The 140,566-nt window shown below is 50.8% G+C and overlaps 4 protein-coding genes and 1 non-coding gene across 10 annotated transcripts; 2 read left to right on the top strand and 3 right to left on the bottom strand.

Annotated features, from left to right (window-relative positions):
• The first annotated feature begins 12,706 nt into the window (after positions 1-12,706).
• TRNAQ-UUG (transfer RNA glutamine (anticodon UUG)) lies at positions 12,707-12,778 on the top strand. Its single transcript has one exon. It is a non-coding gene; the product is annotated as a tRNA-Gln (tRNA).
• Positions 12,779-20,543: 7,765 nt separating this feature from the next.
• GNGT2 (G protein subunit gamma transducin 2) lies at positions 20,544-28,183 on the bottom strand. Its single transcript, XM_006120447.5, has 3 exons — positions 26,857-28,183; positions 24,000-24,089; positions 20,544-21,328 (listed from the first exon to the last, which is right to left on the bottom strand). Exons 2-3 carry the CDS (start codon positions 24,081-24,083, stop codon positions 21,203-21,205), a joined length of 210 nt encoding a protein of 69 aa, XP_006120509.1. The 5' UTR covers positions 24,084-24,089; positions 26,857-28,183; the 3' UTR covers positions 20,544-21,202.
• A 5,237-nt stretch (positions 28,184-33,420) lies between these two features.
• On the top strand, positions 33,421-54,106 carry ABI3 (ABI family member 3). Of its 3 annotated transcripts, none has more exons than XM_089773999.1 (8): positions 33,421-33,873; positions 37,443-37,610; positions 39,514-39,690; positions 43,805-43,890; positions 44,206-44,289; positions 45,251-45,447; positions 47,461-47,607; positions 48,063-54,106. In XM_089773999.1, exons 1-8 carry the CDS (start codon positions 33,766-33,768, stop codon positions 48,227-48,229), a joined length of 1,134 nt encoding a protein of 377 aa, XP_089630125.1. In that variant the 5' UTR covers positions 33,421-33,765; the 3' UTR covers positions 48,230-54,106. The 3 variants fall into 3 exon arrangements, with proteins under 3 accessions (XP_089630125.1, XP_075767365.2, XP_075767366.2); XM_075911250.2 differs by having other exon boundaries at positions 33,425-33,873; positions 45,245-45,447; XM_075911251.2 differs by lacking the exon at positions 33,421-33,873 and adding an exon at positions 34,860-36,762 and having other exon boundaries at positions 45,245-45,447.
• Positions 52,659-69,166, bottom strand: PHOSPHO1 (phosphoethanolamine/phosphocholine phosphatase 1). Of its 3 annotated transcripts, none has more exons than XM_006120446.5 (4): positions 69,001-69,166; positions 60,181-60,217; positions 54,807-54,916; positions 52,659-54,103 (listed from the first exon to the last, which is right to left on the bottom strand). In XM_006120446.5, the coding sequence occupies exons 3-4, from the start codon at positions 54,849-54,851 to the stop codon at positions 53,342-53,344; spliced, it is 807 nt and encodes a 268-aa protein (XP_006120508.2). In that variant the 5' UTR covers positions 54,852-54,916; positions 60,181-60,217; positions 69,001-69,166; the 3' UTR covers positions 52,659-53,341. The 3 variants fall into 3 exon arrangements, with proteins under 3 accessions (XP_006120508.2, XP_006120506.2, XP_089630126.1); XM_006120444.5 differs by lacking the exon at positions 69,001-69,166 and adding an exon at positions 63,937-64,779; XM_089774000.1 differs by lacking the exon at positions 69,001-69,166 and adding an exon at positions 62,723-62,954.
• Positions 69,167-70,785: 1,619 nt separating this feature from the next.
• Positions 70,786-124,494, bottom strand: ZNF652 (zinc finger protein 652). Of its 2 annotated transcripts, XR_012898029.2 has the most exons (7): positions 124,271-124,494; positions 96,900-98,049; positions 90,506-90,653; positions 89,655-89,770; positions 88,812-88,956; positions 87,527-88,334; positions 70,786-86,939 (listed from the first exon to the last, which is right to left on the bottom strand). XR_012898029.2 is itself a non-coding variant. In XM_075911380.2 (6 exons), the coding sequence occupies exons 2-6, from the start codon at positions 97,827-97,829 to the stop codon at positions 87,820-87,822; spliced, it is 1,854 nt and encodes a 617-aa protein (XP_075767495.1). In that variant the 5' UTR covers positions 97,830-98,049; positions 124,271-124,494; the 3' UTR covers positions 70,786-87,819. The 2 variants fall into 2 exon arrangements, 1 of the variants encoding a protein (XP_075767495.1); XM_075911380.2 differs by having other exon boundaries at positions 70,786-88,334.
• Positions 124,495-140,566: the final 16,072 nt, after the last annotated feature.

Here is a 140,566-nt window from a genome sequence, read left to right as displayed (position 1 = left end):
GATGAAGAGAGTCCCCTGCCCACTTCCCCGCTTGTGCTTCCTTCTGGGTCACGGAGCAGGCCTTTTTCCTCCTGACGGATAGGGCAGGGTGTCGGCCACCGCCCAGCATCCGGGAGAGAACAGCTCCGAGGTCCACATTGCAGGACTCCGTGTGTAAGCAGGATGATCCTTGAATCCTACAACCCTTTAGAACTGGAAGGGACCTCGAGAGTCATCGAGTCCAGCTCCCCTGCCCTCACGGCAGGACCCAGCACCATCTAGAAAAAAAAAGGGGTAGAAAAAATGTTTGTGTGTTTGAAAACGTATAATTTTTTTTTCAAAAAAGGGGTACGTTATAAAAAAGGTTGAGAAACACCGGTCCAGACCTTCCCTGCTGGATGTCTGTCTAACCTTCTCTTCCATAGCTCCAGGGATGGAGATTCCACAACCACCCTAGGCAACTTATTCCAGTGTTTAACCCCCCTGACAGCTAGGAAGTTTTTCCTAACGTCCAACCTAAACCTCCCTGGCTGCAATTTCAGCCCATTGCTGCTTGTCCTGTCCTCAGAGGCCAAGGAGAACAATTTTTCTCCCTCCTCCTTGTAACACCCTTTTAGATTCCTGAAAATTGCTCTCATGTTCCCCTCGGTCTTCTCTTTTCCAAACTAAACAAGCCCAGTTCTTTCAGTCTCCCCTCAGAGCTCATGTTCTCTAGACCTTTCCTCATTTCTAGACCTTTAATCATCGTGGAAAGGAGAAGACTGAGAGGTGAGATGATAGGAGGGGCTCAACCTTTTGTTATAACGTACCCCTTTAAAAAATGTATAAGTACCCCCAGTACTTACAGTTTTCAGACACACACATTTTTTTCTACCATTGTAACACAATTGTTTAAATAACTTAACTGTAGCCAGGCGGGCGATGACATTTTTGGGTGTAAAAAGTACAAAAATAATAAAGGACTGTAATACTTAGAACAAAAATTGAGTTTTCTCCAAATGTCTTGAGTCTGCCTAAGGGGACTCAGACCACCGGTTGAGAAACACTGGTCTAGACGGTGCTTGGCCCTGCCGTGAGGGCAGGGGACTGGACTCAACATCTCGAGTTTCCTTCCAGTTCTGGGGTTCTAGGATTCTCATAGCTAGGAGGAAGTGGGGAGCAACTGGGGGTGTGTCTGTAAATCCACTTTGCTCCTGCTTTACTTAGACGTGTTAGCTGTTCAAGAGGTGGGACAGTATTTTGCTCATTGTCATCAGCTTAATTTGTGACCCAACACCAGCTGTGTGTGTATTAAATGCAGGGGCAGCTAAAAGAGGGTTCCAAGGTTTGTAATTTGGTGGGCAAACCGACAAGTAGGCATGTGCTAAACTGTTGCAATGAAAAGAGCTCCCAGTTAGCAGGAAGAATCCGGGCTGGACTTTCACAGCTCTAGGGGAGGTGGGGAGGGAAGGTTACTCTGGTCTGGAGGCTGAATGGTTTCTCCTGGCTGGTCTGGTTTGACCTGTTCCCCCACTGTTCAAAACCAGAGCTGAGCAGGCAGCATTAGGGGACTCTCTTCTTATGAGCTTTGCTTCTTTCTGCCCTGATTGCTAAGCGCTGAAATCCCTGGTGCAGAAACCATTTGAGGCTGGTGGGCAGAAGTCCAAGAAGCAGGTGGCAGGGGTCCGGGACTGACGGCCAGCTGGGCAGTGGCAGCGAGCTGTAGCAGGGGTGAACTCTGGGTTTGCTCTTCCCCAGGGCAGTGACGGTGAGCGGGGTCCAGAGAAGAGCTGCCCTCCCCACTTCTCTCTTCTTCTTTTCCTGCTGTAAGTCCCTTCAGCAGGGCTAGGGCGCTGCCCACCTTCTCCACCATGTATGGCTGTATGGTCTAGTGGCTAGGTCACTGAGTGGAAAAGGGAGGTGCTGGCCCCTTGCTCCCTGTGTTCCAGGAGAAGGAACCCTGAACCACTCCCTGTAAAAGTCTTTAGGTTTGGGGGGTGACCCCAAGAGTCCAGATTCCCTTTCGTTGGGGCTTTTCACTAGGTCCCCTCTTCTCCCAGGAGGGGGGGGGCTTACTTGCTCGCATGGCTGCCAAGCAGACAGGCTCTGGCTCATGTCCTTAGCCTGTTGAACCAGGCTCCTTCCTCCTCACTAGTCAGCCCCAAACTGAGCCAGCCTCCTTCCTTTTTCCTCCCTCCAGGCCTGGCTTTGGCTGCAGGTAAAGTGGAGCGGGGCTAGCTGGGCCTAGAGAACTGACTTCCGCCGGTGTCCCACCATGCCAGCCCTGGTGGCTCTGCTCAGTGTTCTGTGATCTCGGCTGCCCTGCAGGCTGCGCCCCTCCCCTTTCAAAGCTCCGGGAAGTGTCTGACAGCGGAGGGAGCTCCTCCCTCTGGGGAGCAAAGAAAGAGCAAATCATTGGGATGCTCCTGTTCAGCCCGGCTAAGAAGGCCAGCTGCTGCAGCAGGAGGAGGGCTGAAGAGATGGTTGTGCTGCTTGGACATTCCTCAGCACAGAGAGCTCCCAGAGCTAGGAGGGAATCCCAAGAAGTACAGGGATCAGCTCTGCCTTCCCACAGCACTGCCCTGTGGGCCACTTCCCCACAATGCTTTGCTTTATGTTGTTGGGCAGAGGTTAGCTGTCTCAGGAGGCTAAGCACCCTGGTAATACAGCATGACTCTCTATGCCGGCCTAGTTCCCTTAAGATCAAGCACATTTAAATTACTTATACGCGGATGTTTTTAGGAGGATGTAAAAAGCAGAAGTTAGATAATGCCAAGGCATTATCGAAAGTGAATAATTTAAAAAGGAACTGAAATGATTTCTGGGCGCCCAGACAGAACTAAAATTAGAGATAGATTCAAGATGAAACTTCCGACCACACCTATTCTCGCTCCCTGGAACATTAAAGCTAGTATATCCCTTGTAGGGTTCCCTATGAGCTGTCTGCTTGTCTAGCCACTCAGGAGAGATTCAAATGCCACCCAGCTGGTTAGCCCACAGCTAGGTTTTGTTTCTACTCGTGGTGCACATTCACACATGCCTTGGTGCAGACAGAAAAAATTATTCCGCACATAGATAAAAAATCTGCACATAGATGGAAACACTTCACCGGAATATTGGCCCCTACCAATCTCAAATAGTTAGGACATAGTTAACTCATATGCCGCTCTCAAGTTTTTTGTTTGTTTGTTTCGTTCGCCGTTTGAAACTTGAGGAGACTATTACTCCTTTGTCTTTCAAGGTGGTAGAAATCTCACAGAGCAATCATGGCTGTGAAGGTCAAGCCCGAGCCATGGCGTGGCAAATGGCAAATGAAGATGCGTCAGTGACAAATCCAGAGGGTGAGGGGACATGCTGCATGAGCTATTTCTGCTGCTACTGACGTCAATGGCAAAATGTACATTGCGAGGTGTGGGCGCAATTAAACCAGCACAGGGCACGTTTAAAATCCAGTTCCGGGTTTTGCGTGTCTCATGGCTTGGTTGGTGGGAAAAAAAAGAAGTTTCACTTTCCCGTTCCAGCTATTTGTGTGTTCTGATTCTCGGGCCCTCGCATGAGGCTGCAGACTGCATTGGCTTGCTCGTTTGAGGGAGCTCCTTTCCGGGACGCGATGTGGATTTCACAGATGCGCTTCCGCTGGCCCTGGTGCTGAGACGACACCCTTGACGTGAAACAGCTGTTTAGGGAACCCAGAGAATTGTTGTGAACTTGCAGTGCTGACGTTCACCAGGCGAGGTTTGAAACCAGCTGTTCCCACTCGAGAGAGAGGTCTTGGAGTCCCCATGGATAGTTCTTCAGTTCAGTGTTCACTAGCGGTCAAATGCATGGAGGCCGGAAGACTCGTCAGGCCCGTGGGCAAGGTGTGTGTGGGGGCGGGGCCTCAGGCAAGGGAGGCGGGGCTTGCACTAGCCTCCCCCACTGCTCTGGTGGTGATTTAAAGGGATCCAGGTGAGCCTGCCTGAGTTAAATTGCTGGATCGATTCAACTTATGAATGTCTCAGAGGGCTAGTCTGTAATCTTAAAAACAACGCACAGACCTGCGGCACCTCAGGGTACGTCCACGCAGCAGTGTTAGTTCAGAATAACGGACGCTATTCCGAAATAACAGAGTCTGCAGCTCCACCACAAGCCGTTATTTCGACATAATGTCAAAACACTGTCAAGCTGGAAGACATCGTGCTCCGACTCCTGTAACCCTCATTTCACGAGGAGTAAGGGATGTCCAAGGAAGAGGTCTCTATTCTTTCTCTGACTTCCTGCAGCGACAAGAGCCAGAATAAGCTATTTCGACCTAAGCTACGCAATTGACGTAACTCGAGTTGTGTTGCGCATTTTGGCTGTAGCCCTGCGGAGTAGGCGCGCTCTTAGAAACTAACAAATGTACTAGGCAAGACGCTCTCGTGGGTAAGACGAAAGCTCATGACCTGGTAAATGTGTTAGTCTCTAAGGCTACGTCTTGACTGCATCCCTCTGATGTCAGAGAAATGCAAATCAAGCACATCACCAGTGCTAATGAAGCAGGGATTTAAATATCCCACACCTCATTAGCATAAACATGGCCATTGCTTTTTTTCAAAACGGCATTTTTTCAAAAAAACCCGGAAGTCTAGACGCGGATCTTGTAGTCCTCAAAAAATGAGGTTTACAGGATCAGTCGAAAAAGGCTGTATTTTCAACAGGTCCGCGTCTAGACTGCCGGTTTTTTTTCCCGATAAAAAGCGGCAGCCATATTTATGCTAATGAGGCACCGGATATTTAAATCCCTGCTTCATTAGCAATATCGATGTGCCTATTCTCCATCTCTGTCGACAGAGAGGTGTAGTCTAGACACACCCTAAGGGCCACAGGAGTGCTCCTTATTTTTCAACTTTTGAGCATACACCTGGCTGCAAGCTCGAGCTGCAAGGAAAGATGGAGAATGCTGGGTGGTTGTTCCAAGCATTGTATGTATTAAATGCTTTATCAGCCTGCGTTGCTATTCTTGGGAGTGCAAGGAATTTCAAGGGCAAATCGCTGTCATTTGAAAGTCCTTGTGAGCAGTGAATAGAGCCATCTGGTACTTATAGGAACAAATAATCCCCCATTCCGGGGAATAAACACCCCACAGTAAACAAGAGGTAGTGAAATCCGTTGCTAGAACCTGAAACCCCATGGCAGGGGGAAGGGAAGAGGGGGGAAGCAGAGAGGGCACGTTTTTGAAGCATGGGGTCCAGCCCAAATCAGAATGGCTACAGTGAATTGTTCAGTTCTGTGTGCCTGGGTCAGCTTTTTATTGCATTGTAGGCACATGTAGTGAGGCCAAAGACATAATCTTGAGAGCAATTAATTATGCAAATCCTCAGAATACCATTTGGTTTCAAGCGGGGGAGGGGGGGGGTTCTGCCTTTTTACAAATGTATTTTATACCAGTGTAACCGAAATCAAGTTCTCCGCCCTCCCCCCAGCTACTGAACCTGCCCTTCCTGGGGATGGCCAAAGCTAATACACTTGGAGCATGATCAGAGAAGTGACTTACCTTTGGCATAGTCCAGGTCCTGTCCCATCCGCGGACTATCACAGAAACCCAGAGTCACTGCTCAGCCCCTGGCTACCAGAACCAAAATTGCTGCATCATAAAAAGTCTTTTAGACGTAGCCGCTCAAAGCCTTTATTTTTGAAAGACTAAATACACAGAGACGCCCTATCAAACCGCTTATCTAACCCTCTTACACAGAGACTCCCTATCAAACCCCTTATCTAGCCCTCGGGCGTCTTGCTGCATAATGAGGAGTGTTCATAATATAACAAACTCATGACCGCCCAGAACCTCATTGTGACCAGGAGCTAGCTCTGAGACGCAAATTCCCATGCACTTACGATAAAAGGCAATTACTGGCAGGCCTTAGGAGCTCCTGACTCATTCATTAGCTCAGTGATGGGCAAGGTAGGCTTGTGAGTGGGTCCCGCGGGAGAGGGGAGTTTTGCTCACTGTGCGTGTGTCCCTCGAATGTGCAGGCCTGGGCCTGGGATGGACGCACAGCACGGCTCTCACAGCCCGGGGTGCATGCAGCGTCTCACTTCACGTGCCCTGGCTTCACGTGGGTGTCACGTTCGTAATCGGTCGGAAAAAAAACCCAACACGGATGGAACCTGGCAACCCTGTGCATGAGCAACAGTAACTATGTGGAGAAATCCCTGTGATATTCTACTTTGTATTAAGAGCTTGTCCTTTTAGATCTAGCTTGAAGTGTTCTTATAGAATCTCTGGAATATTTCTCCTGGAACTTTGTATTAAGATATCTAGATCTTGTAAGAAAAAATGTCTTTTGAGCTCTCCCCTTTCCTCGATTGCCCTGTTGGAATGAACGAGGTGTGAATGGAGACTGAAAGGGGAGCACCTCCAGCAGCAGTTGCAAGGGTGGAGAGAGGCTGGGAGGCAGATCCAAGACAGTACCTGCAAAGTGAGCTCATTAAGAAGACTGGACAGACAGAGGCCTGGGAGTCAAGCAGCAAGTGCCTGCCCTTAGAAGAACTCTCTTTGAAGCAGCATTAAGAAAGGCCAGGTGATGACTAATTTGCTGCAGGAGAGGGATAAATAGGAGGCATCTTGCAGAAGGCCCCCAGGTTTTCGTCTTGTCAACATGGGAGCATCGATCCGGATCGGCAGGAGCCAAGCTCCACCCCTCCCCCATCTAACTCACCTGGCCAGTGCAGTTAGGGGAGCAACTTTTGGTAACAACAAGACGGAGTGTGTGTGTGTGTGTGTGTGTGAGAGAGAGAGAGAGTGCCATGAGAGTGATGTGTCATATGCATATGATAAGTGTTGATTATTCTATGTGTGTTCAATACATGTGACGTGTTGCCTTATCCCCCTGAAAAAGATCCCGAGTACTTCTTTTAAGTACAACAACTAAACGTCTCACCGGCCGCACCTAGAACCCCCATGGGCCCCTTGTGGCCCGTGAGTGGGGAAGCCAACAGCCTCCACAGACCCTGGGCAAGGAGGGGGGCCCGATTCCGTGCTCCCTGAAGGGGCGGAGCCTTGGCAAGAAGGGGCGGGGCCAGGGCAGCCAGCCTGGAGTGTGCCATGCTGGCCCACCTCATCCCTCAGACCGCTTGGAGTGTGCTGCCCAGCTGCTCCAGTGGAGATTTAAAGGGCCGGGGCTCTGGCAGCTGCCACCACCACGGGGTTCACGGCATTAGATGCAGCTCAAGGAGCTCTGATCATTGCCAGTAGGGGGCAGAGTCGCCCCTTACAATAACCACTGCTTTCCCATGCAGGACTCCCTGTATGGATGCACTTCGTTCTGAGATGTCTGTTGTCGCCTCAGAGCAAAATCTACTAATTTCCACAGACTCTGAAGTCCCCTGTGTGCGCAGATGCAATCCCCCGTCCATCCGTAAGCCCTGCGACAAGGGGTGCTGGAGAACAATAGACTACTGTGCTGTAGGCTGACAGAAGGGAGGTGTTGGCATGAGCCTAGCGGGAGCGGTTAGCAGTTTCCTTGAAGGGCATGGGGAGGTGTTGTATGCACAGAGCAGCCCAGGTAATTAGCCTCTCTGAACAAATAGAAATGAACAAGGACTAGCAGCAGCACCTGCGAGATCATGAAAAACGGAAGGAATCTGAAACACGGCAGAGCATGAGTGTGACTGAATTGCCGGTTGTGATTGTGCTGTCAGCAGAAACTTGCCGTCTTGTTTACGCCAGGCTTTAGGGCAGGAAGAAAATCCACCAGCTTCATTGCTGGTTGGCAGCAGCTGACTTGTGTTGGGTGCAGCCAGGTGGCATTTCTGGGCGTCTGAAGCCTGCGCTAAATGACAACGTTTTGCTGACACAGCCTGGGTGAAATGGGGGGGCGGCGGGAGGGGGAAGGAGGGAAAATCACACCCTGGCCCAACAAAGTGAGGCTGGCAATTGCTCCTGTGCGGATGCTGCTTATATCGGCCAACGTGTCCAGTTCACAGCCTAGTTCACATTGTTCGGGGAAGTGGGTAAACTGCGCTGGCAACAGAAGACTTTTTGCAGGTATACGCTGCATCTCTGCTGCAGGGCTTGGCTGGCCCAGGGCTTCCAGCAAGGCCTTTGTTCCCCAGGCAAGCCTGGACCTTACTGATTGCCACTGCTCACGAATTCTAGCTTCATGCCATCTGAGCTTGAAAGCCTCAGCCATGTATTTCTCGGCTCCAGAAAGTGGCCACGGGTTGGAGCCACACCCTACCCCACCTTGTGTCCCTGGGGAGTGACAGGGATATGGAAACTCAGCAGTTTTACAAACAGGAAAGGGAAGCTAATGGCCCAGATTCTCCCCGGGGGTCAGGAACAGACGGCCCGCGTTCTGATTGGGAGTCGGTTAGAGCAACGTAAGGGCTGCTCTAACTCACCCACCACGTCCCAGGACGCCCCGTGGGCTCCGACAAGCCTCGCCAGAGGGCAACGTGCTCGTCTTGTCTTTGTGATTCATAACCCAGTATCCTTGCTCGGATGCAGAGGCGGAAGGCCGTCGGTTTTGCCCCCCGGCGGCGCGATCCCAGCGAGCACAAATGACTTACCGATTATGGCCTCCCTGGCCTACACCAGGCATTGTCCCCGCAGCTGCTCTGCCGGCGAACAAGGCACCGAGGCTGACCTGGGGCCAATTTAACACATACGGAAGGTCACAGAAGTTCTTGTCTCTCCCACAGCTTTGCAGCCCTGCAGTTGGTGACAGCCCCCCCCCCCCCCCCCAGCGGTTCCCCACTTCCTCCTCGACACCGACTAAAAAGGCTTGGGGAGAGGAGAACAAAGAGGAAAGGCTCCCTGCACCAGGGCTAGTCGGGGGAAGAGATCCTGTGAACTACCTGTTCCTGGCTGCAAGGGACCCTCTCTCACAGGGGTGGGGAACCCATGGCCCACAGGCCAAATCACCAGGCGCTGGCCCCATTGCAGTGGGGGAAGGGGAGCCCCAAACCTCACGGGCCCAATCCAGGCAAGCCGCCGGCCAGATCCGGTTCCTGGGCTCTGCCTGCCAGGGGGAGGAAGCAGCTCTACACACCCCAGAGATGCGCTCCCTGCAGGCACTGCCAGCCACGGCTTCCATGGGCTGTGCTAGATAGGCACCCCCCTCCCCTGCCCCCACCTGCCCTGCTCCTGCCCCCACCTGCATGCCCCAGGCCCCACCCCCACCCTGCTCTAGGGTTGCCAGGTGTCCGAACAGTCCTGTATTTGAGCTTTCTGTTCGGGAAATGAATTGAGAAAATAGAAATGTCGGATATTTTCAAAATCAGACGTAATGTAGAAACAAAAGCCAGGACAATGCAGCACTTTACAGACTAACAAGATGGTCTATTAGGTGATGAGCTTTCGTGGGCCAGACCCACTTCCTCAGATCAAACAGTGGAAGAAAACTGGCACAACCATATATACCAAAGGGATACGATCAAAGAAAGTTAACTCATATAAAATAGACAAATCAGATTTTAGAACAGAGGAGGGGTGCAGGGGGAGGCTGGTGTCTATGAGGTAATGACATTGGGGTGATAATTGGGGAAGCTGTCTTTGTAATGGGTAAGATAATTAGCATCTTTGTTAAGGCCCATTCATAAAGTGTCAAATTTAATCATGAATGACAGTTCAGAGGCGTCCCTTTGAAGTCGTGTTAAAGTCTCTTTGAAGCAGGATGCATGTAGCTAGTTGTTGAGACAATGCCCAGGCTGGTTGAAATGGCAAGAAACTGTTTTTTCTTTGTGAAACTGTCTGATGTCTGTTTTGTGGGCATTGATCCTTTGGCGAAGTGTCGGAGAAGTTTGGCCAATGTACATCACAGACCGACACTGTTGGCACAAGACTAACACGGCTACGTCTCCATTACTAGTCTAGATGTAACGTAGATCGTGATGTAATGCCAAGTGTGGCTGGTATGTGTGTTGAAACCCTCAGGCAGCCCTACCCTGCTCCTGCACCCCCCGGCTAGACCCATAGCTCCCAACCATAGTCTGCTGCCTGCACCCTCTCTCCTGCGTCCTACCCTCCTGCCCAGACCCTGCATCCTCATCCCAGCCCATGCCCATGCCCATGCCCATGCCCATGCACTGAACTCATTTTCTGGCCCCACTCCAGAGCCGGGGGGGCCCGCAAAATCTACTAGCCCTTGTCCCCCTTGAGCGTAGTGAGGGGAATGTCTTCTCTTCTCTTCTCTTCTCTTCTCTCCTCTCCTCTCCTCTCCTCTCCTCTCCTCTCCTCTCCTCTTCTCTCCTCTCCTCTCCTCTCCTCTTCTCTTCTCTCCTCTCCTCTCCTCTCCTCTCCTCTCCTCTTCTCTTCTCTCCTCTCCTCTCCTCTCCTCTCCTCTCCTCTTCTCTCCTCTCCTCTCCTCTCCTCTCCTCGGGGGCCCGCAAAATCTACTAGCCCTTGTCCCCCTTGAGCGTAGTGAGGAGAATGTCTTCTCTTCTCTTCTCTTCTCTTCTCTTCTCTTCTCTTCTCTTCTCTTCTCTCCTCTCCTCTCCTCTCCTCTTCTCTCCTCTCCTCTCCTCTCCTCTCCTCTCCTCTCCTCTCCTCTCCTCTCCTCTTCTCTTCTCTTCTCTTCTCTTCTCTTCTCTTCTCAGATGGGGGCCACGTCTGGGCGGGGTTTTCTCTTCTCCTCCCTCGGGGCTAGGGCAGTGATGGGGCTTTTTTATTATTTTGCTTCTCACTGGTCTGTGCCCCCGACTGATTTTTCTGTGGGTCAGTGGCCCCCCCTTCCCAAAGAGGTTCCCCACCCCCCGCTCTATCAAGTCGTGTTGGGCGTGAACTCTCAGTACCGCTCAAGCCAAAGTAATTCAGCTGCTGTGTAACTGCTTGGAGTCGCCGTGCTCTGCCTGAGCCCGTCTCTGGCTGGAAGCGCCGCTGCTTTCTGAGTCCCTGCCTCCCGGACCTTTGCAACGGAGCCTGATTCCGGCTCGGGATATTGAACTGCGTGTACCTGAGTTACCGTGCAACTGCTGACAATTTCACGTGGGCGGAGTCGGCTCCCCAGAAGCCAATGTGCATGGGGAGGTGGCCTTTAAGCCAGCTCCCTGCACATACTGGGAGCCTGAATGCGTAACCCTGCTTCTCAGCTGGGGGTCACATCCCTGAGGGGCTTTCTCTTCTCCTCATTCCGAATTCACATCCCTAATTCAGACGGGTCTCAGCATTGGGACCCTTTGAAAATCCGTTCTCAGAGGGTCGGGCTGCTGGCGCAGGCTGCAGATGATCGGGAAGCAGAGCGGCTGTGCGGTAGCATGCCACTCCCCCAGACAGAAAAACGTCAAAACCACAGCTATCCCGGGAGACGTTTCCAAACCAGGCTGCGGACAGACACTGCCCTGCTGGAATTCAGATGCAAATTTGACACCCTGAGCCAAGGTCTAAATAAACATTCGGGCTGTGCCTAGACCGGAAAGTTTTTCCGCAAAATCATCTGATTTTGCAGAAAAACTTGCCAGCTGTCTACACTGGCCGCTTGAATTTCCGCAAGAACACTGATGATCTCATGTAAGATTGTCAGTGTTCTTGCAGAAATACTGTGCTGCTCCTGTTCGGGCAAAAGCCGTCTTGCACAAATCATTTGCGCAAGAGGGCCAGCGTAGACAGCACAGGACTGTTTTCCGCAATAAAGCCCCAATCGTGAAAATGGCGATCGGGGCTGTTTTGCGGAAACCTGTGTCTAGATTGGCCACGGATGCTTTTCCGCAAACAGTGATTTTGAGGAAAAGCGTCCTGCCAATCTAGACGTGATTTTTCCAGAAATGCTTTTAACGGAAAACTTTTCCGTTAAAAGCATTTTCAGAAAATCATGCCAGTGTAGACGTAGTCTCGGAGTAATTCTCTCATTGCAACAGGTAACTTCCCATTCAGGTACGCTGGCCTCTCAGTACAGTAGATTAGCCACCGGATGTAATTAGCGCTGTGGTCACACTCCTATCTCTGTATCCATTCCCACTTTCCGTCGTTTTTTCTTCAGCATCTGAGGAAGTGCGTTGTGGTGTTTAAAGTACCACTGGAAAAAAGCAGAAAAATGTAACGTGCTTTTCCCAGAAAAGAGTTTATACTGCTGAGAGTCCAGCTTCCTTTCTTCCTTCCTCAATGTGCTGCAAACAGTCGTCCCCCGCCAGGTCCAGCCCTTCTGCTCGCAGGAGTGTTTCTGCAGCATGTGGGGGCCTCATGCTTGTCGCCTCTCCCCAGAAGCGTTTGCATGCAAAGCAAAATCCGCTTTTCTGATCCACTCTGCTAGCCTGCTGCTTTCTCCCCGGGCACAGGTCCTGAGAGCTGAGATGTGAGAGGAGAATTTCCTCCTTGGAGTCCACAGCTGCTTTCCTGCCCTTACCACCAAACCAGTGCACAGGTCCGTGCGCCAAGGGCACGGTTGCAACCCTCCAGCTTGCACTAGTGTCCATGCAGCAGCAGCAAGCACCCCACCCCTGGCTGCAGCTCTTTGCAGGAGCGTGGCCACAGATCAAAATCCTCCTTGGGGGAGAGGTTCGGGGAGGAGCAGGGGAGCATGCACCAGTCCTCAGGCAGGCTGGGGAAGCCCCCCCCCTTCTGTCCCTCCCTGTAGCAGCAGCGGCTTTGCCTTGTCCCTGATGCCCACAGCTGCATGGTGGGCGGCTTGCACTACTCTTGCAGCAGCATGGGGGTGGGGGGGGGCTGAGGGAGCAGGTGGGGGCTTTGCAGGGCGGGGGGAGGATGCTGCAAGGGAGGGAACATGCACGGCAGAGGGCTCCCACCAGGCAGTGCAGGGCTGAGGGTGCGGCCGCGCTCAAACCAGGCAGCGGTCCCATGGTGTAATGGTTAGCACTCTGGACTTTGAATCCAGCGATCCGAGTTCAAATCTCGGTGGGACCTCAGGGACTTTTTGCCACCCAGGGGTTGGTAATTGGGGGGGAGCCGGCCCGGGGTGGGGGCTCCACGCTCCCCCTCCCCTGGCGAATTACAAAGGCGGGGGCGAAGCGGGGACTCCATTTCGGAGCGAAGCAGCGCCGGCTCCCGACTGCGCATGCGTGGGAAGCAGCGTGCCGAAGAAAGCCGAGTGGTGACGAAGCGCCTGTCTCTCTCTCTCCCCCCCCCAGCGGCGATTGGCGGAATGAGGCCAGGCGCCCGCCTCCCCCACGCTGTGATTGGCTGGCCCGTCCTCACCGCTTCGCGTTTCCCTCCGCGGACCCCGCGCTGGGTCCGGGCGCCGCCGGGTTCGCGGCCGGGCTGGAGCGCTGCGGGGGGGCGGGTCCGGCGGGGAGAGGGGCGCGCGCTGGAGCCTCCCCGCCCCCCCAGAACTGGGGGCCTGCAGGGGGCCCCGCCCTCTAGGATTGGGGGCTCCGCAGGAAACTTCCCCTCCCCCCCACACACTGCTCCCCCTGGGATTGGGGGGTTCAGCAGGGACCCCCCCCCCCCACACACACACACTGCTCCCCCTGGGATTGGGGGGGTTCAGCAGGGACCCCCCCCCCCACACACACACTGCTCCCCTTGGGATTGGGGGGTTCAGCAGGGACCCCCCCCCACACACACACTGCTCCCCTTGGGATTGGGGGGTTCAGCAGGGACCCCCCCACACACACTGCTCCCCCTGGGATTGGGGGGTTCAGCAGGGACCCCCCCCACACACACACTGCTCCCCCTGGGATTGGGGGGTTCAGCAGGGACCCCCACACACGCACACACACTGCTCCCCTTGGGATTGGGGGGGTTCAGCCGGGACCCCCCCACACACACACTGCTCCCCCTGGGATTGGGGGGTTCAGCAGGGACCCCCCCACACACACACACACTGCTCCCCTTGGGATTGGGGGGTTCAGCAGGGACCCCCCCACACACACACACACTGCTCCCCCTGGGATTGGGGGGTTCAGCAGGGACCCCCACACACGCACACACACTGCTCCCCCTGGGATTGGGGGGTTCAGCAGGGACCCCCCCCACACACACACTGCTCCCCCTGGGATTGGGGGGTTCAGCAGGGACCCCCCCCACACACACACTGCTCCCCCTGGGATGGGGGGGGTTGAGCAGGGACCCCCCCACACACACACTGCTCCCCTTGGGTTTGGGGGGTTCAGCAGTGATCCCTCCGCCCCCCCCCACACACACACTCTTCCCCTTGGGATTGGGGGCTCTGCAGGGACTCCCTCACACGCACACACACTGCTCCCCCTGGGATGGGGGGGTTCAGCAGGGATCCCTCCCCCCACACACTGCTCCCCCTGGGATGGGGGGGTTCAGCAGGGACCCCCCCCCCCACACACTGCTCCCCCCTGGGATGGGGGGGGCTCTGGCTCCTCCTGGGATTCGGGTCTCTGCACGACCCCCCCCCCACACACACACACACTGCTCCCCTTGTGATTGGGGGCTCTGCAGGGACTCCCTTAAACGCACACACACTGCTCCCCCTGGGATTGGGGGGGTTCAGCAGGGACCCCCCACACACACACACTGCTCCCCCTGGGATTGGGGGGGTTCAGCAGGGACCCCCCCCACACACACACTGCTCCCCCGGGATTGGGGGGGTTCAGTAGGGACCCCCCCACACACACACACTGCTCCCCCTGGGATTGGGGGGGTTCAGCAGTGATTCCCTCCGCCCCCCCCCCACACTCTTCCCCTTGGGATTGGGGGCTCTGCAGGGACTCCCCCACACGCACACACACACTGCTCCCCCTGGGATTGGGGGGGTTCAGCAGGGACCCCCCCCACACACACACTGCTCCCCCTGGGATTGGGGGGTTCAGTAGGGACCCCCCCACACACACACACACTGCTCCCCCTGGGATTGGGGGGGTTCAGTAGGGACCCCCCCCACACACACACACTGCTCCCCTTGGGATTGGGGGGGCTCTGGCTCCTCCTGGGATTCGGGGCTCTGCACGACCCCCCCACACACACACTGCTCCCCTTGGGTTTGGGGGCTCTGCAGGGACTCCCCCCCCCCACACACACACACTGCTCCCCTTGGGATTGGGGGGGCTCTGGCTCCTCCTGGGATTCGGGGCTCTGCACGACCCCCCCACACACACACTGCTCCCCTTGGGTTTGGTGGGTTCAGCAGTGATCCCTCCGCCACCCCGCACACACACTCTTCCCCTTGGGATTGGGGGCTCTGCAGGGACTCCCCCACATGCACACACACTGCTCCCCTTGGGTTTGGGGGTTCAGCAGTGATCCCTCCCCCCCACACACACTCTTCCCCCTGGGATTGGGGGTACTGCAGGGACACCCCATACACGCACATACTACTCCCCCTAGGATTGGGGATTTGGGCTCCACAGTTTTGGGGGCTCTGCAGAAAACACCCTGTTACGCCCCTGGATTGGGGGCTTGGCAGGGAACCCCCACTCTGGCCCCCCCAGGGAGCCCCATCCCCTGCTACTCCTCTGGGATTGGGGGCTCTGTAGTGGGCTCCTCGGCGTATTGGGGGGCTGCTCTATAGCCATCCCCCCATAAAGGAGCTTTCCTGCCCTTTGCTCCAAACCCTGCCCGGTCTCTCGCGCACCCCCTTTCCCTGGGTACAGCCAGCCAGAGCCAAGCTGCAGCCCCCACGCCTGGTATCCAGACTCAGGGCTTGGTAGGGCGGCCTAGTGGGTTGTGTGCTGGCCTGAAACGTGGCCAACATGGGCCCTGAGCCTGCGTGGTCAATGACTGTGAGCACATCGCAGGACAATGTAGCACTTTAAAGACTAACAAGATGGTTTATTAGATGATGAGCTTTCGTCTAATAAACCATCTTGTTAGTCTTTAAAGTGCTACATTGTCCTGCATTTTGCTTCAACTACCCCAGACTAACACGGCTACATTTCTATCACTGTGAGCACATCTGCTCTGTTCTGTGCCTCAATTTCTCCTCCTGGTGGGGTATGCTGGTATTGACTGGCTGTGGGGGTTTTGCCTGGTCCCAAAGCCTGGCTGTTAGGGTGTGAATGGGTCCCACGGGTGTGCAACGTGGCCTGGCGCGATGGAGGTGCACCAGGCCTAAAGTAACTTGCCCCGTTTAGCCGGGTGTCTTTCACAGCGGCTGCCTGAAGCAGCGGGTTTGAAACAGAGCAGCAGTGTTAAAGCACAGCTCCTTCGAATCCCGGCGTTGACCCAGCCCTTCCTCCCAGCCCTTGCTGCCCACTTGGCTAGGATCTGCACCGCCCCTGTGGCCTCCAGTGTTACTTCACTGCCCCGTTGCTTTTCCCCAGCGCTAGGTATGTTGTGAGCCACCGGCAGCTGCGTTGCTGTGGAGTCATGCGTGCAGGGGTGGCCCTAGACTAGCTGCCCTAGACGAACCATGCAATCGGCACCCCCACTTCCAAACCCCCCAATGATATTGCGCCACCATTTGGTGCCCCATTTAACTTGGCGCCCTAAGCTCGCCGTTTGTTTGGAAGTTTTTCTGGGGAGTGTGTCCACATTGCAACGTCGGTGCCAATGTGCGCTCGGCTGTGGCGTCTCCTACGAGTTTATGAAAATGGGGCCAAATTGCAGCCAAAATGCAGGGGCTGGGATTTAGGAGCTTTGAGAACATGGCCGGCAGAAAAACTGGAAACCTTAAATGACCTGATGGAGGCTCATTCTTTGCTCTTCCTCAGATGTGCATGTCCAGCCAGGACTCTGCAATAGTTTGCCACTGCCAGGGTGGTGCTACTTGCAGGAGGTGGCTAGGTAAACATGCTCCCCTTATTTACCTGCCCTACACTTGACACTCCAACTGGAGTCAGAACTTTTGCCTTGCAGTGGCAAAAAATGATTGTAGTTCTCTTAGCTGACACACCACCATAACGAGACAGAGCTGGCTCATCAGCAGCAACAGGTTTTAATTAAATTCTGATCACGGGGCCAACCTCTGCCTTGTTGTATCTGCGGTTTGGAGGTAATGGTTGTAAATGCGTGCAGGATGTAAAGACACGAGCATCACAGAAGCAAGGGCAGAGTTTGGCTGCTTGTTCCTGGTGATGATGTATGCCAGGAGTAACCCAGTTTTAGGCTAAATACCAAGGGAGGTTTGGAGGCTGGCTGCTGCTGGGAAGTGAAACAAACTTAATTTGGAGAGGCCGAGGGATGATAAACACGAAATCCGGGGGTTACCTGTCGGCAGAACTGTTTCTCGGCTCAGACCTGCACTCTTCAATGGTGCATCTTCTAAAGGGGGATTCACAGGCTGCAGAAGGGGGCTATAGTGAAGTCTTCCTGGAAGAGAGGGAGCAGTTCTCCCTAAAGGCAGATGGTACGGTTGACCTCCTTGGGCTAGTATGTGGGGTCTAAATCTGGAACCTGATCTAAAAGGATGACTCGTCCCTTTGAGCCAAAGCATCACCTGGGCAGAAATAATGTTCTCGCATTGTCTGTGGAGGAGGTTCTAAAGGGGAGCAGTGGTAGAAATGCAGCCGTGTTAGTCTGGTGCAGCTGAAGCAAAAACCAGGACCGTGTAGTGCTTTAAAGACGAACAAGATGGTTTAATAGGTGATGAGCTATCGTGGGCCAGACCCACTTCCTCAGATCAAATAGTGGAAGAAAATCACCATCTTGTTAGTCTTTAAAGTGCTACCCAGCCCTGTTTTTTGTTAAAGGGGAGCAAACGCCCACATTCTTTTAGGGAGGGTTACCTTTTGTAGGAACCTTCATATTGGCACGACTGGGTGATATTGCCTAAATGTTCTGCAAAAATATAGCAGCCTGTACCAATGACCGTGGCTGTAAGCAGCCTGCGCATTTTAATTTCTTGAGGGTAGCACTTCTTACGCCACGCTGGAAGGGTGGGTTTGGTTTTCCCCGCTCCCCCCATCACTAGGAATGCCTTGGTAAGCTTGCCACCGACCACTGCCTCTTTCTCCACCGCTGTAGTGTACAAGGGTCCTGAACCTCAGAAACTCCAGCTGGCTCTGAGCTGTGGAGCAAATTCCATTGACTCACACGGAGCTCCTTGTAGCAGCCAGTGGAATCTAAAAAGTTCCAGAATTCGAGTTGCCTGCTTGCTCCAGGAGAGTCTAAGGATGCTGCAGTCAGGGTCCAAGCGGTCCATGCTGCTTAAGCAAATTCAAAAGGCTGGTTACAACCCCAGCTTCCTGAGCTGGTAAATCTTTTGTAAAGAGCAGAGGCCAATCACACAGGAAAGGCCCAGAAACCCAAATCCCTTTAGAACAGATTATTTCATTCTGACGCAGGTGCCAAAGAGCTTAGCTGAGATTAAATAGGGCACTCTACTTTGAGAACAGTAATACCTGGGTATATTTGACCTAGCTCCCCTCCTTCTCAGATTGGCAAAGAGCAAAACTCTTAACAGTGGGCAAGTTTTCCCTTTTTGTAAGTGCCTGCTGTTGACGTGACAGGTGATGCATTCCAACAGAGGCCATTGCGAGAGGAAGATGGGGACGGTGGATTTGAAACTGGGTCTTGTTTTGAACCTGAAGATGCTTGTCTCGATTAGTAAACAGCGGAGCATGTGTGCTGACTGGAAGGCCCCTTTGAAAGGATGTCAGATGCTCATCCTTTAGTGTCAGCCATGGGCCAAACCTTGCTAATCCTGCTTGGGCTAAATTCCCATGAACTTCCCTTGGAATTTCTCTCCAGGGAAGATTTGGCTGGGTGACTCTGCCCTTTGTCAGATTACTTGAGCCGCGGGTTCTGTATTTCGACCCGCAAAATCAGGAACTTCTCGAAACTACTCCCACCCCTCAAAAGAACAGGCAATGGTTCGACTATTCAGCAGATTTATTTATACGCCACAATAGAATTAACAGAACTCCTTCTGCAAATTGCGTCCAAGACATCGCACAGGATGCAAGCGGCCACAGAGGAATTGCATAACTCAATTTGGCTCAGAAAAGTAGTTCTGTGTTCGTTCTCCCTCCTCACACTCACCTCTCGGTGGGAGCCGGGCTCTGTCATGAGAAAGCTGAGCCCCCTGCACTCCCAGGGAGCTCAGCACTGGCCAGGATCGAGCCTCAGGTTAGAGCAAGAGGTGGAGGGGCTGATGGAAATCATGCGAGGCAAGAGCCCACTCTAGAGATTTGCTCCTCTGTGGTGTTAACTAAGCTAATCCTGCTCTGACTTCTGCTTTGCCACTGAAACATCAGACGCTGGTGCTTGGCCGTGCTGGAGCACAGAATTGCTACAACAGGCACCGAAGGCTAAGCTGGCCACATGCCACTTGTTTTTCATACGGGAGGGAAGAGAACGGCCATTCCTTTGCTGAAAAAGCCTTTATTGTCGTTACACTACGAAATCTTACAGCGCTATAGGCCTGCTTACAACATCTCTCTTGTAAATACCAAATGTTCTACTGCAGGATGCTGGAGGGGTCCGTGCCGTGGTCCTAACCACGTGTCTGACTCACAGGGGAAGCGGTGGTGGTGTAGACAGCCCTGCCTCAGACAGGAAGCTTGGATCCCTTGCTGTCTTACTTTCAAGCTGCATTTTTTTCTGTTGATTTAGGTCAGTGGTTCCCAGCCTGTGGTCTGTGGACCCCTGAGGGTCCACAGAGGTATTGTAGGGGGTCCACGCAGAGCCTCTGCAGCCAGCACATCCTTCAAGCCGTGTTGCTTCCTGTGGCTAGGGAAGCAGAGCCAAATGAGGTACTTGCTGGCTGCCGGCACGGAGCCTCGTGGCTCAAGGCTCCATGCAGGCAGCCGGCTCATCCTTCAGCCCGTGCTGCTTCCCCAGGGGGCTGAAGGACACCTCTCGGAGGGATGTGCAGGCGGCAGGCACAGCTCTGTTGTTTGGGGGGGGGGTGATGGTCTGCAAAGGTTTCATCGATTGAGAAGGGGTCCGTATCCTCGACAAGTTGGGAGCCACCAATTTCAGTGACTGCACAAGTGGCCAGTGAGTTTTGGGGGGCGGGGATGCCCCCAAAAATGAAGACAATCAAATTCCCATCAGCGCTTGGAACATTTCAGCCGTGGTGGTTACCTGCTGCACTTCGTCTGGTGGATGGGAGGTGGCAAGGGTACCGTCGTAGGCTGCCCAGCCAAGGCCTCAGCCCTGTCGTAGGAGGGATACGTCGCAGTCCACGGCTCATTCAGCACTTGGTCTCTCTGCTGAGCTGGAGGTAAGTTCTAGCAGCTTAGGGGGACCTAGCCCACTGAGAACTGGAGTGAGACCCCCTCACTAGCATCACCCCAGCCACGGCCTGGCCAGCTGAGGAACAATTCTCAGCCCCCCCAGGCTGGGTTGGAGCACACGGAGCCTTTCACCTCCAGCTTACTTCCCATTTGCACGGCTCTGTGCCTTCCTGTTTGCACGCTTGCTTCTCCCCCACGCCGCCGCCACGTCCATCCACAAGCCGCCGGACTCCGCAGAGCTGAGCAGGAGGCTCAGGTTGCTCCCAACATGAATGCTGGCGAGTTCCAAAGTAACCGCAGCTCCCAATGGGCGTCTCCCCGCTGCCCTCTCCCACTGCGCAGGAATCCCCCTGCAAACCTTTCTCCATGGTGCCTTTCCCTATCAACGATACCGTATTATCTCCCGCTCCTGGGTACGCCTCGCCAGACTCAATTTGTATGGGAAGAGGGAGTTTGTGTTGTAGAGGGTAAATTACTTACATATTTGGAGGTAGATGCCGGGGAACGTGTGTGTGTGTGTGTGTGTGTGTGTGTGTGTGTGTGTGTGTGTGTGTGCACGTGCACGTGCCAGGGAATGGGTGTGTGTGTGTGTGTGTGTGCACGTGTGTGTGGGTGTGTGTGTGTGTGTGGAGTTTGTCTCTCCCCAAATAATGTCATGAATAAATGAGCAACATCCAAGTAACTGGCAACGTGGCATGTCAATTGATCAGACCCTCACAAATTCTTGGCCATGACAGTTCTAACAATACTTAGCACCTTGCAGCCAGATCTCTGTGTGCTCTGCCAAAGGCGAATGAACCTTATTATCCCTGTGCTACGGGGGGAAACTCTGTCGCCGGGTTAAGTGACTTGCTCAGGCGGAATTGCCTTCCAGCTTGTGCTAGGCAGGTCAAGTCGGGAGTTAAGCTTTGGGGGGTCAGACTTTTCTTAATGCCCCGTTTGTGTGTGGATGGACAGAAGTGCAGCAAGTTCAGCATTGCGTGTGCGTGCGTGTATGTGTTAAACTAAATGGAAATCGGCTTTGGGGACCTAGAGAGCAGGCTGCCTTCCCGCTGCTAAATATAGGAATGTCTCCAATGGCCTTGTGCCCCTCTCCCAGAGATGTGCTACCTTCCAAATGGGTTTTGTGTTTTGGGGCTGCCCTAGCCAATGGCAGGGTCATGCTACAGGGTAAAGCAAAATTCTCAGTCTCGATTGTATACGCGGAAAAGGTCTGAAGTTTGTCTGTGTGTGGCGGGGGTCAGCTAACGACACAGCCTCCCTTCTCCTTAAAAGGGTTCTTATCTTCAGGGACGCCTTTCAAAAGAGGATCCTCTGCTGCCATGGATTCTATGTACTCCTTGAGCTCCTTGCCTGTCTTGGAGATCTAGAGACAAAGGAAGAAGAATCTCTTCTTAGGTCATGAGAACGAGATCTGACTCCCTAGGATTTGTCCGACTGTGTTGGACTCGTGCTCCATCAGCTGCTGGACACAGGGCAGGGAGCAGGGCCAGATGAGTCCCAAGAAGGGGCAGGAAACTCCCTTTTAGGAGTCATCGTAGCCCCTAATTGTTGGAGGTCAGGTGAAGACATGGCGCATGTGGTTTTCGATCCCTACCAAACCCGTGCCTGAGCAGGAACGGCTCTAACTCGGAAGAGCCTTGTTTGCCACACACACGTCCAGGCCCTCTCGATCTAGCACCTCAATGGGAAGCAAGCCACTTCCTCGAATAGCAGCATGTCCCGGAGCCCCGGGACTGGGAACCCCCAGCGAGTCAGCAAAGGCTCATTAGAATTGGGGGGGACTAGACACACGGAGGAGTTAACTTTGCTCCTCTGGTCCAGGGGAGCTCCCAACACTAGGCGTGAAATCTCATCTGTGCAGGAGACAGAACCTTCCCCAGAGCGGGTCCGAGACTCGGCAAGGAACTCGTCCAGGCTCTTTGGACCGTCACTGGCCTCTCTGCTTTCCCCTCCAAATGCAAGGCCCATTTCTTTCACTTGCCTCCTCTAATACAAACGTGTGGCAACAGATCTACATGGAACGAATAAGCCACAAAGCCTCGCAAATCAAGAGTTATTTAATGCCCTCCAGGAAGGTGCTCAGCTCCTCTGGTGACAAGTGCAGAATAAAAAGCCGACTAGAATAGGGACGTAAGCGACGAGTCGACCAGCCCATAAGCTTATCGGATGGCCCAGTAGCGAGTCGATCGTCGCTTCCCTCCCGCCCTTATTGCCTCTATCAACAAGGGTGGGAAAAAGGAGCTGGAGCTCGGGGGAGCTGGGGTGCAGCTTCTGTCTGCAGGGGTCCCAGCGGGGACGTGTGTCCCTCTGCAGACAGGGGCTGCAGCCGAGAGCAGAGGCTACAGCAGCAGCAGCGCCTGTTTGCAGCGAACAGGGGCTGCTGGACTCGCGCTGATCACTGCGCCGCTGCATTGGAAGTATAGTGAGAGCCTGGCAGCTCTTGCTATGTTTAACACGCAGAGCCGCAGCGCGGGTGGCTCCCAGAGCTAGCATGAGCCAGGACTGCTCAGTCCCGGCTGGAGCCGGCTCCTGGAGCTCCCCTCGCTGCAGCCCTGCAGAGCCGTCCTATCGACTAGTCGTATCGTCATATCGACTATACGGGCAGCCTGATAACTGCGTTTTAATGTCCCTCGTACAGAACAGACCCTCAGCCTGGGCCTACAAAACAGCCAGTGAATTCTAGGCAGAGGCTGCATTGCTACCTCTGCTCCTGTTTGAAGAACTCTAGCCACGTTCATCCAGCTGGGCTCTACGGCAACATGGAAATCACGTAGCCCAGTGGTTCTCAACCCGGGGGTGCTCATGCAGAGGTTTTCTAGGGGGTACTCAGCTCATCCAGGTCAGTGCTTCTCAACTTACGGACGGTAGCCCAGGAAATTACACGTTTCAGCCCCGGGCAGAGCGGCTGCGACTATAGACAAGGCGGCCAAAGGAATCCAGGCTCAGGTATCACCCTGCAGCGGAAGCACGCTATTCCAGTTGACTTATTTATAACTACACGGTAAGAACGAGAAAGTCGGCCTTTTTTCCGTACTACTGGGCCGGGACGTTTTTGGCTGATTCTGTAAGCAAGTGCTTTTTAAGTGAGGTGAAACGTGCAAAAGAAATCAGTCTCCGGAAAGAGGTAGGGGGACTGGAAAGGTTGGAAATGCTTCATCTAGTCAGTATCATGCCTCAGCCGGTGCAGGATTTTGTCTTCTCTAGCATGTGACTTGGTCTTCTCTGCACAATGCAAGTGGATTATTTTTCAGGGTCTCCTGTACAGACGAGTTCTCCTGCCCCTTAATCTGTTTCTGTTAACCCGGTGGGACGCTGCAGATAAGTGTCTCATATCTAAAGCCATTCTCTCCCCTCGGTTTGGGCTTGACCCTGCTGTTGCTGAAGTCACTGGCAAGACCTTGCTCTCATCCAGGCTCTGGTGGGCTTGGATGGAACAGGGTCAGGCTGTTCATGCGGCTACCACTGCTGGGATCCAGACTGTCCAAAGACTGGGCTGTGTGGAATGCTGTATGCCAGGACCCGGCTACGCTCACCTGTCCTTGCTGAGTGCCCTCTTCCCCCACAGGCTGTACCAGGAGTTGGGAGCATCTGGCACCCTACCTCATGGGGCGTGGATGGCAAGCGGCTATTTGCCATGTGCCTTTAAATGCTCAAATGGCAGCCCGAGAAGCCGGAGTTCTGTGTACTCCAGGGTCAAAGGGCCAGAGCCCCACGCCTCTCGTTGGTTTCAGTGGCAGGCAGCTCAGTACCTTTGAGATCTGGGCCCAAATCCTGTGCTCTTTGTGCTCTCCCGCGTCACCAGGCCCCCTAGCCCGCTAGTATGCGCTGGGAGCCAGACCGCTGCTAGCCTGACACGAGGCCGACTCTTATCTCGAAGGTGGAAAGGTGCAAACTGAGCCCCTGGCTTTGTATCTGAGATGTAACTAAAGGCCCTTGCTCGGCAGAGCCCTTGGCCTGCTGGGAACATCCATCTAGATGGTTAACTCAGGGATTGACGTCTCCCATTGTGCTGAGACCCTAAGGGGAATACTTGCCATTTGCCTTTCATTCTTCACTTCCTTTTTCAGCTGGTCAAGCTCCATCTTCAGAAGTTCTTTTTCTGTAAGATCCTGAGCCATGCTGCCCTGCAACCAGATAGGAAGCCCTGTTACTGGTGCACATGTATCTTCTGCAAACGCTTGTCCTGTAGCAGGTACGAGCAACACTCTAGCTTCTCTTAAGGCCCATAGGAGTCAGGGGGCTCGGAGACACCCTCTGTTTGCTTCTCCATTCAGAGCTGGTACGGAAAATGCTTGAATTTCTCCAGCATTCCCAACAGACGATACAACCAGTTAAACTTTGATTGGCCAGATCCTCACCGGGCTTAGGCTGGCAGAGCCAATGAGATTATGTGGGTTTAGGTAATATAAGAATTACAAAACTAAAGCAGATCAATTAACCGTCTCGTTCAATATCCTGTTCCCAGCGGTCACCAGTACTCGGAGACTGGACAGGAAACCCTGCAGCAGGCAGTTAGAGGGTTAACTGCTGCCAGAGGGAGTCTTCCTGACCCCCAGCAGTGAGGAGTAGATTGAGGCCCTGGAGCATGCAGGTTAATAGTCCCTTCAACGCTCACTGATTCTTTTTACGATAATTGGATATTGGTTTTACTATAACGGCTTGATGCGGTAGCAGAGGATCTGGACGGATATTAAATAAAACCAATTCAGTCTATTATGTGGAAGAATATTCACAAGCACAAATGGCCACTAGGCACCCACTTACCTTCGACTTGTAGTGCGTGTTAGGGTTCATACTACTATTTGTGCCTCCAGCCTTAACCTGAACCTCGATTAACGGGCGGCTTTCAGAGGATTTAACAACTCGAGCCTGGATATTGCCTAGAATTGTCCATTTATCTTAAGAGAATGCTCTCAACGTGAGCTGCGTCTTTGTGAACGCTAAGCACTCTGCACTGAAAGGCAGCAATTTTTCTCCAACTTTACTCCTCTGAGTAGGTTTGTTCCTGGGTTGCTGTTTCCAGCTCCATTTTTAACACTTTGCCCGTCTCTAGCGCCTTCCACCCAAGAGTCCCAAAGCACTTTATGAACATGAGCTAATTAAGGGACATAGCACAAACCACGGATTGTCCTTGTTTTACAGACTCGAGGGCCAGACAGTAAGTCAGTGGCCGTGCAGGATGGAGCTCAAAACGCCTGGCTCTGTGACTGATCCCAAACCATCCGCCGTGCTCTTCAGAGTACAAAAAGCAGCATGAAAACACCTTCCTAGTTTTAACTTAAAACAATAGTGCCCGCTGCAAGGTCTGAAACTCTGTCCTTCATTCACCCGCTATCGTTAATTACTGAGTATCTCAGAATGCGGGGGGGCTGGATTCTCACTTAGGGCAAACCACATTTCTCCCTTGAAGTCAAGGAGTCTGTGCTAATTCTGACTCTCTCCCTCCCCGGCCTTTGTCAGTTTAAGCCAAAACTTAAATATCCGTGATGCTTTTCGGGTGTGCATTTCTGGGGGCAATTTTGCTTTCACTTGCAATAATTTAACAATTAACGTGCGAGAGTGCTAAAAAGTAACAGCAGGAGAAGGAAACGTGGAGCTGTCCAGTGAAACTGAACATATCCTGAGTATGTAAATATGTATTTTAGATGATGCGTCTGATCTTTCTTATTTATAAACTGGGAGATCACAGATGCAAGGGGCTGATTGAGTTGGGGTTGGTCCTGCTTTGGGCAGGGGGCTGGATTTGATGACTCCTGAGGTCTCTGCTCACCCTGGGATTCCATGATTCTAGGATTCTCTGATGAGCAACAGCACTGAAAACAGAATCCTGTTTATGGAAGTAGAGTGGGAGCTGGAATCTGTTGGATGAGCTGGAGTTTGCAAGAGAACGAGGTTCAGGGGAAGGCTGGAGGCACAAACTGTCGTAAGGACCATAACACCCACTGAAAGTCAAAGGGAGGAAGATTCCTAACTGCCATTTGTGCTTGTGAAAAATCTTCCACATAATAAATAGAATTGGGTTGGTTTTTTTTAAACATCAGTCCAGTTCCCCTGCTAATATAAATCAGCACGACACCTTTACATGCCCTGTTGGGTCACAACACAGGATGTGTGCTACAGAATCGTTCTTCTCCAAGAAGTACTTCGCAGGGATTCTGGGAAGGATAAAGGCTGGAACCGGTCTGCTGGTTGGGTCTAGTGCAGACAGATTTCTTAAGGAAGAGAGAGATCTCTTACAGACACCCATTTTTGGAAAGTGTTATTCAGAAAACCCAAAATTAACTGGCTCCTCGAGTGGATTAATCACTCTCATGTTTAAATTCAAAACCAGTTTGGAGGTCTGAGTCCAAAATGTACCTAAGTATAAGGCGGAATGGATTCTTTTTAACACACATTCTCTCTCGCTCTCTCTCTCATTCTCCCTCTCTCTCTCTTTCACTCTCTCTCTCTCTCACTCTCTTTCACACACACACACACACACACACACACACACACACACACACACACACACACCCCCACACACACACCCCTTCCCTCTCTCTCATTTTCCCACTCTCTCCCTTTGCCTCTCTGATTCTTCCCGGTTCAGGCAGGCAGCCCGCCTATTGCTAGCATTGCACCTGTCGTTGTCCTTTGTGTAAGAGTGCACACTCTCCAACGCGCTGCAAATGAACTATTCTGCCCTTCTCACCCCTGGCTTCACACCTGCGGCAGGGTGTAAATACCAGCCAGTTCCACCGTTCAGACTGTGACACCTTCACCTGGCCTGCAAGCCACTGATACCTGAAAAGGCTCCTTCTAGGGGGAGCAAAACCAGAGCCTGTAGCCCGGTGACATTGGTGAAGACGGCAATGGGATAGTCTGTGCTGTGCAGGAAAGAAGGGAACTTACCGCCTAGGGCGAGGGTCTTCCCTTTCCGAAGCGCTGGGGAGTTACATCTGTCCAGGCTGCTGAGAGGCGGCTTCTGCTCCCTCCTTCGGCTTCCCACTTGAAGACTCCGGCAGACTCCCCAGATGGCCGAAGGAGCAGATGTCTTCAGTCCCTAATCTGATAATGGACTCAGTTTATTAAGCTGATCAAGTGTCAGGCATTAACCTTAAAACCCGGGTAGCCGGAGCGGGGGCTGCGGATTTTAAAGCTGATCGATAATTTTGTAGCTGCCAACGAACATGCCGCGTCAGCGTGTGGCAGCTGGGTGGGCCCCCGGCTGTGGGAGAGAGGTGGGTGAAGTAATCCCTTTCGGTGGGCCAGCGTCTCCGAGGGAAGTTGCTGTTCAGTAGTGCTTCCTTTTTCTTCACGCTGTGGAGTTTCCAGTGCAGATGGCAGAATGTGAGCTGTGTGGGTGCTGGCAGCGTGTGGCCGCTGTGTGGGCCCGAGGGAAGAGGTTACCTTGCCCACGTTGCGCTGAGGAAGGGCTGTCGAGACAGCGCCTCCAGCCGCAGGATGGAGATGCCCGGACAGTGCTGACCAGTTTCCAGTCCAGGCTAGTGGCGGGTGAAAAGAATGGCCAGACGTGGGCACGGTAGCCGACTTCTCTGGGGTTTTGTCCTAGAGCGGGAAGGCTCGAGGACAGGGGCCACCAGCCGGTAGATCTTGGCGCCTCTGACACGGGATGCGAACTGGTTTGGCCCCGTGGCTGTCAAGAGCCGGCACTTCAGCTGCTCCTCCCCCCACGGCTGCGCATCTTCTGCCCTTTGCCTTGGAGCTGGTCCCCGGGAGCCGCCTGCTTGCTGCGCAGGGCAGGGGATGGAGAGGAGGGGGCTGATGTCAGGGTGCCCCCCTCCCACCCTGTCTCCTGTCTCCACAGAGCAGAGAGGGGCACCGCAGGACAAGTTCGCTGGCTGCTTTTGGGAGAGGTGCGGGGCCAGAGCAGGGGGGAGTCTGCCTCAGCCCCCCTGCACCCTCACCCAGGAGCCACCTGAGGTCAGCAGGGCCCAGCTGGAGCCCACATCCCAAACCCCTACCCCAGTCATGAACCCCTCCTGCCTCCCAGGGCAGGGGTGTGGCCTCACAGGGAGGCGGGGCAAGGAGCACAAAGGAGGCGGGGCAAAGGTATTTGGGTCTGAGTTAGATCTTGGCTTGCACTGACATTCAAAAAGTGACCTCGTGCGTAGAAAGGCTGGAGGCCCCTGCACGAGGACACGCCCAGAGACGCTGCTTTGTGCGCTGAGCTTCAGAACCCAAATGGCCTCGCCATCTCCCCCTCAGAGACAACCCGCCTCGGCAGCCTCGTTCGCCATCGCCCCCTCAGAGACAACCCGCCTCGGCAGCCTCGTTCGCCGTCTCCCCCCCACACAACCCGCCTCGGCAGCCTCGTTCGCCGTCTCCCCCTCACAGACAACCCGCCTCGGCAGCCTCGTTCGCCATCGCCCCCTCAGAGACAACCCGCCTCGGCAGCCTCGTTCGCCGTCTCCCCCCCACACAACCCGCCTCGGCAGCCTCGTTCGCCATCTCCCCCTCACACAACCCGCCTCGGCAGCCTCGTTCGCCGTCTCCCCCTCAGAGACAACCCGCCTCGGCAGCCTCGTTCGCCATCTCCCCCTCACACAACCCGCCTCGGCAGCCTCGTTAGCCATCTCCCCCTCAGAGACAACCCGCCTCGGCAGCCTCGTTCGCCATCTCCCCCTCAGAGACAACCCGCCTCGGCAGCCTCGTTCGCCATCTCCCCCTCAGAGACAACCCGCCTCGGCAGCCTCGTTCGCCATCTCCCCCTCAGAGACAACCCGCCTCGGCAGCCTCGTTCGCCATCTCCCCCTCAGAGACAACCCGCCTCGGCAGCCTCGTTCGCCATCGCCCCCTCAGAGACAACCCGCCTCGGCAGCCTCGTTCGCCATCTCCCCCCCACACAACCCGCCTCGGCAGCCTCGTTCGCCATCTCCCCCTCACACAACCCGCCTCGGCAGCCTCGTTCGCCGTCTCCCCCTCAGAGACAACCCGCCTCGGCAGCCTCGTTCGCCATCTCCCCCTCACACAACCCGCCTCGGCAGCCTCGTTAGCCATCTCCCCCTCAGAGACAACCCGCCTCGGCAGCCTCGTTCGCCATCTCCCCCTCAGAGACAACCCGCCTCGGCAGCCTCGTTCGCCATCTCCCCCTCAGAGACAACCCGCCTCGGCAGCCTCGTTAGCCATCTCCCCCTCAGAGACAACCCGCCTCGGCAGCCTCGTTCGCCATCTCCCCCTCAGAGACAACCCGCCTCGGCAGCCTCGTTCGCCATCTCCCCCTCAGAGACAACCCGCCTCGACAGCCTCGTTCGCCGTCTCCCCCTCAGAGACAACCCGCCTCGACAGCCTCGTTCGCCATCTCCCCCTCAGAGACAACCCGCCTCGACAGCCTCGTTCGCCATCTCTCCCTCAGAGACAACCCGCCTCGACAGCCTCGTTCGCCATCTCCCCCTCAGAGACAACCCGCCTCGGCAGCCTCGTTCGCCGTCTCCCCCTCACACAACCCGCCTCGGCTGCCTCGTTCGCCGTCTCCCCCTCAGAGACAACCCGCCTCGGCAGCCTCGTTCGCCGTCTCCCCCTCAGAGACAACCCGCCTCGGCAGCCTCGTTCGCAGTCTCCCCCTCAGAGACAACCCGCCTCGGCAGCCTCGTTCGCCGTCTCCCCCTCAGAGACAACCCGCCTCGGCAGCCTCGTTCGCCGTCTCCCCCTCAGAGACAACCCGCCTCGACTGCCTCGTTCGCCATCTCCCCCTCAGAGACAACCCGCCTCGACTGCCTCGTTCACCATCTCCCCCTCAGAGACAACCCGCCTCGACTGCCTCGTTCGCCGTCTCCCCCTCAGAGACAACCCGCCTCGACTGCCTCGTTCACCATCTCCCCCTCAGAGACAACCCGCCTCGGCAGCCTCGTTCACCACCTCCCCCTCAGAGACAACCCGCCTCGGCAGCCTCGTTCGCCGTCTCCCCCTCACACAACCCGCCTCGGCTGCCTCGTTCGCCGTCTCCCCCTCAGAGACAACCCGCCTCGGCAGCCTCGTTCGCCATCTCCCCCTCACACAACCCGCCTCGGCAGCCTCGTTCGCCGTCTCCCCCTCAGAGACAACCCGCCTCGGCTGCCTCGTTCGCCGTCTCCCCCTCACACAACCCGCCTCGGCAGCCTCGTTCGCCGTCTCCCCCCCACATAACCCGCCTCGGCAGCCTCGTTCGCCGTCTCTGCAGAGCAGAGGGGAAAACCCAAAGGATGACAATGGCGGGGGAGGAGGGAAGGAACCGGGGCATCTAGTGAAACACAGATTGGCTGTGAGTGAGGAGGGGGATGCAGCTGTGAACAATCCGAAGATCGTTGTGGGGCGTATTTACAGGCCCGGTGTATGTGAGACGTGGCGGGTAATTGCCCTGCTCTGGGGAGGCCTCCTTTGCTATTCCGTGGCCGGGTCTGGGCCCGGCGCCGTGGGGAGACCATGGACCGGTTGAGGAGAGTCCAGAGGGGAGCAACAAAAATGAGAAAATGTTTCGAAAACCTGACGTGGGTGGGACGGTTCCAACGCCTGGAGAGGTTTGGTCCCGGGGGGGACTTGACAACAGGCTTCAGCTCTGGCGAGGGCGAGGCTGTCGTCACAAGCCTGGCCCCTGTGTCTACTGGCAAGTGCTCGCATTGGGAGACTCTCCAGCTGGGCCGAGCTGCCCTTTGATCTGCCCAGAGGGGCTGGGATGGAAACCCCCCCCCCCCCCCCGCTGCACATTGTACCGTGGACTGGACGATACCCAGGCTGGGGCTGCGTGTGGCTCCGCGGCGGGGCGGCTGCGGGGCAGCGTGAGGGCACTGCCAGCCCCTCCGTGAGCTCTGGCCGGCCGAGAGGAGTCCGTGGCCCAGTGTGAACTGTCCCGGCTCAGCGCGGGTTAGATCGGAGGGCTGGCCCGGGCCCGCCTCTGCTGGAAACCTGGGTCCCGCCAAGCAGGAGGAAGCCACGTCCTAGCGGATTTCGTCCCTAACTCCTGCGACAAAGCTCCCCCTCCACCTGGGGCCTGAGCTCTCGGGGGTTGACTTGCCTCCCTTCAGACACCGGCTCGCTGTTTGTGGAGACTCCCATCGCAGGCCAGCACGGGGAAGAGGGGAAACCAAACTTCCTCGTCTTTGCTGCCCCTCCCGGGAGTGCAGGGAGGACAAACCCTTGCACCCAGGGCCGGATTAAGGCATGAGCTAGCCAGGCAGCTGCCCCAGGTGCCAACCTACGGGGGGCGCCGGATGGCAGCTGTGAGGGGCGCTGTGCAGCCGGGCGCGTGGCACCCCTTAGAGCTGCCATCAGGCGCCACACAGCCGGCTCCCAGGGCAGGGGCTGCGTTAACCCCCACGGCGCCAGCCAGCAACGCCATTACCCGCATGGCTGTGGGGCCCTGCACGGCCAGGCTCGTCCCGCCCCAGGCGGCCCCGGGCTGCGCACCAGCAGCAGTAGCCAGGCTGGGCCGGGCCGGGCACGTGCATCCTGCCGCCGCCAGCTCCACGTGCCCTCCCCCTCGTGCTGGGCGGGGGCGGGACCATGCATGCACCCTCCCCCGCACACCAGCACGGGAGCGGGGCCGCACATGCACCCTCCCCCAACCCAGGGCACAATTGAACTATCTGCCCGGGGCGCCGGAATGGCTTGGTCCGGCCCTGCGTGCACCCAAACCGGTTCTTCCTAGTCGTACAATGGGGAGCTGCTGGCGAGAACCAGGCCTGTCCTTTACCGCAGGCTCCGGCCCAGGGCCCCCGCAGCAGCCGCTGTCTGGAACGTCTCTGGTAACCGCTACAAATCCACAGGCCACTTCCCCACGGGCCACGCCCTTCCACGTGGTACCCGCCTGCGCTTTCTCCTCCCAGCCTCCCCTGCCCCTCACTCTCCTCAGCTCCCTCCTCGCAGCAGAGCAAGCAGAAGGAAAAAGCCCTTTTAAACCAGCCTCAGCTGGCTCTTAATGGGCCCCCAGGTGTTCGGATGAGTCCGGCCCCTGCGAGTCTGGAAGCCTCCTGCTTGGTGCTAAGTGTTTTCATTGGCCTGATTGCGCTGACTGATTCTAGCAGGTTCCTGCTGGTTCTGGATCAGCCCTCGTTAGTCTAGGCTGGGAACAGAGACCTATTTAATCCGGGGCTAATAGATTTCCCCTCCACTGCTCCCCGGTAGCCCGACTCGGTCACACTCCCCACTCACTGCGTGCCGTGGGGCCGGGATTTGACCCTGTCGATGGCAGAGCCGCATTATGACTTTCGTGGGCCCTAGGCACCTTTGCCTTCCTGGGCCCCCCCCACCATAATAATATCAATTGGAAAAATGATTTTTGATATAACTTTAAATACTTCAACATTTTTTTTCTGTTTTAGGCAAAATTGAATCGATTTTCGTGGGCCCTAAAAGTTTCATTTTTTTCTGATGTGAGAAAAATATTAAAACATTTTGACTATGTTCCCACTCGCGGCTTCTTGCGCAAGTAATATGCAAATGAGGCTAAGCGTGGACTATCGCCGAGCCTCATTTGCATACCTAATGAGCCACCATTTTTTCAGAAGAGGCTCTTGCGCAAGAAGCGTCTACACTGCCCCTCCTTGCGCAAGAAAAACCCTTTTGCGCAACGCCGTTCTTCCTGTCAAGTAATAGGTGTAACGGCGTTGCGCAAGGGGGCTATGTCTAGATTGCATCCCTCAGCACGGAGCTTTGCCGGAAAAAACCGCCAGTCTAGACGCGGATCTTTCGGAAAATAAAGCCTTTTCTGAAAGCTCCCTTATCCCTTATTTTAAGAGGGCCTTTTGGAAAAGGCTTCATTTTCCGAAAGATCCGTGTCTAGACTGGCGCTATTTTCCAGCAAAGCTTCGTGCCGAAAAAAAGCAGCAGCCATTTTTATGCTAATGAAGCGGGGGAGATTTAAATCCCCGCTTCATTAGCAATTGCGATACGTCTAATTTGCATCCCTTTTACGAAAAGAGGGTGCAATCTAGACGCAGCCGAGGGTTTTTCTTGCGCAAGAGCCTCTTCTGAAAAAAATGGTGGCTCATTAGGTATGCAAATGAGGCTGGGCGATATTCCACGCTTAGCCTCATTTGCATATTACTCCCGCAAGAAGCCGCGATGCAGACGTAGCCTTTCTTCGACCCTAAAAGGTTTTTTTTCCTTCTGATTTTAAAAGAAATTAAAACATTTTCGTGGGCCCCTAAAAGGATCGCGGGGCCCAGGCACTGAGCCTACTGGATACGTCGGCCCTGGTCGCTGGGCTACCGGGGAGTCGCAGCTTCACCCCAAGCACAGCAGCCAGCTTCGGCTGTACACGTGGGAGCGGACACGCGTGGCCGCCTCGGGAGCCCGTTGCGGGACAGTTTAGCTCCCTGGCCGCTGGGACTTTCTTGGAATGTTTCTGTTTCCAGCGCCCCTTGTTCTTCTGCCATGACTCACGTCCCTTCTCGCTGTGGCTTTCCTCGGCCGCCCCCAGCGCTTCCCCTGCGGCTGGCAAACCCCGCCCGGACGGCCCCTCTTCCCTCCACCCCTTCCCCCGGAGGATCACCGCAGGGTCTGACACCAGCTCCCCCCGGCCAGCTGCGCCCCGCGCCCCACAGCGCGTGGGAGCCACGTTTCCTCTCCGGGCCGTTCCTAAGTTTCCCGAGTGCGCACGGGAAGGGGGGCGCACGGATCCCAGCGGGCGCTGAAAGCCGGGTCCCTCCGAAGCGGCCCCCGGGCTGGCGGGGCGAGTGGCCGGGGCAGGCTGGGGCCCCCCGGTGGCGCAGAGGGGCAGGTGCGCAGCGGGGTGGGACTGCGCGCCCCGCCCGCCAATGAGCGCAGCGCAGCGCCCGGGCTGCCTGGGGAGCCGCTGGCGCGCAGGAGGAAGCGGCGCGCAGCATGGCCGAGCGGCAGCAGCATGAAATCCCCGCGGCCAGGCAAGTCCTGCGGGACAACTACAGCAACCTGCACAGGCTGGCCGACTACTGCGAGAGCAACTACCTGCAGGTAGGCGGGGCCCGCGGCTGGGCCGGGCAGGTGCCGAGATCCCGGGCATCTCACACTTAGGGGCATGAAGGCTCCGCAAAGGGGCAGCTGGGCCGGCTCTGCCCAGTAGAAAGGGAAGGACAGAAAATGATCTTGCCTTTGGGGAGGCAGTACGGCCTAGTGGCTAGCGCCCCACACGCCGAACTTGGCTTTTGGCCCCGTCCACACAGCCCCCTGCACTGGGATCAGACTTGCACATCGCGCCTCTTATTTCGAAATAGGCAATTTTGAAATCTGGCCCGTCTCCACGGCGCCGAAGTTCGAAATAAGAGGCTCTGTCGCACCTTCCCTTATAGCGCCCGTTATTTCAAAAAATCTCCCAAAATAGCCGTGCAGTGTAGATGCAGCCTGCGAGAAATCGCTCCGTCCGTTGTGCCGCGGTGTCCGTCTGTCCTGCGTGCGCTGCCTGTAAGCTCAGAGGGCCGAGTAACCGTGTCTGACTGTGGCCGTGTTCTGGGGGGAGGTGCAGTCTTAACTCAGATCCGACCCTAAGGGGAACCTGATCTTCAGCTTGACTTGCAAGTGTCCACCTGGCGCCTGCCTTCTCTTCCCTGGGCCCTGGCTCGCTCACGGGAAAGGCAGGTCTTTGCAGAGCGACGACAAGCCCCGGGGCAGGTAGCTCCTGCATCCTCCTTACAGTCCAATGAGCTCCAAGTAGAGGGGGAACTAAAGCATAAGCAGATGAAGTGACGTGCCCAAGGCCACCGGGGTTGTGGGTGGCAGAATCCCGGTTGGACCTGGGATCTTGTGTCTCCACATGCGGTATCTATCCGCTAGCTCCCCCCAAAGCGCTAGGCTCTGTGCCAGTAAAGATCAGATCAACCCTAACAAGGTTTTCCCCTCGTTCATTTCTGGCCCTCCGCACAGGGCGTTACGGGGACGCCTGCCCAGTTCCTCAGGTACAAGTGGGGCGGGAGGCGGGGAGACAGGACACTTCCGTGGGGGGGGGGTTGTTCCGCGTGGTGACATGTGTCAGGAAACGCAGAGGTCGGCGCTGAAAGTCTGCACCTGTGAAATAGCAGAACCTCCCAGGGGCACGAGCAGCAGCCTCGGCTCCCCGCTTGGTCCCCGCGAGAATGTTCCGAGCTAGTTCTGGGGTGAGCGGCTGTCTGGTGTGACTGCTTCCCGCCCAACCTGCGGCGTCATTCCCTGCTCTGAGCGCCCGGCGCTGGAAACCCACCGCCTCCCCTTGCCCGACGGGGTGGGAGCGCAGTCCCGCAACCGGATCTTAGTTCCTTGGCCCGTGAGAGCTGAGAGCAGGGCTCCCTGCTGGTGGCTGCTCTACCGAAGAGGTTACAACCCAAATACACCAGGGGAGCAGGGTCCTGATTGTACAGGAGGGGGGCCGAGGTACAGAGATCCAGGTCCCAATTCTCAAAGGGATTTAGGAACCGCACTCCCTTTGATTCCCATGGACGTGAGGTGCCTAATTACCCTGGGAAGGTCTGGGCTCCACGCTCAGATGGCAGAAGCAGGAGTTGAATCCCAGTGCCCGGAGTCGAAGTCCAGCGTGCCTGCCCCCCCTCGTCCAAGAGGGCTCCAAAGAGCTGTCTGAACTCCAGAGGGGAGGGATGAAACTCCTCCCTCTGAGATGCAGCCACTTCTGGAGTGGAACACAGCCAGCCCTGCCCAGCCCGCCAGGGCACAAAGAAGAATCGCGCCGCGACCTGTTGGAATTTCCATGCCCAGCAAGACAGTGTTGGGAAAAGGGCCAGGACAGAAGCACATTTTGGATGCCCACATCTGGCCAGCAGCTTGGTTTTGCGCCCCCAGCCCGGGCTGAGCCAGCACTGTGACGGCGCAGCGCCCCTGCCAGACGGCTCGGCTGCGGGCCGGTTCCCAAGCGCGCATGAAGCTAACCCGCCCCTGCTTAGCTGGAGAAGGCACCTTGCAGGGCCTCAGTTCCTAAAGGAGATGAGGTTTCACAGCTGGATCCAAAGCCCATGCAAGTCAATGGCCAGTCCCCGCAGCGCCCTCCGCATCATGCTGCAAAGGAGGCTCCGTTTCCTCCTGCCCCAATGCAGGGTTCTAGGGCCACATCTGTACGCACGGCTGGGTGGGGACCGGGGCGAAGGCATGGTCTGTTGGCAGAAGCCACTCGCCCGCGGACGTAGCGCCGGGCCCACAAAGGTGGACTAGTCACCCCCCGAGTGCCACCCGTCGCGCCACCCGAGGCCGGAGTGTGGAGCCAGCCTAGGTGTGTTTCCCCCTCCCGAGGAACAACGCTCTGGCCTCCCTGCCTGCGACAACAGCCGGGCAAGGCGGGCGAAGCAGCACCTTCTCCGGCACCATAGAGGCGCGTTATCAAGCTGCACAGAGCTGGGAAGGGCAGTTTGGCTCCTGCTGCACCCGAGATTGGGTCCCGTGCAAGATTCCCCCTCCCACCCCACTCCCGCCTCTCTCTAATCTTCGGGGACCAGCCCCACGCCGCCGCTGGCCAACGGGGACTGATGGTCGCCTGTGTCCTCCCGCCCAGGGCAGGGCGGTGCCGTTTCAGGCAGACAGTGACAGGCGCTGGCGGACGGCTCATGTTCTGTTGACGCAGCCACAGGAAGCTCGGAGCGTTCGGGAAGCAGAAGGAAACGGCTAATTAAGCTCGACGCCAGTGGAAAGTCGCCATCTCGAAAGGCTCCTCTGCACAGCCACTTGGCTCTGCTTCCCGCACGCCCCACCTCCTGCCAGCAACGAGCCATCCTCCTTCAGCTCTGATGGACCCAGGACCCCTCCCCGCTTTGCACTTTGTCCAAGGAGTCCGGCCAGGGAACTGGGGACACAGGAACAAATCCACGGCTGGGTTGGACAAAACTCCGGCCTCTCAGAACCATCCAAGTGATGGCGGGAAAGGACCAAGTGGGCATTTAACCCTTGAACTAAAGAGGAATTTCCGTGACAGTAGAGGGCTTATGACACACACAGCGAGGGCAGGGATTCACAGACACCCTAGCCAGGCTGTTGCACCGCTGGAGGCTGATTGATGGGCTGGGTGCATGGGCGCGGCGGGTGCAGATCAGTTCCCCAGGCCAAGGGCACATCTCACAGGGTTGTTGGGCGTTTCTCCAGGGCAGCCCCCAGGCATGTCAGCTGGGCGGTGCAGGGAGGAGGAGGTGTCTGTGCCCACCCAGTCCCCAGCCTGGGTTCATCCCTGGGGAAAGTCGTCTTCCCTCCTGCACCTTCTGCCGGCTCTTCCTTTGCATGGAGACGCACACTGGCCTCCTCGGCCTCCTCCCTCTTGCTGCCTGGCCCGACTCCTCTGACCGGGGGCAGAAGGGCAGAGAAACCCTGGGGCGGGTGGAATCTCCATCCCTGGAGGTGTTTAAGACCCGGCTGGGCTGGCTGAGTCGGGGTCGGTCCTGCTTTGGGTGGGGGGTGGGGGGCTGGGCTCCATGACTCCCGAGGGCTCTTCCAGCCCTGGGCTTCGCGATTCTCTGAGAGGCCCGGCCGGTTCCCCGGGCTGGGTTCTTACATCGCGCCGCTTCCGTGGGCGGAGCCCAGCCACGCCGGCTCCCAAACCGTTTTTGTTTCCGTTGCAGGCCACCGACAAGCGGCGAGCCCTGGAGGAGACCATGGCGTACAGCACCCAGTCCTTGGCGAGCGTGGCCTACCAGGTCAGCAACCTGGCCGGCAAGGTGCTCCAGCTGCTGGACCTGCAGGCGAGCGAACTCCGCCAGGTGGAGGCCAGTGTCTGCTGCCTCGCGCAGGTGGGTGGCAAACTCGCCGGGGGGTCACTCTGGGGTCGGCGGCGCTGCAGCCGCCATGTGCCTGCGTGTCCAGGCCGGTCCCTCGGCGTGTCCAGGCCCTGCTCTCGGGGCGCCGCCTGGCGTGCTGCCAGCGAGATCCACGCAGGCTCTGTCCGGCCACCTGCATAGCGACCCCAGCTCCGCTCGCAGCATGGAGCCTCGCCCTGACTCCAGCCCCCCGCGAGCCACCCGGCTCCCTGGCGGAGGGTTAGGGGATGGGCCCGCGAGAGGGCTGACGACGCGGCTCCCTGGCAGAGGCGCCCGTGGCCAGTGCTGACGGTCTGGGGTCTGTTGGCTGAGCCGGGTTTGATACCCGTCCGTGTGCGCCCCACTCCGCTTGCAGTGCGATGTCACTCCCATGGGGGGGGCTACCGCCATGCTCTGTCCTCCGAGGGGGGGCTACCGCCGTGCTCTGTCCTCCGGGGGGGGGGGGTACCACTGTGCTCTGTCCTCCGGGGGGGGGGGTACCGCTGTGCTCTGTCCTGGGGGGGAGGTACCACTGTGCTCTGTCCTCCACGGGGGGGGGGTACCGCTGTGCTCTGTCCTGGGGGGGAGGTACCACCGTGCTCTGTCCTCCGGGGGGGGGGGGGTACCGCTGTGCTCTGTCCTGGGGGGGAGGTACCACCGTGCTCTGTCCTCCGGGGGGGGGGGAAGGTACCGCTGTGCTCTGTCCTGGGGGGGAGGTACCACTGTGCTCTGTCCTCCACGGGGGGGGGGGCAGGTACCGCTGTGCTCTGTCCTGGGGGGGAGGTACCACTGTGCTCTGTCCTCCGGGGGGGGGGAGGTACCGCTGTGCTCTGTCCTGGGGGGGAGGTACCACTGTGCTCTGTCCTCCACGGGGGGGGGGAGGTACCGCTGTGCTCTGTCCTGGGGGGGAGGTACCACTGTGCTCTGTCCTCCACGGGGGGGGGGAGGTACCGCTGTGCTCTGTCCTCCAGTGCAGCGACAGCATGAAGAATAAGCGCCAGGGCCTTCAAAATGCCCCGGATCCCTTCGGGGGGACCGTGGGGCCTGATTGTCCCCGGGGCTGAGCACTCGCCGTTCCCACGGGTTCGGGTGGGGGCTCCGCACCAGAGAGCCCAGCGCTGGGCCAGGCGAGCGCAGCGTTCCAGCCCCGTAGGAACGGCTCCTGGGTTCATAGACTGGCAAGCTGCTAGCCTCTTCCAGGCCGGTCCCAACCGCAAAGGAAAGGCAGCCCCATAGCTGGCTGAGGGGTTGATTCTCGGCCCAGCCAGACCCTGGTGTATCAGACAGTCCCCCCCGCCAGGCTGCGGATGCACACGGTGCGGGCGAGGGCGGCCGCCCTTTTCCTCTGTGGGAAAGTTGCCTGGTAACTTTCCTGTTAGCTGGAAAATTATAATAATAAAAAACCCCTCCTTGCTCAGGAAACGGCAGCGAGCGGGATGGAAGGCGGCAGCACTCGGAGCAAACAGAATCCCAGCGGGACTGGGGCTCTCGAGGGCCATTCCGAATACGAAGGGCCGGGGGGGCAGGTGTAAACTGGTGTCACTCCACTAAGGCCGATGGAGCTGTGTTGATTTCCCCCACCCGAGAATCTGCCCCCTACACGCCTTAAAAAGTGGGACGTGCCCAGCTGAGTTCAGGATCGAGCCCTCATTAACCCCGGGGAGCAGCAATCCTTCCTGGCTCCCTCCAGCCCCCAGCTGTGTAGATGGAGAAACTGAGGCACCGAGAAGGGTCAGGACTTCTGGGCCACCGCAGAGCTGGGAGGAGGGCCCAGGAGCCCTAGGGAGGAGGGTTTCTGGAGCCCGGGGAGTTTCGGAGGGAGGACGTTGTCGTGGGATTGGTAGCTGCAGGGCTGGAGGCTCGTGGGAGCTGACAGAGGGCGCTCGTCTCTCTGCAGGTGGTGGACATGCACAAGGAGAAAGTGTCGCGGCGGGAGATCGGAACGTTGACTGTCTGTAAGAGGCCCCCCCCCTACCAGAAAATCATCTATCCAACCTACCAGGAGCCGCTGGAAGCCTACTTCCGGAAACCCCTCAACTTCAGCATCCTGGACGACGTGGGCCACGGGATAAAGGTCAGAGCAAACCCCCGGGGCAGCCCCACGCTGGGGGCAGCTTGAAGGGACCTCACAAGGCTGAGTCCCGGGAGATGCTCCGGCGCAGTCGGACGTTGCTGGGATTGGGGGGGGGTTGCTTAGCGAGCAGGGAAGGCCAATTGCACTGGGACACTCCGGGGGGATATTCTGTGGCCGGATTCCGCCGGCCAGGCCGCTGGATGCTCACAACGATCCCCCCGGCCGGAGCACGTCTCGGCCACTGGTCTGAAAGCGAGCATTGCTTTTTTCAAGGTGCTTCTTCTTGGGGTGCCCAGCGTGCCAAGCCTTCAAAGGCCGGGTTTTGGCAAGCGCTGAGCGCTGGACACCACGCCCCTCAAGTGCAAATCCGGCACTCCCAACTGCTGGTCGCCTCCGACCGGCTTGGCCTGTCCATCTACGGGAAAGAGCTCCCGGCTTCACCGAATTCGTTCTTCCTGGCCCTTCCGAGGTGCAGCCAGTCTCTCCTCCTACCTAGCTCAGGCCAGAGAACTTGCCCACGGCCTTTCCGAGAGGATTTCCTTGTAGAAAAACATCCAGGCTTGGTTTTGGAATGGTCAGGGATGGAGAATCCGCCGCGGCCCCTGGAAAATTGCTCCGGTGGTTGGAGGAACCCACAGTCCAACCCTCCCATGAGGGGTCACGGTGCAGTCGGAGAACGTAACTGTCCCCGTGCGTCCTGCAGGCTCCCCGTGTCCTACAGACGTGAATTAACCCTTCACACACCGCTGCAAAGCGAGTCAGGGCGGAACCGGGAACAGAACCCCGGATTCCCCAGAGCCCTGCTCCGTCCGCCTGCCCACCCGCCTCTCCGACTGTGGTCAGCTCCGCCCAGAGCATCCTGTCCCAATGTGCAGTCGGGTCTGGGGTCAACACCTGGGATGGAGCTCGCCGCGTCTGCCTGCCAGCCAGCCATTCCAGAGTCCCAATAAAAGGGAGGGGAGGGCGACCAAAATGCTGAGCCCATGAGCTACGAGGAGAGGCTGAGGGACTGGGGCTTGTGTAGTCTGCAGAAGAGCAGAGTGAAGGGGGATTTGAGAGCAGCTGCAACTCCTGGAAGGGGGGCTCCAAAGAGGCTGGAGAGAGGCTGGTCTCAGTGGGGGCAGAACAAGGAGCAATGGGCTCAAGTTGCAGTGGGGGAGGTCTAGGTAGGAGATTAGGAAAAACGATTTCCTGAGGTGGGTGGGAAGCGCTGGGCTGGGTTCCCTAGGGCGGGGGTGGAGTCTCCATCCCGAGGGGTGTTTAAGTCCCGGCTGGACACAGCCCTGGCTGGGCTGACTGAGTTGGGGTTGGTCCTGCCTTGGGCCTGGGTTGGACTTGATGCCTCCTGAGGGCTCCGCCCACCCGCCCTGTGGCTCTGTGATTTTCCCTGGACGTTCCAATCCCGAGTCCCAAGAAAACGGTTGAGTGTGAATCTGGCCCTCGCCCCCACGTGGCCGACCGGGGTGAGTCTGGGGGGCTGGGAGCGTACGAGAGGCAGGCCGGGAGCTCTGATGACTCAGGCAGAGACAGGCAGACGAGTGTCTCTGCGCACTTCCTGTGAGGGCAGCTGGAGTCCGCTGGTGAACCACAGCCCGGCCCGCCTGTTCCTCTTTGCAACGCTGGGTGCCTGGCGCTCTCCCCCCTGCTGGGGGGAGGGGAGAGGCGCTGAGCCCCCCCAAGGCGGGTGCCCCCCAGGTTTGTGATTCAACGGCCAGGAGGCACCTTGCTGCTGCCGTTGCCAGGTGCCAAGTAGGACTCGCTTCTCGCGGGAAACCTGACGGCTCCCCTGGGATCTGTCGCGTCGGCCTCCTCCCGCGAGCTCTCCGGGGCGAGGGCTCCCGGCGCTGCCGCCCGCCTTGGCGCCTGAAAGCAGCCCAAGTGCCAGCGCCAGCCCTAGTTTTGGCGGGTCACCTTTAAGATCCCCGTGCAGGAGTTTCACCAGCCGCGTGGCCTGCGACGCCGTAACCGCCCGAGATCGAAACTGCCGCGGCCGGCTAAATGCAGACAGGGGAAGTTGTCGACGTGAGCGCTCTCTTCCCACGCTCGCCTCGGCTTTCTGAGCAGCGGGCTCACCACAGCCCCGAGCTGCTTCCTCTTGCACAGCCGCTCTCTGCTGCTCTGCAGGACTCGCTCCGGGCCGTTCGGGGCAGGGCAGGTGTCAGCCTTTCCTCCAAGGAGCTTTACTTCCGCCGACGGGCCTGCACAGAGCCCCGAGTGGCCGGGGTGCTCGACGTCCCCAGCCACAGATGGCAAAGCAGCTCGGCACCCACCGGTCACGCGTGAATTCCCGTGGCAGTCGGTTCCTTGCAGCCAGATCCAGAAGCCATTGAAATCAGCGGAGAGACTCTCCCCAGCAGCGCTCCCTGCAAGCCGAGCGCTCGGGCACCCACCCCGGAGAGGTTCCAGTGCCGCCCGCTGATCAGCAGAGCGCCCAGAGCCGGTGGCGTGTGTGTCCACTGGTGGTGCACATAAGCCCAGGCCACGGTGCACAGAACAACGTTTATTTTCCACATGGGATGGAAAAAAGTGAGAAGGAGCGTTGTCCCTCACCCAGTGACTTTGGCTCAGCTTCTCACTGGCTCTGATCCGCTCCTGCCCGGCTGGCACAGAGATGTGGGGTGATGCTCTGTGTGCAGCCAGCGGGGACGTTGGTACCGTGCCTCCGGTCGCCAGGGCAGGCAGCATCCCCCACTTCAACCTTCCTGGGCCTGGCCCCTGGGCGCGCCCCACCATGAGTCTGCCTGGGCAGGACTCCCGGGGGAGCCCCAGAGCCGGCACCCCGACTCTCAGCCAGCGCGGAGAACCGGCGGGCGTATCGGCAGGTAGACACAGCGCAGAGCAGCGCTTGTAGCACAGGAAACTGGAAGGTTCAGTACAGTCCATCTTGGGGGGAGGGGTGCCTAGAGTGGCAGCCATGGCTCCAGACCTCCCCCTGCACCCCAGCCAGTCTGGGCTGACCTGCTTCCAGCTCCCTGGCGCCAGACATGCCCCCTGCTCCTCCTCCAGCCGCCCTGTTGCTTGCTTCCTGGTGTCACTGGGTTGCATCCCCCTCCTGGCTCTCCGAGTGCGCTTGTGAGCAGCTCCCCCTCCTCGCAAAAGTCACACGCCCTTATTCCCACCACCTAGACACTCGTGCGACGCACAGGGAAACTGAGGCACGCACTGTCTTCCTACAAAACCATAAGACCCACTAGTTCCCCGGAGGCGTAACCCACCGTGTGCCGCCAGCTCTGCCTCCGCGTCTAGTGTGGCCTCGGCCAAGCACTTTCCGCCTCCCTTCAGACGGTGGCTTGGGGGTGGCTGGCGAAAGCAGGAAAGTTTGCAAGAAGTTTTGCAAGATGCTGCCAGCAAGGCCTCGTGGTTTGGGTAAGGCGGGAGCGGGGCCGTTGCAAACCGCGCTGGTGCCAGCCCCGGAGGGGTTCTCATGCTGGCGCAGCTGGACCTCTGCAGCCGGCCAATTGTCTGGGCGCGCAGCCCTGGGACACTCTGCTTGGCTTGCCCTGAGAAGTGTGTCTGCGCTGAGCGTTTGCCCTGGGATCTAAGAACATCAGAGCAGCCAGACGGGGTCAGAGCAAAGGTCCATCCAGCCCAGTGTCCTGTCGGCCGACAGCGGCCAGGGCCAGGTGCCGCAGACGGAGGGAACACAACAGGGAATCCTCACGTGATCCCTCCCGTCACCCACATCCGGACAAACAGAGGCTGGGGACACCATCCTGCCAGCCTGGCTAATGGCTGTTGATGGACCTAACCGCCAGGAATCTATCTAGCTCTTTTTTGAACCCTGTTAAGTCCTAGTCTTCACCACATCCTCTGGCGAGGAGTTCCACAGGTTGACTGTGCGCTGAGTGAAGAAAAACTGCCTTTGGTTTCTTTTAAACCTGCTGCCTGTTCATTTCATTGGGTGACCCCTAGTTCTTACATTGTGGGGATAAGTAAATCTGGTGCAAATTTCGCTGGTTTCGACAAAGCTGAAGAACCAGCAAGAACTTCCCGGCTGCACACAGCAGCACTTTGCTGCGGGAAACCCTTGAAGTGAAGGGGAGAGGGGAAGGGTCTTTTTAAACAGGCTCTCTAGGCAGCCCCTCATTCTTTCTCTCCTCCTCCCTGGCTTTAGGACCACAGCACCCAACTGGGCCGAACAGGAACCTTGACCCGGAAAGGAACCAAGTCGTCATCTGGAGCAGGTGCAGGCACCCTGGGGTGAGATGGAGTCTCTCTCTCTAGCACCCTGACCGTCCCCCTGCTCTCTGCGAAAGGCCCTTTGCTCTGATTGGTTCTGTTAGGGGGCAGCCCCAGCTCACGCTGGGACCCTCTGCGCTAGGTGCTGTACAAACTCCTAGCAAGAGGTAAAATGAGCCCGGGGACAAGGGACTTGCCCAGGGTCACCCAGCAGGTCAGTGCCAGAGCTGGGAAAGGGCTCCCGGTGTGCTGGGCCCCAGTGCAGTGATCTGCTGCCCCCCCCCCCCCCGTCTCTTTCTGCCATCACGGGGGGCTGATGGCACGTTCTGTCCGCAGGAGAAACCCTCGTATCCTGGAGCCCATTCAAGTGCCCGTGGTTCCGGAAGGGAGACTCGCCGCTGCGTCCTCAACAGCCCCCAGGTAGCTGCCCAACACGCCAGGGCGCCTCCTCCGTGCTTGGCGGGGGTGGGGAGACTGGGGGGTTCGGGGGTGGAGCCAATTGCCTGGCTAGTCTGGGGAGACAACCGCTCCCCTCGCTGGTTCAAAATCGCGTTGGTTTCACGCCTCATTGATTCCAGGGCCGGAAGGGACCGTTGGGATCGGCGAGGGCAGCTCCCCAAAGTGCCCCCAAGGGCGGCGCACCAGTGGGGGAGGGGCGCTGCAGCTGGGGCCCAGGCCAACCCGCACGGGGGCAGGAACTGAGCACCAGCCAGCTCCGCTCCCGCACCGATTCTGGCCCCACATGCGGGGCCTCAGTTGTCTTGGGCCCTCGCTGGGGCTCGGGTCCTCCCCCAGCTGTGAGCCCAGCCTTGGAGCCATGGCACTCGGGGGGAGGGGGGATGCAGAGAGGTAAGGGGGGGGCACAACCCTGAAAAGTTTGGGCACCAGGGATCGTGGGACTCGTTTAGGAGCTTCCCACGCCCACTGCTGGGCCAGGCTGCCTGGGGGAGCTGTCGCCCCGGAGAACAGTGGAGCCGTTCCCCTCTGGGAGGGCGTTGGATGAGTTAGCGGCTCATCCGGCCCACGGGGGCTCCCAGAGCGCGTGGGTCAAGAGCCGCCTCCGCTCCATCTCCCAGACGGGAAAACCACGTGTGAGAAGTTGAGCGCACGGCCCTGGTGGAAACGAATCCCCGAGAGCTCCTGCCAGCCTCTGGCCCGGCAGCGGGGCCTTCCTGCCCCCACCCCCTGCAGCCCCCGCCCGTCCCGTGGGCCAGTCCCTGGGGGCCTCTTCGGGACCCAGGGAGCTAACGCAGCTTCTTGGGGGAGGGGCTGGCAGGAAAGGGGGCAGATTTTCGGTGGAACCAGGGCACGAAGGGAGGGTCGATTGCTCCTTAACTCGACTGCCCTTGGGGGACTCTCTTATTTCTACCCCCAGCGTCAGTGCCAGCGCCAGCGCCAGCCTACCTGCCACCCAACCGGTGCCGCCTCCGCCGCCGATATCAGCGCCTCCGCCGTTGGACACGGACACCATGCCTCCGCCTCCGCCTCCCCCTCCCCCTCCCGTGGACATGCCTGCACCACCCCCGAGTGGCCTGGACACGCTGCTCCCAGATGTGCCTCCACCATTCCCCGTGCCAGGTAGGGCTCGGGGTTGGCGCCCGCATGGCCTCTGTGCTGGGAACCTGGCGCCATCAGTGGCCACGTGTGGCAACGGGCCGTCACAAGCCCAGAGAGGCTACAAAGCAATTGGGGGGGAGGGGGAAATGGAGAAGTTGTTTCCATTTTGCACAAAAGCCATTTTGTCAATTACACTCCCCCCCTCCCCCCGAGGTTTCTGAAAAAAGTCGATTTGTCAGAACAGAACGTTTCCCCTTCCCCACCTCTTTTTATCGCTGCCTGCAATTAAATGAATGTTAGTTCTGTTATTGGGGTGCACCCGGTCCCCCTCCCCAGCCCTGCACCCCAACCCCCTGCCCTAGGTCACAACCCGCTCTGGCACCCAAACCCCCTCCCAGACCTGTACCCCTTCCTGCATCTCAATCCCTGCCCCAGGATCAACCTTCTCCTGTACCCAGAGCTCCCTCGCTGCCCTGACCCCCTCCTGCACCCCTGCTCCAGGTCAGAACCCCTCCTTCCTATGCCCCACACCCCCTCCTGCACCCCAGTCCTCTCCCCAGAGCTCCCTCGCTGCCCTGACCCCCTCCTGCACCCCTGCTCCAGGTCAGAACCCCTCCTTCCTATGCCCCACACCCCCTCCTGCACCCCAGTCCTCTCCCCAGAGCTCCCTCGCTGCCCTGACCCCCTCCTGCACCCCTGCTCCAGGTCAGAACCCCTCCTTCCTAAGCCCCACACCCCCTCCTGCACCCCAGTCCTCTCCCCAGAGCTCCCTCGCTGCCCTGACCCCCTCCTGCACCCCTGCTCCAGGTCAGAACCCCTCCTTCCTAAGCCCCACACCCCCTCCTGCACCCCAGTCCTCTCCCCAGAGCTCCCTCGCTGCCCTGACCCCCTCCTGCACCCCTGCTCCAGGTCAGAACCCCTCCTTCCTATGCCCCACACCCCCTCCTGCACCCCAGTCCTCTCCCCAGAGCTCCCTCGCTGCCCTGACCCCCTCCTGCACCCCTGCTCCAGGCTAGAACCCCTCCTTCCTATGCCCCACACCCCCTCCTGCACCCCAGTCCTCTCCCCAGAGCTCCCTCGCTGCCCTGACCCCCTCCTGCACCCCTGCTCCAGGCTAGAACCCCTCCTTCCTATGCCCCACACCCCCTCCTGCACCCCAGTCCTCTCCCCAGAGCTCCCTCGCTGCCCTAACCCCCTCCTGCACCCCTGCTCCAGGCTAGAACCCCTCCTTCCTATGCCCCACACCCCCTCCTGCACCCCAGTCCTCTCCCCGGAGCTCCCTCGCTGCCCTGACTCCCTCCTGCACCCCTGCTCCAGGTCAGAACCCCTCCTTCCTATGCCCCACACCCCCTCCTGCACCCCAGTCCTCTCCCCGGAGCTCCCTCGCTGCCCTGACCCCCTCCTGCACCCCTGCTCCAGGCTAGAACCCCTCCCCTACCCAAACTCCATCCCAGACAGTGACCCCGTCAGGATTGTCATTGAAAAGTGCGGGCCCTGACCACTTGCCACATTCCTGGAGCCCCCCCGACAATCGTCGCCCCCCCCCGACTTGCGAGGTGAAGTTTCCTGCTGTACAAGCGCAAGCGGCACGTAACAGAGGCGGGTTAATGGCTCTAAGGCGCCCCCAGGCCCCGCGCTGGCTCTCTGGATGGGGCCGGCGGCCAGTTATTCTGTGGAAGCAGAGCCCCCCCCGGAAGAGACGTCCCCACCGTTTGTTTCCTCCCATCGCAGGGGGCCTGCCCCCCCACCTGGCGGGTTTTTCTGCCCCTCCACGTTGAGGAGCCTAAAAGTCCCCCAATTTTCAAACGACTCCCTGGTGGGGATTTTCGGATTCCTGGCGCGGCGGCTGAGGCCCAGCTGTCAGGCCCTGCTCCGGCCCCAGGAATCACCGTTGAAAAGCCAGTCGACACCTGAGTTTCCGGGTTAGCACGATGCCCGGTGGCTGGGCCGTCAGACGCCCGGGATACAAACAACCCGGCTGCCACGCGCGGCCTCGGCTTTGCCGTTAGGGTTTCACCCTGCGAATCTCTGCAGATTTTTGCACTGGTGCCGACTTCTTGGAGCCCCCCCCTCCGCCACCTCCAAATGGGACAGAGTTTGAAGATTTTGCCCCCCCCCCTCCTCCTCCTCCTCCGGGTGCAGAGGAGCCTGCGTGGGCACCAGACAGCTACTTGGAGAAAGGTATCCTCCCCCGCCCCCCTTCCCCCGCCCCTGAGCCCCAGCTGGAGGGGGCAGCAGGCTGGAGTCGGGTGACCCTCCCAGCTCTGCCAGTGGCCTGCAGAGTGTGGGTTTGGGGACTCCGCCCCCCCATCTGTCTCCCTGGCTGTGCGGGGTGGGGGTGGGGGTGGGGGGAATCCGTGCATGGAAAAATGCAGGATCGGGGCGAATTATTTTCCATTCTGGAGCCTGTCTCTGCCCCTGCGGGACGGAGCCTCCCCGGCTTCCCTCCTGCATCTGCCTCGGCACAGAAGGGGCCTGATCCAAACCGATCCTCCCCCTGCCCCCCGCCTCCATCCCGTGGCTCCTTTGGACGCAGATCGGCCAGCCCCTCCCACTGGGGGCAGGTTCAGACCCCCTCTCTCCCCTCCCCCGCCAGTGATCCTGGCCCCAGTCTGAGCTGCTCCTCCCCCTTCCAGTGGTGACGCTCTACCCCTACGTGGCGCAGAAGGCCAACGAGCTGGCCTTCCCCGAAGGGGCCGTCATCTACGTCACCCGCAAGTACTCGGACGGCTGGTGCGAGGGGGTGACCACGGAGGCAGAGGGCTTCTTCCCAGGCAACTACGTGGAACCTTTCTGCAGCTGAGCCAGCGTGGAGACGGGAGCTCGCTCTGCTGGGAACCCACCGAGGTTTTCTCCCTGCACTCGCCCCCATCGCTGGGTTAACGGAGCCCCTGCTGCCGGCCAAGCCAGTGCATTCCCCGCGAGGCTGCCCCCACCGCCCGCACGCCGCGCCACTCAGTCGAGGGTTAGCGGCTCACCCCTGCCGGGCTGGGCACAGCCAGAGCCAGGCCCCAGGCAGATGGGAGCCCAGGCGTTACCAAGAGCAGCGTTGGAGGCCCAGGAACAGGCCCTGCTATTTCTATGAGGTCAGATCATAAGGCCCCCCGAAGCCAATGGAAGTGCTGCCGTTGAGTATCAATGGGGAGCCGGATGAAGCCTTCCCCGTGGAATCGCTTTGCTTTCGGCGTCGATTAATCTCCGGGTTTATTTACAACCCCTCCCCCGGAACATGCGCCGTGACCAGCGTCGGAGCAGCCCGGGGAGCCTGCGTTCCTGGCCTGCCCACCGAGAAGGGCTGAGCAGCCGGACGCCAGGGGCCAGGTGGGAAGGGAGCCAGGAGGAGGCGCCTGGAAGTGCTCGGAAATTCCCAACGCCCGGCAGCGCTCCAAGACGCCTGCCACAGCGGAGAAGTGCTGGGCCATACTCAGCCCCCCGCTGCCCAATGGCCTGAGCATCACATTGCACCCTCCCCCCCCCGAGTGCTGGTGGCCCCGGGCCCCTGGCCATTTGCAAAGATCCCCCCATTCCGAAGTTCACTTAATGTAACGGTCCAGACAGCGGGTGCGTAGCAGGCCCCCCTGGGTCTGGCCTCTTCCCCCTGCTCGGGATGGTGCTGCCCCAGGGAACGGGCCAGAGCCCAAAGCCCAGCTCCAGCAGTGGCATGGGCTGCCCTGGGGCAGGTCCCACTTCTCAGCCTGGAACCGGCCCCACGCCCGCGGGCGCAGGGAACTGGAGGGAGCCAGTGGCGCAGGGTGGCGGAGCTTCGCCCAGGCCGGCAGAGCCTCGAGCTGGAAGAAGAGGGGACGTTTTGCAGCTTTCGCCGGCTTTGGCAGTCTGAGCTGGGCAAACCGGAGCAGCTGTGCCCAGGCTCTGGGCCCCAGGAACAGCCCTCCAGGGTCAGTGGCTCCTGCTGGGTGGCCATCACAGGTGGCTGCTTGGGAGCCTTCTCCTCAAAACAGTTTCAGCCGCCGCAGCTTCTGCTTTGCCTCGCCCCGATTCTGGCCGGAGAAGGGCAGCTCGGGGCGGCCGTTGCCGCGAGGCTGGAGGGAGCGAAAGCAGCCAAAGCTGCCTCCCAGGCCTTTCCTCGGGGAGCTTGTCTGGGCAAGTGACCGCGCCATAGGGCCTGGCCTGGCCATCTCCTGGCCCCTGGAGGTAAAGGGAGGCTCATGCGACCCGGCCCCATCAACGCCAGGTGCTGCCGAACGCATTATCCCGCTGAGGGCTGCTGTGCCCGTCTGCACCCCAGCTCCCTTGCTGCTGAGAAAAGGGGGCTCCGGTTTTAATAAAGCGTTTAAAAGACGCGTCTCTCCAGAGCTGTAGTGGATGGAGGCCATGGCGGTTGCAGGCCCTGCCCTGCTTATATGCCGCTGAAGCATACGGCAAGGCCTTTCTTTGTAAGAACTTTACACGTGTACGTGCGTGTGTGTGTGTGTGCACGTACATGTGTGTACACGTACATGTGTGTACACAAGCATGCATCACTGGGCCTGGCTCTCCACCATGTTGCCAGCTGCTCAGCAGCATTAAAAGAGCTAAACCAGGCCCTCACTTATTTTTTCCTTCACGGAAGCAACGGCTGGGGCTCTGGTGGGGAGGGGTGGGGATCTGGGGTACTAGGCCACCAGAGGGGTCACATTTTGCCAAAGGTGGAGGGGCCGGTCTGGGGGCAGGGGACAAATACGGCGAATGATCTTTAGCCCCTTTAAAGCCTCCTCCAATGGCAGCTGGGCTCAGGGGGGCAAGAGCAAGGGAAGGATTTTGTCTTACCGGCCACAGGCGGCCCAGCCCGACGCGGTCACTTCGCTCCAGCCCCGGCTCTGCCTGTCTCACCAGCCACAAGGAATAATTAACACATTTGCCCTGGAAAGCGGGTAGGGCAGGGCCAGCGCCGGGGCCGACCCAGCCTGCATCCCTCTCCCACCAGCTATGGGTGACCCCGTGTAGTGGGCAGCGTTTGCTTGTGTCTGAGCTGTAGTCAGAGACCCTGACCCCCTTGAAGTCCAGTTTACGGGACTTGGTCCTTTGCTAACCCCTGGGGCAGGGGATTTGGAACAAACAGCCTCATTGCAAGGCGCCAGTGGCTGAAGGAAGTGGGTGAACCCCCTGACAGCGAATGGCCCCCTTGCTAAAACACGTCTGCCCTACCCTTCCGGCGGGCATTTGCCTTTGCGCCTGCTACTTAGCTCCCTCTGTAAAACGGGGTTAACGAACAGGCCAAAAGCCCAGTAAGCCAGGAGTGGATCTCAGAGCATCACTCCCTTTGGGCCCCCGGCAGCCGTGACCCACTTCCCCAGCCCACCCACCTTCTACCCACTGCCTCCGAGGCAGCAGCGGAGTAATTAACACTGAGCACATTGGGGCCTGCTCAAAGCGCCAACCACCCTGCTTTCAACACGCCGTGGGCAAAGCCGAGAAAGCCGTCACGGAGCTGCAGGCACGTGGCCTGTATCTAGCTACTGTAGGTTTGAAAGAGCCTGTGCGTCTGTCCGTCCATCTGGTCAAGAACGCCTCCCAATCGGTCAGGGCCAGACCCAGGCCCAGGCCCACCAAAGTTGGCGGCAGCTTCCTCTTATCCTAAGTTAAAGCAACATCAGGGATTGATTGTGCCAGGAGAAGGGGATGTGCCTGGAATGGGGATTTGGTTCTCAGCAAACGGAAAGGGAGGGGTGTGATGGCAGGGGGAGAAACTCACAAAGAACCACAGGGGGGCAAGTACCCCAACTCCCAGGAGCAGCCAGTGGCTGGGCCATGTGCCCCCCCTCCCCAAACACACACCTCCCAACCCTGACTCCCCCACAACCCCAGCCCTGAAGGACCCAAGCAACACGGGTACTGGGGGTGTGTGTGTGTGTGTGTGTGTGTTTATTAGGAGCAGGTGGGGCTGTTAGTTGAAGTGTCCACATCAACCTGTAACGTGCACATCAAATTCCAGACACACATTTCTCACCCGCTGTCAGTATTTACTAGAGATGTTTGATACTTTTAAAAATATATTCCATGGCTTTACGTTCCACGGGATTGGACGGAGGAAGAACAAGCAAGCTGCGACGAGGGAGAGAGAAGGGCCAGCTGGGGGCAGCTTTGGTCAGTCCCATCCTGCGCCGTTCACCTCGGAGTAGACAGGCTGCAGCTTATCCCCGTAGACGCCACCCCCCGCCAGGGGTCACTAATGCTGTGGTTGCCCCGGTAGGTGCGGTCGGGGGGAGGGGTAAGTTAATACTGCAATTGCCCAGGGAGAGGCTTTGATCCTCTAGTAGTCAGACCCCCCCAGATGTGCTAAGCACCTCAGCTCTCCTTGCACACAGCAGGAGTTTCAGCACCTGGCAGGATCAGGCCCAGGAAGGGGCTCTCCTCTCACATGGCCACCTGTGGGAGGGGCGCTGGATTGTCTGAGCACGGTTTATTCTGCTCCACGTGCACAAGAAGCAGGTAGTGGCTCTCGGGTGCTTGTGCATGGCCTTTGTGGGGCTGCTTCGAAGCACGGCTCAGAGGCTCAGCTGGGTTTACACTAACTCAGGGGGCAGGTTTTGGAAACAGGCATGCACACGGGCTAGAGCCAGCCCCGACAGCTGACGCACGCACGGCGGCTTTGGAAATCAGCGCACTTGGGGGGACTGATCGCTCTCATTCCTTAAGTCATAACAGAGAACGTTTCGGTGATGGTGGAGAACGTTCTGCCCCTGGGGGAGAAACTGATCCTTGAAATGAAAAGCAAAGATGGCGGCCAAGGGGAACGGACTTTGCACTGACAGCAGGACACCCAGGACTGGTCATCCAAATTAACTAACCCACTTTTAACTGCATTAAGCCTGTGTGGACACCCTGATTCCGAATGAAAGTGGCCTGAATTCACTTCAGTTTAAATTCACTTTTGAATTAAGCTAAAGCAAATTAAGGCCACTTCAGTTCAGAAGGAGAGGATCCACAATGGGGCTTAATGCAGATTAACTGCTCCACTTTGCAGTCACACCTGGATTTTTCTGAGCATGCCTGGGCCAACAACAAAGCCTCGGTTCATGCAAATGTGTTAGGTGTTTTAAATGGGAACTAGTTACATGGGAAAAGGGGGGGAGCAGGCCTTGCTAGCGCCACGATGCACTGCCCCCTACTGGCATAATTCCACAGCCCCTGCCCACATCTGCTCCCGGGGAAGGGGGGGGGGGGGGGAAGATTTTCAAAGACCTGTTCAGTGCCTACTCACATTGGTACCCATGGAAAACTCTCACTCATGCTTGCTTAGAAATGCGCTTCAATGAACCATCTCTAATTGGAAACCTAACACCACAGGCCTGAGCCGGGTTCCTTCTTGCTCTAGCAGCCTTCCCAGGGCTTCTGGGCAGGATGGCACCAGGAATCAAAGCCGGCCCAGACTGAGAGAGACAAGCCCCGTTTGGAATTTCCAGGAGGCCAATTTCAAGTCACCCAATAGGGCGTGGAGGAAGAGGAGGCGTGAAGGCGTTGATGACGGAGATGACCCCAGCTGCTGTAACCCAATCACTTCTGCCTTGGGACTAATGGGACCTGGGCACTTCGTAGCCCTCGGGAGAACTAGCTTGTTTTATTACTTAAAAAGACTCGCTTCTGTGAATTCAAGGCGACGGTAAAAATAAACCCATCTGGCTAACACCCTTTCTGCTGGCCGGGTGTGCTCACTGCATAGAGAAGACCTTGTCTCAAGATCAGGGGGAGAAGGGGGGAAAAGGAGACCCAGAGAATGTGCTTTTTGAAAGAAGAGAGAAGGGATGGGGGAAGAAATCCAGACATTCCAAGAGTCCAACTCTGCAAAGCTAGAAATGGAGGCAGCTGGGCCATTATAAGGTATGGAGCGCTCCTGGATTTCCCTCTTTCCTGCATAGTATCCCCAAGCTGCCTCAAGGGCAGCAAGAGAGAGTCTCCTCCTACCCACTTGGCCTTCTCAGCATTTCTTCTTGAGGAGCTCCTGCAGATAGCAGCCAACTTCTACCGCCGAATCCCAGGGTACCACTGTGGCCTGGAAGGCTCTGGGTTGCTTTTTCTCCATCTCCTGGGTCATCTGGTGCATGGGGTAGCCCTTCCGTGGGAAAGCGATATCAGTCGAAGTCAAAGCCACGGAAGGGCAGAAATCATTGGCCGCATCCCCGACGTAGAACACGCGCTCGAACTCCGCCCCCTCCTGGGCCCGCTCCGTGAGGTACTCGGTCAGGATTTTGCGCTTGCACATGTTGGCCGGACACTGGGGGCACTTGTGAGTGTGATAGGGCCCCAAGGTGAGGTAGCCTCTCTTGTCAAACCCGGAGGGGTTGCTAAAGATTTTGCGGAAGAGGGAGTAGACGCCCGCAGCTCTCAAAGAGCACTCGATGCCAAACATGTTGGCATCAGAGAGGAGGATGATCTCAAACTGGTCCTGGTTCTTGGAGAGGAACTGAAAGAGCTCTGGCATCCCAGGAGACAGCGGGATGTTCTCATAGACTGTTTTGTAGTTCAGCATCTTCACCCCCTGGTCTCCCAGGTACTCGAAGACACGCTGCATGTACTCGTTGTAGAAGCCGTCCCGGAAGGTCTGCCGGATATGCTCTGGAAGCGCCTGTCCCGGAGCCACCTTGATGACTGAGTCGTCGCTGTTTTCATTGATGATTGTCTCATCAAAGTCAAAGACAAGGAGGTATCTGGGGGGCTTGGGAGCAGCCGTGCTGACGCCCTGCGAGTTGAACCAATGAGACACGTCAGTGACTCAAGACTGGGGCGGGCCTTTGCCCCAGACACCTGGTGTTTTTAGTGGAAGCAATCCCACCTGGGGAACAGAAGCTATTGCAGTAACACTCCTGAGTCTCGCTCATTCTCCTCCCACGTACCTGTCTAGCCCAGCCGGAGACCTCATCTGTCCCTCATAAACCCTAACCCTGATCTTAAGAGGCTTAGCACCCTGGAAAGAGATCCATTTGTCCCTCTTAATCCTGGTTTCCTGCACCCGCGACGGTCACTGGGCCAAGCCGCGGCCTGGACTCGTCCTCCCAAGAGGATCTAGCTAAGGCAGCAAAACCTTAGAGCGGCACTTTGGTTCCGCAAAGCGCAACCTGCGGAATCGGTGCGCCCGCCTCCCAGCCGCCATGTGCTGGGTTCCCCTGCAGTAGGTAGGTGAGGAGGTTTCCCCCTGCAGCTGCCCGGCTTGCAGACTCGCCCTGGCCTCTGAAAGCCAAGCCGGACTCTCCGGCGTTGCCATGCTCTGTAGGGACTCTGCAGGTCACAGAGGTGAATCAGGCCCGAGTGACTCTCCATTTGCACAGGCTGCAAGTCAGCAGAGCCCCCTTGTGGCCCCTTTTCAGGGCACATGTATTAAGCCAGCTGCCTCGGGCAGAGGCAGGAGGCAGCCCAGTGCAAAGGTGTCGGCGAACCGCACTCACCTTAAAAAGGCATCGCAGCCCAACACCTTCGAAGCACCCGTTCATTTTCAGGGCATCACTCGCCAGACTTCTCCTGCTGTTACCGCTCCAGGTTCCCTTTCAGCCGGTCACTGCAAACCACAAGGGGGATTTGGTTAACGACCTCCTGGCTGCCTCTCTGGCATGTTAGACGCTGTCTCAAACATCGCAACTGACTGCTCCAGGTCGGAGGACACGATCTCCCTTCCCAGTCCTGGAGGGAACACATGGGCCTTGACAGCCCTACAATGAACCCAGGCATGCCTGACCCCAAGTGCGTCCATGGGGCAGGGAGAGATTGCAGCTGATCCTTTCAAACACAAAGGGCTCGTTTACCCTGGTAGAAACTGCCTGGCACAAGTATTCCAGAATAGCTTTGACCATTGAGGACACATTCACTCAGGATAAAACAGTGAAAGGATTCCAGCCAGGACAAAGTCTTTATTCTAGACTGATTCCCGTTCTCGCAAAATAAAGTAACTTCTATTCTGGAAGAGCGCATCCACATGAAGAGCTGGACCAGAATCATGAGGGGGGGAGCAGTTATTCTGGGAGCGCTATGTCCATCAATTTCCCCATGGAGACGAACCCCTTAAGCGAAGCAAGATGTGAATTTACACGCCCTGGTTTCTGCTGACCTCTTGTGGTCGGTAACAGTAAAAACCAGGCTCCGTAAAGAGTCACATTTAGTGATTTGCTGCAGCGCTTGAGCACTGGTAGTTTCCATTGGAGTCACAAATATAAATGGGTCTGGAAAAATCAGCTGTTCTGGGGGAAGTGGGGCATTTATATCTCAGCTACTGAGATTTAATTGGGGAGTGAAACGTCTCATATTTTGTTAGCATCCTGATGAGACCAAAAAATGGAATAAGATCATTTCTTCTTCTAAGTATTTCTGTTCTAAATCCTGTTTCAGAGACTATTTTGGCCAGAAATCATACTAGAAAGAGTATTTACCCTGAACCCTTGTGTTGAAGTAACTGCTGCTAGTAGAATCAACAGTGTGAGTTATTCGAACATGCCAAGGTATGATATTTTTAAGTTTAAAAGGACATGGACAACTCAAGTTAGGCTCTCCATTGAAGTCTGGTAAAAACAAGTTTTCATGGAATCTAGAAACCTACAGAAACCATTTCACTTTTAAAAGATACGCATAGAAAGCATGTCGAAACCTTCCTGCCTAGCTTGAAACCCAAATACTGCTGCACGATATGCAAAAGTGAAACTGACCTCATTGATTAAATTGCCAAGGGAGGTGGTGGAATCTCCCTCTCTGGAGATATTTAAGAACAGGTTAGATAGACATCTGTCAGGGATGGTGTAAGTGGAGCGTGGTCCTGCCTTGAGGGCAGGGGGCTGGACTCGATGACCTCTTGAGGTCCTTTCCAGTCCTATGATTCTATGATTTTCATTGTCCAAATGGAGAGAAATGCAAACAGCACAAACATAAAAAAAGTAATTTGGATTTCAAACAAATTCTTTAGCGCCTACAGGATTATTTAATACTACGACTGAGTAGCGAAAATAAGAAAATGTTTGTTTGCATCTGGTTGTCATTGTCCCTTTAAAAATAACTTCTATGAATGTTCAACAATTATATAAAGAGTATTGAATGTACCAACTTTCCATTCAAAACGTTCTAACCCCTGAGAGCTTCTGGAGGAGCTAGGGCTAAGAATTTAATGCTGAGGAAATAATTTCAGTCTAATGCCTATGAAGTTGTCAGTGTGAAAGCACCAATGAAAGGGTGAAGGAAGGGATGTTACACAGAAAATAGTAACTAGTTAAGCTACATCAAAGGGAAAATGGATTAAATCCACACCGATGTGGGACATGCTTTTGAAAAGCTCTCTGGGACCTGATATTTCTGCAGATCAGGTTCTTTCAGCCTACAAATAGCTGTTTGCACACAGACATTTACAGTCAAGAATGACATTAAATAAGGGGGGGGGTTAAGCCACATTTTGGTGCCTTTTACCGGAGCATCTCACAGCAACATGCACATAAGTGTTGTTACACAGAAGACAGAGAATCCTTGCTTAGCAGTAAGCGATCACAACTACTAAATTGTTACTCTTTATCCCCATCAGAGTTCAACAGTTTGGAGGGCTGCAACAGCATGACACAAGGGATCACATCATGGTTGTCCTCTTGTCCACAGAGGAGCTGTCTGACAAGTGTTTGTGTCTTAGGAGATAACATCTTCCCCATACAAAGGTCATTTTCAAGGGAACGACTCTTGCAACTAAGGGCCATAATGTGGAGAATTCTAGTTACTTCTGATGAAGGCTGCACCATCGACACTTACGTAACAATATGCAAATCAACTGTGTGACGTGTCCATCAAGGTCAAACAGTGCCCCGGTGTCAATAAATCTTGAAACCACAGTGTCTCCCGCCCTTCCTTTACAGAGGAGGAAGTGAGGTTGAAGTCTCCAAAGTTTTCACATTTAGGTTGAAGTTTTCAAAGTGCCTAAAGGAGTCCAGTGTCCAAATTCCACTCAGTTTCAAGGAGATTGGGTGCCTACGCAAGGCAAGCATCTTTGAAAATCCCAGCCTAAGTGACTTGACCAAGGCCACATGTGAAGTTAGTGGCAGACCTAAGAACAACTCTCTCTGAGAAGTCCTGGCTCCTGGGCCTTCTCTATAACCATTAGCCCACACTCCCTGCCACTGCACCAACCCAGAGCTAGGCTAATCATACGTATCCCAGCCGGATGTGGCTAAGATCCCATGGAAATATAACAAAGACAATGCAGGATAGAGGAAAGGGATGGTGGCACCTAAAAATGCTGTAGCAAATGGTGAAGGCAGGTTGTGCCGGCGCAGTTCACGCATTACACTTCCCCTCCAAGCATTAGCAATGAGACTTCTCTGCACCGTCTGCCCTGTGCTGTCGATTTCAGAAATCCCCTTCTGGGATCAGTAGAACCCCGTGGGAGGCAACGGTCCCTGCTGTAGGGGCAGCGCGCAGCCCCAGCCGTAGGACGGGTGAGGGGGGAGTGAGGATGGGCAGCCCCAGCCCTGGCCAGTGCACAAGCAGCCCATGGCTTGAATCTTCCTCAATTCTGGCCGGCACACAGGGGAAGGGAGGGGCAGGGTGGGCAGTGCAGGGTCTCAGTCTTGCCCAGCTCTGGCTGGAGCACTGAGGAGGAAGGGCGGGTGGTACTCAGCCCTGGAAGGGGGGGGGGGGGGGGGCGGAGAAACACTAAAGGGGGGTGGGGCCAAGCTGGCAGTTCGGGAAGCCATTACCTTTCCCTGCCTCTTATACCCGTCACCCACGACCCAGCATGCACCTTTTTGGGAGGGGAGAGGGAAAGCAAAGGAACACAATCTAGTGAGGCAGCAGGGCCTAGTGGGCAGAGCACTGGACTAACACTTGGGAAACTGGGTTCTATTGATGGCTCAGCCACTAGTCCATTGGGTGACACTGAGCATCCGTTCCCACACCTGATGAGACGTCACCGCCGCTGTGAAATTTACCAGTGAATAGTGTTAGTTTGTATTATTAACCCCTAAGTTGTGCGCATCTCGCCATTCTCATATTGCTACGTGGGTCAGGTCTCGACAGTCGGCGGAGGGAGGAGAATGGGACGGAACAGGGTGCTCATCTTATGGAAGGTGAGAGACCCACAGACTCAGCCAGTCTAGTAACGAATTAAGATCAGGTCTGGCAAAATCCATTCTGTGATCAGGAGGGAAGGGCAGGCAAGAGAGAAACACAAGAGAGAGATCTTGGAGGCACTGTGGATAGGTCTCTGAAAACATCCTCTCAGTGTGTAGCGACAGTTAAAAAAGCCAACAGAAGGTTAGGAATAATTAACAAAGGGATAGAGAATATCTTATTGCCTCTGCATAAAACCATGGGATGCCCACATCTTGAATATTGCGTTCAGATGTGGTCTCCTCATCTCAAAAAAGACATATCGGCATTGGAAAAGGTTCAGAAAAGGGCAATAAAAATGGTGAGGGGTTTGGAACAGGTCCCATATGAAGAGAGACTAAAAAGACTTGGACTTTTCAGTTTAGAAAAGAGGAGACTAAGGGGGAATATAATGGAGGTCTGTAAAATGATGACTGGTGTGGAAAAAAGTGACTAAGGAAGTTATTTATTTATTCTCACAATATAAGAACTAGGGGTCACCAAATGAAATTAATAGGCAAGTTCAAAACAAACAAAAGGAAGTTTTTGTCACTCAGTGCACAGTCAACCTGTGGAACTCCTTGCTAGAGGATGTGATGAAGACAAGACTTTAACAGGGTTCAAAGAAGAGCTAGAAAGATTCAGGGAGGTTAGGTCCATCAATAGCTATTACCCAGGATGGGGTGGAATGGTGTCCCTAGCCTCTGTCTGTCTGGAAATCAGTGACAGGGTAGGGATCACGTGAGGATTCTGTTGTGTTCCCTCCCTCTAGGGCATCTGGCACTGGCCACTGACAGCAGACAGGACACTGGGCAAGATGGCCCTTTGGTCTGACCCAGTATGGCCATTCTTATGTTCTTAAATGTTTCATAGGACCCTCTTCTCTCTGTCCTGAGTTGCCCCATTGAGTAAAGCAATTAGCATGTGTAATGTCCGGATGGTGAGTCAGCAATGCCACGTGTACAAAGCACGTCCGTGTGGTACACAAGCCAGTGGCTTTGACTGGCTAGGGAAGTAGAGTTTGTTGGAGGTTAACCACAGAGAGAGAGAGAGAGAGAGAAACAGATTCCACACCCATCATCTTCCTTTACAACAGACTGAGGGTTGGGGCAAAGGTGTCTCCCTCTTTTGCATTCCACTTCCCCCTTCCCCCACAGCTGGGAATTTGGAAGTGAGATGCTGGTTTGGCTGGACTCAAGCTCCCATAGCACTAGCTGCCCAAACCTGCTGATGTCTCATAACAGCGTTGCTGTTGGTGTTACAACAGAAGGGAAATGAGGGATTAGGAGCGTGTGCTCAGCACACTGCTTAGCCTCTTAGGCCGGCATTTCAGAACCCTGCTACACAAAGCATTGGGAATTTTATCAAAAGAATCCCAAGCGGGCATTGCCCCGGTAAAGGAACAGAGGCAGAGAGAGGACATGACTCATCTAAGGACACATGAAGGTCAGTGGCAGAGCTGAGGACAGATGCCCCGTCTCTGGACTCCCTGATCCTATATACAAGCCGTTACACCACACTGTCCTCCCTTCTGCCAGACAAAACCCCTTGGGCTCCTTCCGAAGGCAGGATGGACTGATGTTAAAGAACTTGGGAGGTTTCAAATCTTTTAGCAGCTGTTGCCAACTTTCCTGCAAGAGCTTTCTCTTCTGAGGCGCTGATAAGCGTAAAGCCTTGGATAACGGGCTCGTCAGAACTAGTGCAGTGACTCACCTGAAGGTTGCTTCCTGGGTGGGTGTTCTTCCACCTTCTGTAAAAAAACAAATAATAATAAGTAGTCCCTACAAAATAAAATAAATGTGGCCCTACTTCCCAACAGTATCGTGGTTCCTAATATTATTCAGAGCCAGAATGTTGAAACAGAAAACAGGAGCGAGCTTATTAACTGCATGAAGTACCGAAGGTTGGGGTGGGTTTTTTTGGGGGGGAAGGGGATAGGGCTGTAAAATTAAATCTGGGGCAAAGCTCACCGTGTAAAATGGCACAGCCATGGAAGAAAGGATCAGGAGGAATCTGTCTCATGGAGAGGAATTGGTCACTGGAGAAAGGGACAGACAATAGCATCTCCCTGTGCTCCCTCACTGTCTTCCCCCCACCATCGTAGTGAAAAGAAGAACCCATCTCCAGCCTTTCTACAGAATCTTCCTGCACGGCGGGAGAGAAATGGCCAGCAGTACTCCTCACCCTGGCTGTATCAATGGCCGTGCATTCTGTCAGTCTTGTTAATCTAGGGCCTCACTCCGCAAAGGGGTAGATATCTGAGTTACGGGAGTCCCTCATAGGCACCAGTCTTTACAGGACGGGGCCCGAAGTTAATAACAAAAACCCCATGTGAAGTCAAACGTGCACAGGATTTACAAGTGTGCTTAAGCCTCTGTGGGATCGGCCATTTATTTCAGACTCTCAAATGGCTGAACTTTAGAATCATCTCAGGCCATATACATTTCCCAGGAAGGGTAAATAAATCAATATCCAGAGCACTGAACATAAATGCAATTGTTTTCCAGGTCTGAGTCATGCTGGCCTTGTACTATCTCTTCTTGACTCATGTTGGCCACATCATGTAATAAAAAGATTCTAAGACTAAAAAAAACCGGTTTCCTCCAAAATTCTTGAAACATCAGGGTGGATCTTTTGGTCCCTTGGGAGACAAACGCTCCCACTGGCTCTAACAAGAATTTTTTGGCTGCCCTGCGAATTCAGGGATGAAATTTGCTCTTTCCCTGCCCACCCTGGATGTGGCCCAACTCCAGAGGGGGGCGAGGGTGAAATTAGCAAGGCAAGACGGGGGGAGGTAAGATCTTTATCGGAACCAACTTTTGTTGTTGACACACACTTTGGAGCTTAAACAGAGCTCAGTGCCCTCAACATTCAGGAAGGGATAGGACAGGGAAGAGGGAGATTATAAATTCCCTTCTGCAAACCCCCTCCCCATAGCGTATTTCAAAAGCTCTCAAAAGGATGGTTAAACCAATGTTCTCTTCCTAGTTGAGACAGCATTACTCTCACAAAGTACTGGGTTGTGATTCAAGGGGAAATTTTATAATGGTGCTTATATGCCCAGCTCCTACTGAAATCCATCCTCCTATTCACTGCAAACCCGTTACCAACATGACCTCAAACCTGCTTCTTCAGGTATCCCCCACAAAACCTAAGAGACAGAGAGAAGCAGGATTCTACTTATTGTTGTCCTGAATGCAGGACATTAGGCCTCCTTTGCCCATTTCAATTTCACTAATCTTTCTACACACTAGGGGACTCCAAAGATGACCTGAGACCTTTGTCCAAGTAGCTACTGTTGCTTTTAAACGAGCACAAACACTCAGCAACAAGAGTTTCAAAAAGAGGAACCTGGAATTAGGTACCTAGCAAGGACTTAGGGCTGGATTTTCAAAGGTGCTTACGGAACACAAGTTGCACTAAAAGTCAACAGGGACCTTGCGCTCTTCAGATGCCTCGGTGCTTTTGCAAGCCCCACCCCTTAGTAACTGGGCTGCTTTTGAAAATTGCTAATGTTCACAATCTTCCATTAGCCTCATTAGGGGCTGCTGGGGGTTTGGCACTTTGGGACATCAGGGTAATATTTTCAAAAGCATCTGACGGGGTTGCTAGGTCTTGGATGCTTTTGAAAATGTTACCCTAGATTGCTGATTTAGGAGCCTAAATAAAGCATTAGGAGTCTACAGCTGGGCTCCTCTTTCTGAAAATCTTGGCTCAAATGATTACCGTTCACTTTTTCTTTGGCTCTTTAAGAAACTAACCTCCATGACTCCAAGCTATCTGGGAACTTACCAGTTAAACAACAACAACAACAACAACAACAACAAAAAACCCACACACCCATAAACCAAAATTCAACACCATCTCCCCAAATCTGGATAGTTTCTGACATTGCTGGAGGGTTCAAACAGATTTGCAGAAAGTGCTGGGTTGACTCAGGTTAGCAGTCCTGCATTTTTAAGATGCCGCACAGAAAATTAACCCCACAAATATTACATTAGCCCAGGGGCTTTTGCAACAAACATCTAGGCGAGGGCACTGACCGTGTGTGATTTAGTAATAGATCTATTAAAATGCTTTTTTCTCTCATTGCAACATTTTGTGGCATGTGGTAGATGCCTCTCAGGGAAATGAAGACATATGTCAAGTTGGCTTAATTCTGAGTGTCATGTTGCTTGCCCTTCAGAAGCAGCAGTATCTGTAAAGCTATTTAAAACACGATTTAGCTAATTTGCAGTACGAAGCAAGTTATTACCTTTGCTTTTTAATTTTGCCATTGAGAGTTTTCTTTTGGTGCTTCATTTTTAGGGGATGGATTTTAAGTGATTGTGAATTCGATTTAGTAGGGAACTTCTAAATTCAGCATTCACGGTTGATCTTTTAAATATTCAGTACAGTTTGAACTATCTATTCCACATGCACAAAAAAACAGGCCAGATGGCAGTTGGTTTGTGGGAGTCCCACAGAAACGCCTGACCCAGAAAAACCTGGAGAACAAACAAAAGGGAGGGGGAAGGGAAGCAGGGAGTTAAATAAATAAAACTTTGTATAGCAAAGTCTGTATCTGTACATAATGCAGTGGTGCAACCTGCTCGGGAGAGAGGATCGCTTACAAACTATATTTAAGTGTCTGGAATACAGTATATATGGACACATCTCAGTCTAATGCAGTTCTTGCTTTCTTCCCTATCCCAGGCTGAGGGGTGAATGGGTGCAGCCTGGCAGGACAGCGCTACTCACCTGAAACGGCAATGGGAAGGGGCAAAGGAAGCAAAGCAGAACAGGCTCAGGCATCAGAAAGGGGTTTTCAGGAGGACAGGGGGACTCGATAGGGTTTTGGAAGTGGGTGAAAAATAAGAGTGCTGCCAGGAGAGGTGGACAGTGGTGGGGAATGGAGCAGGAATTGGGATATTAGGGACATCAGAGAAGTCCAGATCAGGGCTGAGCCAGTCTGGATTGGGGGCAGTGAATGCAGTCTTTGCAGCCCCTCCCCACAGACAGTTCTAGGACACCTCCTGGATTGGGGCCTGATTCTCCAATGCCAGCTACTGGATCCCCACCCTCCATCCCGGTATTGACGCAGCTCACAGACATTGCGCCAAACACCCATACCAGAGCCAAAGCCTGGTCCGCTCTTCCAGAACCCCTCTGTCCATCTCCACCCGAAACAGAACCAACCCCCGTCTGTTACCAGTGCTACCTCCAGGCCCTCTGCTTCCAGACAGCCCTCCCCCGCCATCATCATGGTACCGGTACCACCCGCTGGCCTGTTGCCCCTGGATGCCCCCTCAGCATCTACAACAGCACCACCGCCTGGCCCATTGCCCCCTTCCTCCCCCCACCGCCTCACTCATCGCTTGGCTGCTGTGTCCTGGTCCAAACACCGTCTCTTTGGCACAGCCCCCACGGTCCCTCTGGACCCCCGGGTGCCACCAGTGGGGTCGAGACCCTGCCAGGCTGCGGACTCACGTGTGATGCTGGGGGGCGCCTTCTCTGCCCCACGTCTGTGGGATGCCCGGACGCGGGGGGTGGCCCGGTTCGACCCAGCTCTAGCGGGACCGCGAGAGGCCCCGGGGGTGGACGCGTCCGCCGCGGACTGAGGGGCTCGCCTCTCCCCACGCCCCCATCCCGCCGGGGTCCGGTGCGGTGCCAGCCGGGCCGGGCGGGTGCAGGGGAAGCCCGGTGCCTGAGCTCCCGCTAGGACAGGGCGGGCTCGTCCTCCCCCGGCAGCGGGCGGCGCGGCCCGGCTCCCGGTCCCTTTAAAGGGAGGGAACTGAGCCCGGCGCGGCTCCACGGGACAGCCGCAGTCCCCGCACGTCACAAGCGGGCGGCCAATGGCAGCGGCGCCGGCGCAGATCAAAGGGGAAGGGGAGACCGCAGAGGAGCAGGAGCATCCAACCCCCCCCCCCCCCGTACCCCGCCGCCCGGGGCCAGGCAGAGCCCCGAACACGCCCCGCCAAAGGGGCTGCCAAGCCGGGGGGGGGGGGGTGCAGAGACCGGCCCGGGGCGCCCCACAAGCCGCGACCAAACGGCTCCTGTTGGGGAGCCTCCCGGCCCCGCACCTGAGTGCGCCTCCTCCAGCGGCCCCCGGGCGAGCCGGGGAAGAGCCCCCCCCCCCAGCTAACAAAGGAGAAGAAAGGCCCGCGGGCCTCGCACTAGCGGGGGGGGGGGGGACAAGAAATCCACCCACGGACTCGTGCCGTGACACGCCTGGGACTGGAGCACACGCCCGAGACATTTCTACTTAAGACGCAAGAGCAGAGCAAAAGTCCACTCGCCCACGGTCCGATCTGCCGCCAGCGGCCCAGGCCAGGTGCCCCAGAGGGAGGGAACAGACCAGGGCATCATCCAGTCATCCCCTCGCCTCTGGCGCACAGGCTGGGGCCACCTCCCCTGCCCAGCCTGGCTAACAGCAGTTGATGGACCCATCCTCCATGGACTCATCTAGCGCTTTTTTGAACCTGGTTAAAGGCCTGGTCTTCACAACATCTACCAGAACAGCTCTGGCAGCCCCTCCAGTTTTTAAGCTTTTTAGAGCTTTGAACTCTTTTATACTTGTCAAAACCCTACAAGAGGGGTGGGAACCTTTTTTGGGCCAGGAAAAAATCCCACAGAAAAAAAATCAGTTTGGGGGCTAAATACAAGTGAAAAGAAAAAAAGACCCCTCACTAATGTGGCCCCCAACTAAGAAGGAGACCATCCCCACACACCAGAGCTTCGGAGGGCCCAGGCTACTAGATTTTGAGAGCCTCAGGGGCTGAATCCAGGTGAGCTAGGGGCCCTCATCTGGCCCCCAGACCTAACATTCCCCACCTCTGCCCTACAATCCAGCCCCCTACAAGACAGTCAAAGATGAGTGGTAGAAGGCAGTATGCTTCACTGTATTTCTTCACCACAATTGAACTTTTTTTTGGTTCAATTTTAACTTAAAAACGCCCAGTGAAAATAATTGGAGGCCAACCAGACAAAAATACTCTTTGGATAAACAAATTGCCCACAACTGGGCAGTGGGCTGGTGTTAAGGGCTAATTTTAGATCTCAACTCTGCCACAGAACAGGGGATTACAGAGCAGGCTCCCAAATGAGCAGTACACAACAGAAGACACACTACACACATTTGTCCACACCCTAAAATAGTCTCTCAACCACTCTTCAGGCTGTGCCCGAAGGTATCATCTTTGGTTTTGCAGGACTTTCTAATTTGCATCCTGGGCTTCAAAGATAAAAGAGAAGCTTGTTCTATCGTTTAAAGACATGGGGGAGTGGGAGGGAGTGGCCAGTACAACACATTAAAAGCCAAATAGGAGAATTTTACAGAAGTATTTTTTTAAACCAAACTTCCAAAAATGGAAGGACGAGACCAAAAGGCAGAAGGATCCCAAAAGCACGCCACACAACCCCCGGGCCTACTTTCATAGCATCACTGTATGAGACAGAGCATACATTATACCAAGCAGTCGTGTGTTATGTTACATTGCCCCTACACTCTGCAACTTTGCCTGGGACGGCCACATGGAGCAAAATTTTCCACTTTCGTGAACAGGGTTCAAGCCCCAGCGGTGGGAGCTGCAGCGGGCGTGTCCCAGCTGCTGGGATTTTGAGCACTGCCTTGATCCACCCCTGCTGTTAACAAGGTTATCTGGCATCATACTTTGAACGCTGGTGGCAGCCCGTCCCCGCTAACATTTCCAGTGTTGCTCCCATGAGTGGTAGTTACCATCACTGGCTGGGGTTGCGGATGGTGGGAACTAGGGAGCCCACTGACCCCCTTATACACTCAACCTCCCATAGACTTAAGTGGAAAGGAACTGACTCAGCATGATGAGGAGCCAGAAGGATGGAAAAGTCAGTAATTCAGTCACTCCCATCCGTTGGTCTCTTTTGTTGCTATACTATTTTCTAGCCCCTCAGGTTGAGTTACGCCATCCTAACCTCCTGCGCACAGGCAACATTCAGATAGTGTGCACCCCTCTGCCAGGGTATAGTGCCAGTGCAGCATCTCCACAGACGCTCCCAGTGCAGTGGGTATTGCAAGAGCCAGTCACAGGAAGGGAGGGCCATGCTCAGGGGTAGTCCTGTGTTTCAGAGTTTCCACTGCTGGAAGCTCCCAGAAAGTGATGACGGCTTTATCCCGCACTGACTGAATCCCCCAAAACTCTGGAATGAGAGGAGATGCAACCCATTTTATCTGGCCCCGTGTGAGCACAAGAATTCCCTGTAATGGTGTAACATGCAAAGAGGCAACTTGCACGAACTTACACTTCTTTGAATTTGGGTCATTGCTGTGAACCCGTGAGAGCTGCTGGGTAGTTTTAACAACGCAACCAGAACATTCTTGCAGGCATGTTCCTTCCAGCTGTTTCTCCCCAACCCTTTACGATACTGTCAAGTGATAAAAACCTAGGCAGGTTTGAGCTTGAATTGGGTGTGTCAGCCCATGCGTCCAGCACAACTGGCAGCATTAGTGACTGGTTCTGATGTGCTCTCAAGAGCAGGCCCCAAGAGTGACCTTCCCTATCTCTAGAGGGGTGTGATTAATACAGCACCAGCTGGAGCTAGTGATGGGAAAGTCAAGTGCAGCTACACTCAATGTTGTAGCAGCCTTCGTCCAACACTAAATTTCCATGACCAAGGTTTCTTTTACTATCCCCAGTGATTTGGCAGCAGCAGCATAAAGTGTATATGCTCCTAAGCTCCAGAGGCAAGGACACTGGACAGGCTGGCAGGTCTTCCACTGATTTACTGTGCAATCTGGGAGACCCTCTTCCTGTGCCTCAGTTTCCACAGCTCTAACCCAGGGAAAATACCTACTCAACTCCATGAAGCACTTTGAAATCTATGCAGGAAAAGTGCGATATCAAAGCTAAGTATTAGTCAACTGAGGTAAGGCTACAGTGATTTCTAAGATTTCCTTGGCTGGGAAGTAGCCTCACGTGGTGTAGGGTTATTGAAAAGGACTGCCTGCTGCTGCCTTAGGTTGAATACCAAATACAATTATTTAAAATAGCGCTAAGCACTTTACTGAGGAGAGAAAGAAAAGGGCAAAAATGAATGAGGGACTGGGAACTAGGGGCTTGTGTTACTAATTGAGCAGTGGTGTGGAGGCAGTTTGAAGACTGAGGCCTACACTTTTCAAGTGTCGATTCCCAAGAGCAAGTACAGAACCTGCTGGCTACGTCTCCAGACAAAGCCTCACATTCTGGAAGAATAGTAGTCAAGAAAGCATGTCTCAGAAGCCTGTAATTCCATCAAGGGTTTATACAATAAAAAAAAATCATGGAGTGAGGCTGTAACTGATTGTTAAGGGAAAACCAGGTTGTGATTACGCAGGCTTACATAAACTAGAGGACAGGAAAGGAGCCATTCATCAGCTGGGAGAGATTTCAGCTGTGATGGTGTAAGTTTATAAGCCACAGTACATCAGCACTGGCTAGCGTATTTAGCCAGCATGGCAGTTCACATTGTAAAATACGACCAGGCATTTCTACTCCATTAATCCAGTGGTTCTCAAACTTTTTTGGTCCGCAGCCATCCTGCTCAATGTAGTCCTTGCTGCAGACCACCTGTCAACCACCCATCATGACAAAATAGGTGCAGGAGTGGCTGGACATAGAGGGTCTGATTGGGAGGTAGGAAACAAACAGGCTGAGGGTGGGAGGTGCATGAGGGAAACGGGGGGGGGGTGCACTGACTTGGCTCCATGCCTCCCACCACTCCCAGGAACTGCCCCCCCCAGTGCTCCCATTGGCTGTGATTCTGGCCAATGGAAGCAGCAGGGAAAGCCTACACGTGAGTGGTTTCAAGCCACTTCCTTCCCCCACAAGCCGAATCTGGCCCATGAGTCTTGCACCAGTGCATGCTCCCTGCTGCGGGGGGAGGGGAGAGGTGAGCCTCAACCCCATGGCCCACCTACAAGACAGTTGCAGACCACTAGTGGTCCACAGACAGCACCTTGAGAACCACTGCATTAATCAGATAGCTGACTTCTAGTGCACGTAAGCAAACTCCATCTTGTCCTGTACTATCCGATCAATTCAAAGTAGGAATCGCCCTCCCTCTCTTTTTGTCAGCTCCACATCACTCCCACAAGCTAACATACATAGATACTATCAGGATGGGTGCTATAAAGCCATCCACTTGACAGACAGGTAAGCTGCATACTTAATGCTGGTTGGAGCCTGCTGGCTGTAGACACTGCTAGAAAACACAAGAGCTGCATCTACAGGAATCACTCTGTCTGCAATTCACAAGTGCTCAAGACAATCCTGCTACCAGAAGAGCTGCCATTAAAACAGATGTAATGTCACAGAAATTAAACTGTGCCGCTTCAAATTAATTAATAAAAAAGCTCTGTTACAGGTGATATTAAGGTCCCCAAGGTAGAACCCAAGGCAGTATCTGAGGACACACTGAAAGTTTAGTGGGATTAGTACGCGATAACTGTTTCAAGAGACCCAAGCCCAAAGAGCAGATCTCTGCTAAACAAGTATGTTCCCTCACCCACGGGTTCTAACACACCAAATCAATGAGTACCTTCATTGTGTCTCCTCCTTAGTCTGCTTGTCAGCAGTAGGTGCGAATCAGCTTCACCATCATCTGCTAGCTACTTCAGAACTTGTTCCTGCTGCTTGCTCTCTCTCCTCCAGTTCAATGATGGATCCCAATGCCCAATCCCTTGCTGGATGCTTTCCCTCAGTCACTAGAGATTAGGAGAAATCGTGGATTTCAAGGGTAATAGGACATAAAAAGCTAGTCCAAATCACATCACCTGAATCAGGCCAGATCTAGCATAGACCCAGAAGGTCAGCCTACTCAGAAAATGTAGCTGGAGTCAACATACCTTAAGTCAAGTTTGGCACCACCCTCACAGTGGGAGGTTGATGGGAGCAAATGCTCCCATCTGCTTCCCTTCCGCCTCACAACAGTGAGGAGAGCCAGCACCAATTGGTGGCACCCTCAGCATTTGATTTAGCAGGTCTTTACTAAACCTGCTAAATCGAATGCCAGAAGATCGACCTCTGGCACAGCAAATGAAGACGTGGCCTTAAATCTCAGCAGTTAAACCAATCTAAACTATACTCTCCACGATGATCCAATGTTCATTTCACTAGAGATGGGGAGACCAAATCAACCAAGGATGTCTGTACTCTGATTAGACAGCATAAACCAGAGATTTGTACATACTTTCCCAACTGTAGCTACAGATTTAGAATCCAAAATGTGCAGTATAATCCCCCTAAGAAGCTTCAGTTGCTGTTTACTTTAAACTTTAAAATAATTTAAAATACTAACAAGGACTGGAATTTGTATTAGATAACTGTAGAGGAACTGGGCCTAAGGTATAAACAAACAGCAAAGAAGCTGGGATTTTATTTATCTGGAATTACTTACATTCCACATAACTGCTTTTAAAAAACAACAATTAGTGTCTATCAAAAATGGATTACATTCCATGTTATACAAAACACTTGTATATAAGTGTGGAAGGTCACAATTAGTGCAACTGATTTAGCATGCAGCCACATGTAATTGTTTTGTCTGCAGAGTCTAGGAAAATATCCAGAAAGAGTCAAACATTCATTTGAATGTGTACTTAATCATAAAGAGCCATTCTGTTTACTTGACCGATTACACACATTATTCATCAACTACTATATATTTAGGAGAGTTGGTCTGACCATGTGTGTGTCTGTCCAAGAACTCCTGATAAATGGTAAGATCTAGGACCCACCAAATTCAGTAGGCAGCTTCCTTTTATCATACCTTAAGGCAACGTAAGCGTTTGGTTGTGCCAGGAAAACGGGCTGTACCTGGAATGGGATTGCTTCTCATCAAACCATACAGAAAAGAAACAGAATCCCCAGGCAAGTGAAAAGAGCCCAGCTCCACGCCTCCTAACCCAGGTGCCTGGCTGTTCCCCTTCGTTAGGGAGTGAGGGGAAATGCAGAGTTGGCTGCATTCCTAACTCTGGCTGGGGAGCGAAGGGGGCAGATGAACCTAGACCCACCCCAGTTGTGGGACATGCACCACCCACGGCTGTGCCCCCTGGAGCTGCAGTGGCCATGGAGAGGCGCTTCTCACCTAGCCCCAAGTTGCTATGGTGATAGAGGGCTGGGGCAGCCCACTCTCCCTATGGCAACCTGAACCCCTGATCCCCAGCCAGAGCAATGTTTTAAATGAAGTAAAGCAAAAATTAAGTGAATTAAGGACCTGAGCAATACCAGGTAAATCTTCTAGTAAGATATAATTGTAGTATTTGAACATGTAATCATGAACATATAATCAACTATTTCAACTAGAACACATTCAAACACAGGCTAAGGACAACAATATCTTTTTATTAAGTATGTGATTAGTGTCTAATTAAATACTTGGTACCACTGGCAACATGCTCACATGTGTAGCTCAGTGCTGCACATTGCAGCAAGTACTTTGCAAGCAGAGTATATTTTATAAACACTTCATTTACTTCAATATCAAATTTCTTTGAACATGTCAAAAGACACAGGACAACTATGAGAAGTCAAAGTTATGCTTAAAATGAGGGTAAATACACACACACACACACACACACACACACACACACACACACACACACACACACACACACACACACTTAAGACTCGTTACATTGAACTCAGAGGGCTCCCCCCTTGGTACTCCTGTTCCTACAAGGAGTAAGGAAAGCCCCAGCCTGCCTCTGTGAAGATGGCGGGGAAACTCGAAGCAAGGTATGCTAACTCCAGCTACGTAATTAACATAGCTGGAGATGCGTATTTTGATTTGATCTTCCCCTTTAGTGTAGACCTGGTCTAAGTGACTCTACTCTGGTAACAACATAAAAAGGTACAACAATAAATATCTGACTTGCTATAGTGTCTTAATTATGAGCAGTTTTGGCTTCAGTAGGTATTTTCCTTCAGGTGTTATAATTGCCCCCAAAGATGATTTATACATACTTACTTCTAAAACAAGACTTCTTATTCTAATTATAGTGTTACTAGTGTGCTATAATACACATTCCCTTTTCTCCTTGGTGACTATCATTTTCAGTTACAAATCTGGAACTGAACTGCACAATCAGATAACATGTTTTCTCACTTTCCACACTGAAGATGCCCTCATATTTTCAAGGCACTCAGCAACACACACTGTCCAGAGAGCACAGGAAGTGTAGGATCACATACCTCGTTTAAAACATAAAGGCCCAAGTAAGGAGCTAGAACAGTTATAAAGAACGGAATTTGAAAAGGATTCAGTAGCTCACATTTTATGAAAACTGCCATAGGCTCTTTATGACTACAAAGGGTATCTAGGCTTATCTGATAGATGGCACCATTAGCAGCTCTGAAACAAAGCTTGAAGTGCATATGGTTTCAGGTCTTAAGCAAATTAAAATGTATTATCCCTTATTTTGCATATGGCTTTTACCTTGCAGTTGATTAGGCCTCAACTGGAGTATTGTGTCCAGTTCTGGGCACCACACTTCAGGAAAGATGCAGAGAAATTAGAGAAGATCCAGAGAAGAGCAACAAAAATGATTAAAGATCTAGAAAAGATGACCTTTGAGGGACAACTGAAAGATTTGGGATTGTTTAGTTCTGAAAATAGAGGGCTGAGAGGGGACATAATAGCAGCTTTCAAGTACCTAAAAGGGTGTTACAAGGAGGGGGGAGAAAAATGATTCTCCTTAACATCTGATGATAGGAAAAGAAGCAATGGGCTTAAATTGCAGCAAGGGAGGTTTAGGTTGGACATTGGGAAAACCTTCCTGTCAGGGTGGTTATGCACTAGAATAAATTGCCTAGGGAGGTTGTGGAATCACCATCACTGGAGATATTTAAGAGCAGGTTAGACAGACACCTGTCAGGGATGATCTAGACCACTGGTTCCCAAACTTTTTGGCATAATACCCTTTTTGATTTTTGAAAAACTCTCATGCCCCCCTCCCCCCAAAAAATAGCAGCAAAACTTGATGGAGGAGGAGGAGGGAGAGGCTGGGTCGCCTCTTGCCCCCCCTGGAATTTCTTCACACCCCCCAGTTTGGGAACCCATGATCTAGACTGCTTGGTCCTGCCATGAGTTCAGGGGACTGGACTTGACCGCTCAGGGTCCCTTCCAGTTCTAGTGTTCTATCATTCACATATCAGTGTAAGTGCAGCCTCACACTAAGAAATACAAGGATAGTATCTGCCACCCTACTATACGGTACACAGTCCTTAGAGAGCGGCGAGGAGTCCTGTGGTACCTTACAGACTAACTGAAGTGTTGGAGCATAAGCTTTCGTGGGCAAAGACCCACTTCGTCAGACATTTCCACTACATGCTTCTGACGAGTGGGTCTTTGCCCACAAAAGCTTATGCTCCAACCCTTCAGTTAGTCTATAAGGTGCCACAGGACTCCTCGCCGCTTTTGCAGATTCAGACTAACACGGCGACCCCTCTGATACTAGTCCTTAGAGAGGATCATTCAAGAAATTGAAGAGAAAATCTACATTCTTGTGATTAGAACATGTGATTTGAATTCAAAGTATCTGGGGTTTGGTTCCCAGCTTTACTGATTACTTCGTTTAACCTTCGGGATGGCCTTCTCTAAGAATGAGAATACTGTCCTTCCTCAGAGTGTTGTGCAGATGAATGAATACATGAGCTGCTCAAATATTGAGCATTATAGAAAACTCTCTAATAATGCTGGCAGAGATTTTCTGCCTCAGCAGCACTTTCTAATGAACTTCCTTTTCCCCCTTAAGTTTATGGAGAAAGGTATCTAGCTGGCAAAGTCTGACACCAGATATTTCTCTCTCTCTGAAGGATGAAAGGAGTGACTTTTACACAAACAAGTATATGAAAGCATACAAATACAGGTGTTTCACAAGACAGGGAAGAACACATTCCTTCATTATCCTGTGTTGAGTTACTGTAGGGGAGCCTGGACAGCCCTGCCTTGACAAATAATGTCTGCCTTGATTACAGTGTGTATCTCTAACAAGCAAAACCCAGGCCTATCTCAACTCTGGTGCACGTAAGCACACAGGCAAGGCTGGGGGAAGCTTTGAGAGGCAGGAATGATTTGCATAAAAAAGCAGATTAAGTGGTACAGTGAGACCACGTCAAGAACACGCGACAATCAACTTGGTTCCGGTACTTCTATTTCTGATGAGCAAAAATTCCAGATACAGCCATAAAACTGTTCAACGTGCACGTAGTTTTTGCAACATCTAAAGTAGCAGGATGCACCCCAAATAAGGGCACTCTAGGTATCTTACACAACACGTAATCAATTGGTAAATATTATTAGAATGACCAAGTCTTGCTTTGCTATAAAATGGGCTCAGTAAGAACAAAATTGATGGGAGGGAGGGAGCAGGATTGACCCACAGATCCCGCTCATTGTAACTCGAAGAAATGGATCCCTTCACACCGGCTACCTAAGAACATAAGAACGGCTGTACTGGGTCAGACCAAGGTCCATCTAGCCCAGTAGCCTGTCTGCTGACAGTGGCCAACGCCAGGTGCCCCAGAGGAGGTGGACCAAAGACAATGATCAAGTGATTTGTCTCGTGCCATCCATCTCCAGCCTCTGACAAACAGAGGCCAGGGACACCATTTCTATCCGCTGGCCAATAGCCTTTTATGGACCTAACCGCCATGAAATTATCTAGCTTCTCTTTAAACTCTGTTATAGTCCTAGCCTTCACAGCCTCCTCTGGCAAGGAGTTCCACAGGTTGACTACACACTGTGTAAATAAGAACTTTCTTTTTTAGTTTTAAACCTGCTACCCATTAATTTCATTTGGTGTCCTCTAGTTCTTCTATTATGGGAACTAATAAATAACTTTTCTTTATTCACCCTCTCCACACCACTCATGATTTTATATACCTCTATCATATCCCCCCCCGTCTCCTCTTTTCTAAACTGAAAAGTCCCAGTCGCTTTAGCCTCTCTTCATATGGGACCCATTCCATACCCCTAATCATTTTAGTTGCCCTTTTCTGAACCCTTTTCCAAGGACAAAATACCATACCATAGTTTTATACAATGTATACATTGTTTTGTATACATCAGTGGTGTCCCTATGCATGGGAATGAAAGGGACCATGACCTTCTTCCTGGTACACTTTACCTGTATGCTACCTACAGTAAGTGAATTAGGCTTAATTATTGTAATATAATACATCTTCTATTAATTGCTTTTGCATTGTTTTGTGCGGTACTAATTGTTTTAGAATGTATAGTATTTAAGGTTTAAATTGTATAGTAATTGTTTTGAAGGCCTGTAAAACTTAAACAACTGTATTAACTGCTTAAAGCTTGCAATAAATAAGAAAGTGGTTAAGTCTCTCTGAAGTATCCTGGTTTCCCTTGGATCTAAAAATTGAACCACATGACAGTTACTAAGGCAAAAAGAAAGGATGGATTCCTGTTGGAAAGTACTGATGTCTGTATATGTGCAGATTTGAACACACATCAGAGAACTATACTGTAGAGTTCGTATGGGAATTGTTGCCTCATGAGCTCCTAATGTTGCACGTTTTCTAGCATGCCTGTCCTACATGTGGTTTCTGGATTGTTCTCCACAGTATGTTCAAGTCTGCACAGACGCAGACATCACAACACACTTTCCTAACTCTAACCTAGGTAAGAATTTGAAATGCTGTTTCTATACTAGCACAGATGGGAAAACCAGAACTACAATATTTTATAAGTGGTTACTCACTAGGGATGTACAATCCTGGATACTCAGTTGAACGTTAGTTGCTCTAATGCATGGGTTCCCAAACTGAGGGGCGTGAGGCGACCCAATCACATATACCGCCGTCAATCCCAGCCCAAGTTTTGCTGCTATTTTGGGGGAGGGGGGGTCTCAAAAATCAGAAAGGGGCGTGATGCCAAAAAGTTTGGGAACCACTGCTCTAATGTTTAACCAGTTAACAGACTGAGCGAGATCTGGGCTAGGGCTGCTGCCTGCTCCCACTCCTGCCAGAGCAGCGGCCCGCCATGGACAGGGGCTGCTCTGGACAACAGCAGCTCCTATTTGCAGTAGGCCCCCTGCAGAGTTGGAGCAGAGCCCTGCCCGTGGCAGGCGAGGAGCTGCTCCAGCCCCCATGGGTTACTGGTTAACTGGAACCAATAAGCATTACCCATTTAGGGTGATACACTTCACCCATATGCTGGTTAACCTTATGCATCCCTATTACCCACCCCACCCCAACCACATCTCTTAGCTGGGATCTGCCTGAAGACCAAGCTGTGAAATTACAACATCAACAGTCACAGCAGCTCTCAGTTAATAACCTAAATGGATTTTCCATTAAAGCCAAGACTGAACTAAGGAAAAGCAATTATATTTGACAGATCCTCCCTGAGATTTTTTTAGTTCAATATTAGCAGCAGTGTGTGTGGGGGAGGGAGGGTGTCTTTCATCGGTATTCTGATTGATCGGTGTCTATGCTGCTTTTCCACTAGTTATTCTGAGCCTCTTTAGTGCTTGCTAGTACCAGCTCACAAATGAGAAGGTAAATAGAATTATTTGTAATGAGGCTGAGGAGAAAAAGTAGGGGAGTTGAGATTTCCTTCCAAGTTCTTAAAGAATCCTAGCTCTGGATTTTGAATAACTCCTTAAACATGTAGAATAGTAATAGAAATGTAATAGAATGATTAAAGTCTTTAATTGTATCCTTTGGTATATATGGCTGTGACTATTTTCTTCCACTATTTGATCTGAGGAAGTGGGTCTGGCCCACGAAAGCTCATCACCTAATAAACCATCTTGTTAGTCTTTAAAGTGCTACATAGTCCTGTATTTTCCTTAGACATGGAAATGTAGTTACTTTACTTCTCTTTCTGTAGTCTACATGTTATTTATATTATGCCTTATTTTACTGGACCTGCAATTTTGCTATGGAATTCAAGATATTTCACAAATTAAATTCACTGATGCTGTACAAAAGGGCCCCATAAATCTTCCCTCAACTGATTTAGCAAGGAGGGTTAATTCAACACACCGCAGAAACACACACATGCATTATATGGCTACTACTTTTTACTTTGAACATTAGCAAAACCTTGGTTATAGTACACATCCAAAGGTTTAGCATGTCAAATATTGTGAGAAGGCATATCTAATACCCAGGACAAAAATAAAATATACAATGAAACAATGAGCGGTTAAAAAAACAGTAGTTTTTACAATCTATAAACTTTATTTTTCAGAGCCAAGCCTGAGTCGGGGAAGTGCACTCTATTGCTAAGGAAACAACCTTAGCAACAGAGTAAATAAAGGAAAAAACCCTCCAGTTCAAATGAATTTGTCCAGCTGCAGAAACAGGGCATTCTGCAGAAGAAAAAAAGTGAATATTATGGGCTAATTTCAGACTACAGAAGAGGAAATGTGTGAATGTGTATATACTGAACCGGTGACCTACCAATGTCACTTGTACATCAGAACCCAGAGGGAACACCTCTCCCTCTCACTCCATCAAAGCATCAGCCCAAGGAGAGCATATAGTCTCATTCATTTGCAAACATCTCAACAACAAAACGTTCTTTTATGTCCCACAGGGCAAGGATTGCTGTCAAACACTTCACCTTGATACAAGCGCCAGCTGACCATCGTTGGCTTTGCTCTAGTATGATCAAGTGACTAATTCATATGAGAAAGTGTTCAATTCTGAACTTCCAATGGAATCAGTGGGAGAAGTGTGGCCAACTACTAGTTTACCATTAGCTAGCTTCTCTTTAAGATGTTACCTGCTTAGTAGTAATCACCGAACAGTCTAACTCACTTTATAAATCTAGCTTGAAAGGATTCACTAGAAGTTTTTCTTAAAATGGCAGAAAAGTGCAAGGAATTTCTGTACTATACCAGAAAAATCAATCCTAATATATACAAACTGATCAGATTTAGAGTGCTTATTAATTTTCCTGGTGAGGTGGAATAAGAGAAATAATGCCAGACAAAATCCTGTAACCACCCTTGACTACAGAGAAAGGGCAAAACACCACTCTATCATCCGAGTGGGACACAGCCACATTAACATCAGTATGGCTCTCAAAAGGGACGGAGCAGAGTGCTTCATTTACAGAGCCTGCAAGTTCTCCTAGTTTTGTTGAAAGGGAAAAAAGCTGAGCAAGAGCAATGTTTCCTTTTGGACTGGAAATGTTATAGCACTGCTGATAGTTCAGAATAATCTAAACTGGGCACTTAATCTTCAAATGATAATGGCGAAGTACCCTAGATTCTTGTAGTCAGCAGCATGAGAACACTGTAGACAGGTCAACACACATACTCTGGGTCTTATGCTCAATTAGTAGAGGGTGAGGGTCATAGAGTCAACGGAAGAGCTGTTTGAAAAATATCTTAATAGTATAAAGTAAAAAGATAGCATCCAAACTTCTAAATAATTAGTTTTGTAACCCAGCTTTGTGCAGCTAGGGAAGCAGCGTACAAAAATTCTTGACACCAATGTAAAACAAGCATCTATTTACTGTCATATACAGCCAAAAAGTCTGTTCGCCACACATATAGGGGCTGTCATTCTGAGTACCCAGCACAGTGAGGGGAAAACGATATAACATTTCAAAAGAATTTCACAATCAGAAGCAATTTCTTACTTCCTTGGCACTTTCAGTCAGCGAAAAGGGTAATAAAATAAGTAGTCATAATGATCAGAAGGCAGTGTAAAAGAGCTGTTCATCAGAAAACTGACCCGCCCTTCTTTCTGACAGTTTAGACAAATAAACATCACCAAAATCCCTATTCTGCTTGAAAAGACTCATCTGGCAAACAGAATAACCCAACACGGTATACAGAGAGCTTTGTGATTATTACTTTTCCAAAAGCAAAGGGTGCCCCCTGCTGCCCAGAAACAACTTCCTCATTAAGCACCAGAATAAATGACTCATGGGCTCAAGCAGAAATTTCTCAGAAGAGTCATGACATTAACATACTTCTCTCACCACTTCTTACTCAAGAGTAATCATATTAAAGATTAGCAATCACAAAATTAACTGATTGCTACCAGGAGCAAAGTCATTAGCATGAACCGTAACTATAAAATGTCCTTTTTGCTTGTGTGTCCAAAAGGCAGCTGGAAAACACAGGAAACGGTTTTGTCCTTTATGTTTAGCTTGTTTTCCCTTCAGAATAGAAGTTAAGCCTTCTACTACTCCCATCATTTTATACAATATCTGCCTTGACACATTGCCTCTCCTTGTCATACCAGTAAACAACCCACCATGAAATTAAAATAATTAAAAAATTAGTCCTCTCTCCAACTTTTACCTGCCAACTCTGGCAGTTTGGCTTGCCTTACAAAAAGTGAATTAGGTGTTTACATCAAAGGAAACAAATGGTAGAAGAATGAATTCAAATGGAATTTGTAAAGCTGTATGAGCTTACGGCAAGACTATCCTCTGTGGTCTAATTTACCCATCTGACTTGGTCAATTTTCAGTCTATATGCCCCTTTTCAAAAGCAACTAAAAATGAGACTTTTGGTTCTGTTTCAGAGAATACAGGAATAAAGGGGAGGAAAGAAAGCTGTTCACTGCACAAATTCCAATGGTAGCTGCCAAAAAAAAAAAAAAAAAAGCAATTTTGTAACTACGTAGGAAGCTGAACCTTATGCGTGAACAATATATTATATACCACAGATATAGGCAGATTTATTGTACAAGTTCTGTAGCTTTTACATAGGGGGGAAAAATCAGCATAGAAAGGAATGATGGTTTAGAGAAGAAAATTAAAGAGTGACTCAAGGATATTGAGGAGGGTTTGAGGAAAGGGTTACAGAATGATGGGGCTGCCTAACTTGAACATCAAACTTTCAGCTTTTTGCAGCTATGTCAAAGGGATAGGGTCAAATGAATTGGCAGAGGAGTAAGTGGCTGAGCGCACAAATAACGTAGAAAATAAAGGCAATTTATGACTGCATCTGAAAATACTCCAAAGCCAGCGAAGGACAGGAGATGATGTGAGCTTACTTCATGGAACAACAAATCGCCTAGTAGCAGCATTCTGGTCTCCCTGAACATTAGTGAGAAGGAAGGGATCCAGGAAGAGCTGAAATATGCAAAAGAGGAAAGGAGCGATCCTTTAGCATCTCGGTTGTCGAGGGGCTCCCCCACTGGTTGTTTAGCAGGTTTCCCGCTGACAGTGGCCAAGTAACTTGAACATAAGAGTTACTTGGCAACATTTTTTGCTATTACTTTGAGGTTTTGGCTAACTGTTCGTCAAATTCCTTTTTGGCCTTCCTAATAATATTTTTATACTTTGACAGAGTTTATGCTCCTTTCTATTTTCCTCACTTTGATTGTACTTCCCCTTTTTAAACAATGCCTTTTCTCTCTCTCTGCTTTTCGTACTTGGTTTTTCAGCCACACTGGCACTTTTTTGGTTCTCTTGTGTTTTTAAAAGTTTCCATGTAGATTGCAGGGATTTTATTTTGGCACTGTACCTTTTCATTTCTGTTTAACTAACCTTGATTTGTGTAATTCCCCTTTTTGATTTTAAATGCCATAGTGTTGGGCTGCTGCGGCATCTTTCCTGCCACAGGGATGTTAAATGTAATTATATTATGGTCACTGTTTCCAAGCGGTCCAGCTATATTCACCTCTTGGATCAGATTCTTTGCTCCACTTAATACTAAATCAAGAATTGCCCTTCCTCTTGTGGGTTCAAGAACGTGCTGCTCCAAGAAGCAGTCATTTAAGGTGTCAAGAAACTTTCTCTGCATCCTGTCCTGAGGTGCTATGTACCCAGTCAACAGGAGGATAACTGAAATCCTCTATTATTGAAGGATTTATTTTTATAGCCTTTCTAATCTCCCTTAGCATTTCACTGTCACTATCAGCATCCTGATCAGGTGGTCAATAAGATATCTGTACTGCTGTATTCATACTATTAGAGCATGAAATTACTACCTATAGAGATTTTATGGAATAGTTTGGAAAGTTACAGTATAATCAGTATCAAAGAGTCAAAAGGGCAGATACAGGATCAAAGGGCCAAGATGTGGATCAGTATGATTGTAACGTGACTGTCGGTGATGCATGGGGGGGAGGGGAACGTGAGCCCCCAAATGTCATTGGTGGCCGGGCCAAGGGGCCCAGTGTCCAGAGCAAGGGACCAGGCCCTTCCACGCTCACTGGCAGTGGTGGGGTAAGCAGATCAATGGCCCCCAAGCTGTCTGCACTCCTCCTGCTGTGTTGCTTGTGGGAGGCGCAGGACCATCCTTAGACTCACCCACGGGGAACAGAGCAATGCAGCCAGAGGAGCAGAGAAAGCTGGGGCTGCGTTGCTTTGCTTGCCTCGCTGCTGCTGGTGAATGTCAAGGGTAGGGAGGGCAGATCCCCAGGTGCCAGTGCTAGACCTGTGGTCCCATCTCTGGGGGGAGGGGGAAGAGGCAGGGTGGGGATGGAACAAGGATAGGGGCTAAGGGATTTGTCCTAGCACCCTTCCCTGGACTGGAGGGCAGGTGTCACATGGCTGGTGTCTCCCGCTGTCCCCCTTCACTAGTTTCTCCTGTAAATGATATTCAAGGATGAAACGATGAGAGAGAGGAGAGCAGAAGAAAGCTAAAAACAGTCCCAAGGCACTCCATGGAAAGGGACAAAGAGGAAGTCACTCCACCAGAAATTAAAGGTTTTGACTGGGATGTGTTTTGGAGACTAGGGATGTTAGAGTGGTAGCCGTTTAAACGGGTACCCAAATGCCTCTGATAAAGAGGCAGCAGCACAGGGTGGCAGGCAGGAGCAAGTATGCACAGGGAGTTGGCTTAAAAGTTGGCTCCCAGCATGCAGACTCCCAAGGGAGCTCGCTGCTGTCCCATGGTTACTCAGTACACATTTTAACATCCCTATTGGCATCTTCAGGCACTCAAGTACATGAGTACTGCTGATGCTGTAAAGAAATAGGGTAGGACTGTGGGCAAAACACACAGGTTAGCACTCTATTGCATGAAAATAGCTGGTCCTCTACCTGAAAAGTGCATCAAAAACCACATTACATTTTACTAGTCTGTGTTTTATTTAGATTGTGTGTCCTGAGATCTTTGCAGAAAAAACCAGGTTTAGCTATGCACACATGAAGGTACTGGATATAAAACAGATAAACAAGTCCCTTTTCTTAAAAGTGGACAAAACAGGTGTCAACTACTCAAAGATACCTATACACAAGAAATCAATGAATAGTTCTACAAAACTGTAGAATCAAGTAGTAAGTGTCATAAGGTAATGCTTTACATGTAGGTTAGCTGCATAAAATGATACTTAATGAGTATTCCAGAAGTGGCAATATTTTGCTTCCATATTTAATCTTTAGCAGAGCTAAACTATTACATATTCATAAATGTGGAATTTTTCTTGCCTCAACTGTTGCGATTTTGGATGATTTAATTGGCAAAGATCAGAGCTTAGACTTGAGCATGAAAGTGTTTATCTATTGTGAAAATGACAAGTTTTTAGCTAATAGCCTTAACTTGTAAAATGTTGAGAGCACCTCTGGTTTGCTGAGGTAGTGTCCAGTGCAAGAAAGTTATCACTAATACCTTACAGAGCTAGAATCTACTGCATAATAAAAATAATGCTGGTGTCCTTAATAATGTGTAACCATTCTCCATTATAAGCACACACATTTTTCTAATCAGAATGTAAAATATCACCCCAGTCTGAAATTTATCATGCAAGTTTTCAGTTTACAGCACTTTTTTTTAAACCAAGTTTGAAAATCAAAATCCATTTTCCCACTTTAAAAACTGCCAGTGGGAAAAAGAAAACCTGAGATTAAGAGAACTTAAATTGTCATTACTGAAAATGTAGAGTTCAAAGTTCAGAAGGGGGTTAATATGCCTGGGCAGTACAATTTGTCCTTGTTTCCTCCCCCATTAAAAAAAAAAAATCACCACTTAATTATATCACATTACTCAACAGAGTGGAAAAGCCCAAAAATGCTATTTTGTGCCTATCAAGTATCAAATGTGTTATGGAAGCTGAGCCAAAATGGAGATATACCTATCTTAGAGCTGAAAGGGACCTTGAGAGGTCATGGACTCCAGTTCCCTGCCCTTACAGCAGGACCAAGTACCATCTCTGACAGATTTGCCCCATATCCTTAGGTAGCCCCTCAAGGATTGAACTTACAACCCTGGGTTTAGCAGGCTAATGCTCAAACCATTGAGCTATCCCTCCAGCTGATCTCAATGATCTCAGGTAAATTGTGTCTTGGTATCTCCCCTCATCAAAACAGCTTTATAAAAACAGGTTAATTAAACCTCTATTTAGACAAAATGTCCTCTATCAGTGGGTAAAACTGCAAAGTTCAACACATCTATAATTATGAGTTTTTTCCTTTTTTATTATTAGTCGATTGATATTAAACCATAAAACATTTAAATATTTTGAGTATGGGCTAAATTCCCACAAGCTAGAAAGATTGGCATGACTGATTTAGTACACAAGGGCCTCACTACAAGTCACACGGTGTTCTATCATGAGGTCCCTCAACCACTTTCAAATCAAGGGCCTCTACATATACAATCCATATGCACAGTAATAAAATCAAAAGTTTCAGTGCACAAATATTTTTATCAGCGGCCAAACAGCACTGGATAATATGACATACCACTCTGAAAAACATTTCTAAAATTCATCTTGTACAAATATTGTTCATAATTGGACCGTTAATCATTGTACTATTTGTACTGCAATCGGATAGGAGGTAATTCAAGTGTATTACAAATATTAAATTTGATCCAATAATTCTTAGGTGGGAGAGTTACATGTTGTTGCTTACTTGCTTGATTAAAAACAGAAGTGAAAATGACATATGGAAGTGCTTGTGTGTTTCAGGCTGCTTAACTTCAATTTTATCTCCTTCCTTAACTCCATCAAAGAACCACCACCACCAATAATCATGACAAGATCAATAGGTTACACGATCAAACCAAAGAAATTCACAGTTCAGTGTAAGGTGCAACAATGAGGTACATAGGAAGCTCTAGGAAAGCAGAGCAGAATTCCACCTATTGTGGCTTTGACAGAGGAGACTGAGCCTTATCCCCTTTAGGACTTAGGCTTGAATCTGGCTCAGGATACTAAATCTAAAATCATTATTATACCTCAACATCTATTCAGTGATTCAAAAGCAGTGTTCATGCTAGTTGCAACAGTGGTTTTTTTGGACATTCATCCATTAAGAATTAGACTGATAAATAAGTCTCAGCAAAGACAACAATTTGTGTAGTCAGGCACAGATAAAGAATTGCTCTCTCATCTTGAAAGGCTGGTTTCCTTTCAGGTCAAACTGAGGGTACGTCTAGACTACAGACACTGTCGACAAAACTTCTGTCGACATAGAGCGTCTAGACACATTCAGTTCCGTCGACAAAGCAAGCTGCTTTGTCGACAAAACCCAGTAGTCTAGACGCAACTCTACAGGCAATAACACCTTCTGTCGACAGAACTCTGTCAACAGAAGGTGTTATGCCGCGTAAAATGAGGTTTACCAGCGTCGACAAAACTGCTGAGTTCTGTCAACGTTATGTCGACAGAACTCAGCGGTAGTGTAGACGCAGGTATAGTTTTGTCAACAAAACTCAGTAGTCTAGACACACCCTGAGATACGTACAGTACAGGGAAGCTTGCATCGTCACTACCTTTTCTGAAAATAAATGACTTCTGTCTCCAGGAATAACTGTTTTGTATTTATCATAAGCAATACATTCACTGAAAAGAAAAAAAAAAAAGAGGTGTGTGGAGTGGGGGAGGCCTGTTCCACTGCTGCTGCTGTCTCTAACGGTAAGTTACTAGTTGTCACATACAGAGTGCCAATTTTGCTAACATCTCGTTCAAAAAAGTGCATTTAAAAAGTTTACAAAATAAAATCTGATTTATGTTCCAGAAGGATTTGGACCATCCAAAATTCAGTGTGCTGGACTTCCAACAGCTGAGTCCAGATGACAGAAGCACACAAAACTGAGAGGCTGATGGAACTGCCTTTAGTGCATTCACTTCAACAGAGCTATGACGACATACACCAACTGAGGGTCTGCTTCTTGGAGAGACTAAGTACTGCCACACTTATTTAAGTAAGACATAGTAGATAAAAATAAGCTTTAAACAGGCAAATCAATTAACCTACACTGGCTAAAAGCTTCCACATTTGGAAATGAGTCAGAGTTCTACAAATAAAGAGAAATCATCTTATAAATTACCATTTCTGTATTTGTTACATGGTTTAACATTTTTACTCCTGAAGTAGCATCTGGACTGGAATTTTCACTAGGCTGGAACTCTTGTTATATTGTAATAATCTGTTGTCACTAGACAACTGAGTAACATGTACTAGTGTCAAGAACAAAACACTTAATATAACCTAATAAATTTTTTAGACAAATAATATAATATATACACACAAAGCTAATACAAAACTCGCGCATCTTTCCCCTTCACAGACACTGGCAAAGTGTTAGACAAGTGCTTGTCACATTTTCCAGTACTCTGTGAACCCTGTAAATTAAGCCCATGTTAACAGGATGTAGGGTATATGCCATATGAGGCATCTGCCAGTAGCCATGGCAAATTTCTCCTTTGAATTTTCACTCACCCTCTATTACTGCAGTTTGTAGTTTTATTGTACAAGATTCTAGCATTTTTAGACAAGCATGTCAGAGTCTGTTTTAAGTCTGTCCTCAGGTGATTAGAGAATTTGTCTGAAAGCCATACCATACCATACCATACCATACCATACCATACCATACCATACCATACCATACCATACCAATCTATTAAACATATGTCTATTAAGTTAATTTTTCCTAGGCCAGTTTTACTTTCTTCCACAGAATGGTAGAAATTTGTATATCTCTATAGATGTTTTATGGCAAAATCAGCTGTAATCCAAGATGTACAATTACTGTATACCATATAATCGATAAAAACTGTCCCAGATTCTAGAATTTTGAATAGCAGCCTAATACTGTAAATTTATTGAGAAGAAAATCATTTTGCAAAACTGGATTACAATTCATTTACCGAGATTTTGTTTCAGCATTTAAAAATCATTTAATAACAGGCCTGACCATAAAATCGTGGCACAACAGAAATGTAGGTTGTAAATGTGACATGGAATGCATAGAACGTTCCTGGGCGGACCAGCCACAGTAAATACAACAGTCATAATCACGAGTGTAAATTCACCTTCATAACTGGCTTTATCACCTGTGAAATAAAGGGTGTATATAAATATTATAGAGAAACATTAAAAAAAACCACCTTGTTTTATTTTTTCAGAAATATGGGTTATTTTCATTTCAGTCAAAAATGTGTATGTTGGGCCAAAATGGCCTAACTCCTGTTCCTAAAATTTCCTATGAAAAAAGAAAGCAATGATTAGATGGCAGAAACTTTGTAATATATCAGCTAAGAAGCTATTTCCAAAAGACCGAGAATGTGCTGTTTCCAAAAAAATTGTGATTAACAGCATTAAACTCGAAAAAAAATAATGCTAGCAAGAATTCCTACCATTTCTTGCTACTTTGAAGATATCCTATCAGCTACAAAAGCCCAGTTAATTAACTAAAATGGCAATCTGTCTACTGCGGCCTTTGGAGGTGGAGTTTGGATGGGATTCAATTTACAAAGCAGCACAAAATAGTAGGAAACATTTTTTGAAACTTACAGTACAATGGCATCGGACCTCTGTGTCTTCACTGAAGGTGGCAACAACTGCCGGGATTGCATAATGTTGATATATTCAATGTCATTTAAACAAAAATACAAACTTGAAACAGCCACTCACTGATTAAAAAAGATACATTTGGCCTTCCAGCCTACCACCTCTGAACCAAATTTGCCATTTGCCACTCACTCCGTGCCTCACAAGTTTATGAAAACAGTGACTTGCCTATATTCAAAGGTTTCTACCCTGTAACTGTCAAACTGCCAAAAAATGGAACTATGAATCCCACAATATCATCTCGTATTGTCTGAATGGGTCATGTTTATGGGACAGAGTTCCATACTGTGGATACATAACTGCATTTTTCAGCAACGTGTCTACGTAAACACCATTTTCCCATTCCAATTTCTCTTCTCATTCTTACAATCAACCAAACACCACATTTGTCACTAACTTCATTTCCCCCTCTCCTAATTCCAGGATTTAAAACAGCAATCTGAATGAGCAGCATTTGATATGATCCCAAAATTAAAATCATATCATAAACAAAAATTAAAACCAGGCCTTCCTATATAAAAGAAGATATGCTTGGCAGACTTGAGAATTTATTTCCCTCTCCTAAGTCAGATATCCCACTCACCTGTGACTTCATAACTCATGAGCTACTGAGTCTCTTCACCCATCAGGTGTGAACCTTTCTAACCCATTCCACACTTCCATCCAACAAGCTAAGTGAAAGTTGTAGAGCAGGATTATGGTATCTCAATGTCTTTGTTCAATAAGCCTAAGAGACACTGTGGAAGGGGAAAGGTAAAGTTTAAAAACTACTAAATAAATTACATAAAAGTTCTGAAATTAACACCACTTCCGAGGCAACCTTGCCAGAGACCTGTTGGGTCCTACTCTTCTCTAAAGCACCTTTTGAGTTGTATGTATGTAAGAATAACTTTAACTATAGAAGTTATATGCATCTTTTTAGAATCACATTTTGATGATTATAAAATTTTATCTATTATACAACATAGGTCCAGCTACACTGAAAAAATTACACCGCTTATTGAAATACATTTCATTTTAGAAACAGACTACTAAATATGTCTATACAAAAACCTCTAAAATAATTTCTGTAGTAAAATAAAGAGTGCGTTAGGAGAGCTACACAAACAAGAAATTTTTTTGTCTTTCTCTATAATGCTTGATATACTGTGATACGTGGCTGGCTTGCTCTGTAGCCGGCACCAAAAGCTGAAAAGAATTCATTACGATACACAGTGATACAATTAATGCTCTGTATTAATCTCACAGCCTTTCCGATTAGTACAAAGGAAACCAGACCTTTCCCCTCTTTGAGGAGAAGTCCAGGATATAAAAGCAAGCATACCTCATCAGCTGATATGAAATTATAAAATTCCACAAGTCTCAGTATTTGAAATTTATAAAAGTAACCGGTAGAATGCAAGCAAGGGTTTCAGTCCCTCTGGTTCCCCTGGTTCAAATGATCACTGCTCATCCAATGGAATTTTCTTGTTTGTTAACTGATTCACAGGAGTACCAGGATGTTCCAAGCGGGGACTAAGAGAGATTGAAAGATCTTCACTAGCTCTCCCTCAGTAATTTCCAGGTCACATTTCCATATGCATAAAACAGGAAAAACAGCTGGCGGAGGCAAAGGTGTTAGTGGTGTTGTGCTGAACTGTTTTTTTCTGCCAGGTGTCGCAGAAAGTTGTCCTCACTCTGGCCTCTATGATTTAAAGGCTCACTCTTAAAAAGGGCTGGAGGTGGGGGTAAATGAGGGACAGGTGGGACCGGGAGATGGTGTGGATGGTGTGGGTGAGGGTGGAGATGAAGGTGTGAATATGGATGGGGGATGGGACGTGGAGGGAGCGTGTTCACTGGGTTCAGGTTGATGGGTGGAGTTGGGGTGGTGGGTGTGTTCACTACAGAAAGGACTGTGGTAGCAGGAGAATTCGTGGTAAGTGGGATCTGAACTGCAGGTGGCACATTAACGGGGCTTGTGACCCGGAAGCACTTCTCCTTGTGAGCCTTGAGCATGTTGGAGAAGCGAAATCGCTGGCCACACACATCACATGGGTAAGGCTTCTCCCCTGTGTGAGTTCTGCGGTGTCTCTTCATGTTTGGGCGGCTGGTGAAGCTTTTGCCACAGATTTCACAGATAAAAGGCTTCTCTCCTATAAGATAAACACAGCAGCCAGTTAGGCTGAAAGCTTCTGCTAACCAAATGTATTTCTGCTATAAGTGGTCAATAAGTTGTATATTCCACAAACTGCAAACTGCATTCTTCCCTATTTATAGACAAAATAAAAGAACACAAGCAACACTGCTCTCCCAAAAGAACCCTTAGTCTTTGTGAACTCCTCTCCCAGCTTCACAGTCTGATGCATGAAGGGACCTTTAAAAAAAAGCTGTGGTAATGAGCTTCTTCAAACCACAGTAACGTGAAGAGAAACCTGCACAATCTCTCACTTTTGCACAGCTGAAATACAGCATAGAGGGCAGTGGGAGAGGAGATTAGGTATCACTGAGTTACTGGATGAATCTGGGTTGAATCTGGCTTTAGGCACAAGTTTGGAGAGACTGATGCACATGGAAGACTTGGCACATTTATGCCCTGGAAGCATGTGCACTTTTCTTAGATATGTTCTTACCAGTGTGTGTTTTCATGTGCTCATCAAAGTACTGTTTCATGTTGAAGTCTTTGCCACACCACTGGCACATGAACTGTTTGTGCCCAATGTGGATGCTCATGTGGGAACGCAGCTGGTACTTGTACTGAAACCTTTCATCGCAGTTCTGCAAGAGACACAGGCAGACTTTCAGGCATCTTGGGTAAGAAAGTAATGAAGGTGCAGAAGCGTATTCTATAGAAATCCAGCAAAGCAGTACACAGCAATAAGAACACATTCAGTCTAGAGATACATTTTTAACCTACTGCTGTTAAATTATCTATGAAACATGCATACACACTAACACCCACCCTTTTTAAGGGGTGGGTGAGTCCACCATTAGGAGCATTATCTTGTGTACCCAGGAGGTATGGCCTTAGAGAGATTTATGAAAAAAATCAGAGCTTTGAAACTGCTCATCAGATAGCTAATGGCCAGAAATAATATGAAAAATGACTCGCCATCTGGATAATTGATCTAAAAGTTTCTTCCTACCCTCCTTCATTCCTGGTTTTGGAAGAAAGGGAGAGCGCTTCTTACGTTCTTGCCCCCCAAAACCAATACCCCCTTTTCTGCCCCACAGCACTCTCAGCAGAGGAAAATGACATACATTAACTGGCTTCGCCTGCTGCAGCACTGAACCAAACCAGATTCTTGACAATTTTGCATTACTGCTACTTGCACTTATGCTCTGCTCTCCCCGAGAGTGAGTACATTTTTTCTATGCTTTACTCTAATTAGATGCAGTTATATAGATGAGACATTTTCACATTTGTATTATATGCCTCGTGCCATTTTAGTACTTCATTTAAGTGGTGAACTCACCTCACATCTGAAAGGTTTCTCTCCAGAATGCTGTAGGGAATGCACTTTGAGCGACATACTGCGTTTGAATGATTTTCCACAGGTTTCACATGTAAATGGCATATCCTTTGTATGTGCTGAAACATACATGTACATTATGAAAAAAGTTATTAAACATGCTACAAACATTACTTCATTCAAAATCTCTCATTCTAGAGTCCTGAGGAGAAAAGCTGGTACTGTGGCAGTGAATTCTATCTAGCGTTCCCAGCATTATATGGATATACATTTTGGCTGTGTCTAGACTGGCAAGTTTTTCCGCAAAAGCGCTTGCTTTTGCGGAAAAACTTGCCAGCTGTCTACAATGACCACTTGAATTTCCGCAAGAACACTGACTTCCTACTGTCTGAAATCAGTGCTTCTTGCGGAAATAGTATGCTGCTCCCGTTCGGGAAAAAGTCCCTTTTGCGCAAAGCTTTTGCGCAAAAGGGCCAGTGTAGATAGCTCAGATTTGTTTTGCGCAAAAAAGCCCCAATCGCGAAAATGGCGATCGGGGCTTTTTTGCGCAAAAGCGCGTCTAGATTGGCACAGACGCTTTTCCGCAAAAAGTGCTTTTGCGGAAAAGCGTCCGTGCCAATCTAGACGCTCTTTTCCGCAAATGCTTTTAACGGAAAACTTTTCCGTTAAAAGCATTTGTGGAAAATCATGCCAGTCTAGACGTAGCCTTTTAGTTTCCCCTCTCCTAACAGATTAAGCTAAGGAAGTGAGGTTACTTATCATTTTTTTATTTTAAATATAACGCATAAGAGAGAGAGTTAAGAACCAGGTATACAAGGTATCAGGCTCAGCAAACATAAGCAGCAAGAACTCACCAACCATGTGCTTCCGCACATGGGCCATTGTGTAGAACTTCTTCTCACAAATCTCACAGGAGAACTTTTTTTCTGCATATCCGTGAACAATCTTGATGTGTTCATGGAGAGACCAGAGCTTCTTGAATGATTTATTACAGGAAACGCACTGAATGAATGGGACAAACAAAGAAGCTTAATTCATAAAGACGTTCAAAGCCACAAGTATGCAGAAGGCACAGAACTTGCTCCAGGAAGAACGTCCCCAAAACAAGCAAGGCAGTCAGAATCCCAGCATGTACTTCAGCTCATATTTACTACTTTAAGAAGTTGGAAAATTTAGATACACGTACAAGGAGTACAGACCAAAGTGTAGCGGAATGAGGGAACAGAGGTTAACACACTTGCAGTTTGGTGCCATCTGCTGAAGTTTCAAGAGCAATGCAGCTACGATTATCCTATTTATAAAACCCGGTGGACTCTATAGTGCGAGCTCACGGCTTAGTGAACACTAAGAAGCTTTGTGGACAAAACTTATGCTGACATCCAGAAGCTGACAAAACAAAACTCGCCAGAGGGGGTTCATACTTACTCCTTTTGTTAACAGATTACATCCACACTGGAGGCACAATCATAGACAGTGGGAGCAATGCACTGGGAATATGTATTCTATGGTGAAGTGTTGTAGGAAGACTGAGCTAATTGCATCTTGAGATTCCCTCTGAGTTCTCCCATAGCCGCCTCAGCTGCTGGGAGCGACATCATGAGTAGCTCTGTGAGCGTTCCCTGCTGAGGAATGTCTAAGCAGCATAGCAATCTGTTCCCCTCCCCCAGCAGCAACCATCAGCCTGCCATTGTGTTCCCAGTGCAGAGGCGTAGGAGGGAGCAGTCCAATAGTTTGCTCCCTAAAGGGAGTAACACACTCAGCTCTCAGATACTTCCTGGTGCTTTGAAAGAGGAGGAGCACATGCCTGCAGAGCAGCAGAGATCAAAACACTGAGCAGAGGAACCAAGACAGGCATTGTGGGATACTGGTAGAAGCCAGTTTGATGTTTGTTTTGTCGAACAGTCCACGCTGGCTCTTTGTCAACAAAGGAAGGGGAAATGGAAAAAAAAAGTGTCTTGTAGGGGTAAAAGATTTTGGTTGCTGAAATGGAGACTTTTTCCCTATAAAAGTTGCATTGTAGTGTGTACACTCTCAGTGTTTTGTCATCAGAAGGCAGCTTTTCATGACAAAACTTGCTAATGTAGACAAATTAGGCTGAATTGTTCAGATTATAGTACTGGGAGGAGAGGTTTAGAATGTCCATATCAGGGTTCTTGTTCTGTGCCAAAGAGCAAGAAAACTTGTAGGCTTTGCATAACTCTTGGAATGGCTCTACTTTTCTTGGAAGCAGAACTATATAGGAAGAAACATCTTAATGTCAGAGCTTCCTTTCCAACAAGCCTAAAGGAGACAGAAATACATGGCCAGATTTCCCTGTTTCTGGAACTCCAGGCCCTTCAAATTTGACGGTTGGAAGGCATCATGCAAGCACCTTAACCCTGACCTCTTGCACTTCTGGACAGTGCTGTTCCAATCTTGAACCTTCATTGAGCAGGAACTGCCAAACGTGTTGTAGTTTTATGAGGTGGATAGATAAGGAGTAAAGACTAGAGGTGTAAAATTCTGTTTAATTAGTTAATGGGTAAAACGTTAAGTTTAACCAGTTAACTAATTAAACAGGGGCAGGCAGGAGGGGGCCATTCTAGCCCACTGGACTGGACTGCCCCCTCCTGCCCACCACAGCCGGGCTAGAGCAGCCCCTGCGTGTGGGCAGATGCTGCTTCAGCCCCGTGGTCCATGTGGGCCAGGAGTTGGCAGCCTCACAGAGGGGGAGCAGTGAACAGAAGTGGCAGGGAGGGAGCTGCCAGCTCCCAACCCTCAGGGGGCTGCTCCTGGTTAACCAATTAATAGTTACCCAGTAAGTGTCACCCATTAAGGGTGATGCTTACCGGATAACCGGTTACCCCCTCATATACCTAGTAAAGACATACTAAGGTTATTTTTACTAATTACCTAATCCACACAGCTGGATTCCAGAGAGTCATGAGTTCTAATCCAGGCTTGTACAAGAACACTGATCTTGGACAAATAACTTAACCTCTGTGTGTCATACTTTCCTCCTCTGCAAAATTTTGGTATTACCTGCAGGGGTGTTGAGGAATAGTTAATTTTTTATTGCACTTGCATGCAGGAAAACACTAAACAAGTATATTAAGCAAGTATTTAAACCCAGTTATACAGAAGTGAAAGGCTAATACACTACTAACTCACGGAGACAGACTACTTCTAAACCAAGAACCTTATTTGCCTTGCCTTCATGATCATTTTATATAGAGAAATAAGTAGTACATGACCTCTCAATTCAAATCCCAACCCCAGCATTAACATGAAGTCTCCAGACAGGATCAAAGACAAACATCTCATATACACCCCATTTTCAGAAAAAATATTAATAAGAAACCCAGTTCTAAAAAGTGTACAATTGTATACATTGCAGAGTAACAGTTGTGAAACTTGATGTAGCAATGAAAGGGAAATTTTCTACAAATTTTAATATCTTTCCTGGCTGTCATTCATCCTGCTCAAGTCAAAGTGAGCTGGGGACAAGTTTCCAGGGGACAGACAGTGCCACTCCTCTCAACAGGAAGTATTTCTTCCCCCTCATGGGAAAGTCATACTACCTCCTCAATGCACCCAACCTTTGCTGGTCTGGGAGTCTGCATACCACAATGCCACCAGGAAGATCCTTCTCCTTTCAAAAGGAGCTACTTGGAGATGTCAGGAACAAACTGCAGTCCATGGTGTAAAAACCCTAGAGAGTAAAAGCAGTACTAAAAAGTGATCATTTGATTTAAGACAAAGTCAGCCATTGGGAACTGGAAATCCAGCATTTCCATGAGCAATCAACAGAAAGTAATCTGGATTACCAGTACACTGATTTAATGTCTGGGTATATACTAACAGAACAATAAATACCTTTGTAAAGGCACTAATTCTGAAAAGGTAGTTATCCAACAGAACACAAAGGCTCTTTTGGAATGGTTACAATCCATCATATAGAGCTATATTTAGATTTATGACAGAAGAGCCATTATCATCAGTCCAACTGGCACTTATGCAATCAAGTCACATGAGTTTTGTTCTAGACAAGGCTCCATATCTTACTTGGTATACTAGAACTATATTATGCAACTCTACCCCCACTTCACTGCCATCCCAATCTAATTTTTTTAAAAGCTGTTTCCAAAGTTTAATTTTTAACATGCTGAAAGTTTTAGCACTGACAAAGTATATTTCATAGTAGATGTTTACAAGGAGAATCTGAAGAAAGTCAGGCACCCATGAAGTTCTGGGAGACAGTTTTTGGATTCTCAGGCTTTTGATACTGGAGAGAAAATACATTCTCCTCTTTCCCTCTCCCTTTTGGGCAAGGGCAGAAGTGCCTAAGGGACTGCTACAGGAGGAAGTTTTGCATGAATGTAGGTAGACCAATACAGCTAAACCATTACAAACTCCCAACACAGATACTTTGCACAGGCATAAAGCAGGCCTTAGGAGTGGGCTGATTTACCCTGGACTAAGGTAAAGTAGTGCAAAATGCCTTGCACCAGAGTAAGTCATATCCATGTTAGGAATCTGGCACTGTACAAGTGGCTAAAAACCCAGCATACACAAGGCCTTACATTTGGCTCACATTAAAAAAGTTATCTATGTAACCAATAAGGATGCAGCAGAATGTTGATAACTTTCACATACCTGCATGCCCAAACACTTATCAATGGCAATGTTGTTTACATTTCTATTCAGATGACATAAAGACACATCCATAGTGTTTAATAAGCACTAACTGATGCTAGAGATATTTATTGGCTTTTTTCTTTCTGATCTACTCTAGGTAAACTGAAAGGTCTATCTTTTCCTAGACTATTGTCTACTTAGAGGTATTTTTGGAAAAAATCCGACTGGTGATGTCACTGGTTCAACAGCACCTGTTTAACAGCATCAATAAAAACCTTAGAAGGCTCCAGGGGCTTCCAAAGCTTTTACCACATCAGTTAAATTTGTTGAGAATCAGGTTTATTTGACAGTGGTAGAAATACCTTAGGCTGCTGCTGTTTTGCCTACACTAGGGCTTCCACAGATGTTAACATAACTGAATTAGTATAGACTGCAAACTTAAAAAACAAAACAAAACACGCACACACCAAAATCCCCAGGTATAAAATGGCTTTATACTAAGCCACTTCTTTACACGGCTGGCTCCTAGATGTTTGGTTAGGTACCCTGTCTTGTCATTAACAGTTCATGCCCAGTTGTTTTACAGCAACTTTAGCTTCAGAATCTACTTTGTATCCATGCTCAAGCCCTGAGGTCTCTCAGAAATAATTCTGACTCAGCCAGGTATGGCCAACAATGAGAGTAGCTGCATAAGTCCTGACCCTTATTGTAGACAAGGACATAAGGTGGGTCTACATCAACTGAGGTTTATCCATATTTGTACTGGGGCAAATACAGACTTGCCCACTCTACCTTTAAGAATCAGTACCATTGTACTACACTACATACCAGCCACCAGTGGCTGAGTCAGGGCTACTCCTAAATGTAGAAACAGTTTACACTTGGGAGTGAAAACTAGTCTAGAACATGTGTGGCTCAAGACCTAACCCATTGTTATCTTAATTTTTAAAGTCCACTGTGACCTACTGGATAAAACACTGGACTGGGTTCCAGGAAACTTGGGTTTTATTTTTTGCTTTGACCACTGGTCTGCTGACTGACCTTCGGCAAGTCACTTCACCTCTGCCCCATTTGTAAGATGGAGATCACGACCCTGATCTTTTTGTAAAGTGACCCGAGATCTACTGAAGTGCTCAATAAAAGCTAATAAATAATTTTCCTTCCTTTCATCTCCTTCCTATGAGCTGAAACCTAACGTAAAACAGTTCAGTCAGAAATGTCACTTGAAATATACTTCAAAAAATTTGAACGCCTGCACTTGTTTTAAACTTACTACTTTTCCCCTAAATAGTCAGTATTTTCTATTATAGTTTATTAACAGTGTAAATGAACTGCACACCAATACAAGTTCCATAAATACAATTTAAAATAAAAGGGGAAAGCTGTTGAGAGACTTCTAAGCAAATCCTCAGTATAGGTAAAAAATTGTCTGCTTTACCAAAAATTAAAATCCATTTTAGGCAAGAGTCCACATTTCATACCGAGGATTATTTTCAGAATTCTGGAGTACGCCAATATCTTGGCACATTTCAGCCAAATATAAATATTCTTAAGCAAAAGCCCTCTTCTCTTGGTGGTATTTCTGCCTTTTAATATTTCAACTACCTTAAAGTTGAATTCCAGCATATTCACCACTAGGATGCAGCACTGTGTTGTTTTTTTTAACAAGGCAACAAAGCAAGACAAATCACCAAATAAAACAATGTTCATGGTTATGAGATAACATGTATACCTATGAGCAGAGACTAAGTTACCCAAGATAAGTCAAAAGCTCAGAAATTGTGTTCCATAATTTAAATGTAAAATGACTCTCAGTAAAGATTTCCCTGGTTGAGTGTATAACTAAAAATGGCAAACCTCCTGGTGAAATGCAGACCAACAGCAAATTTAAAAGGCTAATCTATTATTTATTCAGATTTTGTAGTACTGCAGAAATGAGCAGCTTTATGATCAGGTTCACTGTTAGCATTCATTAGAAGGATTTCCACTTATCTGCACACATGTATACAAATACCATTTAAATCAAATCCACTTGACACAGTCATCATCTTAATGTGACCCAGAAAGCAAGGTGACATATTAACACTCTTCACATCTTGAAGGTGTTACAATTTTTCTAGGTCACTTGTGTCTCATAGCCAACATGCTACACATTGCTGTTTTCCTAACACTTGTCATCATTTTGTTCTCCCCTGAAATTCTTACCTTTACGCATTTACGTGCCTGATTTTCAAGGGTGCCGAGCATTCAAAACTTTGTCTGAAGCTACTGGAAGCTGCAAGTGGTCAGCACCTCTGAAAAATCTGGTCCTATTTTGTACAAAGTGATGCACTGCAGACACGTATTCAACCCATTATTTTTGTATCTGGTGTTTGTTAAAAACTGGTCTGGCATCTTCCCACAGTGTTGATTCATCCTAGCAAGAACTCTGCTAAAATAGCACATGGGGCACCCTCTGGTCCCTAACAAGTTATTTCCTCTGGCAGACACCAAGAAATGCTGACAGGTAGAGGTAGATCTTGGTTGGGACCTTGTCTCCATAAAAAGATTTCCCTCTCTGAAGTGTCCACTAGCTGTATCCGGGGCACACCAGAAGGCGTGGATATCTGGCAAGCAGGTGAACTAACCTACCTGAATGTTTTTTTCACAGTCTGTTTGCTGGTGAAGGGACAGCTCACTTTCTAGAACAAATTTCTTCCCACACTTGTCGCAGATCTGCATACGCCTGTGAGTGACGTTCATGTGCTTCTCCAGGTACCAGCGTGTGTTAAACACCCTGGGGCACTTCTCACAGGTCAAAGTCTCCTTTTCTTCACACTTTGATTTCTGCACAGGTGCCTTGGGCTCCTTTGCAGCTTTCTTCTTACGCTTGGGGGGCTCCACACTCTTTCTACGGCCCCTTGTAGTTCTGGGTGAAGGGGAAGTTGTGGCCGCTGCAGCAGATGCAGCTCTCCTTGTTCTCCTTTGGGTAACACTAACTTTTTCCACTCTTTTCTCTTTTTTCTTCTGCCTCTCATTTTCCTCATCATCATTACTGTCTTCAGTGGCCTCTTCCCCACTGTCACCCTCCTCTTCCTCACTGCTGGTCTTAAGAACAGCAGTCTCTTTGGACTGGGAGGGGACACCCTTCTCCCCTTTTGAAACATTTAATGTTTGGTTGTTAAGGTTTACCTCCACTATAATCTGCTCCCTTTTGTAAGTCACTTCATCTTCCTCCTCTTCTTCCTCCTCAGAGTCGTCAGAGTTCTCTCTATCTTCTTTCACAGCCCGGACCTCTCCCACCGATCTGTTCTCCCTGAAATATGGCTGCTCCTCCCGTTCATGGAGATGTGGTTTACCCATTTTGCTGTCCACCAACACAGAGTAAGGGCTTCCTGACTCTCTTTTGTATACTTTGGTGGACAGATCAAGTTCCTGACTGGCAGCATGATAAAATGTGGGTGGCACTTGACCACGACGGCTTTCCTCTTGCGCCATCCCTGCCACCTGCCCGGCACAGTTTTCAATCAGCTGTTGGCAAGAATTGGCTGTTTGACTCATTGGGGGGTGGCCCTGGTTCATTGAGCACCTTTGATCCCAGAAAAATCAAGTAAGTAGCTGTGAAAAATGATGAGTTTTCAAGAACGATGCCTGTTCCATCTAGACAGAAAGACTAAAATATGATTTTTCCTGGTGTTTAGCACTGAAGCTTGAATCACAGAATTCTGGTATTATGGCAAAAGCAGAGCAGTAGTAAATATTCTTCTGAAGAAAGTAGCCAACCAATCTCCAAACATTTTATCTACAAAAAAAAAAAAAATGGAGAAAATTAAGTCAGTGTTTTTAAAAACAATTGAAGAAATTTATCCTCTAAACTCCTTGTTTTCTTTCCTTATGTACAATTTACAGAGAACAGGATCTCCCATATCAACTCTTAATTATTCATTATGGTTACTGGTCTATTCTTCATACTGACAATCAAAAAAGTCTTAATTCCACTAATTATTGGCAACTAAGTAGAACTCAGCAGACCGTGAGAGAGGAGACCATTCAAAATCTAAAATAAACTGGACCATGCTATTAGATTGGGGTGGGCAATAATTTTTGATGGGGGGGCCACTCCAAGAATTTGGAAAGTGGTCAAGGGCTGCACTCTTCCACGATATTAATGGAAGAGGTGTGGGGTCTGAGATGGAGTTTAGGTGAAGAAGGGAGTGTGAGGTAAAGGGAGTTTGGGTGAAGAAAGCAGTTGTGACCTGAGGCACTGGACTGGGGTGGCTGGACTGTGACCTAGGGTACGGAATTGGGGTATGCGGGGTGCAGGGGTTTGGGTTGTGAGCTAGGGAAGGAGGGGACTGTGATCTGGAGTAGGGGATTGGGGTGCCAGATCTGGAAGGGGGTATGGGTGCAAGAGGGGGACAGAGGATTTGGGTATGTGGAGTAGGAGGCATAAGGGTAGAGAAAGGAGGGGCTGCGGAGCCAGAGGCAGGCTCTGGCAAGGAGACTTACCAGCCAGCAGCCAGTTCCTGAATTAGCCTCCCTGCCTGCCCCACCTCTGCACAGGCTGCAGCAATGTACTCTATGAATCACTGCAAGCCCTTTGTGCTTTGTGGCTGCCTGCTATTGAAACAGGTAGTTCCCAATGGCCAGTTTTTGGCCAGAAGCCAGCCAATGGAATCGTGCTGGGGGTGGAAGCAGATCCTAAAGCTTTCCTCCCCTTTCCTCTGGTCTTAGTTTTTAAAGTGAAACTGCCCCACAGCTGCATTTCTGAGCTGCGTGCAGGTGAAGTGAGGCAAGCATCTGTGGGCCAGATCCAGTGGCTTGGCAGGCCAGATTTGGCCCACAAGCTGTATTTTGCCCATGCCTGCATTAGATCCATAGCTTATAGTCGACAATTTGTGATAAAGGCCATGCACAATAAATAAAAAAAGATGGTGGGTATCTTTCTAAATTAAACTTATGTCTAAAGGCATCCTGAATGATGGCCTTCCTCAAACCTCTTTCCTTCACCCCCAAAATGTTTGTTTTCTGTTTATCTTTTGCCTTAAAAATTGACGAGTGATGTACTCTGTTTTCCTGGAGGTCTATGGAAAGGTGGAAAACTGACAGGATGGCAGAGTCATGTTATTAAACCTAATCACTTGAGAGGGGAAGTGATTTTCATTCCGGTGTAGTTTGGTTAAAGATTCAGCACACAAGTAAGGGCTGAGAAATCTTGCAATGCTCATGTGAGACTACATCTAAACTGATCTTCCAACAAAACCTGAGAATCGAATATTTCAGATTTATCAAAGATAAATACAAATATTTCAGATTTATCAAAGATAAATACAAAGTATTTTTGGAGGAAGGTGGGCATATAATCTTTTCAAATCTTCTATCTGTATCAAAAGAAGCCAAAGAGGCTCGGAGCCTATTTCTCCCTTTTGCAGGTCAACTTTAAGTCATCAAACTCACTGCCGTGCTCAGTAACACCAAGTAGACAATTTCAATGTGCTGCAAAAAAGTTACACCAGAACAAGAACATCTCAGATCAAAAAGGCCATGAAGAATTCTGTACATATGCCAGCCTAGATAAGATGTGTCACCAGACAGGAAAGTTCTGTCGAACAACTGAGAAAGCATCTCTATGCAGCCTCCTCCCTCTTCTACCCTCCAGGTTGTGGTAGAATGCAAACTGATTATGTGCCAAAGGAAATTCTATTAATGTTCATATGCATGAGTCTCACTGAAAATGTTTTCACCTTGCAGCAGTAAATTAGAAGACATCATGTGTCCAGTTGCTTGTTTCCACCTCACAGATTCTTCATATAACTTCCATTTAAAGGACCTATTCTCATCTTTTTCAGCTTGTGCCCTGTCTCATGGTCACTTATGTCCCAATCTAGTAGACAATCTATCAATCTAAATTTCACTTGGAGTAATAAGAGTTGGAGTTTGACCAGTTCACCAGAGTTAATGCTACTACTTCCTCCTGCAAAAAATACCACGTGATTGGTGTTCCCTGTAAGCGGTGTGCTTCTATGGCCACTCAGGAGAGATTTAAATGCAGCCCAGCTGATTAGCGGAGGGCCCACAGACAGATGTGTTTCTATTGGTGGTACACATTTGTACATGCTCCAGTTCATGTAGAAAAATGTATTCTTCACATTGATAGAAAAGATTAGAGGGAACACTGCACATGATCTCTACCACTGGTAATCAGAACTTCAAGTTTATTTCTCACTCAGAAGATGACATTTCCAAGAACTCAATATAAGAAAGTCAAGACAAGCTATTGGATTGAATGGATAATATAGAGAAGTAGATTTGAGACATCAGCATAAATGTAAGTGTTAAAAAGTCATGCACGAAAGCAACAGTACCTAGAGAGGGTGCAGAGGGAGGGATCCAAGGACAAGCCTAAGAGAAGCCCACAGGAAGGAGAAGGGAGGATGACAAACCACCAAAAAAGGAGCAATCAAAAAGCTGGGAGAATGAGAAACACCAACTACTAAACTGGTGAAGTTAGGAAGGAACTTCTGCTATGAGAAGATTATTATAAAACTTTCTACCTCTAAGGCAACTTTGATTTAACAACACCACATAGTGACACTTATGATGCTATTCCTATGCAATACTCATCCCATTAACAGAGCAAAGCATGTTTTGGTACAATTCAGAACCATTTACATGCACTAAATTGGCTTCATAAAGGAAAAACTAAACATGACTTAAGTAGGAAGAATACTATAATACAGCTGTACATTTTATTACACACTTCTTTCCACAGTGAGTTAATAATAAAAACATTCTCAAAGCCACAAATATGATAACTTCATTCCAGATGCAGCTGAATACAAATTTATATAAAGAAGGCGGCATATTTTGCATTTTTTATTCAAACACCTTAAAGTGTTCAATTAAAATACTAGAAAAAAATTATCTGAGTAAAAGATTTTATGGTGAACAAATTCTTTATACCAGTGGTGCTTCTCCTAGAGGGATACAGACTACCAATGGTCTACAAATCGTGCAGGGAATAGGGATGTGAATAGTTAACAGGTGTGGCCCAGGTGTGGCACAGGCAGAGGGTGCTCTAGCCCAGCCAGAGCAACTCCTATCCATGGCACCGCAGGCAGGGACACTCCAGATTGGCCAGAGCAGCTTCTCTCTGTGGCAGGGGGGCAGAGGCAAGGAGAGGGGTTCCCCCACTCCTCCTTTAATTGGTTAAGTGGTTAAACATTACATTTAACTGATTAACCAATTAAACAAGATTTTACATCCCTAGCAGGAGATGAGAGACTGCAAGGCAATTTGGGCCCAAAGAGGTACTTACAAAGTGGTCTGCCAAACAAAGTGTGAAATCTACCATAATGCACTCCTTCAACAGAATGTAACAAATCTGTCATATAACTAAGCAAAATGTGTTTGTCATAAAAGAAAACCATACCTAGGTATTTCATAAGGTCATTGAACAGATCTAAACTGTATGGTTAAAACTAGCGGTATATATAATCAATGACAATATAACACCTGAAATAATTTAAAATACTGCTATAAACTAGAAAAAAAATAAAATTACCTTTTCATTGAACATAGAGGAATTTTTGTCTTCATACAAATTAAAAGTGTTTATCACCTCTGATTATTTTAGGAACATTCTATATAATAAAAACCACCCTATATGAACATTTTACCACTTCAAAAGCAAAAGAACTCATTTTGAATGGTATCAAAAGCTGTTTGGTCTTAAACCACTGCACTTTGCAGAAACAGTAACCTAGTTTCACTTTGAATATAATATTTGCAACCCTCCAGGGACCCACAACTTTCGAACAAAATTATTTCATTAACTGCCACACACAGATGGTAATGACTTTATACATTAATACAAACAATGCACTGCATCAGAAAATTGATGTAAACAGCTTGAAAAGAAATAGTGCAAAAATATATCCCTTACTAGCAATTGTTGACAAAAATATAGGAATCTTAGTTGTGAACATTCAAAAAAAAAAATTCTGTTTCTTAAAAAGTGAGATGCTGTCTCAGACCATGAAGACCTCTTCAGACTCTGAAAGAATGCTTTTCCCATCAAATGACAAATAGGAGAAACACAGGCTCACTTTTTAAAAGAGCACTCAGATATCTTGTTTCAAAATAATGCTTGGGTAGGTACATCTCACTTCAAGCTCTGGAGAAGTTGTTTAATTATGATGATGAAATGAATAATTATGATGCACCTGCTGCCATTTAGGAAATTTGTATTCAGAGACTAAATTGGAAAAAACTAAAAAGTGAGGTTACCAGAGTTAAAGGCATAAAACCCAGAAACAAGTGCACCAAATCTTGACTTGCAGACAAATGTGTAGGTGGAGGAAGCATCTACGTGGGAGGAGCATTTCATACAATGCTTTTGCTACTTCTAATGAAAAACCACATTTCTTCATGTTATCTGTACTAAAAATAGAAAAAGAAATCTACCCTGCAAGGAACTTGAACAATTATTTGTTTCAACTTTGCAAACAGCTCCTACTGAATCAATCAAGACCAGCCTGAGTCTAATGTACAGAGTGCTATTGACTATACATTTTAAATTACCACTGTTCAGAGTAGTATGGCTGAGACCAGAGTGAGAAAATCTGGCTTTTATTCTTAACTCTGCCACTGATTCACCATGCGACCAGAGACAAGTGACCTCTGCACAACATTTCCCCATCTGTAAAATGAAGATAACATCCCACCTTTGTAAAACATTGTGATCTATGGATGAAAAATACTAAACAATTATTCCTGCTTAGCACGGTTCTCATGACTCAGACAGCTGCGTAGCTGACAAATACTGCACACAGCGCCTGCTCCGCAAGTGACCTTCATTCTTATGCTACCAGTCCAAATGGAGGGGGGCATGCTCCATTATGTCCCTTTCCTGGATGACTTATGGAGGCTCCCATGGAAGACTAAATGAAACATTCTCTACCACTCCACAGCCATGTATAGCACTGGAGGAAGCTCCAGAAGTGACTGTGACTTAATTCTTACCAGTTGGGCATCTATCCATAGAATTTCCCCAATATCAGCAGTGATTAACTGCCGAAGATACTGGTCTGTTTTCACTTTGCTTCAGCTTTGCAAACCTAAGAGTACAAGCAGTCCCCGACTTACGCGGATCCGACTTATGTCGGATCCGCACTTACAAACGGGGCTTTTCTCGCCCCGGAGCTCGCGGGCGGCGGGACCGCCCAGAGCGCAGCGGTCCCGCCACCGCGTCCTCCGGGGCGAGAAAAGCTGCTCCAGGTCTCCCTGGTGTGCTGGGGGGGAGTCCCCCCCAGCACAGCAGGGAGACCCGAGAAAAGCCGCACAGGCAGCGGGACTCCGCTGCCCATGCGGCTTTGCTCCTTTGCCCCGGAGCAAAGCCGCACGGGCGGCAGGGTCCCCCGCCTCTGCGGCTTTTGCTCCTGTCTCCCTGCTGTGCTGGGGGGGACTCCCCCAGCACAGCAGGGAGACAGGAGCAAAGCCGCAGAGGCGGCGGGACCTCCGCGCCTCCGCTCGGGTCTCCCTGGTCTGCTAGGTGGGGAGGGGGCGCAGCTAGTGCGCCCTCCCCCCCCCAGCAGACCAGGCTTTTTTTGTGGGACGCCTGGGGTAGAGAAGCTGGGGTGCTGCCGGGTTGGTCCTGCAGGGACCTACCCGGCAGTGCCCCAGCTGTTCTGTCCCAGGAGTCCAGATTCAGCCCCTGTTGAAACTGATCAGCGGCCGATTCCAGGAAGCCGGGGGGGCAGAGCAACTCTGCCTAGGGCTTCCTGTAGTCAGCAGCTGATCAGTTTCAGCAGTGGCTGAATCTGGAGCCAGTTCCGACTTATATACAAATTCAACTTAAGAACAAACCTATAGTCCCTATCTTGTACGTAACCCGGGGACTGCCTGTATCTATATAGAGTCAATGCAGTGGTCTCTCTGGAGACATGGAAAGAGTGCACTGCACAAAGTTTATACTCAGTTATCACTCAGAAGACGTCCAGACTACATGCCTCCGTCGACGGAGGCATGTAGATTAACCAGATAGGCAGAGGGAAATGAAGCCGCGATTAAAATAATCGCGGCTTCATTTAAATTTAAATGGCTGCCCCGCTCTGCCGATCAGCTGTTTGTCGGCAGATCGGGGCAGTCTGGACGTTCCCCTGTCGCCAGAAAACCCTTTTGTCGACCGCCCCGTTATGCCTCATCCCACGAGGCATAACGGGGCGGTCGACAAAAGGGTTTTCTGGCGACAGGGGAACGCCCAGACTGCCCCGATCTGCCGACAAACAGCTGATCGGCAGAGCGGGGCAGCCATTTAAATTTAAATGAAGCCGCGATTATTTTAATCGCGGCTTCATTTCCCTCTGCCTATCTGGCTAATCTACATGCCTCCGTCGACGGAGGCATGTAGTCTGAACGTACCTTTCTATTGGCACAGTTGTGGCTCAGTGAGGGGTTTGAGAGCAAAATATCACAAGCTGGTGTGTTTTTTTCACACCCCTTATCAATACAGCTATGAAACCACTTTTCCCTAAAATGGGAATGGTTTTCTTAACAAGGCTTTACTATGAACTGAAAAACACAAATGTTGGATTTTAAAAAATAATCTCCTAAACCAATTTCTGCTTCTGTGAACCTGTATTCCTTTACCTACCATGAAACTTCAAGGCACACTGAAAGATACAAAAGCCTCAATATATTCAGACACTTTGAAGAACAGTGGCTTGAAATAAAACAAAGGTGCACAAGAGAACTCATTGGTAGTTAATGAAACAATATTTGATACAAGTTGTGTCATGTCAATATTAGTGATAAAGTAATGATGCTACTATACTTTAATAGGAATAATTATGGAGTGTCACTGCATGTAGATAATCATTGCTTTTCTTAGTGTAAAATCATTGCTTTTCTTAGTGCTTTTCTCAGACTGTGAGGGACTCCAAGAAGATCTCAGCAAACTGAGTGATTGGGCAACAAAATGGCAAATGAAATTTAATGTGGATAAGTGTAAAGTAATGCACATCGGGAAAAATAACCCCAACTATACGTACAGTATGATGGGGGCTAATTTGGCTACGACAAATTAGGAACGAGATCTTGGAGTTATCGTGGACAGTTCTCTGAAAACTTCCACACAAAGTGCAGCAGCGGTCAAAAAGGCAAATAGGATGCTAGGAATTATTAGGAAAGGGATAGAAAATAAGACCCAGAATATCTTACTGCCCCTGTATAAAACTATGGTCCGCCCACATCTTGAATACTGTGTACAGATGTGGTCTCCTCACCTCAAAAAAGATATTTTGGCCTTGGAAAGGGTTCAGAAAAGGGCAACTAAAACGATTAGGGGTTTGGAACGGGTCCCATATGAGGAGAGGTTAAAGCGACTGGGACTTTTCAGTTTAGAAAAGAGGAGACTGAGGGGGGATATGATAGAGGTCTATAAAATCATGAGTGGTGTGGAGAGGGCTGATAAAGAAAAGTTATTTATTAGTTCCCATAATAGAAGAACTAGAGGACACCAAATGAAATTAATGGGTAGCAGGTTTAAAACTAATAAAAGAAAGTTCTTCTTCACACAGCATGTAGTCAACCTGTGGAACTCCTTGCCAGAGGAGGCTGTGAAGGCTAGGACTATAATAGTTTAAAGAGAAACTGGATAAATTCATGGAGGTTAGGTCCATAAAAGGCATAAAAGCCAGGGGATAAAATGGTGTCCTTGGCCTCTGTTTGTCAGAGGCTGGAGAGGGATGGCAGGAGACAAATCGCTTGATCATTGTCTTCGGTCCACCCTCTCTGGGGCACCTGGTGCTGGCCACTGTCAGTAGACAGGATACTGGGCTAGATGGACCTTTGGTCTGACCCAGTACGGCCGTTCTTATGTTCTTATGTTAAATATCTTAACTAGTTTACATATGAAAACCACAAAGTACTAGTGCAAAACAAGTAGTAAACTAAAATCTGCCACTTAAAAGATCCAGAGATAGGCTTTTTCTGATTTGTCTGTGGATTTCCATTCTGAAGCAAATTATTGAAAAATTAAACCAAGCGCTGACTTATCTAATATGGATGTCTCTGCAGATTTAATCATGGGATGTACTACAACAGAGGTGCGCAATAAGTGGCCCACAGACCTCTTATTGCCCACCTCTGTGCTCCAAGAGCTGTACAACGAATAACCTATCCTATTACCAGCCAGATTTCAAGAGACATGTTAGCGGAACACTGAACTATCACATTCTGCAGTTGTTCTTAATTAATGAAACAGACCTCTATAGAGACTTAGCACAAAAGACTGTTAGGTGAATTTAATTTGCATTAGGACCTTTACAACAGCAAATATTAAAATTCAGGTCTGCAGCCATATTTCTAATGGTTCCAATGAGATAGAATCATAGAACTGGAAGAGATATCAAGAGGTCATCAAGTACAGTCCCCTGCAATCATGCCAGGACCAAGAACCATCTAGACCATTGGTGACAGGTGTTTGTCTAAACTGCTCTTAAAAATCTCCAGTGATGGAGATTCCACAACTTCCCTAGGTAATTTATTCCAGTGGTTGACCACTCTGATAGGAAGTTTTTCTTTACGTCCAACCTAAACCTCCTTGCTGCAATTTAAACCCTCCTCTTTGTAACCACCTTTTAGGTACTTGAAAACTGTAATGCCCCCTCTCAGTCTTCTCTTTTCTAGACTAAGCAAACCCAGGTCTTTCAATCTTCCCTTGTGGGTCATGTTTTCTAGACCTTTAATCACTTTTGTTGCTTTTCTCAGGACTTTAACCAATTTGTCCATATCTTCTCTGAAATGTGGTGCCCAGAACTGGACTCAGTACTCCAGTTGAAGCCTCATCAGTGTAGAGTACAGTGGAAGAATTACTTCTAGTGTCTGTGTTTACTGATATTTAACATCCCTAGTATCAGAGGGGTAGCCGTGTTAGTCTGAATCTGCAAAAGCGACGAGGAGTCCTGTGGCACCTAATAGACTAACTGAAGTGTAGGAGCATAAGCTTTCGTGGGCAAAGACCCACTTCGTCAGATGCATGTAGTGGAAATTTCCAGAGGCAGGAATAAATATGCAGGCCAGGATCAGGCTGGAGATGACCAGGTGGATCCAATCAAGGAGGATGAGGCCCACTTCTAGCAGCTGATCTGGAGGTGTGAATTCCAAGAGAACAGAAGCTGCTTTTGTAGTTAGCAAGCCATTCACAGTCTTTGTTTAATCCAGAGTTGATTGTGTCAAACTTAAAGATGAACTGTAGCTCAGCAGTTTCTCTTTGAAGTCTGGTCCTGAAGTTTTTTTGCTGCAGGATGGCTACTTTTAGATCTGCAATTGTGTGTCCAGGAAGATCGAAGTGTTCCCCTACAGGTTTTTGTATGTTGCCATTCCTAATATCAGATTTGTGTCCATTGATTCTTTTACGTAGGGACTGTCCTGTTTGGCCGATGTATATAGCAGTGGGGCATTGTTGGCACATGATGGCATAACATCCCTAGTGTAACTGAATAGTTGATTAATCACATAAATCCTTAATGGTTACTCGACTAACCTATAGTCCATGGGGATGCGGCCAGCAGCCAGTGTGCTTAGCTCCACCCCAGAGGGACCCCCTGCCATTCTGTACTGATGCTTCTGTACCAGACAGCAGTGTGTGTGTGTGTGTGTGGGGGGGGGCTGATCCACGAGGGGAGCCAGGTTAAAAAACCAGCTCCCCTCGCAGACCAGCTACCTATCGCCTTGCGCTGCTACTTCTGATACAGAGGCAGCAATGCAGAGTGGCAGCAGCCCCTGTTCAGGGGGCAAGATTTGAGCTCCCAGACCCGGCGCAAGTTGGAACTGAGCCAGGTTGCCTGCCTGGCTCCTAATACACTTTAAATGCAGAGCCGCAACAGGGATAGGTTCGCCTGGTCAGCCTCCTAAAAAATGGCAGCGGGAGGGAGATGGAGATGCGTGTAGTCCATAGCATTAACCTATAAACTTTTGCTTATCGGTTAATTGACTACGGTATCACATCCCTAGCTTACCCCATTCCTGCTGATGCATCCCAGAAAGATATCTCCTTTGGCAATAATGCTACACTGTTGAACGGGGTGGGCAAAAGGGCCTCTGTGTGCCGAATTCAGCCCGCCAAGTGGGTTGATCCAGCCTATGGAGGTGTTGCCGCTTCCCTGCCCCCAGGCCAATCAGGGCCTAGGAACTGAGGAGCGCACGGTGCTTAGAGTCAACCCTGGCGGTTGACTAAGCGCCACACACCGCACTCCTCCCACCCGCAGGCCAATAGGGCCTGGGGTGGAGGGGGGGAGCGTGCAAAATCTCCTCCTGCCCTGCAAGCGCAATACTCCCTTGTAGCATGGGGGCAGACTTTGTGTGCTCCCCACACCTGCAGGCCCTGATTGACCTGGGGGAAGCATGCAGCTCAGAGGGGAGGGGCAGGGGGGGGAAGGGCAAGAAAAGATTTCACATGCTCCCCCACCCACAGACCAATCAGGGCCTGTGGGTGAGGAAGCAGGGAAGAGTCCTAGCCCCACCCCTTCTAGGGGAGACCGGGGCTACTTCAAACATTTCTGAAGTGGCCCCCAGTCAAAAATTTTTGCCCATCCCTATTACTGACTTATTTGTATGTGTGCAATCGAGACTGTTTCCTCTTAAGCGGAATACTTTGCATTTGTCCTTCTTGAATTTCATCCTATTTACCTCAGACCAGTTCTCCAATTTGTCCAGATTATTTGGAATTTTCATCCTATCCTCCCAAAGTACTTGCATCCCCTTCGAGATGGTTATTATCCATAAACTTTGTAGGTGTAGTCCCTATGCCATTATCTAAATCATTAAATGAACAGAGCAGAACTGGTCCCAGAACTGATCCCTTTGGAACTCCACTTGTTGGGCTCTTCCAGCATGTCTGTGAACTAGATCTGTGACTAAAAGTAGTCTCCAAATCTATGGATCGGGAAACTTCTGCAAGCACTACATTAACATAGGGAAAAATTGAAAATTATATTATTTCAGGACTCTTCAATATTATAATCCCTGAGTCTTTTATATATGTTGTAGACAAAATTGTCTAAAAATAACCACAAAAGCTAAGACAACACAATACAGGCAGTCCCCGGGTTACGTACAAGATAGGGACTGTAGGTTTGTTCTTAAGTTGAATTTGTACGTAAGTCGGAACTGGCGTCCAGATTCAGCCACTGCTGAAACTGACCAGCGGCTGACTACAGGAAGCCCGAGGCAGAGTTTCCAGCCGCTGATCAGCCTGGAACAGAGCAGCTGGGGCGCTGCGGGGACCAACCTGGCAGCACCCCAGCTGCTCTACCCCAGATGTCCCCAAGTCAGCTGCTGCTGAAACTGATCAGCGGCTGATTCCAGGAAGCCCGGGACAGAGCAACTCTGCCTCCGGCTTCTTGTAGTCAGCCACTGGTCAGTTTCAGCAGCGGCTGACTTGGGGACGCCTGGGGCAGAGCAGCTGGGGTGCTGCTGGGTTGGTCCAGTAGTGCCGCTCCTCAGTGCTACTGGACCAACCCAGCAGCGCCCCAGCTGCTCTACCACAGGCGTCCGCGAGAAAAGCCTGGTCTGCTGGGGGGGGGGGGGGGGCGGGGGCGCACTAGCTGCGCCTCCCCCCCCTGCAGGCCAGGGAGACGCGGGCGGCGGGACCGCCCAGACGTGCTGCAGTCCCGCTGCCCGCATCCTCCGTGGCTTTGCTCCACGTCTCCCTGGTCTGCTGGCCCCCCCCCCCCAGCAGACCAGGGAGACGCGGAGACGCTTTTCTCGTCCCGGAGGACACGGGCGGCAGGACCGCGGTGCGTCTGGGTGGTCCTGCGGCCCGCGTCCTCCGGGGCGAGAAAAGCCCCGTTCGTAAGTACGGATCCGACTTAAGTCGGATCCGTGTAACTCGGGGACTGCCTGTATCACACCTAGATAATTAGGCTACAGATACACCACTAATATAGAGTATACCAGTTTGGAGTAATGGAGTTTTAGTTCAGACCTTCTTCTAAGCATTTCAAATCACTACATCCCTAAACCGTATTCAGAGCATGTCTAGGGCAATATGGTGGTTAAAATATAAATGGCTGTGCCTCTACAGTAGCTCTACCACCTGTTCAGCTGCAACCATGATAAAAATGGTGGAAAACATGTTAAATGGTAAGAATTTATAAGTTCTACAAGTGCCAATGCTGAAGTTGTCTCATTGTAACTGGGTCTGCTCGCATAGTTTCACTATGCTCCTGTAAACTTTCAAAACCACTTTGTGCAGTATCTCCTATATTCCTAATTACTGTACTTTGTTTTGACCTACAAACTTCTGTAATGTTATGCATACCAAGATGTGTTTTACAAGGAGAAATGCCTGCAAACTTAAGACTTTCTTCTTTCCACAGAGCTCCCCTCATAATGCATTAGTACTGCAACCATTAGAGGAGAGCTATGTGCAGACATCCTGAACAGGTCTACATTAGCCAGAATGGCCAGTGCAGGCACATTACCATTAAAATAGTTCATATCAACCTTTTTTTGCTGGACTGATACAAGAGACGCTGTTATATCTTCTCAGTGGTAGAGATTTAAAGCATAGCTCATGAATTCTATTCCCAGTCAGAGAATCAGAGAATCACAGAATCCTAGGGCTAGAAGAGACCTCAGGAAGTCATCGAGTCCAGCCCCGTGCCCAAAGCAGGACCAATCCAACTAAATCAACCCAGTCAGGGCTTTGTCAAGCCGGGACTTAAAAAACCTGTAGGGATGAAGAGTCCACCATCGCCCTAGGTAATCCATTCCAGTACTTCCTCACCCTCCTCAGGAAATAGTTTTTCCTAATATCCAACCTAGACCACCCCCTCAATGCAACTTGAGACCTTTGCTCCTTGTTCTGCCATCTGAAACCACTGAGAACAGCCTTACTCCATTTTCTCTGGAACCTCCCTTCAGGAAGTTGAAGGCTGCTCTCAAATCCCCCCTTACTCTTCTCTTCTGCAGACTAAACAAGACCAAATACCTCAGCCTCTCCTCATAGATCATGTGCTCCAGACCCCTAATCATTTTGGTTGCCCTCCGCTGGACCCTCTCCAATGCATCCACATCCTTTCTGGTGTGGGGGTGGGGGGGAGAAGGGGGCACAATAATCCAGAAGTGGCCTCACCAATGCCGAATAAAGGGGAATAATCACTTCTCTAGATCCCCTGGCAATGCTCCTCCTAATGTACCCCAATATGCCATTAGCCTTCTTGGCTACAAGGGCACACTGTTGACTCATATCCAGCTTCTCATCTACTGTAATCCCCAGGTCCTTTTCTGCTGAACTGCTGCTTAGTCAGTTGGTCCCCAGCCTGTAAGAGTGCTTGGGATTCTTCTGTCCCAAATGCAAGACTATGCACTTGTCCTTGTTGAACCTCACCCAGTTTTTTTTGGCCCAATCCTCCAATTTGTCTAGGTCACTCTGGACCCCATCCCTGTTCTCCAGCACATCTGCCTCTTCACCTAGCTTAGTGTCATGTGTAAACTTGATGAGGGTGCAATCCATCCCCTCCATCCAGGTCATTAATAAAGGTGCTGAACAAAAACATCCCTAGAATCGATCCTTGGGGCACTCCGCTTGAAACCGACCTACAGCCTGACATCGAGCCATTGATCACTACCCATTGAGCCCAACAATCTAGCCAGCTTTCCAGCCACCTTACAATCCATTTATCCAATCCATACTTCCTTAACTTGCTGGCAAGAATATTGTGAGAGACCCTATCAAAAGCTTTGCTAAAGTCAAGGTACATCACATCCACTGACTTCCCAATGTCCACAGAGCCAGTTACCTCACCATAGAAGCTAATCTGGTTGGTCAAGCATGACTTGCCCTTGGTGAATCCTTGTTCACTATTCCTGATCACTTTCTCCTCTTCCAAGTGCTTCAAAATGGATTCTTTGAGGATCCCTCCATGATTTTTCCAGGGACTGAGGTGAGGCTGACTGGTCTATAGTTCCCTAGATTGCCCGTCTTCTCTTTTTTAAAGATGGGCACTACATTTACCTTTTCCCAGTCATCTAGGACTTCTCTCGCTCTCCACGAATTTTCAAAGATAATGGCCAAAGGCTCTGCAATGACATTGGCCAACTCCCGCAGAACCCTAGGATGCAGTAAATCTGGACCCATGGATTTGTGTATGTCTAGCTTTTCTAAATAGTTCTTAACCTGTTCTTTCTCCACTGAGGGCTGCCCACCTCCTTCTCATACTCTGTTGCCTAGTGCAGTAGTCCGGGAGCTGACATTGTCTGTGAAGACAGAGGCATAAAAAGAACTGAGTACTTCAGCTTTTCCCACATCATCTGTAACTAGGTTACCTCCCTCATCCAGTAAGGGTTCCATACCCTCCCTGATCATCCTCTTATTGCTAACATGCTAGTAGAAACCTTTCTTGTTACCCTTCACATGCCTTGCAAGCTGCAATTCCAACTGCACTTTCACCTTCCTGATTCCTCCCCTGCATTCTCAAGTAATATATTTATACTCCTCCCTAGTCATCTGTCCAAGTTTCCACTTCTTGTAAGCATCCTTTTTGTGTTTAAACTCACCAAGGATTTCACTGCTAAGCCAAGCTGGTTGCCTACCACATTTGCTTTTCTTAATGTGCATAGGGATAGTTTGTTCCTGTGCCTTCAATAAGGCGTCTCTAAAATACTGCCAGTTCTCTTGGACTCCTTTTCCCCCGTCATGTAAGCATCCCAAGGGATCCTGTCCATCAGTTCTCTGAGGGATCCAAAGTCTGCTTTTCTGAAGTCCAGTGTGCGTATTTTGCTTCTCTTTCTTCCTTTGGTCAGGATCCTGAAATCAACCATCTGATGATCACTGCTTCCCAGGTTGCCACCCATAGCTACTTTCCCTACTAATTCCTCCCTGTTTGTGAGCAACTGGTCAAACTGCACATGGCCTCTGGTTGGTTCCCTCAGCACATGTACCAGGAAGTTATCCCCAGCATTCTCCAAAATCTTCCTGGATTGTCTGTGTTCTGCTGTTTTGGTCTCCCAGCAGATGTCAGGATGAGTAAAGTCCCCCATGAGAACCAGGGTCTGTGATGTGGAAGCTTCTCTTAGTTGTCTGAAGAAAGCCTCATCTACCTCATCCACCTGATCCGGAGATCTACAGCAGACACCAACCACAACATCACCCCTGTTGTTCCTGCCTCAGTCTAAGCTTAACCCAAAGACTCTCAGCAGGCTTTTCTATATACTGGAATTCTGAGCAATCATACTGCTCTCTTACATACAGTGCAACTCCTCCTCCTTTTCTCCCCAGCCTGTCCTTCCTGAACAGTTTTTACCCTTTCATGACAGTGCTCCAGTCATGTGAGTCATCCCACCAAAGTCACTGTTATTCCAATCAAATTGTAGTTCTTTGACTGTGCCAGGGCTTCTAATTCTTCCTGTTTGTCTCCTAGGCTTCTTGCATTCATGTATAGACACGTTAGATAACTAGCGGATTGCCCTACCTTCTCCATATAAATCAGGGGTCCTCCTCTGTTGCTCCTTCCTCCTTCTACTTCTTCCGGGTATCCCACAGACTTTCACTAACTCATGCTGTGATGCTGGGCAACTTGACTCCCCTATGTGTAACATAGGTTAGTACACATCTAAGGTTTTTTATCACTATAGTATTCGTAGTATTGCAAATCTAACTCGGGGTAAGGAAACTTGCATTTGAAAAGTGCCTTCAGATAACTGGACTGAAGTGCTTTATGTAGGCAAACAGTATTCCTGTTACTGGTTCCAGAAGCTCATATAATGAAGTAATCAGATAAACAACCAAGCAGGATCCTGGGTCGGAGACTGCTCCAGCCCGTGGGGCTCCTGGTCCCAGGGCTGGGGCTATGAGGCTGTCGCCAGCTTCCAACCCACACTGACACAGCCCTCTGCTGCTCCCGGGCATCGGTTAACCAGTACTCAGTAAACATCACTCAATTAACCAGTTACCTATTCATATCCCTGCCCCTAAAATGATCTATTTGCTTTGGTGGATGTAACCAGACCCTATAATTTCCAACGAGATAGCAAGGAGAGAGAAGTAGAGGCATAACAAATACTATGATGCTTCGTCAGATCTGAAGCGAAGAAACACACGTTTTTCCACAGCTTGGAAAATATATGTCTGTAGCAAATAGGAATCTCTCAGAAAAATGCCACCAGCTTTTGAATAACCTATGCTTTCATTTTCAAGTAATATATTTTTTTAAAAACTATCTTCCAATCAAATGTACACTTTTAATGCATGTTCTCCTCTGGAATCAACACATGCACCTTCAGTGCCTTGGCTACTATTTACAACTTTGCCAAGCCCAGAGTGAAAACTGAATGGAAGAATCAAGATTTAGATCAACTTCATGTCCTGAGAAAACTATGAACAGCTGTAGAGGTAGGCTGAAGAGATTCAGTGGTGACAAGGACACAAATCAGAGGGTTGACAATGGATATTTCAGCAACATCAGCCTTGCAATAGTCTGGGATTTTTAATATGGGAACAGAAAAAAAAAAAGAGAACATCTAATTAATAAACTGCCAACAAGAACCAAAAAACATGGAACTATTGAGCAAGAGCTAGGAACTAGTAGCAATTCTGCCTTTTCCCAATAGCCAGAGGTTGGTGGATGAGGAGGGATGTCTGAGATACATTAAGACCTTTAACATTAGGACCTTTAACTTCATCAAGTTCTGTGGGTTTTACATGTCTGATGAGTAGCTGGACAGATGTGAGAGTGGCTAGATAAAATATCTCTCTGACGTCCATTTGCTTATCTCATGACCCATAAATTGGGTAGATTCACGGAAGACACACAAAATCAGGAAACTGTCTTCAAAGTTAGAAAAGTAAAGAAGAGAAAAAGATTGATTTAGGGGAGAAGTAGGAGAAATAGAGAAGGTAGTAAAGAACAAAAAGTAGAGAAAGAAAACAAAGAGCATGCAAAATGGGAAAACAGAAAGGTTTCAGACACTGACAACAATGAATTAAAAGATAAGCCATGGACTATTAGAACAAAAAAAAAACCCATACAAAACCAAAAACAAAAATAGAGTGCATCCAGAAAGGTTAAAAAGGTACAACAAAACCAAGGCAGACATAGTGAGTCTCATTATAAGAAAACAGAAAGCTAAGAAGTTACAATTAACAGGACACAAATTGTTTTATACTTTTATACTGCAGGAACCTTGGCTTACAAACACAAGGACATAGCAGGATAGCAAAGGTGTTTTTTTAAAACTTGACTATTAGATTTAATTCTTGGCTACACTGAAGATCTGCACAACTGGAGCATTGGTTCTCAACCAGGGGTATGCACATGTCTTCCAGGGGTACACCATATCATTTAGATATTTGCCTAATTTTATAAGTCAATAAAAACTAAAATTTCATACACAAAATGACTTGTTTACACTGCTCTTTACAGTGACATTTAAGTACACTATTTATATTCCAGTCCCTTTATTTTATACTTATATGGTAAAAATGAGAAAGTAAGCAAGCAGTTTTCAAGAAAGGTGAAACCTGGGATATGCAAGATAAACTAAACCCCTGAAATGGGTACAGTAGTCTGGAAAAGTTGAAACTCACAGTAGCCATTTTTGCCATTATATGACATGGATGAGGAAGATTGATTGCCATGTAATTTGGTCCCTGTCTAAAACTCCAGAAAAGTTATTTTTGAACACGAGCTTGTCTTTTCAAAGTGTAAGTTAACTAAAAATCATATGCATTAAAAAAGATTAAAAGCCAATCCCATTTTGATGCATGTCTCCAGAAAGAAGAAATATTAACAGCAACCTGTATCCAAGTACAATGCTACATTACTGAAAATCCAGGTGCATTACTGGTAGCAGATGCCATCCCATTGTGACTATTGCAACCAGCTGTACTATCTATTTGCCATTCTTTTCTCCGAGTAAATCTCTAGGAAATCCAGATATATTCACAGATCTGATCACAATGAAAAAAAATAGGGAATCAGAAGAGGTGATGATACTAACCAACCCTTATTTACTTAGGATCAGTTGTACTGTTAACTATAGCTGCATCCCTTGATCCACTAAGACTGAAAATCAAGAACAATTAGCTGGGTCAGGGATACAAATTCCATGTTGTATTTTATGAAATGAGCTAATTTGCAAGGAATAAACAAAACAAAAACCCAGAAAAACGAAGTGTGTGTAGGAAGGAGAATTATTAGAGTTACCATTTAAAAAGAAAGAATATCTTGCTTGATTTTTTTTAAATGAGCTTTAGCTGAAATCCTAAGAGTGTCCTATAGATATCCAACAGAACTACAGTGAAGCCATCAGTACTGTCATCTTTTAGCAAGCAGATTAACATCCAGTAAATGTCCAATCTCTCTGCTGATTTTAATTTGCTGCCGTCATTAACCACTAAAATTCTCACTAGACCTCGTCTGTGATTTTACCTCAGACAGCATTGATTTAGACATTTAAACATTCAAACAAATAAAAGTATGCAGATCATAAAATGCCAGCCCATACATTTTCAACTATAAAGCCCACAGCCTGAAAAAAGTTAAGCAAATCTGTATTCTTTTATCCTACTTGATTACCTGTCTCCATGATGTGTCTCTAGGTTGGTTACCTCAGATATTCCTTCAAAAGTAAAGGGCACATTATTCACAGCACCAGAGACTGATGTTTCTGTGTTTGATTTAGAGGGTCTAGTATAGACTCATAAATTGAACACTGAGAGCAGTTCTGGCCAGCACCTGTAGTCAACATTAGGGTTTGCTTCAGTCAGCCTCCTGCAGTGGGGACAGTACCAAACTCGGCCTAAGTAAGCTGACTCCAGCTATGTATTCTCCAAAGCTGGAGTTGTGTACCTAAGCCGACCTTCCAGATCTAGCATAGCCCTGGCCTAACAAACTAAAAAGTTTTCAATGCTTGGAAAAGAATGAAACTGCCTGATAGTTTCATTTCAGGGTACAGTGAGGAGCTTAATATTGTTTCACAAGAACTCAAATCTCCTTGCCAAAGAAAGAATACAGCCAGTCCTCAACTTACGAAAGAGTTACATTCCAAGCACTTGGTCGTAACTCAATGTGTTCGTAAGTCGGACCCCATTCATTTCAATGATACCGCGCTGTTCGTAAGCACCAATTGCCGTTCGTAAGAAGGGCCTGCGCTTAATGGGAGGCTGGTCGTAAGTGCGGCTGGTTGTACATCGATGCGTTTTTAAGCTGGGAACCGGCTGCAGTAGCTATCCTCAACTCTGAAGGCTAATAGCATATTTTTAAAAGTACTCTTTTTGGCAGTCTCTTAAACATTAAGCACAGATAAGAACTCAAGGGTGGATTTAGATGTTTTTGCAACTATACTAAGAAAACATTTTTGAAGCTTCATAACTGCAAGTTTATCTAGTATTAAACCATTTGTTGTAACAAAAAGCAAGCCCATTACAGAACTCTAGAGCTCTATACAAATACAAAATTGGTAACTGCATCTGCAAAAATGATCCACGGGTATCCACATACATGTTTGCAGATGGCCATTGATATAAAGTGGATTTCTGCAGATTTGCATGGCTCGACAGAACTCTTTCCTATATTCCATTTTTAACAGCACTTTCTCCTAAAATACTAAATTTTCCAAATTTAGGAGTAAAACTGCAAGCAAGAGCTCCAGAAACACTGGATGTAGCTCTGGTTGCAGAAGTTTGCAAAGCTTAGGATGGCTAAAATCTGAGTATGTCTCCCAAGAGAAAACTATTGGTTCAAAATCTCCTCAAGGAAGTGTGTCTGAAAGCGTCAAGGAAACTATGCAAGATGGTTGTACGAATGAGTTCGAACTGCTGGCATGGCAGCAGTACCCCAAGAGTTTCACACTGTCCAAATGTCTTAAAAGAATTTGATAATTTCTATTAATGCATGTTTAAAAGATTAAAATGCATTATAAACTAAATTACCAAGGTTTTCATTTAAAAAAAATGTCATTGCTGTTTAGGGGATGCATCAGTGTACATGTTTCAATGGCTCAGTTAACCTTCACAGTTCCATGTAAGCAGGGAAGAGGAGGGAGGTGGCAGGCAGGAGCTGGTATGCATGATGAGAAGCCAGCTTGTTCACATGGAACCGTCTCCCCCAACCCACATGTAAACATGTACCTGCTGAATATGTGAGCATTTAAACATTTCCCAAAAATAACAAATTTTAACACTGCTATTACAGTTGGGGTAACTATTTGAGTTTCACAAAATGCAGAACTTAATTCTGCAAATGCTTAAGGAGATAACTTTATTCACATGAACTCAAAGTTCAGCATGTGCACAAGTATTTGCAGCATCTGAGAAAAAAGTATACTTTCATTAAAAATTTAGAGGCCTAAAGTTTGTCACTTCAAAACAAAACCACAGTGTTAATAAAAATAATTGATACTTACAATACAAAAGTTACGAGGAGTCCTGTGGCACCTTATAGACTAACTGAAGTGTAGGAGCATAAGCTTTCGTGGGCAAAGACCCACTTCGTCAGATGCACGTCTTTGCCCACGAAAGCTTATGCTCCTACACTTCAGTTAGTCTATAAGGTGCCACAGGACTCCTCGTCGCTTTTGCAGATTCAGACTAACACGGCTACCCCTCTAATACAAAAGTTAATATACACACAAAGGAAGAAGCCTAAAATTAGGGTCCTAAATACATATTTAAGGCACTTAAGGGTAGAATATTCTAAAGCATCTATGTGATTCAGGAGTATAAATCTCATTGACTTCAAACCCTGATGGATAAGTATTAGCTTGGTTGAAATATATTAGCATTCCTGATTTATAAAAGTTCAATTTATCTGGAGATGGGTTGCAATTAAGTATCAATTATTTGACTTTGTATTTCTACAGCAAAGATCTTAATAATGCCCTGGACTGCTCTTTTTCAAGTATAGGTGAACATTTTAAATGCAAAGCTTCTTGAAAGACAAAATGCCATGTAAAATCTGAAATGCCACTAATGATTAGTAAATTAAAGAAACATACAATAATTTAGTTTAATAAACCCAGTTTAGCAATTTAAGATAAAATGGGAAGAATATAAAAACAACTAACAACACAAATTAATTTTTTTTAAATGTGTAAATGTTTTACAAATAAAAAAATGGTTACAAATTTTAAATGTTTACTTTTAAAATTATGATTTTATCCAGTTTATCTTCCAATAAAAAGTCAAGTATTATATCTCACGGGAGGCCAGCAGTTCTCATAGCAGAACACATTACATGATCAGCTGCTCTGTGTTGTAGAAATTTATGTGGTTGGAAATATTTCTGTAATATTAACCCAAAGAAACAGATTTGCAGACAAGATTAGCTTCTCAACAGGTTGCCATTTTTTTGCCCCTACAAAAGAAATGTAACATAACCGGAACAGACTTGCTGTTTGTACAGGCATATTATGGCACTAATATGTATAAAGTAGGGGTGTGAATGTTTAATGGTTAACCGGTGGGGGATGGAGTAGCTCTGTGCCTGCTGGAGGCTGCTTCAGCTCTGCAGGGGGCCAGCCACAGACAGGAGCTGCTCTGGCGTCTGTCTGAAGCAGGTTTTTTTCCCATGGTGGGGCCCAGGCACCCAGGGGGTGCTCCAGCTTGGTCGATGTAAGCCCTGCCCCTCCCCTTTAAACATATTGTTTAACTGGTTAACGAATTAACCAGTTAACCAATTAAATTGGATTTTATATGCCTAGTAGAAAAAGAATATGTCTAAATATAAATATTTATCCTTGCAGTTTTGGAATCACCTAAAACACTTTTATTCCTGTCTTAGAAATATGCTGCCTGCACGCTATTCTTTAATTAAATCATTCATATACAACAAATTCATATACAAGTACCTAAAAGAGTGTTACAAGGAGGAGGGAGAAAAATTATTCTCCTTGGCCTCTGAGGCTAGGACAAGAAACAATGGGGCTTAAATTGCAGCAAAGGAAGTTTAGGTTGGACATTAGGAAAAACTTCCTGTCAGGGTGGTTAAATTGCCTAGGCAGGTTGTGGAATCTCCATCACTGGAGATATTTAAGAACAGGTTAGATAGGCATCTGTTAGGGATGATCTAGATGGTGATTGGTCCTGCTGCCAAGACAGGATTTGATGGCCTCTTGAATTCCCTTCTAGTTCTAGTATTCTATGATTCTATGCTAAGGATGAAAGATGCTTTCTTATTTACTGAGGTCTAGCCAAGGCTAGCTGTATGAGTTTAAAGGATTTTTTCCCACAAACTCTTAGGCTAACTACATAAACTCCCTGGGCTCGTCTACACTGGCCCCTTTTCCGAAAGGGGCATGTTAATTTTACAGGTCGTAATAGGGAAATCCGCGGGGATTTAAATATCCCCCGCGGCATTTAAATAAAAATGTCCGCCGCTTTTTTCCGGCTTTTAGAAAAGCCGGAAAAGAGCGTCTACACTGGGCCCCGATCCTCCGGGAAAAAAAGCCCTTTTCCGGAGGATCTTATTCCTACTTCGAAGTAGGAATAAGATCCTCCGGAAAAGGGCTTATTTTCCCGGAGGATCGGGGCCAGTGTAGACGCTCTTTTCCGGCTTTTCTAAAAGCCGGAAAAAAGCGGCGGACATTTTTATTTAAATGCCGCGGGGGATATTTAAATCCCCCACGGATTTCCCTATTATGACCTGTAAAATTAACATGCCCCTTTCGGAAAAGGGGCCAGTGTAGACGTAGCCCCCTAGTTCTAAATGTGGAAGACATTTCCTATATGTATACAACCACAAAGTTTTCATTTTTATATGGAACTAGTAGATTTACCCAGCATTGCTCGGGTCCATAATTTGGAAATTCCATCAACTGTATGTTGTCTCTTCATGCCTATAAACTCTTATTCACTAGGCCTTTTTTGTTATAACATATAGTCCATTTGGTTTCCAATACGGTTTGAAAACTAGAAGAAAATGTTAAGCATTGATTTAGCTGTGCCAAAACAAAGCAATACTCCAAATTTCTCCATTTTATCTCTTCTATAATGTTTATTGAGAAGCTATCCTATTCCAGATTCATCCTATTTTTCTGTCTCATCATGGTTCAGTCTCTTTCAACATTCACTCAGTTATACCAATGCTGAAGACTGTATTAGCTTTGGTGATTCTGTCTCTTTTCCATTTGCTTCTCATAAAACCAATCCCATACCAAGCACACAGTTTTTTGGGCAAACCAAACTCTTATGTTGCTCTAAGTTTTAGGAAGCTGTATACCAAATTTGGTGGTGCTAGCTCTTTCGTTTAGGAGGAGTTCTATATCAAACAGACAGGCAAACTCTCTCAAAGATACAGTAGATTACTCAACTCGAACTGTCATATGAATTCTCACATTCCCTAACCCTAACACTCAGGCAACAAAAGCAGATTCTCCCAACAGCCTACATGTCCAAATTGATACCTTTAAAATCTAGCTAACTTATTACTAAATTAGAAACCTCCTCATGAAAGATATACTCTCACAGGAAAAGTTGAACCTCTTTTCCACGAGTGAAAAACAAAAAAGCAATACCACTTAACCCATCAGATCATTTAAAATAACTCAGCGATACAGTACTAGCTTAAAAATGCAAGTGAAATAGCTTCTGCTAGTGTATGTAACAATCATCTTTATAAAACTAAACAATTACAAGCTATTTCATGCTATAGCTTTATTTTCTTTTTTAACTGACTTTACAAATACATCAGACCTAGTTTCTTGTAGGTCAGTTCTAAAGTTGGTAGCCAGAGAAACCCAAATCACTAGCTACAACTGTGCAAAAAAAGAAAAGAAAGAAAAAAAAGAAAATTCCACTCACAACGTTACAATAATAAATGTTTAACACCCCCTCTCTAGGCATTGCACAACTGCATAATTACAAAGTCAAAATAAACTACCTAATGATTTTACATTTTATGGTCTCTCCTGAGAAGCTTTCTATTCAACATCTGAATCACTGCTTCTTTATGCTGTCAATATCAAGATGTGAACACAAATTATCCCTGGCTGGGATTGGATTCTCAAACACAGCATCTCAAGCAGGTGAAAAGGGCGGGGAAAAAACTTGAGAAACAAGAAACATACTGAAACCATGTTAGCAATTTAAGTGAAAATGAATTTTTTTTAAAACCAGAAACGATCTGTAAAACGTCATTAGAGATTACAACGCTTTTTAAAATCAATCAGTCTCACCCATTTGATCTTTTTTCCAATAATATACTCTATGCACCCAGAATCCACACCAATATAATTCAGTGTATGCACATCAGGGTTACACAGCTCAATCCAGTGCACACAAAAGTCTAACCTCCCCATTAAGACCACGTGAATAAACAAGGCGGCCAGTCAATGCCATGACAAATCAAGGTGCATCAGACCATCTTTCACAAATCAATGCTTGCACATCTCCTCTGTTCAGTGCACACCAGCATCATTCTTCTGATTCAGGGCACATACACCACTATCAACAAAGCATGTGCTGGTTGCCATTCCCAGAACAATAAGACTCAGGTCATTCTCTGGGAAAAAAATGCTCATTCCTCAAACCCTCAGTGCATAGGCTACCTCCCCTACACTCTTCCTTAGAACACTTCTACATCCTGAGCCAAAACCTCAGACTGATCCAAAAACATGTGCACATATCACAGCTGGGCTTAACCATTTCATTCTTGTAATGCAGGTACAAAGATATTCACTGCTCTGTGGGCTGCACTCAACCAAGACAGCTCCAGACAAGCTGAACCATGCAGACCGCACTGTTCTGGGGGTAGCAAGGCGACGTGCCTTACGGAGGGGCCTAAAGACAGGAGAAAACATTGCCCATGCCCCCTTGACAGCCCTCGAGCAGGAATCCCCAAGGGACGGAAGTGTCATCTCCCTTCCTAACAACTCCGGGCCCAGCAGCAGCTCAGGGGATGGAGGCGCCACTGGGGCGGGTGCACACAGCGGGCCCGCAGGTGACAGGGGGAGAGGCTGCATCTGATCTGCCCCACGCCAGGGAAGGAGGAAAGCGAGAGACCCGGGTACAGCGAGCGGCTGGGGGGGATGTATGGAAATGAACCCCCCCACACAGAGGCAGCAAGAGGTTTTGTACAACCCAGCCCCAACCTGCCCAGGCTACAAGCAGCCAGTGCCCCCACCCTCCCGTGCAACCCTCCAGGGACAGTAGTTGGTGCGCCCCCTGCAGCCCCCCCCAGCACTAGTTGGTGCGCCCCCTGCAGCCCCCCCCCCCCGAGGCGGTAGTTGGTGCGCCCCCTGCAGCCCCCCCCCCCCGGGGCGGTAGTTGGTGCGCCCCCTGCAGCCCCCCCCCCCCGAGGCGGTAGTTGGTGCGCCCCCTGCAGCCCCCCCCCCCCGAGGCGGTAGTTGGTGCGCCCCCTGCAGCCCCCCCCCCCGAGGCGGTAGTTGGTGCGCCCCCTGCAGCCCCCCCCCCCGGGCGGTAGTTGGTGCGCCCCCTGCAGCCCCCCCCCCCGGGCGGTAGTTGGTGCGCCCCCTGCAGCCCCCCCCCCCGGGCGGTAGTTGGTGCGCCCCCTGCAGCCCCCCCCCCCGGGCGGTAGTTGGTGCGCCCCCTGCAGCCCCCCCCCCGGGCGGCCCCCTAGCCCCCCCCCCTTGGTGCGCCCCCTGCAGCCCCCCCCCCCGGGGCGGTACTTGGTGCGCCCCCTGCAGCCCCCCCCCCCCGGGCGGTAGTTGGTGCGCCCCCTGCAGCTCCCCCCCCCCCCGGGGCGGTACTTGGTGCGCCCCCTGCAGCACCCCCCCCCCCGGGCGGTACTTGGTGCGCCCCCTGCAGCCCCCCCCCCCCGGGCGGTACTTGGTGCGCCCCCTGCAGCCCCCCCCCCGGGCGGTACTTGGTGCGCCCCCTGCAGCCCCCCCCCCCCGGGCGGTACTTGGTGCGCCCCCTGCAGCCCCCCCCCCCCCCGGGCGGTACTTGGTGCGCTCCAGCTGCGGCAGCCGCCCCTCCCCCCGGCCGGCCGCGACCCTGCCCGTGCCCCGGGGCCTAGCGCTGCCCGCCGGCTGCCCCAGGCCCGCGCGGCCCGACTCACCCAGACCGAGTCCATGCCGGGCGGCGGAGGGGAGAGGGGGCGGGCGCCGGGGGCCCCCCCTCCCGCTCAGCCCCCGGAGCCGCCGCGGCGCGGGCGTCGCTGCCGCCTCAGGCCCAGGCCCCGCCGCCGGACGCGGCTCCCGCTCCCCTCAGCCGCCGCCGCAGCGCTACGTGGCCGCCGCAGCCAGTCTCGCGGCTCGAGCGCGAGCGGCGGGGAGGGGGAGGGGGGAACAGAGGGGAGGAGGGAGCGCGCGCGGGGAGGGGGGGGACGCGGGCGCCGCGCGCCGCCTTTTCAGCCTGGGTCGCGCGCGCAGCTACGGAGGTGGAGGGGAGGGGGAGCGAGCGAGAGCGGATGGAATCGGCGCATGCGCCGCAGGGCGGCTCACCTCTGACAGCGAGCGGAGCAGGGAGGCGCGGAGAGGTTGGGCGCCCACGTGACAGGCGGGGGACAGGGCTCAGAGGGGAGGGGGGTTGCAGTGGGGTCCAGGTTTGGAAGGGGGGTGTGTGGAGTTTGGGGGTTGCAGTGGGGTCCAGGTTTGGAAGGGGGGTGTGTGCAGAGTTTGGGGGTTGCAGTGGGGTCCAGGTTTGGAAGGGGGGTGGGGGGTGCGGGGTTTGGGGGTTGCAGTGGGGTCCAGGTTTGGAAGGGGGTGGGTGCAGAGTTTGGGGGTTGCAGTGGGGTCCAGGTTTGGAAGGGGGGTGGGTGCAGGGTTTGGGGGTTGCAGTGGGGTCCAGGTTTGGAAGGGGGGGGGTGCAGAGTTTGGGGGTTGCAGTGGGGTCCAGGTTTGGAAGGGGGTGGGTGCAGGGTTTGGGGGTTGCAGTGGGGTCCAGGTTTGGAAGGGGGGGGTGCGGGGTTTGGGGGTTGCAGTGGGGTCCAGGTTTGGAAGGGGGGTGTGGAGTTTGGGGGTTGCAGTGGGGTCCAGGTTTGGAAGGGGGTGGGTGCAGGGTTTGAGGGTTGCAGTGGGGTCCAGGTTTGGAAGGGGGGGGGGGGTGCGGGGTTTGGGGGTTGCAGTGGGGTCCAGGTTTGGAAGGGGGTGGGTGCGGGGTTTGGGGGTTGCAGTGGGGTCCAGGTTTGGAAGGGGGGTGGGTGCGGGGTTTGGGGGTTGCAGTGGGGTCCAGGTTTGGAAGGGGGGTGGGTGCGGGGTTTGGGGGTTGCAGTGGGGTCCAGGTTTGGAAGGGGGTGGGTGCAGGGTTTGAGGGTTGCAGTGGGGTCCAGGTTTGGAAGGGGGTGGGTGCGGGGTTTGGGGGTTGCAGTGGGGTCCAGGTTTGGAAGGGGGTGGGTGCGGGGTTTGGGGGTTGCAGTGGGGTCCAGGTTTGGAAGGGGGGCGGGTGCAGAGTTTGGGGGTTGCAGTGGGGTCCAGGTTTGGAAGGGGGGTGGGTGCGGGGTTTGGGGGTTGCAGTGGGGTCCAGGTTTGGAAGGGGGTGGGTGCGGGGTTTGGGGGTTGCAGTGGGGTCCAGGTTTGGAAGGGGGTGGGTGCGGGGTTTGGGGGTTGCAGTGGGGTCCAGGTTTGGAAGGGGGTGGGTGCGGGGTTTGGGGGTTGCAGTGGGGTCCAGGTTTGGAAGGGGGTGGGTGCGGGGTTTGGGGGTTGCAGTGGGGTCCAGGTTTGGAAGGGGGGGGGTGCGGGGTTTGGGGGTTGCAGTGGGGTCCAGGTTTGGAAGGGGGTGGATGCGGGGTTTGGGGGTTGCAGTGGGGTCCAGGTTTGGAAGGGGGTGGGTGCGGGGTTTGGGGGTTGCAGTGGGGTCCAGGTTTGGAAGGGGGTGGGTGCAGGGTTTGGGGGTTGCAGTGGGGTCCAGGTTTGGAAGGGGGTGGGTGCAGGGTTTGGGGGTTGCAGTGGGGTCCAGGTTTGGAAGGGGGTGGGTGCGGGGTTTGGGGGTTGCAGTGGGGTCCAGGTTTGGAAGGGGGTGGGTGCGGGGTTTGGGGGTTGCAGTGGGGTCCAGGTTTGGAAGGGGGTGGGTGCGGGGTTTGGGGGTTGCAGTGGGGTCCAGGTTTGGAAGGGGGTGGGTGCGGGGTTTGGGGGTTGCAGTGGGGTCCAGGTTTGGAAGGGGGTGGGTGCGGGGTTTGGGGGTTGCAGTGGGGTCCAGGTTTGGAAGGGGGGTAGGTGTGGACTTTTGGGGTTGCAGTGAAGCCCAAGGTTTGGAAGTGGGGGTAGGTGCAGGGCTTGGGCAGGGCTGGCCTTACCATGAGGCAAACTGAGGTGGTCGCCTCAGGTGCCAGACTGTGGGGGTGGGGCGCCACTAGGACCCAGAGTGTCGAAAATTGCATGTGCTGCTGGTGCAGATGTATCTCTCTGCTCTAGATGCACAGAGCTGGTGGAGTGCCGTGCTGGAGGAAGGAGGGCACAAGGGACACAACAGGCAGGCAGGAGAAAAGGTAAGAGGGAATAACAGAAATCAGGAGCTGCAGGGAGAGAGAGAGAGAGGAGGAGCCTCTTTTGTACCTCTCTGGCACCCCCATGAGCCTGGACTGATTAACACCAGCTTCTCAGGGAGCTTTCTTTTTTTTTCTGCTGCTTCTGTGAACCCACTTGAGGAGAACAGGCAGTCAACCGGGGCAGCTAGGCGCTGCTGGCCCGGGTGCCCGATGATGACGACGTCATGGCCATGGACGGCCGTTCAGGCAGGGGCGCCGATTGTGCTGCCCTGCCTAGGGCGCCAGCTGCTGCAGCCGGCCGTGGACCGCTCCTGCAGTCAACCGAAGTAGTAGGAGCCGGTTAAGCCCTTAAGACACTGGTATCTTCCCTCACCCAGGCCTTGCTACAGCCTGTTTATTTGTCCCCTTCAATTGAGTGTTGAGAGCCACTATCGCTGGCACAGAACAGCAGTCATGAGTGAAAGAAGAAAACGCCCCTCTGGGGCAGCATTTAGAAAAAGAAAATTCAAAGGAAGCTTTTCTATCTAAGCAGGAAGGAGCTCTCCTGGGATACATAGACACAAATGTTCATGGTGACCTTCTGGCCCCAGTGAGGATGTGAGTGGTGAGGAGATGTCTGATCTTCCAGGTAGTCAGAGTGCAGGTGACCTAGCAGCTACTGCAGCATCCATCTCTCCATCTCAAATGGATGTACCCATGCACGTTCCTGAAGAAAAGCGTAGATCAGAGAAGAGTGTGGTGGAGGCACAAGAAACAGCTGCTGCTGAGTTTAGTTCCTTAAGTCTAGGTGATCCAGGACTGTGGACCCACTTGAGCGGTAGCCTGAGAGACTTCCTTGTACTCTTAAGATACCTAAAGCAACTGTAGGGTACCACTGCTGCTACCGTAAAGATGCAAAAATCTGCAGCTCTTGCCATCATCAGACCTGGACCACTGACACCACAGAATCTTGTAGCCTGGTTAACGGGCAGGCACTGAAAACTGAAGCCACACAATTGTGCAGTGGCACGTGCAGGTGTCACAAATGCAGTGCTGTTTGCAGGTATGTCCGATTTCATTTTTCTGGGGGTCCCTCTGTTGCTGCACCTAATCTGGCAATCTGTGGGGCTCCAAAATCAGACACGCTGTTGGCACGTGTGCAAGCTGTCTCTGCTGCAGCACGATTAAAAAATAGGTCCAATTGCTGTCTCTTTGTGCGTGCATTTCTGTGTCCCTAGCCCTGGTTACTACTTAGCATTGGTGTCTGTCGTACACATCCGGCAGCCTGCCATGCTGAGAAAGAGGCTCATGCTGACTGACTGCAGCGCAGCAAAAGCTGCAGTGTAAATGATCCCAGGCTGTCTAAACCAACCGTTGCTCCATTGTCCTCATCTAGGTAATTACAGTGAGAGTTCACTTAATTAAAGTCATCTGAGCTGGGTGAGCTGCGGCAATGCTTGGCGAGCACTCAGGCACTGTGGCTAACACCAACCCACGCATGGCTTGTCTTCTGGCGCTGAGTAAAAGTGACCCTGGGATCCGTTGCTCTTCAGCGGCATGTGGGTTTCTTTTAGAAACAGCAGTGAAACTTTTGTCTGTTGCCTTCATTGAAGCCTGCGCGAGAGCTTGAACCTGTAGCACAACACACATGCTGCCCTAGCTTCTTTTCATCAAAGGCTTGTTACGCTTAGGTGTCCTAAAGCCCATATGAGATATGTGGAAAACAAAGGTTCATCTAGACTAGAGTGATATGGCCTGGTCACAGGACTGGAAGTCAGACATTCTCCTGGGTTTTCTCCTCCCTCTGCTACTGACTCACTGTATATCACTGGTCAAGTCACTTGATCTTTCTGTATCTGTTTTCTCATCTGAACAATAGATTGTAAAACAGATCTAAAAGAGAACTAGATACATTCATGGAGGTTAGGTCCATAAATAGCTATTAGCCAGTATGGGTAAGGAATGGTGTCTCTAGCCTCTGTTTGTCAGAGGGTGGAGATGGATGGCAGGAGAGAGATCGCTTGATCATTCCCTGTTCGGTTCCCTCCCTCTGGGGCACCTGGCACTGGCCACTGTCGGCAGACAGGGTGCTGGGCTGGATGGACCTTTGGTCTGACCCAGTGTGGCTGCTCTTATGTTCTTATTGTACAGATTTTACCTACATTCCAGAGGGCCTATGAAGAAGAATGCTTTTAATGTGCTTTGAAGGCAAGTGCCAAGTATTAGTAAATGTTCTTATTGTTTCCAGTGCTGTAGTTGTGTTGGTCCCAGGATAATAGACGAGCTGGGTGAGGTGAACAGTATGTTTAACCAGCTAACCAATTACACGGGATTTTATATCCCTAGTGTCTCGAGCATTTTTTTCTGTGGCTCAGTGAGTTGCTCCTCTCACCTTACTCTGGCCCTTAGAGTGGTTTCTTGTATTGCCTTGTTTGTTGTGCAGGGCAGGTGAAAGCCTCTAAAGTTTGGTAGGAGGTTCTCTACGCAATTCTTTTTGTATGTAAATGGCCTGCAAACAGATTTGACCTGGTCACACTGTGTACAACATGAATTAGTGACTCACGGCCTTAAAACAGGGTCACAACAGAGCTCTCCTGAAACCGTTCATTTACAACAGTCCTACTCAGAGCTCTGTGACTCAGGAGCCAAATTAAGGATCAGTTAATTAGTACTATATCTTCCTATTTAAATAGTATGATGGGAAATACTTAGTTTGTATTATTTAGCAAAGTCGCTGGCCAAGTGTTATTGTATGGACTGCAATTGGTTAATAACATAGAAAGAGCATCCTGATTGGTTAATAATTAAATCACACAGTGCTGAATACCATGTGCTGCAAAGAGCCCAAGATGCATTAAAAGCCACTAGGGGCTTGTGAGCGTCTGTCTAGGTATCACTAATTTAAAACCTGAAATAAAGTGGGGTGTTCCCCATGGCCTGGGCCAGAAGAGCTGTCTTCTGGGTCTTACCCTGTAGCCTGGGAGGCGTAGGGAAAGGGGGAGTGTCCGGGAATCCTTGCTGTGGCCAGAGAAGACTCTAGGTCTACCAGAAACCGGGCTTTTGACTGCAGAGGAAAGGTAGCTCTGGTGAAGGGGAGGGTACCCCAAGAGCAGTACCTGCTGCCTGTCTGAATGAGCCTGCTAGTCACTGAATTCAGCGTGTGCTCCAGAATGACAGCTTAAATGCAAACCCGCAGGAACCTGCATCCTAGAGGGCAGGCTGATGGAGGCTACGGCCCCCTGGATTTGCTCTCTGGCAAGGAAGGGTCGCTGATCCCATCGTCCAGATCAGGCCTGTCTCTTGAGAGAATGAAATCGTTTTTCCGAGGGATGTTAACGTGGACCCGTGCACATGGTTAACCGATAAGCCTGGGCTCATTGGTTAACGTGCACGGTTACCCGCACTCTCCCCCTGGCTGGCAGCAGGTGAGAGGAGGAGGCAGAAGCTGCTGCCCCCCACACAGAACAATGGTGGGCAGCCTGTGGTCCGAGGGCCACATGTGGCCCATCAGGGTTCTATGTGTGGCCCACAAGACATTTTGTGGTTCCCGTTGCTCATGTGCTGGGCTGCCAGATACCGTTGGTTGCTGTCAGTGTCGGGTTTTTCCTCCTGATATTACTCAAGTGCCATGCACGTGAAGCCAGGGCAGATGAAGTGAGGCGGGTGCTAATTGCACCCAGCACTGCCGGTGAGAGCTGTGCGCTCCCTCGGCATCCAACCCCAGTGCTGCTCCAGTTCAACCCGCACCCCCCCACACACATTCTAGGGCCGCAAGCGCAGTGAGCAGAACTGCCCTAGCCCGGGAGCCTGCCTTGGTTACCACAATCTTGTGGCCCACTCACTAGCCTAAGTTGCCCATTGCTGCTAGAGAAGATACTGTCCTTTTCTCCTAGCTGTGTGCCCCCATGTGCCTCGTGGGACGCTCTTTTTGTTAGCGATTGACCAGTCCCATTGACCGTTCTCAGTTCCTGCTCCCCAGCAAGAATCTGTCGGATTTGTTGGCTGCCACATTCAGTTCCTGTTCCCACAAAGGAATCTGTCCTAGCTACTTACATGTTTCTCTTTGATCCAAGTTTTGACGTGAAGAGACATGTCAGCCAGGTAGGAAAAAACAAAACCCAGCCTGTCTCCACATGAGTTTCCCCAACACACAGAGCCACAGATATTATCCCTGTGATGTCCTTACTGGCTTTCCTCTACTGTCTCCTTCCACACCATTGTACAGTCTCTAGAGGTATGCAACCCATCCAGCAACTCTCCCCCCCACCCCCACTCTCCCTCAAGAAGGGATATGAAACAGGTGCTCCCTTCTGTGGCGTTGCTCAAGTAATCCTGTGGAAATTGCAGCGTGGGTAATTATCTTCTGCATTATATATACAGGTTTAGATGCCTATGGCATAGTTCTGTCCTAGACTGTTGCAGAGGTTTCCAGACTGCTGCTCTAGCTCACCCCAGAGGTAGCTGCATTTCATAGGCCAAGTGCCTCTTGTGCATAGTTTGTAGATCAGCTCATTAAATCTGCAAGGCACCTGGGGATCTCGTAGGGTGAAAGGTGCCATAAAAATGTAAGTAATTATGAGGCTAGTTCCATTAAACACATCCCGTGGTCTTTAATATGATCATTTATTAGAGATGACGCATTTTTTAAGAGTAAAGAATCCCAACTAGCTTTACAAACTTAAAGCACTTCCAGCAACAGCCCAGAGGTGCGTTGGCTCTGGGGTGAGAGTGGTGACCACACAGCACACTGCAGAGCAGCGAGGGAAGGGGACTGAAGGAACGGTGCTGCTTTTGGAAGGAGTGCAATGGGATTGTAAAGATGCCTGTCGCAAGGGCAGGGTCTGAGGTTTGACACCCAGCACGTGAAATGGTCTGCAGTTTATGTCTGCCTTGGAAGATAGAAAGATTGACTCGGCCCTGCTGGGATCAGCCCTGGTGACGTGAAGGAACCCACCTGGGCAAACCTGATGCATGGACTGGTAATTCTGGAAGAGGAAGAAGCTACAGATCCAGTATAATAATGGATGGAGCAGTGCATGGTAATTAAAGTGTAAATTCCCTGGGGCAAAGAGTGCGTAGTGTATGTTTGCACCGCCCTGGCTCAGTAGTGATGCTCAGAAAAAGATTGTCCCCCCCAGGTCCCTTGGATCCTTGATCTACTATCGCTTTTTGAAAACTGGAACCTAAGCTGCGGTGTCTGGACTGTGGCACGTGGCTGTGGCTGGGAGAACTATGGTGTGAAAGGGAATCTGGCAGGGGTTGGGGGGAATTGTAACTAAGGCCACCTCTATACTTACGCACCAGAGATGGATCTTCTGGCATTCCATTTAGTGGGTCTTGTTAAGCCCTGCTAAATGGAATGCTGTGGGCGCCCCCAGTTGGTGCTAGCACTCCTTGCAGTCGTGAGGAGAAAGGGAAGCCGACAGGAGCGTTTTCTCCTGTTGACCTCCCACTGTGAAGGCAACACCAAGCTCGGTGTAAGGTATGTCAACTCCGGCTACGTTATTTATGTAGCTGGAGTTGGGTACCTTAAGAACAACCTTCCATGTCTACTATAGGTCTCAGGTTGGGTCTTTACTCTGGGGAAGATCGATGTGACTGCGATCGATCTTCTGGAGTTGGATTAATGGGTCTAAATCGAACTCAGAGGCTGCCCCTGTTGGTGCTGGGATTCCTGCTCTTCATGAGGCATGAGGGAAACCGAGGAGAGTAAACACTCCCGTCAACCTCCCACTCTGCAGACCGCATGGAAACTCAATTGAAGATACGTCGACTTAAGCTACATATTTAACTTGCCTATCTGAATTCGAACGTCCAGGTAAGTATAGACAAGGCCTTACAAATTAGGCCTCAGTTGGAGGATTGTGTCCAGTTCTGGGCACCACATTTCAAGAAAGATGTGGAGAAATTGGAGAAGGTCCAGAGAAGAGCAACAAGAATGATGAAAGGCCTAGAGAAGATGAGCTATGAGGGAAGGCTGAAGGAATTGGGCTTGTTTAGTTTGGAAAGGAGAAGACTGAGGGGGACATGAGAGCGGTTTTCAGGGATCTAAAAGGGTGTCACGAGGAGGAGGGAGAAAAATTGTTCCCCTTGGCCTCTGAGGACAGGACAAGCAGCAATGGGCTTCAACTGCAGCCAGGGAGGTTTAGGTTGGACAGTAGGAAAAACATCCTGCCTGTCAGGGTGGTGAAACACTGGGTTAAGTTGCCTAGGGAAGCTGTGGAATCTCCATCTTTAAGAGCAGGTTAGATAGACATCTCTCAGGGATGGTCCTGCCATGAGGGCAGGGGCCTGGGCTCCATGACCTCTCGAGGTCCCTTCCAGGGGCAGATGAGGATTTTGCGGGGCCCCGGGCAGCATACTTCCGCGGGGCCCCCCCTTTGCCACGGCGCATGCGCGGGGCTTTCTGAAGCGCGGGGCCCGGGGCGGCCGCCCCGTTCGCCCTGCTGTATATCCGCCCCTGCTTCCAGTTCTAGTGTTCTATGATCCTATGAATTCTGTTCTGTTGACTCTTTGCTTACTTATTGGTTCTTTTCCTCTGTCTATCTTGTCTTCAGACTGTAATTGCTTCAGGGCAGGGATGGACTCTTCTAAAGGTTTGTCTACATGGGAAAGTGTTGACCAGTTATATCCGGTTAACTATACACTGGTATGACTCCATGTGTGAACAGTTTGAGTGGCTTTAGCTCAAACCCCTTCCCCTTTAGTAACACAAACTAAACCAAAACCAGACCTTTTTGTACTGGAATAAGTCACCCCGTGGAGCTGGGGGGTTCAATATTCCCTCTAAACTTTGCCATCCATGAGTGCAATAATTTTATGTGCACCGAGGCAGGGGTGAATGTGCACCACCAGTAAAAACAAAATCTAGCTGTGGGCACTCTGCTGATCAGCTGGGCAGCATGGGAATCTCTCCTTAGCAGCTGCACAAGCACACAGCTTCCAGGGAGCACTGGGCGGGGTGTAATACCTCTATAACCACAGTGTTTTGAATTCACAGCCTACCCAATACCAGTAGAACTTCCCTGTGGAGCCAAGCCCCAAGGCCCAGATGCTGCAGAGAATTTAGGTGCCTAGTTCGTACTGCTTCTAATGGGAGTTTGGCCCTGATTCTGCAAGGTATTTAGGCACCTTGTGTTTGTAAAGCACCTAACACAATTGCACCAACCCGGGATGGAGTTTTTGGTGCTAGAGGAACACAAAGAACGTACAGATCCGCCTTGTTCCCCACCCTACAGAGCTGGCAGCAGCCCGGCTCCCTCTGTTGGAATGAATACATCTTTCAGCCGCGCTCGTTTTGCTTCGACTGCTTCCTTCCTGTTCTTGTCTCTTCAACACAAATATTTTTAACCTCACACTTTGGTGGCATGTTGAGCGCTGGCCCGTCCAGCCTTCTCCCACCCTTCCTGCGGCTGCCACTGCTCCTCGACGTCAGCGCAGTTGTAACCAAGAGGAGACCTTTTGCATCTAGCCAGTGGTACGTGGACCATGAGCCTTCTGCAGAATGCTCCTGGGTGGCCACAGCTCCCTGCTCCCCCAGGCTCTCTGTCCGTCCCCAGGACCCCGGCTGGAGCTGCTGTTTATTACACTGTTCTCCTGGGCCTGAGCGTGGGTTCTGTGTCCACCTCTGCGGATGTCTTGCCCTTTGACCCTTCAGCTTCCCTCTTCACCTTGCCACGCCGCCACCAGCGTCCTTTCAACGGCCCCATCTCCATGCCCTGGAGCGGGCACTTGGCAGCTGGGTCGAATGGGACCAGCCCCTACAGCTAGTGGGGAAAAGCAGCCTCGTCCGCGAACAGCTTTTCGTTCCCACTCTCGAGCCGTGACGCGGGCTCCCAGGCTGGGCTGGTGTCTTCTGTTCTCTGGGGGACCACGTCCTCCGCGGCTGTTTTTCGCTGCCTGGGAGGACGTGTGTTAGGACGTGTCGGGGGCATTTTTCTTTGGTTCGTCTTCAGGCCACTGATGCTGCAGCTTTGGCTTTTACACAGACACCCACCCCCGCAGGCTCTGGGCTTCTTCCACACGACGCACTGGTGGGGCCCTGACCTGAGTCCAGTGCACGTGAAACCCCTTCCCCAGGGCACTCCAGGTGGCTGGCCCGCCGGGCCTCGGTGAACTGCTGAGTCAGCTGCTCCCCTGGCTGTTCCCAGTGCAGGTTAGCCCCGCTGGAGGGCTGCTCATGCGCCGGAGCCTTCCTGCAGCTCCCTCGGCCTGCCCGGGAAGGACAGGCCGGTTAGCCCCCAGGTCACAGAGCTGCAGCTTATTGCAGGACAAAGCACCCTGGGCCGGGCGGGAGCGAGTGGGCGTGGGCGTGGCCGCAGGCGCACCTAGTATCTCGCAGGGGGCCGCTGTCGCTGGGAGCCACCCAGTGCAAATCCCCGCGAAGACGGACCCCGAATCGGCCCAGGCCAGGGGGCTGCACTCTGCCCGGGCAGGCCGTTGGCTTTTGTTCCAGGCCAAGCAGCGGCGCCGGTGCGGCGGGAGGGACACTTGCTGTGGCTGGAAGGGCTCCCCAAGGGGGGTGTTTGCGTGTTTCCTAAGGATGGGCCAATTGCTCCAGGCTCGTACACAGGAGGGTGCTGACGCACCTCCCGTCGGGCTGATTCTGGCCGGCCAGAGGGGCGCATTGCCCCTGTCTCCCCCGTGCTCCGGCCAGCTGGGGCAGACTGGGGCTGATTCCCTCCCCCCCCCGGAGCGGGGGCAGGGCTGGGCCTCCCTCCTAGGGGAGGGGGGTGGGAAATCAGCCCCAGCCGGCAGGAGCATGCTTACTTGCGGATCATGGGGGGAGGGGGAAATTCTCACCCTTGTGGTCCACATTTACAGAAAAGCCTCCCCCCCCCCCCCGAAATTCCTGCATCTCACTGCACTGCCGAGGGGCCTCAGGCTAGGCCATTGGGACGCAACACGCAAGCCGGCCCTGCTCCAGCGGGCTTCCAGTCGGCGAGGACCGCGTCCTCCGCAGGCTACCTCCGGGTCCCGTGGACTGGGCAGGCTTGTCCCCTGCACTCGGCCAGGCCTCCCCAGAGTTACCTTCCATGCTGCAGTGGGAAACCGAGGCAAGGAAGGGCCGCTCTGTGAGAGGGATGCTCCCGAGTTTGGTGCTCCCTGTCGTGAAGCAGAAGTAGCTGCCTTGACCTCGGGAGCTACGCGGCCGTGACAGCAGGAGAGCCGGAGCCTGCGGCCACGATGGGCACGGGGAGGGGATCCCGCTGGGCGCTGCAGCGACTCTGCAGAATGGGGCCCCCAGGGCTGAAGCTCTTTGGCACTGGCCACCTCCTGCGTCGACGTGGCGGCTGCTCGGCTCAGAGACTTGCTGCTGCCCTTCTCCGCTTCCCCGGTGCGGCGTGGCTCTCGCTCCCTGCGCCGCCGCGGGGCGGGGGGAGGGCCGGGCCGAGCCACACTTGTGCCCTGGGCGCATGGCGCCTGATTGACATGGTAAGGGGGCCGCGCCCCCAGGCAAGCGGCACATGTCCGGCCCCCCCCCCCCGGCGCACGGTGCCCTTTACCACTTCAGTCAGGTGCCCCCCATAGGTTGGCACCCCGGGCAGCTGCCCAGCTAGCCCCCCCCTTAATCCGGCCCTGGGCGGGGGGACTGTGCTGTGGGTGTGAGCCGGGAGGAGCCAGACCCTACATCTCGCCTCCCCCCCGGCCCTGTGCTCTGCAATACACGGCACAGCCCACCCAGGCAGCATTCCTACCTGGACGGCGCTCGGCGCTGCAACGTGGGTGTCGGCTGCGGCGACAGAGAGGAAGTGAATTGTCTGTTTGACGGCTCAGCTCCGAGTTCCAACCGCTCTGAGGATGCCTGGCTGTGCGGTTACTCATGGTCGTCTCTTTGCAAATCAGGTGAACTGGTTATCTATTTAAAAGGGGGGGGGGAGGCAGAGAGGAAATCAGGCAGTTTCCTGTTTGTTTGTGCTGAACAAAAGCAGGTTTGGCTGTGTACGGTAAGCGAGCCTGCGAGCAGCCTGAGTCTAGCGCACAGCCGTGCCAGTGAGCGCTGGGAAAATGGTAAATCTGCCTGCCTGTTAAAACCCTCAACCTGCCAACAGCTTGGGCACGCTCGGTGGGGAGAGGCCGGGAGGTGCTCCCCTCGCGTGCACCCATCTAGGTCAGCAGTGGCCACTTGACCTGCCCACGGGCAGCAGCTGTGAAATGAGTTTGGCAGTTCTCAGTCTAGTTCCTACTTGGAAAAGCACCAAGCACTTGCCTCCCCCTCCCCCAGTGTCTCGTTGGGAGTCTCTGCTGGCCCAAGATTGGGGCCTCAAGCTCCGGGCCCGGAGACGGGGGGTGATGAAATGCAGGAGTGAGGCGTGCGCTGCAGTTCCTGTTCTGTGGCTGAATAAATACAGGCTCTTGCTCTTGAAGGCTGCCGGGCGAGCAGCGTTGGGCAGCACTAAATCACGGAATAGATGAAATCCGCGAGGTCCTGGTGGGCCCCTCTGCTTGCGATACATGACAGCCTCTTCGTACGCATTAGCTGGCGGCAGGAGGGCTGCAGCCCCAGCACAGCTGGAAAGTCCTCTCCAGCTCGCAGGTTTAGCATTTCTGTCCTAACGCAGCAGCCACGAGAAGACGCCCCCAGCTGGGTGCCAAGCCAGTCTCCCGTGGAATGAGAGGTGCTGTGCTGGACGTGCAAGCAACACGTGCTTTCGACGCCCGCTGCTTCTTCCTGCTTGTGGATTCACCATCAGGCAAAAGATCTTGCATGCCACAGGGCACTGGGCGCAAGAAACCTCCTGCAACTGCGTTCACCACTGGGGATACAGCGTGCTGTGGCTGTTCCCGGGCCATGCCTGGATTATCTCCAGAATCGGGGTGCACGAGTGGGGCAGACAGCTTCGCCCACAGCACATCAACCCCACAACGGCCCCAGCAAGTGCGGCACAGAGATCCCTGCCGTGTGTACGTCCGCAACGAGCCCGCACATCTGTCAGGAGGCGGTGCGCTTCCAGGGCTGCTGCAGCTCCGGGGGTGGGGCGTCCATACCAGTGCAACATGCATGTTCACCTGAGCACACTGCAAGCCCAGCTCTCGTGTGCAGGCCGGGCACGGTACACTGGGCAGTAACCAAAGATGCACCTGTCATAGCCGCCAAACCCGGGCATGAGACACGTTAAATGGGGAAAAGGGCAGCACAGGAGCCGGACCAAGGGAGTCAATATTCTCTAGCAGCATCACTAACACTGTCGCTGCTTGCTGGGCTCCTAGAAAAGAGTGAGGGGGGAATTAAAGCTAAATAACAGCACAGACCATTGAGAGCCAGGACTGGCGACTAAAAGTTTGTGACCGCGGGAAACTTGTCCGCCTCGTGCTAAGGGGGCATCCGGCTCACGCACCTCCTGCCGGACCACGGATGGTGCCGGGCTGGAGAGGTTGAACCTGCAGCATTAAAGCAGTGAATGGAGCCAGGAGACCGGCCTGGAAGGGCGTCCTGGCACAGAAGGGGTTACACGGGCAGGTGCGCACCCACACAGTGTTTGCACATGAGCGGGTGCCGGATTTCACACCAGGGTTTGCACGTTTAGTGCTGGCCCTGCACTTTCTCACTATTGCTTTTGCCCAGGAAGAGCTTGGCCAGCCCCGTGACCTCTCTATTCTCTTCTGTTGTGTTCCCTTTCCAGCCACGCGCTCCGCTCCGCAGGCAGCGCTGCCATCTAGCGGGGCTATGGGGACAGGGCCTGCTTGTGACGTCGCTTCCCACCTCGAGAAAACCCGCTTGTCCTCTGGCCATCTGCTCCCCCGGGAATGAAAGGGCCCTGCCCTCATCGGCCACCTGCGGAATAGCCCCAGGGCCGACCTTCCCTTCCCAGTGACCCATAAGAAACTGGAGAAACCAGGGTGCTGCTGTCAGGGTCCGTCCGTTGGGGAGGGGTGGGGGGGCGAGAGTTTGGAAACAGGCTGCACTTTTTTTTTGTCAATAGGAAACAATAAACTGGAAAGATGCTGGACGGGGCCCTGCGGCGAGTGACTCCCTGTTTGGATGCTCCTGTATGTTTAGCGATGGTGAGACGCCTCGGAGCCCCCTCCAACGTTCACTGAGCAGATGTGCTGCTGTACGGAGGACAGGTACCTGAGGGAGGGACCAGTTGTGGCAGGGAGGGGGCGTTCAGTCGTCATGGTCTGGTCAGTTCCTTTTGCCCGGACAGATGCCCGTTAGCATTTTCAGACGGCAGACACCCTAACTACAGGTCTTCCAACTTCATTTCAGCTAGCACCCCCGCCCATTGTCCGTCTTCGGTCACCGCTTACCCTGCATCGGATTCTAGGACAGAGTTACCACCCCATTTGGCACCTGTGACAGGCGAGTACCAATACCAATGTTATTGACTTATTCCCACAATATAAGAACTAGGGGTCACCAAATGAAACTAAATTGGCAGCAGGTTTAAAACAAATAAAAGGAAGCTTCATTCAGCACACAGCTAACCTGTGGAACTCCTCGCCAGAGGATGTGGTGAAGGCCAGGACTTTAACAGGGTTCAGAAATGAGCTAGATGGATTCAGGGCGGTTAGGTCCACTAATGGCTGTTAGCCGGGATGGGTAGGAATGGTGTCCCTGGCCTCGGTCTGGAGATGGGCGACAGGGGAGGGATCACGGGAGGATTCCCTGTTGTGGTCCCTCCCTCTGGGGCACCCGGCACTGGCCACTGTGGGCCAACAGGACACTGGGCAAGATGGACGTTTGCTCTGACCCCGGCTGGCCGCTCTTATCTTCTAACGCTTCCTCCTGGCCTCAAGCTGATCTTGGTCTATTTGAAGCACGGGAGAGTGGGAGGGACGACTGGACCCGTGTCCAGTTAATTACTGGGGACAACTAATGACAAAAGGGGCAAGGGGTGCAGGTTACAGGTTCATAACCAGGGAGCCGGACGGGGACACCGAGCAGAGAACCCCACAGCGCCCACCGCTCCTCAGAGCTGTCGATGGAGCCAGTGGGCGCCGCCCAGAGGAACTCTGCCCGGATTCGTGACACGAGGGAGGAGCGGAACTAGGCCCCGCAGTCGCAGAGAACCCCTCGCCCAGCATCCTCCTCCTGGGGTTCTAGACGGCAGCCTTTGCCAGGGCCAGGCGCAGGCTGAGGAGGTCTCGCGACTCTGTGGGGCCACGGATGGGGTGTGCGTACAGGAAAAGGTGAGGGGAGAAGTGCAGCCAGACCCTCAGTAAGAGGTTCTGGAGGAGCCGGAATAGGGGCTGCAACCCGGCGCATTCGAGATACACGTGCGCCAGGTTCTCCCTCACGCCGCAGAAGGGGCAGGCTTCCGGGAGGGGGGTGAACCGCGCCAGGTACATGCCCGTGAAGGAGCCGCCAGCTAATGTCCCCTCAGGCCGTGGAGTTAAGGTGGAGCACACACTGGCCCATCGGGGTCCCCCACCCTCTATAGGTCTGAGATAGTCCCGCCACTTGGAATCGGGGCGGGACGCGAGGGTGGGAGATGCAGGGTGTGGAGCACGAGCGTGTACAGCCGTTCCCTACGCGCGGTCCGGGAACAGACTGGCTGCAAATTTTGCAGCCGGCTGGGAGTCCGGGGTGGGGAGGCCGGGGGGCCTGCAGAACAGGGGCCCAATAAAAATAGACGGAGGCTTTGCAGGAAGGGAGGGGCGGGGCGTCCCCTCTCGCAGGGCTCTCTGTAGGAGGTCGAGAGCGGGCCCTGGCAAAGCCGCCTTCACCTCCTGGAGTAGGCGCAGAGAACAGGTTTCAAGCATGTGGGAGGGCAAGATGGAGGAAAGCTGCCCGGATTAGCAGCGATCAGACCCTCCTGTCCAGCATCTCGCGCTGAGTCGGTTCCTCCCTCCCGCCTGCCCTGCGACGGTCTCTCCACAAACTCAGAATCCCGGTGGGTCTGGCAGCTCAAGCCAAATTCAACCCCCAGGGCTCAGCCAGGACTTCGCGGTAGCTGAGGGAGGCTGCTCACTCAAAGGGGAGAGGGGAACAAAACAGGGTCCTGG

The sequence above is a fragment of the Pelodiscus sinensis genome, chromosome 29 (assembly GCF_052426305.1).
Source record: "Pelodiscus sinensis isolate ZL-2025 chromosome 29, ASM5242630v1, whole genome shotgun sequence".
NCBI lineage: Eukaryota > Metazoa > Chordata > Testudines > Trionychidae > Pelodiscus > Pelodiscus sinensis.
The sequence above is the reverse complement of the archived record's forward strand: the minus strand, read 5'-3'. Positions and strand labels throughout refer to the sequence as shown.

Excerpts from the sequence above, each read along its gene's own strand:
- GNGT2 (XM_006120447.5), bottom strand. The coding sequence starts at position 24,083 with ATGGCTCAGGATCTTACAGAAAAAGAACTTCTGAAGATGGAGCTTGAC. Across the intron at positions 21,329-23,999 it reads TGAAGAATGAAAGGCAAATG|ATCTCCAAGACAGGCAAGGA; the intron begins GCAAGTATTCCC and ends CTTTGTCTCTAG.
- ABI3 (XM_075911250.2), top strand. The coding sequence starts at position 33,766 with ATGGCCGAGCGGCAGCAGCATGAAATCCCCGCGGCCAGGCAAGTCCTG. Across the intron at positions 37,611-39,513 it reads GTGTCTGCTGCCTCGCGCAG|GTGGTGGACATGCACAAGGA; the intron begins GTGGGTGGCAAA and ends GTCTCTCTGCAG. Across the intron at positions 45,448-47,460 it reads TCCACCATTCCCCGTGCCAG|ATTTTTGCACTGGTGCCGAC; the intron begins GTAGGGCTCGGG and ends GAATCTCTGCAG.
- PHOSPHO1 (XM_006120446.5), bottom strand. The coding sequence starts at position 54,851 with ATGAACGGGTGCTTCGAAGGTGTTGGGCTGCGATGCCTTTTTAAG. Across the intron at positions 54,104-54,806 it reads GGCTGCGATGCCTTTTTAAG|GGCGTCAGCACGGCTGCTCC; the intron begins GTGAGTGCGGTT and ends TTCAACTCGCAG.
- ZNF652 (XM_075911380.2), bottom strand. The coding sequence starts at position 97,829 with ATGAACCAGGGCCACCCCCCAATGAGTCAAACAGCCAATTCTTGCCAA. Across the intron at positions 90,654-96,899 it reads ACTGTGAAAAAAACATTCAG|TGCGTTTCCTGTAATAAATC; the intron begins GTAGGTTAGTTC and ends CCATTCATTCAG. Across the intron at positions 88,957-89,654 it reads AGAAACCTTTCAGATGTGAG|AACTGCGATGAAAGGTTTCA; the intron begins GTGAGTTCACCA and ends TGTCTCTTGCAG.